Here is a 136,091-nt window from a genome sequence, read left to right as displayed (position 1 = left end):
CACACAGCCGCTGCAGCCCTGGGCACACACACCCTCTGCCAACCCTGTTGGCCTGGGGGCTCAACTCACTGGGGGTCCAGGGTCCCCTCGAGGTACTGCCCCATCTACGAATCCAGGGGGGCCCTGCAGAGAGAAGGGTCAGCTCCTGTGTGGTTGCCCTGAGGGCTCAGTCCCCAGTAGCACCCTGAGGGGTTGCAGTGCCCCAGGACACCCAAGGGACCCCCATGCAGTAGGGGAGAGGGGTCAGGGAACTGCACAGCCACTCACCCTTTCCCCTCGGTCACCCTTTTCTCCCTGCAAGGGCAAAAAACAACAAATAAGGGCAGTTCTGGGCTGTTCCCATGCCCTCCTTGAACAGAAGAGGAACGTGTGGGTAGAGCCCATCATCAGTGGCGTTAGGGTATGTGCATGCCAAGTGCCTCTCCCCACACTGCCCAGTGCCAGCCACACGAGCATCTGTGTGCAGGCACAGCTGGTGAGGGCACAGCCCACGAGCAGGGCCAGGAGGAGTCCAGGGGGGAGCAGCCCCAGGCAGCTGCCTGTTCCCCCATCCCTGTGCCCACACATCCCCCAGCCACCCCATGCAGCACCAGGGGGATGTACCTTCACAAACTCTCCTGGAGGTCCTGGTAGCCCCACGGGTCCGGGGGGGCCTGGATCACCGAGAGGCCCCCGTGGGCCAGGGATCCCAGGTGAGCCAGGGCTGCCCTGGAGGACAGAGGTGCTCCATCAGCTGAGGCTGGGGGTGCTGGCAGAGACCCCCTCACACCCATATTCCCACACCTACCGGCACGCCCGGCTCCCCTCTCGGGCCTGGCAGCCCCTGTTCTCCATCCGTGATCACCCGGGGCTCTCCCTGCATGAGGAGGGGAGGAAAAAGCAGTGACACATGTGCCCTGTTGTGGCCACAGTGTCACACAGCCAGGAGTCTGGCAGGGAGATGGGGAGACCCTGGGGCCAGGAGATGTGCCCAGCAGGGTCCCCAGTGCTCCCCAGGGACCCTGTGGGACAGCCCCTGTCCATCACCTACCGGTTCCCCTTTCTCCCCCTTTGGGCCAGTAAGTCCCACGGGCCCACGTGTTCCCTGGGAAGGAAAGATGAGAATGAGAGGAGGTGTTGGGTGTGAGAAGGGTTGGGGAGGGTTGGGGCCATACTCACAGGATCCCCTCGAGGACCAGGGATGCCCTGGATGCCCTGGAAAACAACAGCTCAGGAGGTGAACACAGCCCTGCCAGCCAGGGCAGTAAGGATGGGATGACATGGAATGGGGTGGGGTGGCATGGCATGGCATGGAATCTCCAGCCAAAGCAAGGCTAGACAGTACACTTTGCCTGGGATACACACACAGGAGACAGCAGTGACCCTGCCAGCTGCTGAGACTCCCCCAGCACAGGGAAGCAGGGCTGGCCCAGGGAGCAGGCAGGGCGCAGTTTGCCTGGGATACACACACAGGAGACAGCAGTGACCCTGCCAGCTGCTGAGACTCCCCCAAGCACAGGGAGCAGGGTAGCAGAGGCTGGAGCAGGGAAGTTGAGGCTCCCCCAGCTCAGGGAGCAGGCAGGGCTATGGGAAGAGCCCACTGTGCAGAAGCAAAGCCAAGGGACACTCTTACTCACTGGCTGCCCAGGTGATCCAGGATTCCCAGGGCGTCCAGGGCTTCCTGGTGCCCCATCAGCTCCAGGAAATCCCTGCAGGACAGAGGAGCATCATGCCAGCATCTGGTGTACCCCAGCACTGCCAGACCCCTTCAGTGTCCCAGGCAGTGCCACTCCCAGCCCTGGGAGCTCAGGGCAGCCCCAAGGCAGAGCTGGCTTCCAGGCAGCCTTTCCCCACGTGCTGAGCTGGGGTGTGAAGGTGCAGTGAGGGGCTGGACTGGGGTTCTTCAGTGGGATTTCCCCTCCAGTATAAATGTGCAGACCAAATGGACAAAGGGCAATGAGAGGTGCCATGGAGCCAGGTCACTGTGTCCGGGGATCCTGGGGTGCCTAGGTGAGGGGCCAGAGGTACTCACCCTGTCCCCCTTCTTGCCCGGACCCTCGGCACTCTCTCCTGGTGGACCCCGTGGCCCTGGTGGTCCTGGAGGGCCAGGAAGCCCATGGCGACCCTGGAGACACAGGGGAGAGGACAGGCTGGGTGCCACGTGGTGGTCAAGAGGTGTTGCTTATCTACCCCTGTAGCAAGGGCTGGGCATGTCTTTGTCCCACACCCACCCACTGGCAGGACAAAGGGAGCAGGGAACATGAGGACATGGGGACTGTGACACTGCCCTCCCCAGGGAGCTGCCCCTCTTATGCCCCCCTCCATCAGGCTATTACCGGCTGCCCAGGGAGACCTGGTGGTCCCATACGTCCTTGCAGTCCCTGCAGAGACAAAGCCAGTAGTCAGCATCCCCTGTAAGCTGATGTTAGCATGGCTTTTGGGAGATGTAAACCTCCCGAAGCCACCAGCTGGTGGCGGGGTGTCACCAAAGCACTCACTGCCTCACCGCGGTCTCCCTTCTCGCCCTGCAAGGGGACACAGGGAAGGGGTTAGGGGCTGGCACTCTTGTGCTCACCTCCCCACTGAGCTTCTGCTGTCAGCAGCTAGGGGTCCGTAAGCCATGCTGAGCACCTGTGGCAGGCACAGCATGGCACAGCCTTGAGAAGCTCACCTTGGGGCACTTCACAGTGCAGGGCTTTGGCTTCGGCTCCGGCTGGCAAGAAAAGACAAGCCTGTGTGAACCCAGGGATCAGAGACCCCCTGGCTTACATGGGCTGCTCCCCCTGCACACCCCTGAGGTGCTCTGGCCAGTACCCTGGTGGAGATGATGGTGCAGAGGTCGTCGGTGAGCTCTCCCTCCAGCTCTGCCAGGTCGCTGCCATGGTAGAGGTACCGCGGGTCCTCACTGGTGACCATGCGCCGGAGCTGCTCCCGGTCTGCCCCCTCCAAGCCAACTGCCAGCACCTGGACCCCTGAGCAGAGAGCACCCTCAGCACCCCACGGGACTCCCTGCACACCCCGATGAGACCCTGTTAATCCTCACCCCCAGCCTTGACATCCCTGGCCACGGTGACGGCATCATCCCCAGAGGGGCTGTCAGCCAGAACCACCAGCACTGCTGGCACCCCGGGACGGCGCCCTGCGCCAGGACTCAGCAGGTAGGTCCTGGCAAAGGAGATGGCTGCCCCTACAGAGGGACAAGGAAGAAGGGACAGTCAGCAGGATGTCAGAAACCGCTGGCCCAGCTCCTCGTGCCGGCCCTCACCGATGGCGTTGCCGCTGGGCTCCTCGTAGCGCATGGCACGGATCTGCTCCAGCACCGTGGGCAGGTCAGCGGAGCGGTTGAGCAGCAGCCAGGGCAGGCTGCGGTAGCTGTATGTGGCCAGGGCCACCTGCAGGGGTGCAGGGGAGCAGTGGGCACACGGCCCACCCACGGCCCCCCGTGCCCCCAGTGCAGTGGCAGCAGCCTACCTGTGTGCCCTCGGGGCCCAGGCGGCCCAGGGCGGACACGGTGTTGGAGAGCAGGGTGCGGACGGCGCTGGCACCAGAGGAGCTGTTGCGGGTGCCGTGTACTAGAAAGACCACGTCGCCGAGGGCATCCCTGCAGACTGCAGGACGGGAAGGGGTGAAGCCACCACCAGAGGGGAGACAGCCCAGCCCGCCCCTGCAGGGACCCCGCAGTACCTGTGCGCTCACTGACGGACGCCTCGGCTCCGGGAGTGCTCCCCAGGAGCGGCCGGAGGGTGAAGGTGTAGCGCTGGCCCAGGCGCAGCCCGGAGACCTGCTGGGAGCTGGCAGTGCTGGGCAGCGTCCGCCCCTTCTCCCCACCAGCTGCCACCCAGGGGACAGTCAGAGGGATCAGCAAGCCCCTGCGGGGATGCTGCCCACCGTCCTGGGGCCACCCACTCGTCTCACCTGCGGGAGGGCTCCAGGAGAGGACATAGCCAGAGGCACTGGGGACTGGGGTCCAGGTGAGAGTCACCGAATCCCTCTGCACCTCCGTCACCCGCAGGCTGGTGATGTGGCTTGAGGCAGCTACCAAGGGAGAGGAAAGGGTGTCCCAGCTTCATGGGGCAGCCCTCAACGTGCTCCCTCCCCAGCCCAGTGCTGGGACTGTCCAGTCCCTGGGTGTCCCTCTGGGCTCAAGCCATGTGTCAGGGGGCTGCCTCGGCCCCAGGCAGTCCCTTACTGGTGATGGCGGTGATGGTGGCTGGCTCGCTCTCCCGGCCCCCAGCCAGGCTGGTGATGCTGATATGGTAGTGCCGGCCCGGTTCCAGTCCCGACAGGACATAAGAGCTGGAGGTGGCTGGGAGCTGCTGGCTGTGCTGGGGCCCCCCTGGCAGGGACAGAGAGGGGTGAGGGGGCGCAGGTGGGGGCTCACACGGATGCAGGGGTTGCAGCCAGCTGTGTTTACCTTCAGCCAGGCGCCAGAACAGGCGGTACCCGGTGCTGCCAGCCACTGGCAGCCAGGCCAGGCGCAGGCGGTGCTCCGAGGCCTCGGTCACCTGGAGGCCACTGACGGGGCGTGGGGGGACTGCCTCCGCTGCGGGGCACAGGGGCAGGCGTCAGGGCCAGGAGTGCCCAGTGCCACCCGGGGAGGTGCCCCCTGCCCCAGCACTCACGGGTGGTGACCACAACGGAGACGGGGTTGCCTTCCCGGTTGCCAATGAGTGCCGTCACCTTCACAGTGTAGGAGACGCCTCCCTCCAGGTTGGGGATGTCAAAGGAGTTGGTGTGGCCAGGAACTCGCCGGCTATTCTCCGACCCCCCTGCCAAGGACTGTGGCATCAGGCCCCCCACCCTGCTGCCCCCACAGCCCAGCCCCATCCCCACCCCACAGTACCGTCCCTGCGGCTCCACACCACACGGTAGGCAGTGGCTCCCGGCACACCGACCCAAGTGACACGGGCAACATTGCTCCTGGATGCCTGCACCTCCAGCTGGGTCACCTTCCCCACCTGCTCCGGCACTGTGACACCAAGAGGGCCACTGTCACCCCGGGTCACAGCCAATGGCACCAGACAGCTCTGTCAGGCAGGAGTTACCTCACCTATCCGTCCCGTGGCAGTGACAGGGCGGCCCTCACGGCCATCCACAATGGCTGAGACACTGACGGTGTAGACGATGTTGGCGTGCAGCCCGTCGATGGTGAAGGTGGTGGGGTCAGCAGGGAGGAAGCGGGATTTCTTCACACCTAAGAGATGGCTGGGATAGGAAGGGCTCCAGCATTGCTGCCACAGCACCCCATGGTCCATACACTCACCGTCGCTGCCTTGCCACGTCAGCAGGTAGCCCCCGGCACCTGGGAGCCCTCGCCAGGTGACCCGCAGCTGGCTGGGACCGGCCTCCATCACCCGCAGATCCGAAATGCTGCCCACCTCCGGATACTCTGCATCACCCCACAGCACCACAGCATCACCTTGGGGAGTCCAAAGGGACCCCACGGCCAAGCTGCCATCCCAGGGGGTTGCAGGGGACAGACACAGCTGCATGCCAGAGTGGGAGCACCAAATACCAGACCTCCTGGCACCAAACCCTGGCGTGGACTTACTGAGGCGGACAGTAAGCGTGGCAGCACTGCCCTCCCGGCTGCCCGCCAGCGCCGAGACACGCACCAGGTAAGTGATGCCCTCCCGCAGGTCACCAAGCTCCAGCCCCGTCTGGCTGCCTGGGATGCGCCTCGTCCTCTCCGTGCCATCTGCCAGGAGCAGGGCAGTGCAGTGGCTCGGTGCCAGCTGCTCAGGACGCCCCAGGTGCCCCCCGTGGCCCTGCCCACAGACTCACCCTGGTTGTTGCGCACCACCACTTTGTACTCGGTGGCACCGGGGACCCCGGTCCAGCTCAGCCGCACCCACCTGCCCGATTCCTCAACGAGCCGCAGGTCTGACACTGCACCCACGGGTGCCTCCACGCCTGGGAGGGGACATGTGAGCACAGCTGGAGTGGCACAGCCTGGGCAGCACAACCCCCATACTCACCCTGGGCTGTGACCAGACACTTGGGGGGGTCTCATGGCCAAGGCAGTCCTCAGGCTGAGCAATACCCATTGGGACATCCCTCCGTGCCAAAGGCTTGGAATGCTGGGGGACAACTCAGGGGACCCACAGCAGCACTGACCTGTCTGAAAGGTGGTGACAGGGGTGGCCACCTCCCCGCCATCATAGAGCGTGTAGAGGGTGATGCGGTACTCAGTGCCCGGCTTCAGCCCCGTCAGCTGGTAAGTATTGGTGCTGCTGGGGAGAGACACTGTTCTGGGGGGCTCTGGTCCTGCAGGAAGGGAAGGATCACAGCCAGCTGCTGGCATGGAGGGCCCACAGGGGCAACAGGCACCCCGAGCTTACCTGTGGCTCTCTTCCATTCCAGACGGTAGCCACGAGCATCACGGGCACTGGTCCAGAGCACTTGGATGGATGTGGGGCCCAGGATGTTGGTCTGCAGCGTCTGGTCTGTGCCTGCCTCTGCAAGAGGGACCCCATGGGCCGGGGTACTTGTGCCACCCTGCTGCCAGCCACCCAGCCCACGCCTCTGGTCCCCACACGTGGCAAGGACAGGGGCTATGAGGGCTGGTCCCTGCCCCCTCCCATGCCCAGCAGCAGGTGGCATCACCTGTACCCAACCCCTACCTGTCCTCTGCCGCACAGTGGCTGCGGGCCCCTCCAGCTGCCCGAAGAGTGGGGCCACTGTCACCACGTAGTCGGTGTTGGGCTGCAGCCCCACCAATGCATGTGACACCTGCCCGGCATCCAGGTCCACCCTGCGCCTGTCCTGCCCTGTGGGAGCCAGTGCAGCAGTGCCTCGGGGAGGTCAGGCAGCAGGTGCCACCTGTCCTTCCCCACAGGGGCCACCAGCAGAAGGGGCACAAGCTGTGGGAGAGGCCCCTACCAGTGCGGGTTGCCCAGGAGAGCCGGTAGCCGGTGGCACCCCTGGCAGGCTGCCAGGCCAGCAGCATGCTCTGTGCCGACACGTTGTGGACAGCCAAGTGCTGCACGCCCACCAGGTGCCCTGTGGAAGTGAGGTGATGTCCGTCTCCCACCTGAGAATGGGGCAGGGGGCAGCGGGAAGCACCTTCACCTGCCAACTGCTGTCTCCGGGGAGCCCCCTCGCCCCTGCTCACGGATGCTAACCACACTGAGGCCACTGAGTGCAGCCTGCTCTCAGCGGCTCCTTCAAAGCAAACTGTGCAAAATGGAGCTCAAATGTCTTCCTCTTAATGCCTTAAATACCTTCTGTGGGTTAAGACTGCCTGGGGCGGCTGAAGGAATTGGTTTGCCAAAATCTGATGCTTGCAAAGGTGCTGCCCTGGGGCCTCACCCCCACTCCTACCCGGAGATGCTTTCCAACAGCCTCTGCCCTGGTGGAAACCACACTTTCCTCCCACAGGGCACTGTACTCAAACCCTGCATTTTTTCAGTTAACATTTTTTACATCATGGGAGGAAAGCTCTGATGGAAACACTCCCAGAAGGCTGCAAAGGAAATTGGGAGCACACAGTGCTGCATCCTGCCCTGGGAGCAACTTTTGGGGCCCGGAGCATTGCCTTGTAGCCATGCTCACCTGCATCCCCATCCCACCCCCACAGGCAGCACCAGGCCAGGCTGCCCCATCCCAGTGGGGCACAGTGACTGGAGCAGGGCATCCCTGTGCTAGGAACCCATTCCTAACCCTGGCTGGGCCCAGGGCTGGGCACAGCACTCACGTGTCCGGGCGGTGAGGGTGGCAGGGACAGCGGGCTGCTGTGCATAGTGGGGCTGGAGCACCACCAGGTACTCAGTGTTGGGCTGCAGGTTGCTGAGCGTGGCTGACTGTGCGCTGCCCGCCAGGCTCTTCTCCTCTCTTTGGGCTGCTCCTGGAGGGGTGTGGGGGACACAGGGACATAGCACACAGCAGGCCCAGCAGGGAAGGGGTGTCTGTGGGCCTGCACCCTGCCCTGAGGATGCCAGTCAGTGCCAGGGGTGGGGAGCACCGGGAAGAGACTGGGACGTGGGCCAGGGCAGGGGCACCCCCTGGAGCGCCCGAGGCCAGGGTGGGGCTGCCAGGTGTGTGGCTCCAGCCCCGTCCCTGGCTGGGATGGGGGTCTGGGGCCTGCCCCCCATGTGCAGCAGCCACGGGGGCACACGCCAGGCCCCAGCCATTGTGCACGCCCTAACACACACCCTGAACCTTGCGCATGAAGCCTCGGGGTGCAGGAATACACAGGCTGCCTGCACACCTCGGCACACACGCGCCCCACGCCCAGCGCACGCGTGCCGGCTGCCGTGGTGAGGGTGGGTGGATACACACCCACAGCACTCCGGGCATGCATCATGCATGTCATCCGTGCCCCCCTCTGCCCGGGGGGCTGCACAAAGGCAGGGTGCCCAGGCAGCACCGGCCCCCACCTTGTGCAGCATAGCTGAGGCTGTAGCCCTGGGGGGGCTCGGGGCCAGGCTGCCAGGCCAGCCGCAGAAAGGTTGGTCCAGTCTCCACCATGCGAAAATCCAGCATGGGGCCAGCACGGCTTTCTGGAGGCACACAGAAGCAGGGATGAGTGCCCAGCCCCAGTGCCTGCACTCACCCCTCCCTACGGACACGGGCACTCACGGGTTCGTGCTCGGGCAGACACCGACTCGCCGATGCTGTTGGCGTACTGGGCGGTGACAGTGACCAGGTACTCTGTCCCAACACGCAGTCCCCGCAGCACGGTGTTTGTCTCCCGTGGCCCCACGCTCACCTGGGCAGGAACAGTGTCACCCCCTCATCTTCCCCAGGTCACACGTGGAGCCACCAGGAACCCCCAGGAGCTCTGAGCACTCAGGTGGGGGCACTCACCTCCTGCCTCTCGGCCATGATGGGCTGCCCTAGCCCTGTCAGAGGCACGTACTGCACCCGGTAGCCAGTGATGGGGCCGCTGGCTGCTCTCCAGCGGACCTGCAGGCTGTCACGGCCCTGCTCCGGGACCTCCAGGTTGGAGGGGCCAGCATGGCTTGGCCCATCTGTAGGGTAGCACAGGGGCTGTTGGCTCCGCAGTGCACGGAGCAGAGAGGAGATCTCGCTGTGGCAGCACAGATGTGTGCCCAATGGGATGGGATGGCCAGGAGGTCGTTTTGGGGGTGGGATGGGTGCTAAGGGTGCACAGTCTGGCACCCAGCACTGTCAGCACCTGTGCCCCTCAGGGAGGAGGGTGGGGCCCATACCCAGCAGGCGCAGGGTGCCCCCAACAGTCGTGCACACCCTTCGTGTTATCAGTGGCACCAGCGTGTCCAGCAGCTTGAAATCGCCGACGTAGAAGAAGAAGGCCTCAGTAGGCATTGAGGCCACACGGATCAGCTCCTTGCGGTCAGCATTCTTAATTCCTGGGACAGAGGGAGATGGTGGGTGAGGGAGGAACCTGAACCAAGCAGAAGACTCTTCCACATGGTGCAGAAGCCTCACTCACCCACAGCGAAGACCTTGATACCCTGGCTCTTCAGCTTCGCTGCCGGTCCCTCAGCATCGTCCTGGGACTTGCCATCCGTGATGAGAATGCAGATCTGCAGGGCCAGGAAAGAACTGTGGGATGCAGCATGGGGTCCATGGGCCTGACACTCCTCCCCGTGCTGCCAGGAGCACTGCTCTGCACATACCTGGGGGACCCCAGGCCGGCGCTGCGCGGGGCCAAAGAAGTTGTCAGCAATGTAGCGGAGGCCAGCGCCTGTCCGTGTGTTGCCACCCTTGTAGCTCAGCTGCTGGATGGCCCTCCGGACACTTGTGCCATCAGGGTGCTGGGAGAATGAGAACTCCACCCTAGGGAGTGCAAGGGGGACACTGTCACTTCCCAGCCCTGGCACCCTGCACCCTGCGTGCCCCCTCCCTTGGGCTCACCGTGGGTCATCACTGTACTGTGCCATGGCAAAGCGCACTGCCTTCTCACCCACCACCTGCACAAAGGGCCCCACCAGCTCCTCCATGAAGGTGCGGACAGCACGGAAGTTGTTCCTCCCGATGCTGGATGAGCCATCCACCAGGAAGGCGATGTCAGCCTCCAGCACATCCTCACACACTGCTGCGGAACAGTGGCAGCACTCAGGGCACAGACTGGCACTGTGGCACATTGGTGCTGAAGCCCTCTTATTGTCCCACCCACCGTGTGGACCCAGGGCTCAGCACCTACCTTGGCTCCTCTTCTGTGCCATGGCAGCTGGAGGACGCAGGAGCGCCGGGAGCACAGCCAGGAGCAGGAGTTGGCCACTCATCGTGGGAGCCTGCAGGATAGGATGCTGCCACCACGGTGTCACACCAGCCCCAAGCCTTGGGGACAGCAGCTGGGGAGGTTCCCAGCCCCACCCGTGCCAGAACGCCTGGCAGCGCTGGAGGGCAGGGTGCCAGTGCCGCCCCAGGCACCCCACGGCGCAGGGAGCCCCGTTCGGGCCGGGCCGGGCGGGCGGGAGCTGGCCCGGGAGCAGCCGCTGGGGCTGTCCGCGGTGCGGGGACACCGAGAGCGCCCGGCCCGGCTGCAGCCCGGGCTCTGCCCCCGCCGCCCCTTCCCTGCCCCACGCCACGGCAGCGGCTGCACTTGGCCCCCGCCCGCAGGGGCTCCTCCGCCCCAGGAAGGTGCTGCAGGGCAGCGGGGAGCCAGCGTGGGCAGCCCTGCCTGCCAGCCTCCTGCCCCCTGCCCGCCAGCCCCTTGCACCCTGCCATCCCCTGCCTGGAGCCCCCTGCCCCCTGCCAGCCCCTGCCCCTCCGCCTCCACGCACCTGGCCCGGTACCCCCGCGGTGGCTCCGGCGGCTCCCGGCCCAGCCCGGCCCGGCCCGCGCAGGGTGCCCGAGTGCCCGCGGGTGCCCGCACGGAGGCTCGGTCCCGCGAGTGTCCCCCACCCCCGCCACAGCGCCACGCTCACCCACCGCCCCCGCGGGGCCGCTCCGTCGCGCAGCGCTCCGAGCCGCTCCGTGCCGAGCCGTGCCGGGCGCAGGCGGTGCCGGCGCGCACCGGCCCCCGGCGCTCCCGCCCCTTTATGGAGGGCGGCCCGGAGCTCGGTCCGGGGGGAGCGGAGCGGCGCGGCCCCCGCCCAGCCCGGCCTCCCAAAGGGCTTTTCCCACCCGCTGCCCTGAGAGGGAAGCACGGAAGGAAAGCGGCTCCTCGGGCTCTTCCCGCTGGAGCACCACCCGGGCTGCCCCGCGGCCGCACGGCGTGCAGCGGCTCCGGGATGGGCGTGAAGCCGGAGGGGGCTGGACACCCGGGAACGGCTGCTGCTGGATTTGCCACCGAGACCTCCGTGAGGGGCTGAGTGGGCTCCAGTAAGGCTCAAGGCAGTTTTCCCTCCAGCATCTTTCATGAAGGTGAGCAGCTCTGGCACCTGCCAGCCAGGAGCTGGCCACCCACTTCCACCCATTTCCTTCCTTCCATCCATCCATCCATCCATCCATCCATCCATCCATCCATCCATCCATCCATCCATCCATCCATCCATCCATCCAATGGGACTGTGTCCTGGAGACGTGGGGCCTGGATCCAGGCAGACATGGATGGAGCTGCCACAGGGACCTGAGCCCCTGGCACATCTGGGTCAAAGCCTGGCTCGGGGCACTGGCCCTGGGAGGGGCACTGGTGGTGAAGGGCTGCTCCCCATGCCAGCACAGCTCCCACGAGGCTGCAGGATCTCTTCAGGATCTCTCCTGCACACACAGTTGGGGTACCCAGCATATGGGGCCCTAGCACCCATGGCTCTAGTACAGGGACTGCGCTGGAGTCAGCTGGGGGGACATCATCCTGCCCTGCTCAGAACACCATCTCACAGCAGACTTGTGGCTGAGACCTACCCCAGAGCTGGAGAAAATTGCTGGAAAGCCACTGGTGATGTGGCTGCAGTTGCTGGGAGGAGGTGAAAGGGAGAAGATGCCCAGCAAGGCAGGCAGGGACCCCGTGTTGCCCTGGTGTCACTTCCTGCCCATCCTGTGGAACATTCCCTGAGGCTCCTCTTCAGCCCAGGGTGCACCCTTGGCCCTCAGGGTGCTCCTCACCCCCAGGGCACCTGTGGCACCACACTGCTCATTGGGGCACGTCACACAGCACCTCATCCTCCCCTCTGGTGCCTGTGCTCACCTGGGGTTGACCCTGGCTCACGGAACCTGCCATGCAGCCCATGCCACCTGTCCCCTGTCCCCAGCACCCCACGTACCTGTGCCCTCCTGGCCCCTGCCCCAGGGGCTCCCCTCCGGCTCCTGGCAGGGCAATGGACAGACAGGTCCAGGGGCATCTTCTTGTGGACAGCAAGAGGAGCAACAGTGGGGATCTCTGGGGCCCAGGGCCACCTCGCAGCTGGGGGCCGGGGGCAGGGCCACCGGCCACCGAGCAAAGATGCTCCAGGGTCGGCTGCAGGCAACTTTCCCAGGCACAAGCTGTTCCCAGGCAGGGGAGGAGCGGCGATGCCCTCGCTCTTCTTAAAGGTACAGCAAGCAGCGCATCCCCTCCTCTTCATTAGCCTTCCTCTCCTCAGACCTCAGCCCCGGCCCCAGGGCTGGCGGGCGGGTTCCGGAGCTCGCCGTGCCCGCAGGTTTGCCCCTGCCTGCCCCAGCCCCGCGGGTCCGGCCGCCAGTCCGGCATCCTCGGGGCAGGACCGTCCCTAAGCCCTCCTCCCGCCAGAGCCCGTTTAATGAAGACAGGGCGGCCTGTCCCAATTAGACAAGGGGCTTCGTTGAGCAGGGAGCGGAGGGGCCTGCCAAGGGCTCTGTGGCTGGCCCCGGGCCCGGAGCTGCGGAGCAGCCCCACGGCGCGGCGGGGCACGGGGCTGGGGGTCACCCACGGAACGGGGGCAGCGCCGGGGCGAGCATCGCCCGGCGGGCACGGCAGGCAGCGGGGCAGCGACATTTCACAGCCACGCCGGGGGCTCTGCCCGCCACCCGGACCCCAACACTGCGGCAGGCACTGGTCTGGGGTGGTCCCCAAGTCCCAGTCGCCCACGGAGAGCCCGGCAGCGTGTTGACCATCTTGCCTGACATGAGCACTGGAGTGGGGCACGCAGGGCTGCTGGGTCCCCAAAACCGGTGTCTCCGCCTCCGCGGTGTTTCCCAGCTTCCCTCCGCATACCAGGAGCGGGGAAGGAATCCGCGGCCCCCGGCGCTGCCTCTGCGGATGGAGAGCGCCAGGTGTGAGTGACTCACGGGCACCCCGCGCCAGTCCCTCCGGGGACATCCTGAAAGGCTGCAAACCCGTCTCAAAGCCTGGAAGGCTGGCAGCCCAGCCACCAGTCATTCCCACAGCCCAGACCTGGGGTTCCCCACCTCCCACCCGGCTCGGCCCCAGAACGTGCTGATCTCTACACTGACACTGAACAAAATTTGTAGGGCTGACCCTGAGCCCAGCTCCTCACCTGTGCATGCCAACCCGGTTCCCAAATGACACTCAACAGCTGGCCAGATCATGAGACCTTCCAGGACACCTCCAGGTGGTCTTTGCAGGGCACTGCCCAGGCTAGCATTCACCCTGAGCCCCACAGGGCTCATGCCACCCCCACGGAAGGGAACCCCTGCTTTGAGAGTGTGCACAAGGGAGGCACAGGAGCTGAGCTTCTCCCTGCCCCTGCTTGCCAGGCATGGGGCCTCGCTGCTGCCTTAGTGGAAAGAAGAAAATCTTCAGCCCCAGGTGAGGTTTCAGCTCTCTGGGACGGGATGAGTCACACACCACGGTGAGGTACAGACCTTGCTGCACTCGTGGTGCTGTGGGGATTGTTGCTCACCCTTTCCACCCTCTGCAGCCACTGCCTCTGGTGCTGATCTGACATGGGCTGGGATTCAGCACTACCCTTACAGGGCTTTAGTGTTCTGGCCCCACTGTGGTCCTGCAGTGCTCCTCACTCCAGCACATCAGCATTCCCAGCCAGTGGGGATGCACGGGACAGCTCTGGGGCTGCTGGGAGGGAGAGGCCACCTCTCCCAGCACCTTTACACTGGGGAGGGGAGCAGCAGGGGGCTAGTGCTGAGGCAGGGGAGGAGTGGAGGTTCTGGCCAAAGCCTGGAGGGGGAACCATGTCTGCCACAGAGGCCAGCTGAGACATGCTCCAGGAATGTCTTTCAGCACCAGCCACCACCAGCTCCATAATGTGGCACCCAGCCACCCAGCCCAGCATCCCAGGAAAGGGGCCCATAAGCCCTGGCTCTCACCAGTCAACCCGGGGAGAGCCCAGAGGGACAGGGTGACACTCACAGTGCAGCCTTGGGGAACACTTGTGACACCCCATGGGACAACCCAGCAGCCCAAGAGACCAGAAAACAGACCAGAGTGGGAAACGGTCAGCACTTACCACCTGCTGACCTCTCCCGGTGGGTCTGGGGTGGGAAAAAGCCATGCCAGCCCTCCAGGCTGCTCTTACTAGGGAAAAGACAGAAGCCTCCCAGCTCCTCCGTGCCAGAGGGGACAGCTTAGAGCACCCTCCACCCTGCTGCTGCCCAAGGCCACATCCCTGTGGCAAAAGGAATCAAAGTATGACACCAGAATGAAGTCATGACCAACGAGCTGCCCTCTCTGCCCAGCAGCTCTTGGGATGTCCAAAGTGAAGGGGTGCTCCCGGTTTTGGGGGACCTTATCTGCTGTGGGGGCAGCAGCAGTCTGGTGACAGAATGATGATGGGGGTAAATGGCCCCACTGTAGCCAAGCTTGGGGTCAGGCTGAGCCTGCTGAGCCCCCCATCAGGGCTCCCCAGGGGGTGGCTGCATGTCCCAGCTCTCCCACAACTGCTGTGGAGGGATGGAAAGCTTTTCCTCATGTAAACTGTTGTGTCTGGAGCTGCTGCCAGCACAGCTGCTCATCAGCATCGCACGAACCTGTGCTGGACTGTGGCCAGGTCCTGCTGGCCACGCCAAATGGGCTCAGGAGGGAAGGGTGACACCACGGGGATGTGACCCTCCCCTTGGCCAAGTAGCGCAGGAGAAGGCAGCCCTGGTCAGCGTGACCACAGAGGCCAGGCTGCTTCTCAGGGACAGCAAGTGAGGGGAGAGCCAGGCAGCACCAGGGCTCTGCCAAGGGCTGGCAGGGCTTTGCAATGGCATGGGGCCAGCATGGCAGAAAGGGAAGGTGACAATGGGGATGATGGAAGCAGGATAAGGAGCCAGCAGCAGTGAATGGGGCTCTGGAGTCCCTAGTTAAAAAGCTGCCCTCAGCTGCATCCTGTGCTGGGCTTTGGGTGATGCTGGGGATACCCAGAGGGGCTGGCCTGGGGGTCAGAGACCCAGGGGGAGGCAGGGGAAGGTGTAAGCAGAATGCAGGCAGGGGCTGAAGTGCCCCATGCTGCAGGTAGCCAGACACAGAGCCTGGCTCTCCTGCAGGAATCCAGCTCCTTGACTGACTGAGGCATGAGCTGCTCCCCTTCCCTTCTGGCCCTGCAGTCCCCACTTGCAGCTGGGTCCAGGCTCAGTAAAATCAACTCGCCTTGCCCTTGAGAATGGGCATGATTGCAGAAATGCAGGGACCAGGTGCAGCAAAGCTCCCCCAGCACCTCTGCATGGGGCCAGTGCTGCCTTTTCCTCAAGCTGACAGTCCCATGTGGTGCTTGTGCCCCAGAGATGCCCCAGCCAGCCCAGCACATGCAGCTGGGGAAAGGAAACTCCTGCTGCTTCTTTGTAGGGGTGGATAAAAATTCCCTGCCCTGGGGTAACGAGGATTTTGGTGCTCCCAGCCCAGTGCTGGCTGCAGGGTTTGCAGGCAGCAGCTGGCAGTGGCTGGCAGTGCCTGGGGCACAGCCAGGCTTGGGGTGCACGGAGAGAGACCCGGGGATCCATTGCAGTGCAAGAGCCGGGACTGGCAGAGCAGGGCGAGCGCTTTCCTCCGGGATGCCTGCAGGAAGGAGGAGATGAAGGGAAGCCGAGGGAGAGCTGCCAGCCCACGTCGCACACACTGGGGCATGTGCGGGCTGGGCCGGGGCGTGCAGAGCGTGGCTGGACACGCTGGGGCTGAGCCCGCCCGCGCCCGGCGGCGCTGCCCGGCCCTGCGGGCTCCCCGGGCAGCCCAGCGCCCCGGGCCGGCTGACAGAGGCAGGGGTGAAAGGTGGCATTCCTGCAGCCGGCCTGCGACAGCAGCTCGGGGCAAGGCCGGGGCGCTGGGGCTTCCCTGCAGTGCCGGGGAAAGGCAGGCAATCATCTTACCTGCAAACACCGAGGTGTCTCTCCAGCCCTCACCTGCATCACTCCAAGAGGGTCTGTGGCAGATGGGACAGCTCAGGCCCCGCTCCGAGCTGGGGGGCTGGCACAGCAGTGGCTGCTCCTGGCCTTGCAAAGTGCTCTGCCCCAAATTTGGCTCCCAGGGGCACCACGGCTTCAGAGCACTGGAGGGGCACAGAGGAGCAGCCAAGCAGGGGTGCTCTGGACAGAGCCCAGCCCTGCAGAGCCAGGGCACTTGCAGGAGGAGCACAGCAGCCCCTGTCACATGTGGGCACAAGCTGCCCATCGGATCCCAAACTCTGCACCATCCCCACTCCCCATAAGAGTGGGACAAGCACCATGAAGCCATGGCTGCCCATGCCTCCTTCCCAGCACAGGCTGGGAGCAGATGGTACAGGGGTAGATGGGCCAGGCAGCACCTCCTTCCCTGCACATGGAATCTGTTCTGCTGCCTAATGTTGAGCTTCTCTGGGAAATGGCAGCTGCCCAGCTCCCAGCACAGCACCCAAGGACACAAGGCCAGCTGCAGGCTAACCCAACCGTGGGAGCCCCCGTGGGCCCTGCAGAACCTGCAGGAGAAGGCAGCAGCATGGCATGGGGTGCTGGGGGGGAGTAGGGTGGTGACAGGGGCTCACAGCATCTGCCAAGCAGGGGGGAAGAAGGGCAGAGAGGCAGCATGTGGGCCTAGGGAGCTGGAGCTGTTCCAGGGATGCTGCCAGCTGTGCTGCAAGAAGCTGCTCCTTGCAGGGGCTTTGCACAGCTTGATGGGGCTGGGTATATTTGTTCTTCCTTTCAACAGCAAAAACAGATGCCTCCCTGTCTGCAGGGCTCAGCTGTATTCCCAGGGGAGGAATGTTGCCAAGAGGAATACCTTGGCTATTCCTTGTGAGTTCAAGGAGCCAGTCCTCATGGGTTTCTATCCCAACCCCAAGGATGGGCATGCTGGATGGCTGTCCTAGGACCCACAGCTCACAGTGGACTGACACTGCCTTCCCAAGATGTGGAAATAACAAGTCACTAATGCCTTGTGCTCAGTCCCTCCTGCTGCCAGCCCACATGCACTGGTTCCCCTGGCCCTGACAGAGCAGCACACCAGCTAGTGCTCACAAGTGACAGCAAGAGACTCACACTCTGGAGCTGCACAGGAAGAGTTTGCCCACCTCATGTCTCCAAATCCAGATTTCTCACGGCCCCTGGCCAGGGAAAGGCTGTCCCTCTCTCACTCCTCTTTACATGCTCCTGCTTCCACTTCCCCACTTCTGCATCTGGGATGCAGGCCTGATGGCTGGGAGGACAGGGTGATTGCTCAATGCTTCCTCTCTGCCTCTATTCAAGTGTTTCACAACCTGCATCAACCCCCGTAAACACTACCTGCAGCTCTATACATTTCTGGCAGGACTGATGAAAGAGCCCCTGTCCCGCTCTCCTGGGGCTTGGCTGCTCCTTGTTGTGCAAGGGGAGCCCGGCAGAGCCGTGGGGAGCATCACCCACAGCTGGAGGGGAGCTGGAGACGTGCAGGCCAGCCAGGAGCTGCAGGGAGGGGATGGCACAGCTCGCACCCGGGCGTGGCAGGGGCCTCACCTGGGACAGGCAGGGGCTCAGGAAGGGGGACTCACCCCTAGAGAGTTTGGGCCATGCTGCAGCCTCTGGGTAAGGGGTTTTTGCAGGCCTTGGGCACTGATAAGGGCATGTGGATAGCACAAAGCTCTTTTACCCACACTTGCCCACAGCAGGGTATGTTGGCTAACAGTGCTGGAACCCCAGCAGCTGCAGGATACTGCCCTGAATGTTTCACACATGACCGATGATCCATGGGAAGGAGGATTAAGGTCTGTTTATCAGTCTGTTTGGGTGGTGAGGAAACTGCAGGGAGCCAGCACCCAGGGAATCAGTGCTGCAGGAAGGGTCAGGCTCGCCCCTACGTGTGGGGCAGCAGCCAGGCTGCAGGGGAAGCTGCTCCAGAGGGATTAATGCAGTTCACGAGACCAGACTTGCCCTGTGTCTCTCCCCCGCGAGGCTGTGCCATTGCTCCTTCAGCTCTTTGGCTGGGTGCCCGACTCCAGAAGAAAGGAATAAAAAGGACGAAGTACCCGCCCTGCCCTGCCGGGTGAATCGCTGTCTGTCACCATGGGAACTCCTCCCTCCCAGACCTCCCCAGGATGATTTCACATCTCCTGGAGCAGGAGGGTTCGTCACAGGATGGCACAGGGCGGGGGGCACGTACATCCCACACAGGGACCACAGCTGAGGGGCAGGGTGCTGTGGAGCTCCAGGGGGAAAGCTGAGCAGCACAGGGAGGTACAATGGCCATGGGGGTATGATCTGCATCCACACAGTGCATCCCCAGAGCAGTGACAACTTCGGGGCTCTCAAGAGCTCCAGGTCCTTGCAGAAACCACATCAGCAGCACCCCTCTGTGTTGCCAGCAAGAAGGGAAGAGCACAGCATCCTGCCTCTGCCCCCTCACCACCCTCAGGACTCACCTTGAACCATGAACTTCATCCTCCATCCCCCTCAGCAGAGCTGGGGCAAGGTCACCTGTGAGTCACTGCTGCGCGTGCGAGGCAGGAACAGGAGATACTTGTGTTCCCGCGTCATAGGGGCTGCTGCCAAGTGCTGCACATCTGGAACAGCAGTAAACAAAGCAGGGGAAGCCGCAGAACCAGAGTGGACAGCAGCCAGGGGCAGCAGGGACCTCCAGCCTCGCAGCAGCCAGCGGGGGGAAGGGGTGCAAAAAGCAGAACTGCCACGTGGAGCTGGGATGCCCAGGACTCCAGCACACTCACCTGCCATCTCCTCCCCCTGACAGCCTCTTGGTGTGCCAGGGCATCCTTCATGCCAGGGGAGCAGAGGCAGGAACTTGCCACATGCTGCTGCAGTTTCTAGAGCCACTCTTCACCAAGCTTGCTGTGAGAGACCTGGGCAGTTATCCCTGCCTGGAAATCCCACCCTTGGTGTTCCATGGGTAACACCGAGCCTGTCTCTCCATCACTCCGAGCTTTGCTCAAGAGTGACATGACCTGAACTGGGGGCCATGGGTTTGGTACACAGGAATGTGTACAATGCTGAGCTCTACAGTGCACCCCAACAAACTCAGAGTGCACTTTCCTGAAGCTGAAATACATCCACTGCTAAATCTTGAAGCAACATTACCGTAGTTCCCTAGATTAAACATTCAAATGAGGAAGAAAAAAATCCCCTCCAGAAGAGCCAACTCATTCTTCCCTAAATATAACAAATCAAAGATAAGCAGCACGTTCCCTTTGGAGCATTATCCAAGTGCCTACTCGGAATAAAAGTCACATGCAAAGCAGAAAGCAGTGCACAGTAGTGGGGCTGCTTCACAAAATGCTTTGCACACCTGAGTCACAGTGTGCTGAGGGCACTGCATGGGGAGCAGCTTTATTTCTGTGCATTGCACCTGGTGTCAGCACCCACCTGAACACAGTGTCCCAAAAACCTGAATGCTCCATGTCACACTGCAGGCTCTTGGTGGAACCAGGAACAGCACTCAGATATTCAGGCTCCTGTTTCAGTACCTTAAACCTTGCTTCAGGCATTTAATCCAGCTTCCTTCGTTGTCCTCATGCTGTCTCTGCTGTGCAGCTCACACTACAGCAGGATGTGGAGCCTTAAATAACCCCAGATCGTGGCAGAGGCTCAGCAGTGGATGGTGGGACACTGAGCAGGAGCAGTGTCTCCAGGGCACCTGGCAGGTGATCCAGCACAGGTACTGCTGACACCTTTTTGCACAGAACAAAATCCCTCTTGCTCCCACAGAGCAGGGCTGGGATCTCCCCAGGCTGCCATCCCAGCAGCTCCATTTTCCATTCCTGGGCAGATCCTTCTCCACACCCCACACTTCAAATAGCTTTTCTGGGCATCCTCAGTGATGGTCTGAATGGGCAACAAAGCCAAACCTCAGCCTGGCAGCCCTACTAAAAACCTCACAGCCTCGAGGAAGGAAAATGTATAAGGGGAAAGCACAGGAAAGCAGAGACTTGCATGGAAAAGTGAGAACCATCCAACCTCTTTGGATGGCGTGTGGGGTAAAGCAGCTTTTAATGAGGGCGTTCAGGGCTCCAGCTCACCCCTTCCAGGCACACCAGTGCAGACAAAGGCAGCTCCTGCCACCATGCCTCGTGCCTCCCAGCAGCCCGGGATGGCTCTGCTGGCAGTCAGGCCTGGATGGGCCTTTTGTCCACAGCTTTTCCACGCAATGAATACACTAAAGCTTTACACGAGGCATTTCCTTTTCCAAATAGGAAACAGGATTGCTGGATATGTGTCCACATACCACTGATCACTGCTCCTCTCTCCTTTAGTACAAGGTCTCAGCAGTGAAGAGCAGGAGTCCTGGTGAGGACCCCTCAGCCTGGCAATCCTGCAGCCCCTCTGGTGACACTTCATCACAGGGAGAGCCCATCCCTTTCCTGAGCAAACCACACTGGATGGGGGAGAAAGTCCTGGCCACAGCCACACCAACACCTCAGACAATCCCTGCACCAGGGGCCTGAGCAGAGCAGAGCTCCAGCAACACAAGACACTACAGAGCTGCACTGCTGCCCTGTCTTCTAAGCCCCACTCACCTATGGCTCCCACTGCCATTTTTCACCAGCCTTGGCAGGACAGCAGGTAGAGAAGCAGGCCCAGAGGGCTGTGAGCTCTCCTCCCAAAAGCTCTCTGGCACCAAAGAGTGGCACAGCTCCAAGCCTCTCGTTTCTGTGAAAGCCTCCCTGCAGCTCCCTGCTTCCCCAGGACAGGCTTGGCTCAGCACCCATGATGAGTATCAACTGTACTTTCCAGGGTGGGTAATTAGCTCAGGTGAGGCAACTCTTGACAATTGGCTGCTGTGGCCCCTCTCTTGGCAAGCACCCGAATCACAAACAAGCATCTCACATATCAAAGGGGCTGCCTGCTCCACAGGCAGATCCACCCTGTACATCTGCTGGGCCCTGCAGCCCTGCACTGGGGGCACCAGCAGCTCTCCCTGCAGAGCCCAGGACAACATGGAGCACTCAGCACAGGGCTCTAGTGAGCACTCACCGTTTTCGCTGCTGGAGTTTACATTCCTGGAATAGCTCTGTGTAGTGGGGACAAGCCACTGAAATCCTGTGCAGGGAAGTTCAGAGCCTTGCACAGGGAGCACACAGTATCCTCCTTTCCAAATCATCTCCTTTAGCAGCCAACAGATAGAATGCCAAGGTGTCATGGAGTAAAAGCAATCACAATAGCTTGAAAGAGGGGACTTAATCTGGAGAGGGTAAGACCATGCAGAAGGGGAGGGAGCAAAGGCCAATCCATATACCAGGCTAAATTTATCAGCACAGACTAATGGGATCCCAAGTAACCTTCCAAGTAGCAAAATAAAACACTTAAGCCATTGAAAACTAAACTGGTCAAAGAGCCCCACTGAACAATACAGCATTGTCCATGGAGCCAGGAAACAGATTTATTAGGTCACCCAGGCCATCTCCAGTTACACTGAACTTGGGATGCTTCTAGGGATGGTTCCAACTCCATCCTCTGGCACTGTCCTTCACTGGGCAGCGGAAACTGCAGGAGGGAAGGGGAGGGGAGGGGGAGAGGTCCAGCAAAAGATCTCTTTTTCAAGGTTCAGGAAAAGCTGAGATAAGACACTTCTGTCATGCCAGACATTTCCCAGTTTGGACTCCCCTGGACTGAGGCTACTCTGGTGGAGGAACAGAAACACCCCCATACAGCACCAACAGCAAGAGACCTGCCAACGAGATTAGAGCTTCAGTTCCTCCAGCATCAAAGCATTCGGCTGCCAAATGCTTAATGACTCTGCACCAATTCCAGGTTACACTTCCCAAGCCCCTGATAAGGCTCAGAGCATGGTGTCTTTGCCAAGCAGGAACACTTGACTCCTGAATAGGCTTCCCTTCCCCACCTTTTACATCCCCAATTGTTGTTTACCAAGGAAAAAAATAATATGGCAAGGCTCTCAATCTTTGGAGCTGGTGAGACGTTCATGTTTCTGGAGGCATGGGCTGCCACAGCACACAAACACAACAGGCACTACAAGGCACAGTGCCACCACAACTGCAGCCTGAAAGTGCCAACATCCTGGGCACAGCTCAGCCTTAACTCTTAACAGGCACCCAACAGTCCTCTGCATCCAGTGCCACTCACCAGGGCATGGCTCCTTGTCCAATCAGCCCAGATACTCGCAGTTCTACATGGAAAAAGCATCTACAAAATCCAGTTAAGGCTGCATAAGCCAGGCAGCCTAGCAGAGCTGCAGCCTTTGGTCAGGACTTGGTCCTTGCTGAAGTGCTGGGACCAAGGCTCAGCACAGCTAGCTGCTTTTCCAGAAAAACAGAGCAACTTGGAAAGCATCTGTTGCTGAAGGGTTTGAATGTGTTCCTCGAATAAACTAGAAGAGAAGAGCCTGAGGAATTAATTACTCAAGGAAAACATACATTCCCAAAGACATACCTCCAAAGAAGAAAACTTGTAGGAAATGCTAAGCAAGGATCTCTTTCCTTGTATTTCTCACCAACTGCATAACACTTTGGGAAATTAACCAAGAGGGGAAAATATATAGCAAGGGAAGATAAAAGAGGATTACAGTCTGATTGCAGTCACAAAATCAAGACAGAACCATTTACTGATTCCACAAGGCTGAAGGCATAAGTGAGCTTGTTTAGTTGTTCAGCCCTCAGTGCATTTGTAACAAGCCAGAGCTTGTGACAATAGTTAAACCCAAATTGCATCAAGAGCATTTAACAGTTTCAAACTTGCCTTGTATATGCAATGGGCTCAGACACACTGACTCTCTGATCAAGAATCCAGATTCAGCACAAATGATTTAGTACACTGGATTAGTCTCAAGTGTAATGACTAACTCCGAGAAACTTTCACACTATTTTTAATCTCCCTTGTCAGGGCAGAACCTGGAAATTAAATGAGAACCTCAGAGACATGTATCCCAAAGAGAAAAATCAAACAGGAATACCTTGCAGCTTCCAAGGGTAGCTGTGACAGGCTAGTGCCACCTGGTGGGAAACTCTTCTCCATCCCCCTTGCTCAGCTTTCTGTTCCATGTTCCAACTTCCCAGAGGCAAGACAACGGAGCAACAACCAGTTTGACACCAAAAAGACACGGCTGGGTAGCTCTTCCAACTACTCAGACCTAGAGGTTATCTTATGGGTATAGGCCAGTAGGAAGCTTCTCAGTTATTGCCTAGCTGAGCCTGACTGCATGGAGAGTAAAAGAAGAATGTGTAGTCCAACACCACCACTAGACAACAATCTCTGCTCATTACTGAGCTGGTTTACAGATAACAAGAAAGCTTATGATGAGAGGTAACACATCTCCATCTAGAAACATATGGGTTGTTAAAACACAGCCCCTCTGGATAGATGTTTGCCTATCAACAGCTCCAGCTCCTCACATCCCATCTCCCCAGTCTGGCAATTTTAACAATGTCTACACACACCACCCAGGAAGAACAGTTGACCACCAGCAGAACCAACTCCACATGGGATGTATTTATTTTTATACATTTAACACAGAGAAGACAGCTGCTTTGAATGGCCTCAGCTTGCCCGTGGTGCCCAAGACAGTCAGTGCCAGAGGGAACCTGTCACAGTCCACAGCTCCATTATCTCCAATCTGCAGGCAACACATCCTAGAGCCGGACCCAGTACATGGCACTGCGGATGCGGTTGTAATCCAAGAGCTGCTCAATGGGACCTGAGTGAACAGGAGTCAAGTTACTTTGAGACATAGTTAAAAATCCCTGCACGGTTTCTTATGGTCTTTGAAGCAGATGGTGGCAGAGCAGCCTGTGCTTGCAATCCATGGCAGCTGTGCACAAAACCAGGCACACTACAGCTCAAAGCTGCATCAGGAAAACTTGCAGATACCAGCTCCTGACAGAATAAGGTGTTTTCTCACACTGCCCCACAATGCTCAGTACAGCTCCCACACAGGTATCAAATACAGGGAAGTCATTTCACCATTTCAACTTCCTGCTCAAAGACTGTCTCCCTTTTCCAACCTGCTCCACTTTGAAGGCCAGAGGAAACAGCTGCAAGGAGGAGGGGAATTCTCAACACACAGGAAGGAGGCAGCAGAGCTGAGCTGCTTAGGCAGGTTTTCCGAAAGGAATTTGTCCTTGGCCAGACAGACATGCCAGAGCAGCACAGGAGAATCAGGTCCCTTCACTTCCCTTACATAAACCACCCTGACCCCAGGGTAAGGACACCTGGCAGACGTGCTGGGCCCGCACCCAGCTACAGGACTCCCAGTCTTAGTCACAGCTCCCCAGCAGGCAGAGGTGGGAGGACAGCCAGCAGCTCGCTGCCACTGCAGCTCCATCACCTGCAAGTCTGATCTCGTGGCAAATGTGCCTTGGCACACCTCATGTGCAGAGGCAGGAGGGTATCAGTGGAGAACCAGAGGGGCTTAACGAGTCAGGACAGACACATGAGGACTGCCTGCAAATCACTTCCACTCAGCTCTCGGCCCTGCCTTGTCTTTTAAGTGTGTACTGATTGTCACCTACTACTCACCAACTGCTGCAATAGCCGGGCATTTGTCATAGATGTATTTACTGCACACATCTCTCACCATTCTTGCATCAACGGCCTAACAAAGATCAAACAAGCAATTAATGACTCTTCCAGCAGATCTACACTTCTCAAAGTTGCAACTAACTGTTGCCATTACATATCAAGATCATTAAAAGATACAATCAGACCCTTGGGGCCATCTGCACCGACTGCCCAGCTCTGCCTGCAAGGATGGCTAACATTCCTACACAGTGCATTCTCCTGTGGGTACAGAAGACAAGGCCAAAATCAGAAGTCTTCTAAGGAATAGAGTGGCTGCAGAAATTCCACAAATTAGGTGTGGGACACCACTATGAAAACTGTTACAGGAAGTTCAGGTTGTGCTGCTTAACACAATGATATGCCCTCTTTTTGGGACGGACTGACTCCAGTCACAGGGACACAGATACACTGTGTCTAAGCCAGAGATTCTGACAGTTACATCAGCGCCAGCAGGATAACCACTGGACTGACTCCAGCAGTCTGATTAATGGGTAACCAAGCCACATGTTACTGCAGCAGACTAAGCCCAGACAACGCTGACACCAAGCATGCTCAGGTATTATCCCAGCCAAAACAAATGGATACCTACAGAAATCCTGGCATCCCACTCCTCCAGAGGGATACGGCGTCCGTAGTGCAAGAGATGGCTTCCAATGTTCTCACACACTCGTGTGGTACCTGGATGTTGAAGATATTGCATGGTCAGTGCACCAAGCAGCCTTCCAGAATTGCACAGCCTGATCATCAGCCAAAGCACAGAGCAGAAACTCAAAGCATTAGACCCTCTGCTAACAAAGCACACTCTTAATTCCCACTCTATACAGCTCCAGCAGGAGCTACATGTTACACAGATTTCTTTACTTGTCTCCAAAATGTTAGAGCCAAGGCAGACCAGTTTGAGGGTCTCACTTCTTAGTCACCAGCACTAAGTTACTCCTGGGAGCACAGAAGGCTGGGGTCAGAGGCTTTGGCAACATGGAGGAGCGTGGAGCAGGAAAAGGAAGTTTTGCCCAGTGCCTGCCAGCAGACCTGCAATCTTTAGCACAGGTCCTGCTCTCCAGGAGAACCTCAAGCAGAAACCCTCTGAAAGCTGCACAGTGGTCAATCCATAAACCAGAACATACCATCCAGCTGAGCCACCATGGCTTTTCGGAGATAGTTCTTGGCTCTTGTCACTTCTGACTCTGTGGTACTAGTGCACAAACGCATCCTGGAGAAGACATGGAAGACAACAAAAGCTCTTAAAGATGTTTGTCTGCTCAGACAGAAAGTGAATTCCTCCCTTTCCCCAGCCTCCTCAAAAATAAGCTGTTATCAACACCGCTTGTCTTGCAGGCTGACATTCATCCTGGATCTCCACAGAGCAGCAAGAGGCAGGATCTCCAGCACACAGGCAGGTGATTCAGGCAGCAGGATACATGCTGAGTTACACTCCGAGGCTCAGCAGCCCTGGGGCTGGCTCTGGCTTGCCCAGCAGCACGTGCTGTGCACTGCCCTATCACAGGAGAGGGAAGGCGTGTCAGCCATTCCCATGCATGGCAAGCTGCTATGGAAACTGATGCTGGAAGAACAAGACAGCTCCACGGTGTGTCTGGACTCCAGCTGCTACATCCCTTCTTCTCCTGCCAATGGGCCACGTCTCTGGGGCAAGGGCTCACTCCACCTGCTCCACACAGAAGGGCTTGCAGCTCAGACGTAGCCTTGAAGTGGTTCATGGACACAATAAGATGGACAGCCAGAAGGCTCCCAAACATTGGCATGATTCCAGCAGCAGGTCATTCATCAGCCACAAGACAAGAGCCCGAGCAGCAGGAACTCTGCCCGCTTTGCTCAGGCTTAACAAGACAATGGAGATAAGTCTCTTGGGCACCTAGGAAAGCCTTGTCTAAGGAATGATCTCACTTGTATATAAAAAGCCCCAAAGCCTCAGTGCTAATACTTGAAAGCATGAACAAAAGACCAGAGGAGCCCTAAGGGACTGAAACAGCTCCTCAAAAGCCACATTCTTAGAGATTTACAGAAACCACTTACAGGATCACTTAACCAGAATGCAAGTTACCAAGAAGTTCATAAAGAGACACCGCTCTCTGTGAACTTAATACCCTCCCCCAGCAGCTCAGTCTCCTACAAGAGGCTCAGATCTTGAACAGCAACGTGTGCCAAAGTTGTACTTACCACTCTCCCTGAGCACAAAACATCATATCATCTACGGACAGAGGATCAGAAACAAAATGGAAACCGAAGAGGCCGGTGTCAGAGTAGGAGGTGTTGAATGGCTCAAAGCTGTGGCAGAGATTATGCTCCACAGCAAGCGCAGCCAGCTTGCTGGATTGATTCTGTAAATAAGGAGATGCTGTCAGCCATTTCATTTTCAGCTTCCTCACAGCTCAAATTCTTTCCCACTGAGCTGTTTTCACAAAGACCATAGACAAGACGGAGCGGAACACTTTACTGAAGGAGAGCTTAATTTAGAGCTTTCATGTGGTCAACAGATGAGAACCACTGCTGGAAAAGCCACAGACAATGGCCTAGGAGTCCATCCAGCAGAACCATTTCCTTTCCCAGCTGCAGATGAAAAGCTGGTATGCACACCACCACAGGAGTGGGAAAAAATGAGAAGGACAAGGTCTCCCAGCAGCAGGGGTTAGCACAGATATACAGACCAGACAGATTTCAGACAATAATGGATGCAATACTGAGGTTTTAAACAAGTTCCATTTGCTCTGCAGTGGGAAGACAAGCTTACATCATGAGACTGTAGAGTATTCTGTCCTGCTTCCACCACCACCCCCACCGAGTGGTTAGTTGTGAGGGTGGGAATAAGCTGCTGTGAATTCACCAGCTACACCTCTTCCACAAAAGGTTCAGTTCATTTGCCAGCATCACCTTTCAAGAACTGTCCTGGATTAGCCTCGATTACACTTTTATTCTACTTTCCAGGCTCCTAACCCCTTCACAGCTGGAAGCTAACCACAACAGCCTCTCCCAAAGCATATCCACCAAAATAAAAAAGCACATTCTCCATAACACTTCACATGAAAAGGCTCCAGGCTCTCCCTGTTGCTCTCCCAAGGCTCCTACCTTCCCACCTCCAAAGGTGCGGTCGTAGCGCCCTATGATAGCGTTAGCCACGTTGAGGACCACGTTGTCTGGATCAGCCCATCCTGGCCCCTCCACAGCAAGAGCAATATGGGCAAGGGGCAGAGCATCATCTCTGGCACGGATCTGGAAAATCAGAGTGGGGGAGAACTGCATCAACACTGTGATCTGTCTGCAGCCTGCTGCAATGCCAGGCAGACAAACTGGGGCACTTGATGTTATTCCAGTGAAATGAAAGAATCCCAGGCAGAACTGAACACAAACCAGCTGTTGTGATGTGACTTTTGCAGCAGATAATATGAGCACCAGCCTCACAATCATAATGGGTTTGGGTCCCATCTAAAACCCAACACGTGGCAATAATCCCCAAGAAGAGAACATGGGAGCACTACCAAGATGGTGCATCATCAGCTTCTCCAACACACATGAACAGACTTTTCCACTGAGAAGCAGCTGTAATTGGTTTCACATTCATTCCACAGTTTGGCAACAGCTGCTCGTTTTGATGTGGACCAAAACAAATTTACCTCACTCCCTGTGAAGCGACAGCGCTTGAGGACAGGCACAGTATCCCCCTTGGATGTAAAAGGTGCCCCAGTGAAGTGCTGCTTAGCTGCATCTACCAGTTCTCTGTGGGAAATACCTGGCAATAATAAAGAGAGAGATCTCCAGTCTTAAAACAGACTAATTTAACAAAATTATCTGATTTTACATTAGTGATGTGAGACTAGTCTGATCACATGCTTGAAAATACCAAGGCTCCCCAGGATTACAAGGATCTAGAATTTACCTCCAGCAGCTGCCAGGACCATACGGGGTGCCTTGAAGTGAGTATCAATATATGAAGTCAGATCTCCTCGAGTCAGCCTCCTAGAAAGAACACAGAGACCCAGAATGTCAGCATCTCCAACTCTAGAGGAAGCAAGAGAGGCTTAGAAGAAGCAAGTTCACAGTGCAGACAGCAGTGATTGTCTTTGCTGCAGGGTAACAGTGCTTTTTAGAAGCAACATTGCACTGTGTACTGTGTTTGTCCTGAGCTCTACTTCTAGAACATAAAGATCAGGAACCAGCAGCCAAGATGGAGAGTTAAAGACAGACTTCAATACAGACTGGAGAGTACTGAATCCAGTCACTGAGCTAACACAAGGTTACTGCTTCAGTCAGCACCCCTAGCTCTCTAATTTTTCTAACTGAGAAGTATGGGAGAAGGTTTGACCTGTCCCTTCCAGCCCCAGGAAGGGCTTGCATGGGGTGGTTCTAAGGAATGCATGCAGCATTACACTTTCACTAGTGCCAATGGGGAAAACAGTCAGGGCACAAGGAGAAGCCCATGGGCTCAGATCACCTCCATGTACACATTGCACTCATCACACCCAGGAAGCAGCAGTCATGCACCCCATGGACTGCACCCCTAGGCTGTGCACCACATCCAGCCTGCTGCTCACTTGATGTTCTCTGTGGTCCCTTCAACGGTGTGGGCCAGCGAAGTCCCCTGGTAAGCAGTGGCATGAAGGTAATCAAAGGTGACATGTGCCAGGTTGCTGTCCATCTCCTTCAACTCCTGAAGGATGACACCACGCTCCTTCTCCATCTGAGAATCCTCCAGTGCACAGTTCTGCACAAGGTCACTCAGAAGCTCTACAGCTGCAACACAATTCCTACGTTAGCACCCCACTGCCTGACTGCTACCCAGTGCTGCTGAAAGGAGACACACAGGAGTGAGCAAAAACCATGCTGGGGGAGGGCATGCAACATAACAGAGCTGAGTGCTACCCATTCCCAAAGCATCTGGGAGGAACAAACAACACTGGTTTAGCAAGAAGTCTCCAAATCAGTTTGCCAAGCACCCCCACCAGTAGAGTGCAGGCTTGTATCTGCAGAAGGTGAAGTATGTCAGAAGTAGGTTCTTTTCCAGATACATAATGAATCCTCACAGAGAGTTTGTGATGCCTACAGCACACCCCAGGTCTACAGTAAGGCCCCTACTCAAATCTCTGCCTCTGCCCAAAACTGACCCAGAGAAGGCAGCACATGGCAGCACAGAGCATGAGGAGCACCCCCAAGAGCTGCACCAAGGACTCCTCCCACACTGACCTCAGCTGCTCAGCTCCATAAAACAACCACAAACCAGTGAATCCCTCCCATCTTCCCTCCTGGCAATGCAGTGCAGCCTGACATAACTGGAACTCTTGGTTTAGGGACACATGCACACACAGCCTTGAAGCACCACATCACTGCACTGCTCTCTTCAACTACCAACCAGAACCTCCAATTTACTGCTCAGCTTCAACTTCAGTCCCTGGTCTGCTGATACAAAAGATGCTTGGGGGTGAGAAACAGAAGGCCATGCACTTGTTAACTTCCCAGCCAGACTCTGCCCCTGGCCATCCTACCTTTGGGCATGTCCTTGGACAAGGCTTTGATGTAGAAGGCGGTTTGCTCGCGGGAGGTGTACCCGCTCAGGTGAGCTCCCAGACTCTCCACCTCCTTCTCAAAGGCTGAGCCAGGACGCTTCTTTGTGCCCTAAAGGAAACCAGATATACTCAGTTATGGAATGAACAAACTTCCCTTTAGGTCAGAATTAAAACAATGAAAATAACAATAAAGACTGTCATGTGATCCATAAAAGCCAAGGGCAGCAGGTGCACAAGACATAGAAGATTTAATACTTGGCTCATTTCCTCTAGATAAAGGATGGCTGAGGTGTATTTTGAAAGACCAACACAAACTGTCAATAAAGCTTGTGTTTATTGAAACACGATAAAGGTGCCTGAAAAAATAAAGGCTGTCATCACCACTAACCAACACAAACTCAGCAGGGAAGGAGACAGCAGTGTTTGAACAGCACATCCATGTTAGTTTACATGTTAGTAAACTAACAACAAGCCCAAACCAAAAATAAGTATGTTTCTAGCTATCCAAGCAATGACATATAGAAGACAAATAGATGCAGAAGACTATTTCTAATACAGGGCCTATCTCTTAAAGAGCTAGCCAGATGCTGTAGTTGCCTATAAAGGCACAGGCTGAACTTGAGCCAGCAAGTCCCAGGCTTAGATGTCTTCTGCCCTGTTCAGCAGACACCTGCATAATTTAAAAAGCAAGAATTCTTTGCTGGACCAGTAAGAAAAGCAAAATAAAATAAATGGCAACAGGAAATGCTGCTTTGAACTGTCTGTGCTAACCTGAGGAAAGGTGTTTCATAACACAGTGCTCTATGTGTGCCACACTTTTTTCCTTTAAGAGGACAAATAGTAAATAAGAGTTATTTTTAATTCAAGCATGCTTTCAAGTTGCTGCACATTCAAGCAATAAGCACCACATAGGTCAGATGCCTTTTCAGACTCATTTTTATACTGTGTGCAAAGACTCTAGGCCTCAGATGACCCAATTTACACCCTCCTTCCACAGGCACAGCCTCCAAACGAGAGGCCAATGCATGGACAGAATATCAGGGCAGCTGTGTGCAGAGCCAGCACAGCCCTCACCTTCAAGGCCATGTGCTCCACAAAGAAGGCAGCCCCGTTGCTCTGCGGCTCCTCGTAGCGGCTCCCGGCCTCGATCCACAGACCCACCTGGCAGCAAAACCACGAGCACCACATCAGAGAAAACAGCCAGCAGCCTAACCACACAAACAACAGCAGGGACAAGAAGTCTGGTCCACAGACATTATGCTACAAGAACTAAAATAAGGACAAACTAGCAACTGTTCCCTGTACATATTTTGGCTTTCTCTGTCTCTCAGCTTCACCACATCTGGTTTTGCCAGAGAGATAACTTTTACTGCTCACTTATTGCACATACAAAAACTCTAAGGCTGAGCAAATTTGTAGAGCACGAAAACTTGTCTAAAGACAATACAACACCAGTCTGGCCCTCCCACTGCTATATTAATCCCACCTGTTCACAAAGAGAAGCAGTGGGGTCTCTGTCAAAAGCACTGGTTCCAACAGAGGTCTGTCCCTTTGGAAGACCAGCCTAGGCAAGACGGACTGTTTCCAATGAGCCCTGAGTTATGTTAAATTTACCGTGCAGGTTGGCTGACTGGACTCCTCTGAGGCTACACGGAGCCCGTTCTCCAGGGTGGTGACCTGGGTCTCAGGGATATTCTGGAGTGTCTGGGCATAGGTGGCAGCCCCTCGCTTCCTCGTCAAAGTCAGTAAAGCTGCCTGTAAAAATAAAGGCTGTCATCGCTGCTAACAGACTGTTCCCCTGGGCAGGGTTTGAACAGGGGGGAAACGCCACGGGAAAAGCCGCACGAACCGCTCGCACCCCAGCAGCGGGGCAGAGAGCGGGCAGCGGCTCGGTGGCAAGCCCCGCACTGGGTGACAGCGACAGCCGCCGCTGCTCCCCGCCTGTGCCCGGGCTCCCACAGCCGCCGCCGCCCGGCCCGCGCCGCCCGCCGCGTCCCGGCGCCCCCTGGCGGCGGGAGGGCGCGGCGTGGATGGGGATAGTGGGAATAGGATCACGGGAATTGGGATCACGGGGATGGGGTCACGGGAATGGGGTCACGGGGATGGGGTCACAAGGGATGGGGTCACGGGAATGGGGTCACAGGAATTGGGATCACGGGGATGGGATCACAGGAATTGGGGTCACAGGAATGGGGATCACGGGAATGGGGGTCATGGGGATGGGGGTCATGGGGATGGGGATCCTGGGGATGGAATCACGGGAATGGGGTAACGGGAATTGGGATCCTGGGAATGGGGGTCACAGGGGATGGGATCCCGGGAGTGGGGTCACAGGAATGGGGGTCACGGGGATGTGGGTCATGGGGAATGGGAGTCCTGGAAATGGGGATCCTGGGTCATGTGGGTCCCACGGTGTGGAAGAGGTTTTACAGCGATTTCTGTGAGCCACTGAGAAGTTTGATGAGAGGATCCGTGTTAACTCCTGAAAGAATTCTCTACCAAGGCCGTTGACATAGAAACCAAGAAAGCAGGATAAATGAGAGAAACATGCAACTGTCTATTCCAATAAGCACTTGGTTTGTCTTTCCTGACCAATAAGTGTAACTTAGGAGTTCTGTAAGAATGTATAAAAAGCATGCATGCCATAATAAAACCAGGTTGGAAGCCTTCTGAAAATGGAGTGTTGCTTTGTGTTGTGACCATCCCAGCTACGACACTGTGGAATGAGCATTCCAGGAATAGGGATCCAAGAGAATGGATGTCCCAAAATGGGCATCCTGGGCATTCTCACAGGGAGGAATGACAGCACTGGAGTGTACAATGTTTTTTTGGTTCTTATGCAGCAGTGAAAACAGCAACAGGGCTAACACCTTAAAAATCAAAATTAACACAAGTCCTCCAAGGAGTAAATCTTGCAAAAAACAAAGAGTTCCTTTTGTATTCAAAGGCTTGGAATATTTAGCTTTGGAAAAACAATTCATTTACAAATGTAACTGCAGGAGAGAGCCACCATTCTTATAATTACCAGTATAACCTTTAGTGGGGTTCCATACTTGTGATGCACATTTCAGTCTCATTTCGTAAGAAAACAGGCATTGTTGAGGGGCTTTGGTGAAAAACATCTTAAATGTGCTCAGAATAGAATTAGAATCCAAAGGAGCAAGTTTTTCAGGAAAATCTGAGATATTGCCTGTGATGAGATCCCTTCTAAAGGGTTCACTTGAGGGACTCAGCGCTCTATCCAAATACTGGCAGATGAGTCAGAGGAGAAAAACAATCTTTTTTAATGGTCCTTTGGGAAGACAGTGCTTGCAGAGAATTTGGTACTTTCTGGTCTATTGCTTACATTCCAAGAAAGACTATTAAACACTGAAACGACCTATGGAAGGTGAAGTGGTTGTAAATGGGAAAGTCCAGTGCATGGCAGTCTCAGAAAGGAGCCCATCAAAGCTCTCACACACAAGTTGTGAGCTGGCAGTGTATGCCAGCTTTTACCAGACCACAGCAAACTGCAGATCACAAAAAATGGCCATTAGGTCAGATACAGAATGAAGCAACATGCATCAGCATCAACACTGGTAAGTGGTATAACAAATGACAATATTCTTACTGATATTATCAGAAATTTTCAATGAGTCTATAAAAATTACAAACTAGGCAAAAAAAAAAAGGGGGGGGGAACTGATGACTACTGTGGCATAATGTTTCCTAATGGGGATTTTCAAAATGTAAAGATTGTATCATCCTTTAATCTGAAGGAAGGTATTAAAATGACAATACAGAAGTGGCATCAAATGCTAGAAAATTTAGGCAGGATTCTTAGAAATGCCACAGATACCCCGAGGAAATGGTTACACTGCAATGCAGCACTGTACTGCAGCAGGTGCTGGTGGCTCCCCAGTCAGGCAGGGAGGGTTCTGTGACCCTTCTGAGGATGGGGATCGCTGCCCATACTGCTACCCAGAGCAGGTCATGGCCAGAAGTGGCAGAGAAGAGCCAGAGGGAGGGTGCTGGGGAGCCCACCTGCAGGGAGACCATTCCCAGCAGCACCGGGGTGCAGTGGGCTGGTCTGGCCCAAAAGTACCATTATTGAGGAAAGGGCACTGAAACCAGCCCTGGGGAACACCATGGAGCTTTATTCATGATGCCAGCCCGCTGCTGGGAGCAGGAACCCTTTGGTCCTTCCAGCACCCCCAAGCCAGGCCTGGCCTGGTGGGGCAGGCCCGTGCCGGGGCAGCGTGGAGGCAGCAGGCAGCCCCTCGGTGTGACAGCCAGCAGCAGCTCCGTCCTCAGCAGCCCCACCACTGCAGGGCCCATGGCCAGGGCAGGCCCCAGCGCCCACAGTCCGGAGGGGATGGTGGGGTCAGGGCATCTGGGGCCCAGCGTGGGCGAGTTGGTGCCATCAGGGTGGCAAAGCCTTCCTTGTCCGCCCGTCTCCTGGGGGAGATGTCTTCCTCTTGAGGGGCTACATTCTGGTGCTGTGCTCCACCTGAGGGGGCAGATTGGGAGGGGTTGGTGTGGCTGCCCTCTCCATCACCATGCTGGGGACAGCAAGGCCGGGTGCTCAGCAAGAAGGGAGCTCAGAAAGGATGGGTGCTCAGCAAGGCCGGGTGCTCAGCAAGAAGGGGGCTCAGAAAGGATGGGTGCTCAGCCAGGCCAGGTGCTCAACAAGAAGACAGCTCAGGAAGGATGGGCGCTCAGCAAGGCTGGGTGCTCAGCAAGGCTGCGTGCTCAGCAAGAAGGGGACTCAGAAAAGATGGGTGCTCAGGAAGGATGGGCGCTCAGCAAGGCCGGGTGCTCAGCAAAAGTGGGCTCAGGAAGGATGGGTGCTCAGCAAGAAGGGGACTCAGAAAGGATGGGTGCTCAGGAAGGATGGGCGCTCAGCAAGGCCGCGTGCTCAGCAAGAAGGGTGCTCAGCAAGGCCGGGTGCTCAGCAAAAGGGGGCTCAGGAAGGATGGGCGCTCAGGAAGGATGGGCGCTCAGCAAGAAGGGGACTCAGAAATGAAGGGTGCTCAGGAAGGATGGGCGCTCAGCAAGGCCGGGTGCTCACCGGGGCCTGGTGCCGCTCCCTGCTGATGTGCAGCACGGCATCGTGCACCGAGGGGAAGAAGGAGTGCTTGGTGATGGTTGAACTGAAGAAGTTGCCTCGCTCCAGCTGGGCCAGGACAGATACTGTGTGGAGGGATAAGTATCTAAAGTGATGGCACCTAGCTGAGCCCCCGCCACCCGCCCGGAGCAGCCTCCTCCCGCCTCCTGTGTTGTGGGGGACACCAGGGTCACCACCAGGGACCCAGCTTCGAGGCTCAGACTGGATCCATGGGACAACCTGCAGCACCTGTCCCCTGGGGAAACCCTGGGGGTGGGAGCACATGGGGGGACCCCCAGGCTATCAGCTGGGTGCCAAAGGGTTGGCCATGCCTGGCCAGGGCTCATGACTCTGCAGATCCCCCTCACCCGGGCAGCAGGCAATGAAGACATCCACTTCTATCTCACGGAAATCCCTGAAGATCTGCAAATGGGAAATAACATTTTACCCAGGAAGAGGAATGGGCAGCAGCCATCAGGACACCCCAGAGGGCCCCAGAGACACCATCAGCGAGGCTGCTGTCCTGCCTGCTCCTCAGCCCCTTACATTCTTCAGGATCTTGATGGAGACGGTGTCCACGAAGCTGACGGGGCTGAAGTCCAAGATGACAGCGTAGAAGCTGGGCTGGGGCAGCCCCAGGCTGCGCAGGGTGGGCTCTGAGGGTTCACTGCTCTGTCCCGCGTTCAACTCAATCACTGCCAGGCCTGGACCGTCCTCTGCATTCTGGGGAAGGGAAGGAGACCCGGTGTCACTGCTCCAGGCATGGCAGCACCCTGGCCGTGGCAGTGCTCCCCAGGGCTCACCTTGAGGCTCTTTGGCTGTATGAGGGCACAGGCAGTGGGTGGCCTCAGGAGTGGGTGCCCCTCTCACATCTTCACCAACTTTTGGGCTCTTTTCAGATGTGTCTAAACCTACCCCTCTCCCCAGCACTGCTCTGCAGAGCCAGACTCATTAGCTGGCGCCATGCCAGACTTTGCCCTTGCTCTTAATTCTGATTAACTTGCAAAAGGTTAATGACTTGGCAGCTCCAACGCATAATCATTAACAGCCCAGCTTTCCTACCAGCCTTGGGTGGTGTGACCCAGCTCAGTCCCAGTGTCCTCCTCACCCATTCCCTAAACTGAACTGGGAACCGTGTGGGCCACCAAGCCCCACCAGTGCACTGACAGAAGCATCAGGGAGGGAAGAGGTGCAGGATGTCACTGGAGGGGTGGTCCCCAGAATCAAGGACACACACACCTTTTTCCTCTTTGCCTTTTCCTTCTCCAGTTTCTTCTGCTGTTTCTTCAGCTTCTTGAGGGCCTTCTTCTTCTTCTCAATCAGGCGGTCCACATCAATGCCGCTCTGCAAAGCAGCGTGGCCCTGTGTCCCCAGCTGCCCCAACACCACCCTGCTGCTGGCAGGCAGCAGACATGGGAAGCACCCTGAGGCTGGTGGCTCTCCTACCTTTTTCTTCAGGGCCTCGGCATACAGCTCCACGTTGGCAAAATAGATGGTGGAGGAAGAGCGGAATATCTTCACACCAGGGACCTCCTGTGCCTGGGGGCAGATGTGGAGGGTGCTACCCCAGGGGCCAGCTGTTCCCCTCCCCTTCCCCCCACCAAAAAGCCCCCAGCCCCTTTTCCCAGTGAGCACTGGAGATGCTTTGAACTGCCCCCCACTGCAGGCAGCTCTTCTCCCATCTCTGGTGCTGTTACCATCTCGTATTCCACCACATCCCTGTAGACGTCGGTGTCGGAGATGCGCCCCAGGATGGAGTAGTGGGGGCTGCAGGGAGCAGAGCAAGGGGCTGAGGTCACCACAGGCTCCTCCTGCCCTTGGGATGTGGCACCAAGGCAGCCCTGGGGTACTCACAGCTGGGTACGGAAGATGACCGTGAGCAGCCCAAATGCCACCGAGGCCGCCAGGCCGATGTCCAAGTTCAGCAGGAGGGTGGCTATGAATGTCACAACCCAGACCAGCTGGAGAGGGGACACATTCAGCTGCAGTACAGCCTCTCCACTGGCACCTACAAGCCTTGGGGAGGGTGGAGAAATCCTCCCCAGAAACAAGAGCACAGCCCCAGGGCTGGCCAGCACCTTACCAGGTCCACCTTGTTGGACTTCCAGAGAGTGCAGAGGTCCTTGAACTGCTTGAACATCCCCTTGAGGTTGGCAATGATGATGGCAGATAAGATGGCCTAGGAGAGAAATCTCTGCAGTTATGAGGAAGCTGAGGGCAAATCTCGTTGCTGTTCCCCTCCATATCACCATGCCATGGGACAGGCACAGGTGAGGGATGTGACACTGAGGCTGTGGGACTGGATGTACCTTGGGCAGGTCCCGGAAGAGCTCTCCAATCTTCAGGATGGTCACCAGGATGACCAGGGATGCAATGACACCAGCTACCTGTGCAGAGGGCGAGCAGGAGGTGAGGTGTGAGCCCCCACTGCTGGCTCTGCTTCCTGCCCCTGCTTCAGGCCCGAGAGGGAGGCAGCACTGCCCAGACCCACCTGGCTGTTGCCCCCTGTGCTCTCCTGTACCAGGCTCCTCGACATGGAGCAGCTGATGGCAAAACACTGGAAGAAGCCTCCTAGGAAGTTGCAGAGCCCCAGTGCAATCAGCTCCTGCAGGGACAGAGCAGTGGCAGGGGAGCACCATGCTTTCATCTGGCTGCAAGAAGGGCAAGATTATTTTTCACCCAGGGTGGGGGCCCTGTGCCTCAGAGCATCACCTGGTTGCTGTCCACTTTGTAGCCATGTTTCAGGGCAAAGATTTTGCCCAGGGAGATGCAGATGGCATAGCCTACCACAGCAATGGCAAAGGCATTGCCTGCCACCTGCCCAAAGTAGCTCATGTTAGGGGCCACAGGTGGCTTCAACCTACATTCAAGAGAGAGATGGGGCTCAAACAGGGGTGCTGTGGGCAGCAGGATGCCCTGGCACAGCCCCCTGCACCCTCAGGCCCTGCTCACCCGCTGGGGATGTTGCCCACCACAGAGATGCCAAACTTGTCTTTCAGGTTGACCCCATAGGAGATGCCAGTGGAAACGATGATCTGGGGGAGAATGACTGCAGTGAGGCAGGGTCCTCCTGCACAGGGACTGTGGTGGAGGAAGAGGAGGAGGGCACAACACATGCCCTGGAGCTGCACTTGGCAAGGAGCCCAATCCCACTGCTCCCCACCCTGAAGGGGACAGGGATACACCAGGGATTCCTGGCTGTATCCCCACAGGAGGCTGGGGCAGCTCTGGGTACCGTGATAAGCTCGATGGGGATGGGCATGGGCAATTTGGCAGCAAACTTGTGGTTGAGCTCCTTCACAATCAAGATGGCCACCATGGCAATGATGGCAGTCACCAGGGTGCCCACATTGGTGTCTGGCAGCTTCTTGCAGAGATCGATGATGGTCTAGAGAACACAGGAGGAGGGAATGTGCTCAGGAAAGCAGATGCCCCCCCAGCAGGTTTTTGGAGGCCTCTATGTGCCCCACAGGTGAGCACCAGGGCTCCTTGGGTGCCAGCAAGCCCCCACTCACCACAAACAGTGAGAGTGGCCCTGAGCTCTCGCCTTGGGAGACTCCAAAAACATTTTTAAGCTGGGAGACGAGGACATGCACAGAGGCAGCAGTGGTGTAGCCACGCACCAGCGGGTCTGAGAGGTAGGTGACCACAAATCCAAACTGCAGGAGGCCCAGGGCCACCTGGAAGAAGAGATGGCAGAAATTACCCCAGGTTACGGTCTCCTGTTCTCTGCTAGACCAGGCTGGGGCCACCTTACCTGGAAGATACCTGTCAGGACAGTGATGGTGGCCACCAGCTCCACCCTGGCAGCGTCGCGCCGCTCCTCGTTGACCGTTGCATTGCTGCCATTGACCGACTCCAGGAAGTGCTCGCTGGGCAGCAGGGACTCTGTCAAGCTCCCAATCATGACAGAGATGACAGCAAAAGGACCTGAGAACAGGTACAGTGTGGGCAGGGAGCCCAGTGCGGGCACCAGGACCTCTCTGAGAGGACCGCTTAAGGGGTCAGCTCCTCTCTCCTTAGGCCAGGCTCAAAGCACACACACTGTACTTTGGCTCTGGCTTGGCCAACCCCCTTCTTGGTGCAGCAAGGTAAAGGCAAGCAAGGTTCCCCCAGATGCTGATGTGGCAATGCAGTGCCATGGACATCCTTGCTCCCTCCCCACCATTGCTGTGCAAGCACATGGTCCCTCAGCTCACCCACGGAGTTGTGCCTTGATGTTCCAAAGAAGAAGTAGAGGAAGACGGGGTAAAAGGAGGAGTAGAGACCCGTGACTGGTGGCAGCCCAGCCAGCAGCGCGTAGGCAAGCCCTGGAAGGTGGAGAAGGGAGACATGTCACCAATGGCCAACCCATCACCACCCCACCTGTGGGGGGCCCCTGGCAGCCTGGGCATGGCATCACTCACCCTGGGGCAGGTGCATGATGCCCACACTGAAGCCCGAAACGATGTCCCCCACGAGCCAGTCCTTGACGGGGTAGCGGGGCAGCCAGCGCAGGAAGGGCAGGAAGCGGAACAGCAGGGCCTTGGCAGCAGAGCCCGAGCATCTGGCGGGGACAGAGCAGGAGCTGAACTTGAGCACAAGTGCAGGGGGCTTGGGGACATCAGTGAGGGTGGATGAGACCCCATGGGAAGCAATGGGATCTGTGGGACCATCAGCTCCATCCACTAGAGTCTGGTGTCCCTCCAGGCAGGAGGACAGATGGGGACATGGATGTCTGGGTGTAGGGAAATGAACCCCCAGGTCTGCAGGTCCCGGTGGTGGTGGGGCTGGGGTGCAGAATGCAGCAAGGTGGGGCCCACTTTGTGTGGGGCAAGGTGCAGGCACGTCCCACTGGCCACATGGTCTTACCTGGTCTTGCGGAGACAGCCGCGCAGAGAGGGCTTGGTGGGAGGTTTCCTCTGCGCCACCTCCTCCAGCTCAGCCTCACTCAGCACCTCGCGGGGCCCTCGGTGGCTCAGGGCCATCTCTGCTGCCATGCCCACCTGGCTCTCCGGAATGCCAGTCCACTGCAAGGACACAGGGACAGCTCAGCTGCATTCCCACGGCCAGGGGCAGCCAGCAGCCCACCTACCCTGCAGCCCCTCCTCCAGCTCCCCTTGCCCACGGAGCCATCCTGGCCAGGTGGGCAGGAATGGCCCTGAGGATAGGCACCAGCCGAGTTTTGGGAGTCCTGCAGCAGCAGCACTGTCTCAAAATGGAGAGCAGTAGGCAGTCAGGAGGCGGGCAGGAAGGCTTTGGCAGTCAGTGCTGGCCCTCCTGCCCCAGAGCAGCCCCATCCACCCCACTGAAGTGCACGGGTGGGGTCTGCCAGCAGAGCTGCCTCGGGGGCTCCCTCTCCACCTGCCCACGCAGGACCCACCTCGGTGCCAACCACCTTCCCCTCCGTGCACTGCAGCAAGGCAGGGCAGTGGGCCAGCACAGCTGCTGAGCAGAGCCCCATCCATCCCACAGCCCCATCTGCAGACTTTGTGCTTTACACATGAGGGAAGCAGGAATGTGAAACCCCGGCAATTGTCACGGCTCACCATCCCTCCAGCAGTGCCCTCCCTTGACCCCTGCAGCGCAGAGCGGGATGAGCCTGTGAGCAGAGGAGCCAGGCTGGGCTGAGGTCTCACCCTTCACAGGGCTGGCATGGTGGGTCTGAGGAATCCCTGCACAAATCTACAGCTTGTCCCTGCTCAGAGATCACTCTGAGAGCTGCACCATCAGGCCAGGCCCATCCAGCTGGTGCCCTGCTCAGTCTTAAGGTGCTCATCCACTTGCAGCTGGACCCACAATCCCGTCCCTGAGTGCCTGGGGCTGTGCCAGACTGAGTCCCTGTGTTACCCCCATCCTACCCTCCTACCTGCTGTGCTCAACTTGGTCAGGAGCCACCAGTCAGGTGCGTGCTCAGCTTCCTCCTATTTATTAAAACCAGCCAGTGATCTTTGAGACATTGTTCCCTGCCTCCTGCCCTTCCTCCTGCCCTGCCGAGAAGCTGCCCCTCTTCCCAGCCCCATGGATGCACAGCACCCACGGTGCCACCTTGGTGCCCTGGTGTGCTGGGTTCCCCAGCTGTGGCAGCGCTGTTACCACTGTCCCCAGAGCCATCCCATTCTGGGGACTGTCTACTTCAGTCCCAGCTCCTGGTCTCCAGCTACATCCAGGATGCTGCCATGCCTGACCACCCATGTCACGTGCAAGGCAGGGGGCTTCTTGCCACTGGGCTCAACCAGGTGCCAACCTCCTGCCAAGAGCTGCCTCCCCAGAGCACTGCTGTGCCCCATGACTCCCATGGATGTCCGCTCCCCAACCCATGTCCTGGAGCAGTTGTGACCAGGACAAGAAGGGTTACCCACAGCCTCTGGTCATGGCACCCCGGTATTTCCCCCAGACCCTTGCTTACCTGCTGGAAACAGGTGTGCTATGCTCTGTGGACTCCCCTGGTCTCACACAATTCGAACAGACCCAGCTGTTATCTTGTTCCAAAGGTCCCCCGCGGGCGCTATAGTCCCACTGAACCATCACACCTCCCTGGGCTCTATCACAACCCAGAGTTGGTTGCAGGGAATTTCTGAGTCACGTTTGGCCCAGGCCCCATGGGACACGGCAGCGGAAATCCAGGCTCAGATTTCTGCCTGGTAGCAAGGTGTGGTGCGAAGGCAGTGGGCAGGGTCAGGCATCAGAGAATCCTGGGTCCCCTGGATGGTGGGATGGGGCTGAGAGGCAGCAGGAGCAGTGACATCCAGGACCACAATCTCCAGAGTTGGAGCAACTTGTCTCCATCCCTGGTGTCTTGTGGGGCCAGCCTGTGCCACCTTAGTTCTCTCTGTGGTGAGCCATGTCCTACAGCTTTCAGTGAAACTGAGCCTCTTCCCTCAACCCATCCCTGGCCCTCCCTGTCCACCCTCATGCCCATCAGTTGTCAGGTAAAGGCATGGTCAACACAGGCACCCACACATGACTGCTGCCTCCTGTTTATCCACTCCCCATCATTTATTCACCCCCCCAGCACGGAATGAGAGGCCATCACAGGGCTCCTGCTCTGAAGCAGATAACACCCCATGTCATTTATTGCCTCTTTATCACTGCTCCCTGTCCCCGCCCATGCCATTCCTTCCCTCACTGCAGCCTCCAGTCCCCCACGTGCACCCCAGGCTGGTCACCCTGCCTGTGTCCCCTCCACTCCAGTCCCCCCAACAGCTCTCCCTGGCCCTCACCCCCCAGCCAGCCTCTGGAGGGGCTGCAGGACAGCAGCACAGCTCCTGGCACTGCCAGCACAACTCCTCAAGGCTGCCCTGAACTCACTCCCAGCAGCTCAGGTGACAGCCCGTAAGGGACAAAGGGATGACAATTGATGGTGACCCTTGCTCAGGGCGCTGTGGATCAATGCTGCCCTTTGCTCACCTGCTATTTCCTCTTCGACAAGGGGAGGACACAGGGCAGCAGGATCACGCTCAGCCTTCTCTCCCCACCCTTCCTTCTCCTTGCTGGCAGCCAGCTTGACCCTGCTGAGGTCACGCAGCCTTTGGAAAATGATCTTCTTCCCTTAGCCTGGTCAGGCTGGGGGTGCTGGCAGCTGCCAGGCACGAGCTGAGCCAGGCACAGCTCACCACAGCCACTGACTGTGGCATGGCAGCTCTGCCAGGCAGGCCTGGAGCCACTGCACAGCACCTCAGGCAATGCCACCTCTGGGGGACAGCCTGGACACAGCCCAGTTCAGTCACCTCACCTGAAGTGCCCATCCCCATGTCACCTTGCCTCAGGCCACAGTGACTCCCAGGAAGCCTGGAACTGGCTGTGAGTTCCTGCCCAAGCCCCTTCCCAACACCACCTTGAGCCCAGGTGCTGCATCCAGAGCCCCAGCCACGAATCCCCAGCAGAGGGAGAGACAGCACAGAGCCCAGCACCATTTTATAGACTTTTATTTCCAAATCTGGCGCTTCCATTGTACACTTTTACACAGCCAAAAGGGGAGTGTGGGCATCTCCCCACTCCCTGCCAACAGAGTCAGGAGACAGAGAGAGGAAAAAAAACCCAACCAAATCCCCCAAAGGAAAAAATCCAAACTCAAGGAGGATGCTCCCCAGAGCCCAGGTCACAGCACTACAATCAGGGACCAAGCTGCAGACTGGTCTGCAAGAAGCAGATTTCTGCTTCTTGACTGGCCCAGCTCCACAGGGATGGCCACCAGCTCTGTAGGAATGGCCACCATCTCTGCTGCTCTCTTCTTTTTGGCACTTGACACTTGCTCTCCATTTGGCAGCAGCATAAAGAGCCCTGTGCCCAACTTGGCAGGAACGTGGGCCCTACAGTGCAGCAGGGACAGGATCCCAGGACTCTGGTGCTGGCACTGCACAGCCGGAGAGAAACTTGTAAACGAGCTTGTTTCCAAAGGCAAAGATGGGCAGCATGGAGGAGCCTGGCTGTCCCAGCACGTGGGGCCAGCAGGCTTTCCCTCTTCACACTGGTCCCAAATGGCATGTAAACATGTCAGCAGGCCTCTCTCCCCTCATCCCTGGGAAAAGGATGACAGTGAGCCTGCCTCATCAGGGCTGTGCTGGGGACCCAGGGCACCCCCAGTCACCAGCCCTTCTGTTCCCTCCATACTCTCCCCACTGACTCGGGGAGGCAGCCAAGAGGCCCTGGCCTCCCTAGAGGCATGAGGACGGCAGCACGAGTCCTCTCCTGTAAACATGTCAGGCTGGGCTACAGTAAGATGCCATGGCAGTGTGGTAGTAAGGCAGTAAAGAGCACATGGCCATGCAGCCCCAAGAGCACCTGGGGGGTGATAAAGGGAATATGTTGGCCCTGCTGAGCCTAATGCCCTGGCCTGAGGCTGAGGTAGGCACAGAGGAGTGCCATCTCACAGCACAGCCAGGGGTCAGGCCCCAGGCTGAGCAGACACCATCTGGGTAGCCTGAATTTCCAGAGAGGGCAAAGTGCTGTTTATCTCCATCTCCCAAAATTCAGGCCACTGAGCTAGAGTCCTTTGCTACTCAGGGGAGAGCAGGTGTACACAGAGCCCCCGGGGAACCAGCTAGATACAACTTTTATGGGCAATGCTGGACCCTAAAACTGGAGCCACATCATGCTCCTGTGGATGTTAGTCCTCTGCAGAGTCAGGACTGGCTCTGGGAAAAGCCAAGCCTGCTGCTAAGCAGGGCAAGGGTCATCCAGCTCCTTTACCAGACCCACAAACCAACAGAAGTTTGTCCTCTAACATGCAGGTTAAAGAGCACAACACCCAGTGGGTAAAAACACAGTGCTCACTTGCTGAGCGGAGGAAAGCAGCATGATGAGAGTGGGACCATGCTGGTACAGGACAGGACTGCAGAGCAGGGCTTGTCTCCTTCCCAGCAGGTTCTAGTGCTGAGTTTGCTGCCCCATTCACAGGTGCTCTCGCTGGCACACAGCCCCAGCTCACACACAGCCCCAAGGAGTGGTCCCACGACAGGACAGAGGGAGGCCTGGCTGCAGGGGCTGAGGGACACCAGGCAGGAGGAGACAGAGTCTGGAGCTGCACAGTGGGAGGGCAGGGGGGGCAACAGGGCCAGCTGCCCTGCAGGGGGAATGGGACAAAGAAGTGCCAGCAAAGCCTTAAGGACTGCTTGGCACTGTTCCTCCAGTCCACTGGGATTGTGGTTCTAGTAGCCCCAGGGAAACTGGCAAGGGGCTGTTGGTGAAACAAATGCTCCAGGTCCTGGGAACAGACCATCCGTAAAAATAACCATAAAATTTCTCTTCTCTCTGATTACAAAGATACAAAAGGATAGAAAACCCTCCCTGCCCCCATGTCCTAGGCTCCATTTTTGTCCCCCTGCCACTGCCCACCCTTCACACACACACAGGCACACCCCACACACAAACAGCTCGCAGAGAAAGAGCCTGGGCCCAGGGCATTGGAGATGCCACCCTCGCCCAGTACTACCTGTCACACCGGGCAGGTGACAGAGAGCATGGTGGCAGCTGAGAGCCTGGAGGCTCCTGGCAGTGGGTGGTGTGGGCTGCTGGCCCCTGAGCCCACAGGGCAGTGGAAAGCAGGGTTGGTTTTGGGCCTCTGACAGCCATCAGTTCTGGCCCCTGCTCCATGGGGATACCAAACCTCAGCTGGCAGTGCCTGGTGAAGAGCTCTGCTTCTTCCATCTCTCTCGTGATCAGCTTCTGCTCCTCAGGAATGCCCATCATTTCTCATTATTCTTCTCAGAGGAAAGAAAAACAGTGTTAAGCCATGGCATCTCTCCTGGGCTGCAGCACTCTTTCCCCACTACACCAGATGGGGACGGGGCAGAAAACCTCTCCTGTGTGAGGGCAGGAACAACTGTCTCTGAGTCCCTGAGATAGGGAAGAGGGAAGGAGGGATGGGGTGGGAGCAGTACCAGCAGGGAGCAGAGCTAGAGGGGAAAAGTGACATACTGGAACAGCATGCCTGGGGAGAAATGGGTGGGGAAGGCAGGGCAGGGCTTCCCTAGGACTTGGGCTCCCTCCTCCAGCCAGCCTGGCCCTTGCATACAACTGTTGGGCCTTAGAGCCAGCAGTGACTAAGGGATCAGCCAGGCCAGCCTAGCTGCACAGAGCATCTTCCCTGAGTACCCACAGGCCATCATCTCTTGGGCAGGGAGGACAGACTCACATACACAGAGCCTTCTGCTTGAGCTGCACTACAAGCATCTGGAGCTGTCACACCTGAGGCTTCTCCCTGCCCAGGCACTATTCAGGAGCAGGAGACACCTGCCACTCATGCAGGGAGCTCACCCTTACACAGCCCTCTCCCTCTGAACTAAACACCTTTGGGAAGAAGCCAGGCAGGTGGACAATGCACAAGATCAGCTGAACAAGACCTGGCTGAGGAAGGAAGGAAGGAAACCACTTACTCTGAGTCTGGTGACAGCTCTGAAATGCTGTGGGAGGTGGCAGAATGAGGTGTTGAGGGACACACTGCAGAGGGCGTTGAGGTCTGCATGGCAGAGGGGGTGGCGGTGGTCTGGGGGCCTGAAGGGGTGCTGGAAGATTGCACCGAGGACAGGACGGAGGAGTTAAAAGAAGCGAGGATGGAAGAAAGGATGTCTAACTGTTCAGTGGAAGGATGTCGGCTGGGAATGGCCTCCAGGTTCTCCCTAGAATGCTGTCTCCTTGACAGCGGCTCCAGGCTCTCCCTGGACAGCTGCCTCCGAGAGAGACTCCCCAGGTTGTCCTGCGAGGGCTGCCTGCTAGGCACTGTGTCCAGAGGCTCTCTGGAATTAGATCTTCTGGACAAAAAGTCCAGCTGCTCCCTTGAAGCTTGTCTAGCTGATGCTAGCAGATCCCTTGAAGGCTGTTTTCTAGAAAGCAAATCCAATTGCTCTCGAGAAGTATCCCGACTTGGCAACATGTCTATGTGGTCTCTGGACACTTGCCTACTTGGCAATGTGTTTAGCCACTCTCTAGAGACTTCTCTTACTGGCCCACAGTCTAGCTGCTCTCTTGACCCAAATCTGCAGGGTAAAGTGTCAAGGCAGTCTCTGGAGCCCTGCCTCCGGGGCAGCGTGTTCCCATGATCTCTCTGACTGGGCCTAGCAGCGAGCAGATCCAAGCTCTCCCGAGATGCATGTCTGCTTGGGATACTTTCCAGGTGTTCAGTAGATCCATGCCTGCTGGGGATAGTGTCCAGCTCCGCTCTGGACCCATGCCGACTGGGCACAGCCTCCAAGCACTCTCCTGAGTTGTGCCTGCTCAGCTGCTCCCGGGACATCTGTCTCCTCATCAGCATGTCAAGCTGCTCCCGGGACGAGTATCGGCTGGCTGGCTGTGACAGACTGCCAGCCCCAGAGTAGATCCTGCCATAGGAGGCAGCGGGGACAGCCCTGTGACCCAGCGTGGATGTCTTGTACCACGTCAGCTCATTGGTCATCCTGCCAACGGACGGCAAGCCCTGGAGAGTTGGAGGGTACTGGAGGCGGTTCTTCAAAATCCCTGCACCAGACAGAAAGAGAAGTCAAATATTTGCACAACAGCAAGAAGAGCAGGAAAACCAGGGAGACGCCTCCCCAAGGGCATGGCCACACAGATCTGATGCTGAGCTTTCAGTGTCACGTCAACCTGAGACAGGCAAGGCCACCCTTGCCCGCTTGCTCCAGATTGTTACCTTTTCTCTGCCGTTGGGTCTGGGTGAGGGAGTTCTCATCCCCACTGGTCAAAGCCAGGTCTGGTTGATTATTGTTTGCTGCATCCTTATTGATGTCGAATCCCAGCTTGCGCTCAGAGCCCCACTTCTGCAGGGAGCAGGGGTGAACCTCGCACTCGCCCAGAGCTGGCCAATATGACATGAGGTCATTGCCATCCACATCTGACGAAGGACACAGCAAATCAGGCCCCAGAGAAGAGGGAGAGAACATTTCCAGGAGCAGCAATTGAGCCATCACAAGACATGCATGGCCTGACCCCCAGGGAGCTGAGCTCGCTCTTTTCCCTGCCAGGGCCTGGTACTTGCCTTTGGGAGCGTTGTTGGCAGGGTCAGTGAGGAGGCGCTCGCTGTGCGCCGCCCGCTTGAGCTGGCGCTGGAAGCGGCCCCGCAGGCGAACGTTCTCCTCGCTCTCTGAGGACGGGATGGAGAGGCTGCGCTCCTCATCCAGAGACAGGTCACTGTCCGAGTCCGAGTCCTGGTCTGTAGGAACATGGTGTGTTGGGGAGACATTTGGAATGAAGGTGGGAGGTTCCTGCTGACAGCATCAGGAAGGCAGAACCACCCCAGGCTCACCATGCTTGTGAGTTGCCCCTACTCTTTGTTGCCCCTCCCTCAGCAGCAGCCTGTGCCAGCTCCCTTGGCCCTATCACCAGGTACCTGTGAGAGGAGCCCAGCTCCATCTCATTGCACTTTCCTGTAAGGCAGCTGCAAACAGCACTAAGATCCACTCTGCCTCCTCTTCCAGAATGAGTAAACCCCCATCCTTTAGCCTTTGCTTGCCTGTCCCACACCCCAGCCCCGGCTGGTCTCGCTCCAGTGAGTCAAATGTCTGTGCTGTACTGGAGAGCCCAGTGTCCCCAGAGATGCCACAACAGCCCATGTCTGCTCTAATGCTCCCCCATTTCTACCCCCTTGGGGACTGGCTATGCCCTTTTCCATCTGTCCAGGAGGAGGCTGTGCTAAATGACACAATGGCTGCCTCTCCCTCCTATCTACCACGTGTTTGGAAGTCACAGCTAAACATGGGGTGCAAGATAACCACACATCCAGAGTGCAGAGCCTGGTGCAGAGCCTGCACCAGGAAGATTTCCTGCACCAGGAAGACTTCCCAAACTCAGGAACAGGGCTGAGCCCTACCTCCCCCAGCATCACGGTGGAACATTGCCATGTCGATGTCCGTGGGGCCGGCGTGAGCCAGCAGGCTGTGATCCAGGGCCGAGCCCTGACGTGCTGCCACGTTGTCTCTGAAAGACAGGAGGCTCAAACTGTCACAGTGGCAGGAGTCTGGCTCTGCCCAGGCACTGCTGGCCCCCGAACCCTGGCTGCTCCCTACCTGAGGTAAGCTCTCTGGCTGGAGTGGGTGCGGGCAGAGCGCACGCTGCTCACTGAGGACACGGTGGAGGCGCCCAGGGTGATGCGGATGAGCCCGCTCTCCTCAAACAGCGCCGTGTTGTTGTAGGCGTTGGGGCCCTGGGGAGGAGGGAGAAGGCACGTGCCCTGTTAAGGAGTTGCCACAGCAGCCCAGGGAAAGTGGGGATATCCCTGTCAGCTCCTGTCCCAGACATGCAGCCTGAGCCCAGCAGCCTGGGCTGCTCTGCTCTCGCCCACCTGTGTGCTCCTCGTGGCCTCCTCGCTCTGCCCCTTCTTGCTGAGGCAGGCCAGCTGCCATGCCTCCCGCACCTCCTCATTCAGCACACAGAACAGGACCAGCACTGCCAGGCCCTGTGGGGAGAGATGCCATGAGAGACAGCCCTTCACTGCCAGCTGATCTGCTTGCCCACAGTGCCAGCAGTGAGCTCCTCCCTGGCTCCTCCTGGGCCACTGGACTGGGATGCACCAAAAACCCCAAATACCAATGAGAGCTAACACCCACAGTGGCCATGGATGAGGGAGGAACAGGTGGGGTGTCCACCTGTCTGGCAGTGGCCAAGAAGCAAATGGCAGGGTCCCCTGCAGCAACATCAGCCCCGGTGGTGGGAGAAGGTTGGCAGGGTGCTGCCATGGATCATATTTTGAGTGTCCAACACCTCCATCACATTCTCTTACTCTGCCCTCTCAAGACACAGAGGTGCCTTCCCTCCAGTGGTACTTGCTATCCCTTGGATGTTGCCTCTGAACCAAATGCCTTGCAGCCACCTCCTGCTCCGTGTGACTGCTCACCACAGGCACAACAGCAAGGAGTGGCAGGAGTCACTCAATGCCACAAAGGTGACAGCAAAAGGGACAAGGAGCTCAGTGAGGTGTTGGGAGCTCAGCACAGGGCACCCATTCTCCACAGAGGGCTGTGGGGACCACAGGGATGCTCTCCTGGGCTGACCCTCGCCCTCCCCAGCAGAGGCTGGGCAGTTACCTGGAGGCTGCAGAGGACAGTGTAGAAGTAGTGGAAAGCCAGGACACTGTTGTTGACAGCCAAGAGGCCAAAGAGCCAGGTAGTGCTAATAACTAGAAGCAGAACAAAGGAGCTCCGTAACGTCATGCTGGAGAGAGAGAGACAGACAGGGACATAGACACACACCGAGAGGTTAGTGAGTACTGTTAACCTACAGTCTAGTGCTCACTGAGATCCAGAGGGGAAAGCTCCTGCAGACACCTCCCTGCTGTGCCCAGCACTGCAGGCACATCCCTGCACAGTGGCCCAGCTTCCCCTGACTCCCAGGCCTTCCCTTCTGGATCACACTTGGCAAACACAGGGGCCAAAATGACACAGGTCATTTCGAGCCACAGAGAGCTCAGCCATGCTCCAGGGCTGGCTCAGAGGGAGTGGGGAAAGGCCTCAGGAGCATGTAGCAGAGGAAGAAAAGGTGTTCATAGCTGACAGGGGCTGAGTGCTGAATCCAAGCAGACACAAGAGGTGGCTGTGAGGGCAGGTGGTGAAAAGGGACTAGTTGGGAGGTGAGTGTGAAGATGGGGACACAGGAACTAGAAAAGGATAAAGTTTAGGAAGGGTTAATGTGGCTGGCAGGTGTGGGAGAGGAGAGTGGCTGCAAGGCTGACACTGATGCACAGAAGGGCCCTCTGCAATGGTAGAAGGAGGAGAATGGTCACTGAAAATGCTAAAATCCACTAGCTGCCAGAGCTCTGCTGGGAGTTTGGCCACTAATACTCACAGAACCGATTTCTTCTTGGTCTCCTTTTGGCCTGGGGAACAGGACATCTTGGCCACAAGCAGGAACATGACCCCATTCATCTGAAAGTGTTGGCACTGATTAGAAGCTGTGCCAAGGGCTGGCTCTGACCTGACCTCCCCAGTGCAGACTCCAGGTTTGCCAGGCCCTGCAAACATCCCCTCCTTTCCCCTTCATGCCCAAGCTGTGGCCTCCCCCAGGTTTAGCTAGAGTGAGGAGGGACAAAAAGAGGGCCTGTAACTGAGGGAGAGGGACACAGAGAATGGGACAGGCAGTGGGCAGCCAAGGAGGGGTGAGTGCCCGTGGTGCAGAGAAGGGAGGCAGGAGAGGGTTGTGGGTGAAACAGGACAGGGTTTTACCACAATGACGACAGTAATGGGGCCTGCAAAGCTCCAGACCAGCTTATCATGAATGGAAATCCAGCAGAAGTCGGGGTTCCCGTAGCCCTCAGGATCCAGGCCAACGGCCAGCCCTGCAGGAGGAAGGGAGAGGTCAGGTCCAGACCCAGCAGCCTTAGACTTGTCCAAACCATGTCAATCCCATGCCAGCACTGTCAGCAGTGAAGGGGCTTTCTCCCTGCTCCTTGCCTTGTGCATAGGCTTCACCACCACAGGGAGAAGGAATCAGGACTGTGAAAATCAGCAACAGGGACTTTACTTCCTTTTCCTCAGATATCCCTGACACAGCCCAGTCTGGGAGGCATTTACTGCCAGCAACAGGTCACCCAAGCATGCAGGCTTGAGAAACCAAGAGACTTTAACCAGAAGACCTGAAGAGATGTGCTGATAAATTACTTCTCCTTAGGAGGCAAGATGACAGCCCTTGATACGTGATCCCCTGACCACCACAGCACTGCTTGCTGCCAGCACTGCTGACCATGGCAAGCCCACCCTCAGCTCTCCACCCCAGATGAGCTGGGCAATAGCAGGTGGTGAGGAGACTGCTGAGAAGCAGCACGGCTGTAGCACAAGCAGCTCTTACCAGTGATGATGGCAGGCACTCCCCAGCCGATGGCGTAGTAGAAGCGCATGGCCCCGAAGTTGACGTTGCGCGCTTCGGTCTGCATGCGGTAGATGTGCAGGCCCTGGACGAAGAGCCAGGCGAAGGTGGAGAGGAAGAAGCAGTGGAGGAGGATGGCAATCACAGTGCAGAGAAACTGGGGAGACAAAAGTGACTTCGAGATGGTCCCACTGTGCCAACGCCAATGGCATCATCCACACCTCACCCCGGGTTCAAGCCCACAGACCTGGTTCTCAGTGCGGTTGATACCCAGGAGAAAGAGCAGCTCAGAGAAGAAGAGGGTGATTGATATGTTGGAGTGGATGCCACGTGTGTTGGACTTGAGGCCTTTGAGGCAGGTCAGAAAGGAGAAGGTCAGCAGCAGAGACACCAAGGAGAGAGACACCAAGGAATAGGTGACAATTGCCAATGTCTCCAGATCACCTTCCAGTTGCTGCAGCAGCAGAGAACCAAAGGCAAATAGCAGTGTTAGAGGCAAACACAGGAAGCTTGCAGAACTCTCAAACTGTGTTTGTGTCCCACATGGAATTTTTTGCCTGTGCCCAGGACATTTTCTGCCTGTGCTGGGACCCAGCTGCTAACAGTCCCCACCATCACCCACAGTCCCACAGGCTGAGGTTACCTCTCGGTGTGAGCTGTCCATCAAAACCCCAAAGGTGCCAAACTGGGAGCACTGGCAGTGCACGTGGGTGGTGTTTCTGTACACGAGCTCGCAGTCCCTGGCTGTCCAGAAGCCAGAGGGGTTGGTCCTGCAGCCACCAAAACAGAGTGCACTTAGAAGAGAAGACACACAAATGTGTGTGGGGGCAGGAGCCAGAGAAGAGGGGTGACTGACAAGGCTCTTCTGCCAGCAGACACAACTGCTCTCCTAAAGTGGAAATATGGGAGCCAAAGCGTGGATGTGACACTGAGGGAAACGGGTTCGTGGTGGGCTTGGCAGTGCTGGGTTAATGGTTGGACTCTATGATCTTAAAGGTCTCTTCCAAATGAAATTATTTTGACCCTGCTGTGTCCTCCCAAAAGAAACAAATGCCATGGGAGAGGGCGAAAAGCCCCACATCCCAGTGCTGCTCAGAGAAACTTGGGGTACAAGGAGGTGTGTGGGGAAAGCAGCTCAAAGAGAGTGGCCCAGCCATGCTCAACTCACAGGTTGGAGTGGTTCCACTGGACGCAGAGAGGTTTGCTCCTGTTGGCTGTCTCTAGCAGGTAAAATTCCAGCACAAGAGGGGTGTCCAGGGGCCCTTGCAGGAAGGTGTGATTGCTGAACACAGACACACTCACAATGGGGGAATTCATCACAGGATTCTTGGGGAGCCTGCAAGGAGCAACAGAGCTCTACCATCACTATCACTGCGTGGCAGCCCCAGACCCCCAGGGACTTCTCAGGAGTCCTGCTCTGCCATCTCAGAAGGAAGAGCTCTGCTTAGAATACAACACGGGGCTGGGAAACATGGCACAGAGCAGCACCAAGGCTGGGAATTGCAGACAGACTTGGCAACTGCCAGAGGGAACAGAACAGTCCAGCCAGCTCCTCTCCCCCGGTGCTTGTGGGGACAAAGGGGAGGACATCAAAGGAGACGCTGCGGCGATCCACCTGGTAGCGGGCAGGCAGCAGCCCCCCGAGGGTGCGGTACATGATGAGGATGACCACAGTGAGAGCGGGCTCGGGCTCTGGCAGCGCCTGCCTCGGGGAGGAGTTCTCCACAGTGTAGTTCCCTTCACCCCCAGCCAGCGTGGGAACTGCTGTGGGGACAGCTGTGCACACAAGGGGGTGGTGAGAACACACACACAAAGAACCACACACACATGCCAGCATATGCTGCTCTGAAGACAATTTGCAAGGCCATCAGGAGCCTTTGGGATGTGGTGAAGTGTAAAGCTCAGGATCTCAGAGTTGGCCCTTAGACCTCTGACAGAGACACATTTCAGCAGGGTACATGCAAACGTACATTGGAGATCATTCCAATCCAAACCTTTTTATGGTTCTACATCTTTCCTGCCAGCTGTAGCCACCCCTGTTGTTTCTTGAGTGATGCTGTGGTGCTCACCTTCGGCTTTCGGAGGGCTCAGCACCGACAGTGGCAGCACCACGTGGGTGTGGGGGTCCCAGGCGGGCTGGCCCCGGAAGAGGCTGCTGTGGTAGCGAGGATAGCGCCGGCGGATGTGGGAGTGGTTCTCCATGCGATCGATGCTCAGCACTGTGGAGGAGCAAGGCAGCGAAAATCAGGTCTAGGATGGACACCTGGAGAGCAACTGTCCTGCAGAGCACCCCAGGACTGAAGTCCCTGGCAAAGGGACCGTACAAGGCGCAGGCTGAGGTGGGGCTGTGACCTCTATCTGGACATGACACTCAGTACCCACAGTGCTCCTTCCCAACCCAGCTCCTTGCTCTGGTGTAGGGCAGACTACTCCTGCCACCAAGGCCAGCTGCTTTTTCACTAGAGACTGGAAACTGTGAGCAGGAAGCACACTCCTGGCTCTGCTAGCTCTTGGAGGTCAGCTAGTCCAGGCAGGGATGGGACCAGGACATCTCTCACAAATGCCTCCCCATGTCAGAGAGAGAGCCATCAAGGACATTAGCAGCACACTCCCTGAGATGCAGGAGAAGGGAACAAGGTGTGTGGAGGAGTGTCCCTGCACCACTGCAGCCAGCTCCTACTCACTGATGTTGGGGGTGACGACACCGACGGGGTTGAGGTAGGTGAGTTTCATGTTGCTGGCCAGCGTGCCCGAGTAGTCCCGCAGCTGCTCCATGAGGCTGGCGCTGCCGTGCTCCCCGTGGGGCAGCATGGCCCAGTGCTCCCGGTTCTCAGGTGCCAGCACAGAGCTGCCTGCACGCAGCAGGTTCTGAATGGGAGACGTGAGGACAGAGGGTGAGCGTGGCCTTTGGGCCTCTCCTGACCACCCCCAGGCTGCAGCACTGTGCTCTCTGCACAAGGGCTCTGGGAAGAGAGGTACTTCCTACTATGATGGGCCCCCACCCTCAAGTCTCACCAACCAGTGCCCTACGGAGACACCTTTCCTGCAGCCTTGCCACGAGCATTGAGACCTCCCTTTGCCTTCCCAGGCTGAGCAAAGCCTGTTCTCTGCCTCTCCTCAGCCACTCATTGCTCCAGCCCTGACCGCACAGGTCTTGCTTCCCACACTGCTGGTGTGAACCGAAGAGCCCAGTGCTCCCGACAGGGTCCCACCACACCCTCAATCCCCTCAGAAACACAGGGTGGCTGCTAAGAGAAGCAGCAACAGAAGCCCCTGTGATGTGGGGCAGGACTCACCTCGTTGAAGTGCGCGTCCTGCGTGGCCGTGAGGCCGAAGCCGCGCTGCCGGCTCTCGAAGGCCATGAGGCGCGACAGCAGGCGGAAGGCAATGTGCACGTCGTTGCCAAAGTAGTGCTCCATGTGGTCTGTCACGGCCCGGAGACGGTGGGCCAGCTTCTTGGCTTCGATCGTGTTGAGCTCAGTCTTGTTCCTCTCCAAGCCCTCTAGCTGTCAGTGGGGAGAGAAGAGAGGGTTAAACAATTCAGCAGGTTCCTCACCAGGAAACTGGGATGCTGCAGGCCCTGCTGGACACAGAGATTATTTCTGAAGCCACGGCAGAAGCCAAGGACACTCACAGTGGTGGTCTCTAGAACAGGCAGAACATCTGGCAGAAAACCAGCCTCCAGCAACACACCAGGGTCTGCACTGGCCTGGCTAACCCAGTGCCACACACGACAGAGGCCAGGGAGGTGAAAGGACAGGGCAAGGCCTGGCAATACCTCCGTGAAAACTCTCCTGGCTTCAGTTTCAATTCAGCCTAGATGACATGTAAGTGTTAAATACATTTGCCTGGATATTTCAAAGGGATTTGTCCCTGACAAAACTGAGGGGCTACAGAGGTCTCATGAAGCAGACATCGCACCACCTTCAAACCATTCAGCCTTGCTCAGGGTTATTTATTTTCCCCTCAAATACTCTGGCAGGACACAATTATTTCTGAGGGAGACACAGATTAAATGAAGCCATGTGAACTTAAACTCAGACCACTGCTCCCACAAGAGGGATTTGGGGGAAGGAGGTGAGAAGAGAAAGGGACCGAGCACTGTGGCAAGGCCCTCTCATACCCCAGGCACCCCTGGAGAGCTGAGTGCTTTGAGTTCTGCTGTGAGCCCTTGTTCAGAGGGCCCCTGCTCTGTCAGGGCTGCAGAGCTGAGAGGATTACCAGCACGGACAGCTCCTTGAAGGCAGGTGAAGTACAGTTGAAGAGATCTGGCTCCACCCAGCCCTTCTCCTCATCACAGTGTCTGATGGCTGCACCTAAAACAAGGAGGAAGGGCTTGTTGGAAATTCAGCACAGGAGAAATGCCTGATCCTCTGCACCAGCTAATCCCAAAGAGTGGCACTGATAAGTGATGGGGAGGGCCTGTAACACCCCAGGGCCATCATCCTGCTTTGCACCAGTGCAAACCATTCTACTCTGGGTTTGTGAAAGCTCAGCAAGCTGCTGCCATCCCCTCCCTCCAGGAGCTGGGTGCCTATATGTGTTTTGGGGCTGCATCATGCCAGGTGCCATCAGACAGGACTGTAAAAAGGATTGACTTGGCAGGACCCAGGCTGGAAAAGCCCAAGGGGACATGACTGTGTCCTTAGGCAGCCCAAGCAGCTCTAGGCATCCCCAGCTGACAGTCTGCAATGCCTGCTGAGGTCCTGCTCTCTCTACAGGGCAAATCCACCTCAGGAGCACAACAGCCTTGCTGTTAGACTGGAAAACCAGCCCCTGAGATGAGCCCCTTCAGCCAAGGGGGATGGAGGAGTGGGATGGTGGACCCAGTGTGGAGGATCCAGCAGTGTGGGTTCAGTATCCAGTGTCAATCCCCAGTCCCTGGTTGGAGCCCAAGCATTTGTGTACAGCAAGGGAGTTTCCAAAACTCAGTGGGATCAGATGTTAACCACCACCAAAAACACTGCTAAAGCCAATACAGAGAAAACTGCTCTCAGCTGGGTGTGTCACCACAAACACTTTGAGCAACAGAAACCAGGCAACCCCAGTGCCCCCAGCAGGACTGTGGAGCAGGTCCTCCTGGGGACAGCATCAGGGCACAGGAGCCCACCCAGGGGCCCATGGCTGGGAGAGGCAGCTTAGAGCAGACTGCACTTGCTGCTCAGAAAAGGCCCAGGGACAAGCATACCCCCTTCCACCACCTCCAGCTCCTAGCAGTCCTCCCAGCCACCCTTCTCCCAGCTGCAGAAGCACAGGGACCAGTGCCATTGCAGGAGGGAGCAGGAAGAACAAGAAGTCTCCATACTGATGGCATTCCCCTTGCACAGAACAGAGACTGACTCAGATGCAGATCTGGGCAGAACCTGACCCCCAGGTCCCTGTGCCTTCCCTGCCAGCCAGGCAGAAGGAACAGGACCTTGTGCTGTGCCTGCCCATCAGTTCCTGCTCCCGTCCTACCACTCCCCACTCAAGTAGTTTTCCCTTCTTCCACCCCAGTGCCATTCCTCCCTGGCCTCCCCACCCACCGTTCACCACCAGCTCCTTCCCCTCCCAGCCTAAGCAAGCGAGTGCCATCCAGGAGAGCAGCATCCATCCAGCCAGGAGCAGAGCACAGACCTGCCCAGAGCCAACACTGCAGGCTAGGCACAGAGGGTGGCAAGGGCTGCATGCAGCTGCAGCTGGGCTTGTGCTGGTTAGTGAGCTGGGAGCAGGGAGCACTGTGTAGGAGTGGTGAGACCAGGCAAAGCATTGGGAAGACCCCAGCAGCTCCAGAAGCAATGGGGAAAGCGCAGGGGTGTGCAGGGTGTCAGGCAGGGAGCAGGGAGGGAAAGCCATGTGGTGCAGCCCTTAGAGCACAGGGGGAAGGAGATGGGAACAACCTTACCTGCACCCCTCAAGCCTGTGCACGGAGGGCGAGAGAACCGGGGAGAGAAGCGACAACAGTTAGGAGCCAAACCTGCCTCCTCCGGGGCCGAAGGGCTGGGGAAGGACAGGGCTTGTATTGTCCCCACGCACAGACACCCTGCTGACACCTTTTCTGTCACTGAGGACAGCTCTGCCTCCTCCAGCTCAGGATGCTGACTGCTACCCAGCATTCACCTGACAGCACACTGTGCCCCGCTTCCCCTGCAGGGCACACAGGGATGGGGCTGGTGGAGCCACAGCAAGGCACTGCGGGTGCTGCGCCAGGCCTGAGCTCAGCCTCGAGCCTGGTGAACCCAAAAAGCAGCAGGAAGGAAATGGACACCAAGACTGAGGCAACAGCACAGCCCCATGGCTGGGTGATGGGTCTTACACCCAACTTTTTACCCAGCCCCAGTCCTATGGCCAGCGCCCTCTGCTCTCTGCTCTTCCCCAGGCTGTGGCATGTTCTCTTCCAACTTCCTTCTCCCAAACTTCAAGCCCAGCTGAACGGGACTGGGGTAGTGTAAGAACAGAGTGATATTGCCAGGGCTGCTACAGGACAGCCAGGCTGCCCCCTCCCTTCTCCATCACATCCCCACTCACCCAAGGAGCCTTTGGGACACAGCACTGCAGCCGAGAAGCCAAACTTGGTCTGGGGCCACCACACACCTGCCTTCAGGCTTTTGGGGCAGCCGTCGTAGAGCACTGTGGAGACACACCGGTCACAGGGCCAGGCCACTGACACCACGCCCCGTGGCACCAGCTGCCACCCTGCCGTGCCCACACTCACCCTGGCAGCCACTGGGTGTCACCTCGGCAAAAGGGCTGTCACAGCTGTTGCACTGGCGGCCGATGACCCCGGGGCGGCAGTGGCAGCGGCCAGTCTCCCTGTCACAGGAGCGCGACGTGGAGCCCACGGGGTAGCAGTCGCAGGGCAGGCAGGTGTCACTGCCTCGGGGGCGGTAGTGGAAGTCCTGGGAGGAGATGGGGACAGTCATCAGAGTGCCCAATAGGACAGCAGCCAAGGCTGGAGACAAAGAAGGTCAAGGCACTTCTGATTTTCAAGCACCCCCCTGCCCCCATCATCACCATGCTGGTCCAGGAAGGCTGTACAGAGGAGCTGAGCAGGGATCCAGCCCAGATAGGGGCACACAAAGCAGGACCTGGGCAACTGCCAGGCCTTGGTGGGCGTACAAGGAACAGCATCAAGAACAAGCAGGGTTTCAGAGAAGCCATGGTCCATGTCCCCATTGGCACAGCTGCCCCTCACCTTGCAGTGGCACTGCCCGTTGGTTTTATTGCAGTCGGGGTCAAAGCCTTTGTTCACATCACAGTTACAGGGCCCACAGGTGGGGTTTCCCCACCAGCCCTTTGGACACTGCTGGTCTATCCTAGGGAGAGAAACATCTTTGATATTACAACAACCAAATTCCTCAGGCCTTGTTCTGCCACCAGTCAGCAGCTCCAAGGAGGAAGGTGGCACTGAGAAGTCCCTGGTTACATATCCAGGACGAGAGGCCAGCATGGAGCCAGGCCCAAAGGCCATGGTCCTGCCCTGTGTCTCACCTGTGCTCACAGTACTGCCCAAAGAAGTTGCCACTGCACTCGCACACGTAGCCCAGGCGTGAGCCTGGCTTGCGGCGACACACCGACTTGTTCTTGCAGGGGTTGAGGTGACACACATCCACACAGTCCCCTCCGTAGTACCCTGAGGGGTGGGCAGAGACCACCATGTAAGCAAATACCTCCTCCCTGAGAGGTGCTGGAGTAGCAAGGAGTGAATTCAGGGGGCTCAGGAAGGATTCTGCCCTCCAGAAAAACTGATGAGTGTCTGACAGGGATGTGACTTGCCCAAGGCAGGGACAGGAGAGCAGCCACAGGCCAGGAGGGAGTCACAGAAGGAGGGGAGAAGATAAGCAGGCAGGAAGAGCAGAGGAGTGGCAGGTCCTACCTGGCTGGCAGACACAGGAGTAGCTCTGCCACTCATCCTTGCAGACACTGTTGGCTGGGCAGGGGTTGGAGTCGCAGGGGCTTGGCACACTGCAGCCAGCCTCCACCCGCAGGGCATGGCTGGGCTTGGGCAGCACGATCCCAGTGACGCTGTCACCCAGCCGCACACCCTGCAGTGCAGGGGACAAACTCACAGTGAAGCCAGGACAGACACACGGGGCTCCAGCTCTCCTGCCTTCCAAACCCCCAGCAGCAGCCACTCACCATCCTCCCCATTTAATGCTACCCCATGGCACCTCAGAGCCTTGAAGGCCCAGAGGGAGAGTGACACCGGCAGGATGGATGCTGGCAGCAGTTGCCAGACCTGTGTTTCCAACTCTCCACATAACAAACCCGCTGAAAAGGGAAGGCTCAGAGCAGTGGACTCACCTGTATGCAGCCCCTCAGCCCATTCTGCACCTCGCCAGAGCCCAGGACTCCCCCCACATGCAGGTGTTTCACCTTCAGGCCATGCAGCTCATTTCCCACAACCACCGTGTCCTGCAGAAGGGAGTAACATCAGGCGATGGCCACCAGCCCTGCCCAGCCCTCTCAGGGGGTGCAGAGGCACAGCTCTGCCTGTGTTTGCCAGGCATCCCCCACAGCTCCTGCCCTGGTGCCAGGGTCTCAAGCAGCCCCTACCTGGTAGAGCCCGAAGTCCAGAGTGAGGGTGATGACGTAGCGCGAGTCTCGCCCGCTGTGGACGTCCCGCAGCTCCAGCTGGAGGTCGTGCCACTTCCCATCACTGAGCTGCAGCTGGTCCAGGAGGAGGCTGGTGCTGCGCCCTGACCCCCTGCTCACCATGAAGGAGAGCAGGCCCCCAGCCAGCTGCAGAAAGGGAGCAGCAATGCCAGCAGTAAGCAAAGACCTCATCAACCCTAGCTGCTTCCAGCCTTCCCTCCATCAAAGCATGGGGAGGGAAATCCATCCCTGCTAAATGCCTCTCCCCTCAACTACCCTCTGCTTGGGATGGGGCCAGCAGGGAGAACAAGGTTCCCATGCTCTCCTGGGGCAGAGAGCAGCAGAGGCTGGCCCATGGTGCTGTGGCTGAGGCTGTGGCCATACCTGGCAGAGCAGGGTGGTGTACTGGCCTGCGTGGGCCTGCAGAAGCACCCCATCCTGCTGGCGTGTCCGAAAGGCCAGCCCCAGGTACCACGGCACTGAGATCTTCACATCTGCCTTGAAGTCCCAGGTCAGGACACTGTTGCCCTGAAAATAGTGGGCATGGTGCATGGCTGGAAAGGAAAGTGGAGGTGAGGAGAAGGGAAGGGCACTTCACAGGGAGCACTAGATGCAGGGACAGCAGAGGTAGTTCATCTCACATGGATCCATTACTCTGCTTCCACAGCAACCCCAGCACAGCCTTGCAGCCCCCCCTGCCTGTGCCCAGCAGTGCCCACTCACTCACCATGGCGACAGTCTTTGCCCCCAAAGCCAACAGGACAGAGGCAGGAGTAGGTCCCCCAGCTGACAGAGCAGGTGCCACCATTCTTGCAGGGGTTGGAGTCACAGAAAGTGTGCTTGGCATGACAACCTGGAGGTATCAAAGCCACCTGTATCAGCCTCAGGCAGTTCACCACCTCCCCCCAGCCCACAGGGAAAGGCAGCACTGCCTGCTGGCCCTTCCCCAGGCTGTCAGAGGGGCAAGCCCTGCTGCTCAGTGTCTCCACACAGACCCTGCCTGCTCAGGGATAAGGGTTAAGACCAGAAGAAAGATACTCTAGAGCTGGACTGATGATCTGGCATCTCCCAGGTCAGCCAGCTCAACAGGCTCTGCACTTGGGATCAGGGGACATTCCCAGAATGTTAGCTGAGACGGGCATTGGGTCATTTGGGGGGACCTGAGGGCCTTGTTCTCCAGTGAGAATCTGCTCAACTCCAGCTGTGGTGCCTGTTACAGCCCAGCAGCACTGCTGTGTGAGGAGCAAATCCATGCCCTGGGCAGGCTGGCAGGAGCAGAGGCACTGGTACCTGCAGCAGTCCCGTTGTTGGCAATGTAGGAGGCCAGGTCGATGCGTTTGCTGTCGATGAAGAGGTCCCTCATGCATCCCACAAAGTCCCGGTGAGTGATGGGGAAGTTTTCTGGCAGGTTGGGGACCCCTCCAAGGAGCAAGGGACCTGTGAGGTCCAGGGACCTGCAGGATCAGAAGCCCAGGGCTTTAAGAGGTACAGTGACCTCACACTGGCCCAGCCAGCTCCCCAGTGCACAGGGCTGGGAAGCAGACCTCCTCAGGGACAGGCACACACAGACAAGGTTCTGGATGTGAAGGCCTGGCTCCACAGGGGACCACCTCTCCCCACCACAGCAGTTCCAAGGAACTCACTTTTTCGAGCTGGTCTGCACACCTTCTGCAGCACAGGAGTAGTTTCCAATCTCACTGCCAAACTGCAGGGCCACTGAAGCATCACATTCATCTATTGTCAGGATGGCCACCTTGTCCTTGGAGGGGCCCTGCACCACCCCCAGGGTGCTGACCTTGGGCTGAAAGCAAATGAAGGGTGTCAGCAGCACACATGCCTCAGACCCAAGCACCCAAGGGTTCACACAACAGCAAGGAAAGGCCTGAGCAGCCCAGGTTCAGCTGTGCTCCTGAGGCGGAAGCAATGCAGGATGGAAACCTCCAGCCAAGCCCAGCAAGCAGCACCAGAGGGACATGGGCAAGGACACTGCATGCAGCACATTGCTGCAGCCTCCAAGTGAGGTCCTGAGTGTCACTCTGTCCCTGCACCCAGCTGTCTGCTCCATTGCATCCATCCCTAAGGGCTGACAACCTCCTCTACCTTCTCTCCAGAGCCCCTGCCATGGGACAGAGGCAGAGAGCAGGAGAGCCAGAGCTGCTCACTTGTGGGGAGAGAGAGCCATGAGTGCTGGGGACAGCTGGGCACACGTACCTTGTTGTAGTAGCGGAGCTGCAGCGTGTGCCACTGGCCATCACTCACACCCCCGGGCAGGTAGGGGCTCACCACTGTGCTGGACTCTCCTGAGGAGACAGGGATGATGGCAGGCTGAGGGAAACCAGGCAGCCTTCAGATGTTCCCACCCTTCCTAAGGCACCCTGTGCTGCTGACGGACTTGTGAAGCTCACAGTGGCACAACAGCAAAGAACAGCAGCAGAGAGACAAACACTGAAAGGGTTTGTCCTGGTTTGTGCTCACAAACCGCAGTCCTGAGCCCAGGGAGAGTCCTGATACACACAACTCATCTCCCGTGCTATCCACTGATGCTCACTAACACCTCCTAACCCTGCTTCCCTTAGCACAGCTTCCATCCAGGGCAGCATTCTTCTCTTCCCACTCAGCATAGGCCTTCTCACAGCTCCCATGACACAAATCCCACAACAGGCAGGGCCAAGTGTACCTGTGGAGTATTTCAGCTGGACCTGCCCCTGGATGATCTCCACTGCCAGGAAGTCGTGCCGCTCGTTCAAACGCCCATTGTAGAGCAGGAGGCCGCCGGGCTCCACAGTGCTGAACCTGGGGCAGGGCAGGAAGAAGGAGGGCAGGGTGTGTGCAAGGAGCACGTGGAGACCCCCTCTCTCCCATGGCATGCACCAGCATCCCAGCACAGGGACACTAAAACCTGAGCATGGGGGCCTGCCATGGAGGCAGAGAGCTGGCAGCAGCAAAGGGCAGCAGCACTGCGGGAAGGCACGAGCTGATGCCAGTGCAGATTCAGAGCCCTTGGGCTAAAGGTGCCAGGGCAGCCCCATGGGGGAGCGAGGCAGTAACACAGGGGCATGGAGAGCATCACCCGGATCGGCCCGGCGCGCCGTGCACAAGAGCACCAGAGCAGGGCCAGGCGAGCCAAGGACACTGGGGTGCAGTGGAGGGGAGGGAGAACTCACGAGAGGGCAAGGGTGAGGTGGAAGCGCTGGCGCAGGCCTCGGAACATGATGAAGGATCGCGGCGGGAAGGAGCGCGTGGACACCTCGCAGAAGGGCGCCTCGAAGCCGCCCGCCGGGCACTGGCAGCGGAAGCCGCCGTCGGCGCCGTCGGTGCAGGTGCCGCCGTTGCGGCACACGCCGGGCACGCAGCGCCCCGCGCGGCTGTCCACTTCACAGTGCTCGCCTGCGGGGGCAAGCCAGGGATTGGGACGCGAACACGGCAGCCACACTCGTGCTCCTTGTCTTGGGAATGCAGAGCTCAGCCTGGATTCAGGACAGGGCAGCTGAGGGGAAGGAGTCTGTGGAGCAGCTGGGCCAGGAAAGGGTACAATAGGCCAAGTGAAACCCAGGTGTTCCCCAGAGCAGCCAGTGACCACTGCCAGCCCAGCACGAGCCACTGGGCTGGATGTGATGCCAGGTCTGGCTGAAGGGACAACTTTGGATCCAGTACAGCATGGAAATGCGACAGGAGGGCACTGGCTGCACAATCCTGAGAAAGGAGAAGCAAGCCATGGAAGTCCTGGTAATGCTGAGAGTGCCTCCTGGGGCCCTGCCACCACACAAACCTGGGACAGGCATCCCAGTCCTGTCTCTAGGGTGTGGGGATAGCCCAGTGCCACTGAGCTCCCATCAGTAGCTATAGAAGTATCCATGGCACTGGGAGCTTCCAAACACTGAACTCAAGTGGGAACCACATGGAGAACAACAAATACCCTGGCACCTTGCTGGCATGGGTAACAGGGATGCCCCACGCCAGCTCAACAGTGCAGTGCAGGGCATCTGTCAGCCCCTTTTCCTGTGCTATTCCCACAGAACCCAGGGAACCACTCCGCTGAAGTCCCACGCCCCAGGCCCTGCTCCCATTACTTGCTCCGTGATAGGCAAGGAGGATGAGGAGACAGCATGAAGTGACAGGCAAATGAGCTCATTAACCCTTCTGCTAATGGCTGTTCACGCTTCAAATGCCGGAGGTTAATTACCACTGACTCTGCTTATCTCACCAGGAGCCACCTACAGAAGAGCTCCAGGCAGCCATCTGCTGCCATGCTCCCTCCTGACAGTCAGAGCAAGGCAGGGGATCCCTCCTCAGTAGCCAGAGGCCACCTCCCCTCATCCCCACTTGCCAGTTCTCCACAGCCTGTTGGGAACTTGTGGCAACAAGACACCGGCTGGACTGGGAACTCCCCTGCCAGCCCTCCCAGCTCGGACCAGATCTGCCTGGCTCAGATCCTGCCTGGTGGGGCACCTAGGCCCAGCCTCCCCTTCTGCTCTGGCTGGGTTGCAGCTCAGCCACTGCACATGGGGCCAGTGTGGCTCCACACCTCTGCCAGACCAGCTGAAGACTGGCACAGGCTAAAACCACAGACTCCAATGCTCCCAGAGCCCATCACCCTCCTAGCATGGGGCACAGCCAAGAAACCTCCTGTGCCCCAGGCTCGCATAGTCTAGCTTAGTCCTCCCACTCTGAGAGAAGGGGTGGAAAGTGATGGCCAGGGTCCCCAAGAGTCCTCCATGCCAACTCCCTACAAAACAGATTTCTATGGCAACCTCAGCCCTGCACATGCAGCACCATGGAAACACAGGGCTGGAAGCAGAGCTGGACCTCTGCAGGCACAGAGAGGCTCTGACACCCACTGCCCTGCTGGGAAGAGCACCTGCCATGGTGACAGCAGTGCCAAGGGACGCTCCCTCCCTCCCGGGAGCCCCAGCCCAGCGCTCACCACTGAAGTGCTGGCGGCAGACGCAGGTGTATCCGCCCTCCTTGCGGGTGCAGATGCCCCCGTTCAGGCAGGGGTTGGAGTAGCACAGGTTGATCTCCGTTTCACAGTAGTCCCCGGTGAAGCCCTGGGGGCAGCGGCACCGCAGGCCCGCGATGGGGTGGATGGGCCGAAAGAGGGTGGAGTGCGAGGCGATGAAGGGGGCAGAGCTGTCGAACTTGAGGACGGAGATGCACTTCATGTAGTTCTGGCAGGGCTCCCGCAGGCACACGTTGTCGTCGAAGGGCAGCACCTCCAGCATGGAGGTGCCGGTCAGCACCATGCGCTTCATGTACAGCTGCTCCTGCAGCTCCTCCGAGCTGAAGTAGCGCCCGCCCCACGGCGCCAGGGCTGAGAAACTGACGTTGAGCACCGTGCCTCCCACGTCCGTGTCGTTCTGGATGTTGAAGATGAAGATGTCCTCCTTGGGCGTCGCGAGCACGGTGGCCACTCCTTCCAGGAAGGTGGACAGCAGCGGGGAGAGGAAGCGCTCCTGCCACATGTTCTCCAGGCGCACCGTGATGCTGTTGGCCAGCATGTCCTCCGTGATGATGATCACGCGCAGGACGCACTGAGCCGTCACGCTGTGGATCCCGTCTGTTGGAGGGAACAGGAACACGCTGCAGTCTCTGCCTGCTGCTTGGAGGGCCTTCCCCTCCCAGCCCAGGGCAGAGCCCTGCACCCCAGTGTGACCCCAACAGGTCCGAGTCCCTGGTAAGGCAGCCTGCAGCCACAGCCCCAGAGGCTCGTAGGGGACACTCGGGATGGAGGGGGAGTGGCCAGTGTGGCTGCACCTTCTCCTCCCCATCAGGCTCTCCACTGAAAGAACTCTCAGGTTTTCTCCTTGTCCTGGGTCTCGGCAGCAAACTGAGCTCTCAGGAACAAAGGTGCTCAGGAACAGAAGGAAGTCCCAGCAGGAGGTCTGGCAAACACAGGAGCTGATGCCAGGGCCTGGGGTGTTTTGCTTCCCTGCTGTGCCCTGTCTGCCTTCCCCATGCTGCCTTTTCCTGTGCTCTCCTCCTGCCATTTCCTTCCTCTCTCCTCCAGGCTCTCCCAAGCTTTTATGCTGGTATCTCTGCTTCCCCGCTTCTCACCATCTGCTCTGCATCTCTCCCTCTCTCAGCCCATCTCTGGTTTGTTTAATTCTCTTTAATCTTTGTTTTCCTTGGAAACAAACTATTTCCCTTTGGGATGGCGCACCACACGAGCAATCTCCCAAGCAGGAGCAGAGGAAGAGGAGCGTGCAGGGACACCCGAGCACGCCTGCCTGCTCCCTCTCAGGACCTTGGCCAGCAGCAGCAGCAGCAGCAGCAGCAGCAGCAGCAGCAGCTCACCCGCGCACATCGGGGGCACTCCCAGCCCGGCTGCTCAGGCTGCAGGGGCATCCAGCACAGCCCCAGCAGGTGATGGTGCAGCTTCCATCCTGTGATCTGTGATCATGGGCCCTTGCCCCACCCTACCACCCACTCCCAGAGACCCAGAGGATCCTGATAGCCCAGGACACCCCAGACACCTCTGACAGCAGCTTTGGCTGGGGTGACCAGCTGGGAGAAGCCTGTCTGCTGCCCCCCAGGAGAATGCCTCCTGTCACCTGAGCCCCTCCTTCTGGGAGGGGACCCTTCTTCAGCATGGCAAGGCAAGACTCTGCCAACCTTGGTGGCCCCAGAAATGTTTGATCAGGAACCTCACTGCTCTTGAAATGAAGCAATCCATCTTCCAGCCCATTGCCAGCACCCCAACACTGGTGCCCCGTGGGCATTACCAGCACACAGCTGCCATCCATTGTTCCCATCCCTATCTCCCATCCCACATTCACCTGAGATTCTCAAACAATCCATCTTCCAGCCCATTGCCAGCACCCCAACGCTGGTGCCCCATGGGCATTAGCTGCACACACCTGTTGTTCCCATCCCCATCTCCCATCCCACAGTCACCTGAGAGTCTCATACCCCACATTTCCCTGGAAAACTGGCTCTCCATCATCATCCCAGCACAACAGTTACCTCAGCACATCTCAACAGTGACTCCCATGACCAACCCTGGATCCCAAGCCTTGCTGTAGCCTCCCCTATGTGCTTCACCTCCTCCAACCCACTGCAAGGAGGCCCGAGGGGCAGCAGGATTCCTGGCACCCCAGTAAGCCCCATCCCTGATGAGGATCAGGTGTGCACATGCCAGCTGCTGGTCCCTCACCCATGGCCCAGCTCCAAGCCTCAGGTACAAAGCTGCCTTTACTGCTCTTCTCTTGCCATGGCTGCTGTGCTGCAAAGCCTTTTGATTTCCCTCAGCTCTGTTTGAAGTTTGCAGTGCAGGAGGATTTACAAATTGAAACATCTCTCTTTCTTTCACCTCTCTCTACTCTTCAGAAGGTGAAAGCTTTCTAGTGACCCTGCAAATTCCTGTGCAAGCAGCAGCCTGCACAGAGGGACTGGTGCTCTGGAGATAAGGCTGGCTCCAGGCTGGGGAGCAGCATGCCAGTGTAGTCACCCAGAAGCTAATCTCCTGGAGGAAAGGGAGGGGGTGCTTCTCTCTGAAGCCAAACTGCTCCCACCCCATATGGAAGCAAGGTGAGAAAGCACTCCTCTGTGTGACACCCTGCCTGCTCTGGCACAGAGGGCAGCATGAGCAGCAGCAACAAAATAGTTCCATTCAGCATCTGTTTGGACATGCCAGGGTATGTAGATCTGTCTGGATCAGGGCAAGGAGCTGGCACCATCACCTCCACTCCCCAAGGCACATTCTCTCTGCAAGAGGCTCATGGGGTACTGAGACCACCAGACCTGGGGGACAGGAGTGTGAGGAAAGCCACAAGTCACACTTGGGGTAAGATGCTCCCCAAGCCACCACCAGCCTGGCAGCTCCCCCTGAGGAACCACCTGGTGAGACACTACCCCAGGATCCATCACTTTGGCACCAGATCCCTTCTCCACACAGCTGGGTCGTGCCCAGCTCCCTCCCCTCTCCCTTTGTCCCTCTCGCTGTTGGCCTCTCTGGTCAAGGCAAGCATGAGCTCCCTGCCCTGTCCTCTCCAGCTCCCAGCTCACCCAGAAGCGGCCACAAGGCAGGGGACAGCTCCTGCTCTCCCCAGGGCTGCTCATGGCCAGCAGATATCTGCCTGATTTATGGCTGTTATTAAGCCTTGGCTCACACCATGCTGAGGGCATCCTGAGGCAGGCTGGAGGCCAGTAATGCCTCACAGCAGAAGGACTCTGTGCCTGGGGAAGAAAGGGAGTTGGAGGGTACCTGATGCCTTTGGCATCGCCCAGCCCACGGCAGGAAAGCCAAGCATCCTTTTCCAGCTCCAGTGTGGAGCCAGGCCTGGCCTACAGCCCTCCTCAGTAAGCCCCCTCTAACCCTGTCCCACTCAGCATCACACCCAAGGCTGCCTCCCCCCTCCAAGCAGAGGGAAGCAGATGGTTAAGAGAATGACCCACTGCAAATGGGGAAAGAAAAAAAAATAAAGCTACCAGAAGAAAGCCCAAAGCTGGCTGGAGGCACTGACCCCCCATGGGAGGCATTTTAATCACAAATGCTCAGCCTTTCTGATTAAATCCTGTGGCTGGAGAGCTGGTGCCTGGTGAATATTCATGCAGCAGAGTGAGGAGTCCTAGAAACACAGCTACAGGGAATGGAGCAAGGAAAAGGGACAAGGGGCTCTAACCCTTGTGCTGGACAGCACTGAGCCGTGTTTGCAATTCCAAGACTGACAATTACCAGCTTCCAAAGCAACAAAGCTAAATAGCTCCATGTCCTCTTCTGCTGATTGGCAGCAACAGTGTCCAAGAGAGCAAGAGCCACAATTCTGACTGCAATGGCCACCCCAGAGACAGCAAGGGTGCTCTGGGGACAGAAAGGGTGACTTTCGTGTTTGCAGGTGAGGAACAGTAAAACACTTCAGACAGAGAAGCCAGGAAAGGAGACAGGTATCAGTACAGTGAACATTCCTCACTGCTGCTGAAGAGCTTTGGCAGACCTCTCAACATTTTCATAATATTTTACCAGTTAAGAGATCTGGAAAGTAAATCAGGTTCCCATCACCCAGCACAGAAGATGAATGCCATTCTCCTGCACCTGAGCCTCCACACTTACCACCAAGCCCAGAGAAACCAGTCTGAAATGGTTTGAAGTCAAAATTATGTCAGTCTCTCACCCTGCCCTGATTTTAGAGTGCTGCTGGCTATGGACAGCTCCTCCAAGCCACTGTCCTGCATCCTCAGCAGCCAAGAGCAGATTTTAGCAGCCAGAAGTGTCCACACGCCTGAGAGAAGCTGAGGTCAGTTTTGAGGCTATCAGCCCTGCTGGAAAGGCACTGGTTTGTGGTGGCCCAAGTCTTCTGCCTCCTGCAAGGGGCTGAGCTAAGAACACACACAGCTCACAGGCAGGCAAAATGGCCCCTTGCCCTGTGTTTTAGGGGGATTCAGCCTCCCTCAAACACACCATAAAGGCAGGGAAGCCACTTCCTCCTAGGATGCTGGCCCCTGGGGCACCCACAAAGGTGCTACTGCTGTCTCCCAGAGCAGGAGGGTGCTGTGCCAGGCACAGTGCCTGGGGCAGACAATGCAGCCGGCTCTGAACGTCCTGGCTGCAGCTCTGCAAACCCACCCTCCCTGCTCACAGCGACAGCACGGGGCCGGCGGAGCTGCCAGCTGGGCGGGGGGCTCCCAACAACAAAGACTGAAAAACCAAACTAGGCTGCCACCTCACAGCCAGGGTAAAAGCCAACAAAAGGCCCATTTTCCAGCATCTCACTTCCCTCGCCAGAACAGCTCTTCCCCTTCCATCTTCTCCCCTCCCTGAGCACACCTCTCCCATTCTCCCTTCCCGCTGGAAGATGACGACATTCTAATTGCAAGGGCCCCTTGCCACGAGGCGGCTCGATACAGGACTCGGGATGTGATTGTCTCCTGCCTTTGTGCAGGGTTAAGTGTGTGAGGAGGCAGGGCTTGCACAAACTCACAGGGGCAGAAGCTGGAGAGGTCAAAGCCACCCCCTCCTCCAGCAATGGGCATGTGTGTGCCTGCAGCCCTGCGGCTACAATTAGCCCCACAGAGCCCCAGCCCACTGCCAGGCTGCTGCTGCTCATGCAGGATTGCCTTGAACAGGGCTCTTTTTAAAGCCTTTGCTCCATCTTTTGAAAGAGATCCTCCTCTCGCAGAATAAACCAGACTGAGAGAGCTAAAAGGGAAGGCAGCTGGTAGCTGATGGTCAGGGGACCATCACAATTTAGAGTACAGCTCCCCAGGCACTCCTGGCAATTCAGTGCTTGGCCCCTCCAGAGCCCTCTTGCCCTCCCTCCCGCAGCCACTGCATGGTTCAGCAATGGACAGATGCCTCCATTTCACATCATAATAAGAAGGGTTAGTGGTGAAGGCAAAGCTTAGGCTCTGGGAGCTCCAGGTCCCAGCCCTGCTTGCTCACAGGCAAGCCCCATGGTCCATCTTTGTCCTGTCCTCATGTGGGCTAGAGGGCACCCCAACACCCCACAAGGCCACCCCTAGCTACAGCTAGCATCTGTATTTGGATACTCCAACAGCAAACCATGCAAGAGTTCCAGGCACTGCACTCAGGCTTGTCACAGCTGTCCCCTGAACACTGAGCTGGCTGCAGAACGGTGGCACTAGGCTTTAGAAGCCACCGTGCAAAGCAAGTGTTGGCAGGTGCCACAGCCAGAATCCGGACTGAGGTGTTTGCTGCTGGCAGATGGGTGTTTTAGAGGGCTCCTTCTGCACTGAGCTCAATCCTCCGTCCTGTGCAGAGCCAGGGAAGCGCTCAGTCCCGGCAGACAGAAGAACCAGCTGGGCCTGGGAGCAAAGAAGTGCACCAGCCCCTCGGCCAGAGCCTGGCCATCCTGGGAACCGCCTCCTTCCTGGGCCAGCACCCCGGCACACAGCACAGTCTGACAGGCCACACCACCTCCAAAGGTGCCTCACTAGCAGCCAGAAATGATCTCATAGCTCAGTAACGATGCTTTGTTCTGGCAGACCATTTCCAGCCTTGGCCCTTTACAGAGCACTGCTCAACAGCCTGCTCCCGTGCCACCCTCACACCACTCCAGCGCTACTCTCTGACTGGAATGGACCCCTAGTCCAAACCTTGTTACCCATCCCCACCCCCAGTGCACAACGGGCTGCCCCGGAGGGACCTCACAGAGCCCCCCAAAGGTACTGTACTGAAGATTTAACGATTTTCACTCCCTACCTGTGACAGTCACCAGCATGGAGGCCACAAGCGGACGGTTGTTGTCCAGCTTACGGCTCAGCCTCAGCTCCCCGCTCGTTTGATTTACAATCAACAAGTGTAGTTCATTTCCCCGCTCAAAGGTGTAGAAGAGGTGGTCAGATGCATCTGGGTCATACGCTGGGACCTTCCCTATGACCCCCGAGGGGAAGGTGTTGGATTTATTTGACACGTAGTTATTGAACAGGATTTGGAAGTTCTTCAGAACAGGGCTGTTGTCATTCTGGTCAAGGAGTTTGATGTGGACTGTAGCTCTGCTGACCAGAGGGGCAGAGGTAGCCTGCACTACAATCACATACTCAGATTTTGTCTCATAATCCAAGTCTATCAAGGCTGTGAGCTCCCCAGAAAAGATGTCCATCTGGAATATCTCAGGGATGTTGCCTTCCACAATTTGGTACATGATCTGGGCATTGGGTCCCTCATCCGGGTCCACAGCTGTGATCTGGGCCACCACAGAGCCTACGATGCTGTTCTCCTTAACCAGGACCTCAAACTCTTCAGCAGGAAAGACAGGAGCATTGTCGTTCACATCCTGAATGGTGACCTGGATGTGGACAGGAGTTCTCTGAGGAGGGATGCCCCTGTCCACAGCGTAGGCAGTCAGCTCATAGACAGGAACGTTCTCGCGGTCCAGCCTGCGCACGGTGCGAATGATGCCCGAGGTGGGCTCTATGGTGAAGTCTCCATCCCCGTCCTCCCCGTTCTGGAAGGTGTACTGCACCCGCCCGTTGGTGTGGGCATCCCGGTCGGTGGCAGAGATCTGGAGCACGCTGGTGAAGGGAGGTGCATCCTCAGAGATCACGCCCTGGTAATGAGGGCTGACAAACTGGGGGGCATTGTCATTAACGTCATTCACCATGATTTCAACATATGTGGTGTCTGCCTTCTGGGGGATCCCATTGTCCTTGGCAGTGATAGCCAACGTATACGTGACCTGGTCCTCATAGTCCAGTTCTGCCTGGAGAGTGATGGCCCCAGAGTCTGGGTCAATACGAAACTGAGGGACATTGTCTTCCAGGTAGTAGGTGATGCGGGCGTTCTCCCCCACGTCATCGTCCGTGGCACTGATCACCACCACGGTGCTGCCCACAGGCCGGTCCTCATTGATACTCACGGAGTAGTGGGCACTCTGGAACACAGGCCGGTGTGTGTTGGCGTCGGTGATGTTGATGTGAACGTGGCAGTTGTCACGCAGGGTGCGATCAGAGGCTGTCACCGTGAGCACGTAGCGCCTCTCCTGCTTGTAGTCCAGCGGCAGAGACAGAGTGATGAGCCCCAGCCCACCCTGCGTGCTGATGGAGAAGCGGTTCCGTGTGTTGCCCCCTGTGATCTGGTAAGTGATGGCACTGTTCACGTCCCGGTCGACTGCCGTGACGCTGAGGACGCTGGTCCCCACAGCCGCGTCCTCGTTCAGGCGGATGAAGTATTCCTTCTGGGTGAACTCAGGCCGGTTGTCGTTGACATCCATGACAGTAATGGTGACACTGGCAGAGGCGGATAAAGACGGAGAGCCATGGTCGTGAGCCTCTACCCCAAAAAAGTAGTGCTCGACGGATTCCCGGTCCAAGGGCCCACTGACTGTGATCCACCCCGTGGCACTGTTCACCACAAAGGGTGTGTCAGCCGAGACCCCCGTCAGTTTGTACTCCAGGCGCGAGTTCTCGCCGTAGTCTGCATCCACGGCCTGGATGTGGATGACAGAGTGGCCGAGAGGAGCATTCTCCAGGACGGAGATTTGAAAAGGGGTGCTGACAAAAATGGGGGCATGGTCATTGATGTCCACCACCTGGATGCTGGCCATGCCAGTGTTGTTAGAAAGAGGAGGACGCCCCGCATCCTGAGCCCGGATCCTCAGGGCGTACTCCCGCTCTACCTCAAAATCCAGGGGGGCCACCACCTGTATTTCCCCAGTGACACTGTCAATGGAGAACTGGCCCCGACTGTTCCCACTGATGATGTTGTAGTGCACCAGCGCGTTGTTGTCCTTGTCCAGGTCCGTGGCGGTGACACGCAGGATCTCGGTGTGGGGCCGAATGTCCTCCCTCACTTGGACAATGTAGCGCTTCTCACTGAACTGAGGGATGTTGTCATTCTCATCAAGGACCGTGATGTAGACCTTGACAGTGGCGGAGCGGGGCCCCGGCTCGCCGCCCTGGTCGTTGGCTTCCACCACCAGGGAGTACTTCTCCATCTTCTCCCTGTCCACCGGCCCGCTGGTGGTGATGAGGCCGGAGCGGGGATCAATCTCAAAGACGTCGTAGGCGGCCCGTTCATTGACAAAGCGGTAACGGATGTTGGCGTTGGGCAGGGAGTCCACGTCGGTGGCCCGCAGCTGCAGAATGGGGTATCCCTCCTCGACGTTCTCGCGGATGGTCTCTCGGTACTCGCCCTGCTCGAAGACGGGGTCGTGGTCGTTGCGGTCGGCCACGGTGATGGCCACCATGGTGGTGGCGGAGAGCCGCGGCGCCCCGTGGTCAGTGGCCGTCACTCGGAAGTAGTGCAGGTCCATGCTCTCGCGGTCCAGGGCCTGGGTGGTGGAGATGAGCCCGGCGCGCGGGTCGATGCTGAACAGATCCCGCGAGCGGCTGTTCATCAGCGCGTCCATGGAGTACACCAGCCGCCCCGCCTCGCCCCCGTCGGGGTCCTGGGCCGTCACCGCCACCACCGCCGTCCCCGCCGGCTGGTTCTCCGCCACCTCCGCCTGGTAGTTGTACTGGGGGAACAGCGGGTGGCGGTTCGGTGCTGCGCGCCGGCCCCGCCGCCCCGGGGCCGGGACCAACCGGGCACCGCGGAGTGGCCGCTGCCGGCCCTGGAGCAGCGTGTGCCGCCCGCGAGCGAACCCCGGGCGCAGCGCTGCCGGCCCGGTCTCTGTGAGGGGCTGCCCCGGCCGGCCCCGGGTGAGGGGCTCCCGGAGCATCCCTGCCAAAGCTGCGGGGCCCGTGGACACCGGGACGCCGTGCACACAGCACGCACCTGCGAGCCCAGCGAGCCGCTGCTGCGGCACTGCCGGTGCCGAACGGTGCCAGAGCGGTGCCCGTGCCACCGGCAGCGCCCCCGGGGCCAGGCTGTGCCCCCAGCCCCAGCCGGGCACGGCTGCCGGGCCGCCGGCACAAAGGGCGGGCAGGACGGTGCCTTGGCAGCCCCGCGGGCCCCTGCCACTGCCCTGTCCCTCACACAGCACCACGCTGGGCAGCTGCGGGGATGGGTTTTACTGTGTCAATGGGACAGGCTGCCCCGTGCCCCGCTCCTCCGGGCGCTGCCACAGCCCAGCCCCTGCCGCCCAGCTCCCCACCATGGGCAGGCAAGTGCGTGGCACAAATTTAGCTATCCCACTCCTTCCCTGACACAGACCCCAGGTGCCAACACCCACAAGGTGTGGCATCACCGCCAGAGGGAAAGTTGCAGGTTTTGCTTCACGCATCCCCGATACAAAACCCAACAACCAACCTTATATTTTTCCGAGGAAAATTCAGTTTGAGGCCCTTGCATTACGGTGATTCATTAATGCATCAGCCTCGTAATTTAGCTGTTGGTTTGATTCAATCAACTAATATTGCATGCTAATCCGCTGGAGCTCATAACAGGGTTTAGGTCCTCATTAGTGTTTGGCGTGCCATGGTAGAGGACATCCTTGGCCATGTCCTGCTGAAGGGGAGGGCACACTGGGGCAAATGCTAGGGAAGAAAGAACCATGTCAGGGAGGAAAATAGAGAAAATCTGAGAGATGGAGGGAGTTTAGGATGGGGCAGGGAAGGGCAGGGCATACGTGGGGTACGTGGGGCACACTGTGCCTCCATGCACATCCTAGCTCCAAAGGGGCCCTGCAGACGCCAAGGCCTGGCCACCCCTGGGGAAGCCACAGGGTGGGCAGAGCAGGCAGGGCTTGTCCTTGCCCTCTGCTTGTGCTGACCCTGTGTTGTAGGACCGTGATGGGAAGGCCTAAAGTGGTGGCCAGTGCAGCTCAGCATGTGCCACAGAGAAGTTCCCCTGGTGCTTGTACAGTGCTCAGGGCTGACACCCAGTGAATGCGGATGTCTAACCCCTGGAGAAGCCACCATGTTAATTTATGAACTGCATAGGATGGGTAATCTGCTGTGATTAACTCCCCGGCCACCACATAACACAGGGCTGTGGCCATACCAGCCATGGGCATAGAGTGCTCTTGGAGGATAGATGTTGTCCCCTACAAACCCTTAAACATCCACTTGAGCCCTCTCAGTGCTGTTAGGATAATGCCAGAGCAGCCCTGGCCTGCACACAGCTCACCCAAGAAACCTCATTTAACAGAGAGCAGCTCATCACTCACATGCAACAGAACGTGCTGGCTGGATCATAGATCACACCTCCTCAAAGTGGGGATGTGCCGTCAGGAAACCAAATCAGGAGAGAGGCAATACTTTTTAAAAGTAATGAAGGCTTTCAAGTTTATTTGTTCTAATTACCCAGCTGACAGCTCAGGGGAGGAGGAGAAAATTATCAGGGTATTACTGCCACAAAATAGTTGTAATTGAATCATTCCAGACAATAAAGCAGAAGCGCAGGTCACAGGCAATGTGTCACTCCCCCCGCGCCAGCCCCCCAGCACCCCTCAGTGCTGCACCACAATGAAAACACCAATATGAGGAGACTCTGCTCTAACTGTGCGTTATTACAGCCAACAATCTTGAGTGTCTCACCTACACGGAGAGCAGGATCTGCTGAGCAGGCTGGGGACAGCGAGTCTACATGCTGCAGTTTGATTCCGTGATGAGTGGAGGCCTCTCCTGTGCAGCAGGGGCATCTCTGGGGCTGGACCCCACAGCCAGTTCCCCCCAGCTCTTCCAGCCCTTGGCTGCGGTGGCAGCAGGGTGGTGGGGCAGAGGGTGCAGTGCTGCTGTGCAGCTGGGACAGGGTGAGCAACCCCACGGACAGCAATGGCTCGGGGATGCCAGTGGGAGCCACCAGCTCTGCACGCGGGCTCCTGGCAAGCAGAGCCACAGGCCCTGCCACTGCTGGGCTTGCCTGGCACAGCACAGCCTGTGCTCTGTCACTGAGGGCAGGTGCCAGATGGACATCTCACCACAGCAGCAAGTCATGGGCCAACAAGAAGCCCCACTCTCGGAAGCAAGCCGAGGTTGGCTCAGGGGCACACGCAACCATGTGCTGCACAGAGCAATGGGGCACAGGAGAGCCACGTTGGGGGACACTCCAGTGAGCAGTGGCAGCCCTTGTGTGTCACAACTGACCCCAGGTGTGCAAATGGCACACTTCAAGGCCACATGCCTGGGGACTTCAGAGACAGAGGCCAAAGAGGCAGGAGCTGGGACAGGCCTGGCCCCGATTCTGCAGGTAGCTGAGTTTGATGCCATCCCTATGTTTGCAGTGGCACAGCTTGCACCTGGCATCTACACCCCTGCCCTGGCAGGGCTGTGCCCATGGCCTGGCTGGCTCCCTTGGCACAGAGCCAGGAGCAGAGCCCAGCTTCCTGCTGCCAACATAGTGCTCTGCCCAGTGCCTGCTGTGCTCGAAGCCCTGCCACCCCAGCAGCCCAGAGCTGCAGGCACGGGCTGAGGTTTGGGAGCACACAGCCAAAGCGCCATTCATTACACTCGATACAGACCATTAAACCCTTCCCTGCCCAGGCTCCTGCTGTGGCAGCTCTGCTGGAGCCAGCTGAGGTGCACGTACCTTGTGGGAAGTGAACTGTGAGTCCAGCTCTGCCAAACCCTTAATGTGGAGCAGCGATGCTGGGCAGGCCCCAGGAATGATGGCTGTGCCCCCAGCAAGGGCTGCTGCCCTCCACCCTTCCTTGTCAGCCAGCAACATGGTAGAAAAAGACAAGGCAAGAAGCTGAATGAGGGAAAACGACTGCATTGCTCCCATTTGGAGATCAGCAAGCACCCAACCACTCCTGATGCTTTGGTGCCCCCACGACAGGATTGGGCAGGCAGGGCTACACTCACAGAAGTCCAGTTTAAGACATTTTTATTCTTCTGCAGGTTACACTTAGTGTTTAAGAAAATACAGGATCCCTTTTGACATTCATACATTTTTACAGGGAAAAAATAGGTTTCTCTACTAGGGTGGTTATTAAGCTTGGGCATTCCCAGGCTGGCTTCCTTGGCTGCCAGGACAACACCCTCTGTTCTCCAAGCATCACTGCCCCAGTGGCCAGTCCAGGCCTGCACAGCTTGTGTCATCCCCTCAAGCTAACAAAACAAAACAAAAAACTAAAGTAAATACAGTGCCCAGTATTTCCAGTTTCACAGCTCCTACACTGGCTACTGCAAAAGAAGACCTGGAGACAGGGAGTGACCACACTGTGCACACAAATATCTAAGAGACCCATGTTAGTGTGTGTGACTATCAGGGAAGCAGGTTAATCCCGTTTGCTAGAAACCTAGAGGAAATAAAAATAAGGGTTCCCCACACTTAGCGTAGTCACAAACAGCTACTGGACACCAGGCTCACGCTGCCTCTGAGCTGCCACGGGCACGGGGGGCAGCGAGGCAGAGCTACGATGAAGCTCAAGGCAAGGAATGCACGCGCTTCAGGAGCAGGGAGCGCCTGCCCGAGGCAGCCCTCTGCCCCAGGCAATGCTGCAACACACGTGGCAAGGGCAGCTCCACTCGGCAGGACACGTCTTTGTGCTGTGTGCAGCCAAGGGCTTCCCAAGGGCAGTGTCATCCACGTGGCTCTTACTTCTAGGCTGCCACAGTGTGCAAGAAATTCAGATTCAAACATCACTATAGAAAGCAGATTGAAAAGCAGCTGCTGGGGTAAGACCTCCATGACCCAAGGTGGGCTGCTGCCCAGAGGCAAAGCTGAAGGCTAGGAGGGAGTGAAAGGCTCACTAGACGAGGCGTTAGACAGCGAGCAGCTACTTTCCCTTGGCAGGGCTGCAGCACATTGGCACTAGCAGCAGGAAACAAAACAGATGTTACAAAAGCTTCTTCCAAGCACCAGCGGACTCCACTTGGTCACTGCAGGGAGAGAGACGCACATGGAAAAGAAGTGATACTCTAAGGCAAAGGCCTTTCTCTTCAGGACCTCGGGACACCAGTGCAGCTGAACATCCCCCTGTGCTGGCTGCTAAGCCCCCACAAGCTCTCTGCCCTTCCCACTAACACCAGCTGCCCAAGTAGCTCCTGCTGGGTCTTGCAGGCAAACCACGTGCCAGTGCCCACCCTGCTCCGCCTGCCCCGGGCACCAGGCCCAGGGGCACCCCACACCCTCTCTGCCACTGGCGCTTCCACAGGGTGGTGAACGCTGTCCCAACCTTAGGCCTCACACAGAGGGATATAAGGTATGAGCTGTACTGGGAGGGAATGGGAGAAAGTGTCAACAAAAGACATAGTCGATCCAAGTGGTTCAAACTCCAGTCCAAGGTGAGGAGCATTAGCTGGTACCAGAAGAGATTTCTGGGAACTCCTTATAAATCTCCAAGATGATCAGTTTCTCCATCTGGCACTGCTGGTCCTCCTCCTCCTCGCCCAGGATGCGCTGCAGGATGCCCTGCAGGTCAGTGAGGCGGTGCTGGTGCTGCAGGTAGGGCGTGGAGCGGATGATGGCATGCATCAGGGACAGATACTCCATCCTCAGCTGCCAAGCGGGAGGGGAGACAAAACACAGCACAGGGAAAGATGTGAAGTGAGATAAACAAGCCTGCCAGCCTCCATTACAGCATGAGCACAGGAACAGCTGCTTGCTGCTGCACCATCAACCAGAGCACAACTCCAGAGGCACCTGCTTTTCCTTAAGTATCATTAGTAACTATGGAAAACTCTGCTTTTCCCACAGCAAGACAGCTGCTCCTCCCCTGCCCTTGAATACATCCACATCCCCAGCCTCTTGCAACAGCAAACAAGAGAGATTCCTCCTACTACTACTCACAGAGGGTCTCTCTTCCCAAAGGACCCTGGTCAGAAGTGTGCAGACCACCAGAAGCCTGGCAGATCTTTCTTCAAATGTGCTGGTGTGCTGGGCAGGATAAATCCTCCCTTCCTTCCCAGCTCCCAAGGTTGATTTAAGCACCCAGAAATGTTGTGCCCACCCCAGAACTCCACTCTTGCCTGCACCAGCAGGCCCCATGAGGGACCAGGAAAAACACCATTGTTTTGGGACTGTGCTCCTTTCCCCAGTGAGTTACTGTGAGCACCTTGTCTCCAGGGGAGAGATCCGCAATCTGCCGCACCAGGATGTCTATCAGGACCATCATGTCTGTGTGGTAGAAGATGCTGGCTGTGTCCTTGCTGGCAAAGATGTCCTGCAGAAACTTCAGCACTGAGTGTGGTGGCTGAGGCTGATGCTTGAAGATGCAGACTGGATCATCTGGGGGAGGCAGAGACTGTGCTGAGCCGCCCGCTCCCGCTGTCCCTGTGCTCCTTCAGAGCACTTCCCTTCCTTAGACCCTAACTTCAGCACTGAGTGTGGTGGCTGAGGCTGATGCTTGAAGATGCAGACTGGATCATCTGGGGGAGGCAGAGACTGTGCTGAGCCGCCCGCTCCCGCTGTCCCTGTGCTCCACCTTCAGAGCACTTCCCTTCCTTAGACCCCCTAGAGAGGAGGCTGCCCTGCCCTCGGCCAGCACTCCCTGCCCATGGATAGCCTTGGTGCTCAAAGATGTGTAAGCAGGATGGCAGCTCTGCAGGCTACCAAGATGAGAGCAAGCTCATTACGATGAGCATTAATCACTGTTTATGTTTCACTGACTATCCCAGGTGAGAGCAAATTAACACACTGCCTCTCAGTATCTCCTGTTTTTGCCCAACAGCCACCACTCATTTTCTCCCTGGTTTATTAAGAGGGGTCCAACAACCTCTCTGAAAAGCACATCAGAGCCTGTACCAAAAACAGGCTTTCACCAGAGACCAGGCTAGTACTGTCCCAGAAGCAAGAAAAGAAACACTTCCAAGTTGAAATGAGCCACCACATCCTGTTCTCTTGCAAAACACATCCCTGCAGACTCCAAAGGGGCTCTGGGCCATGGCAGCTCCTCCAGCAGTTGTCAGGAAGGCAGGCAAAACAGAAGCATCTTCATTAGGTTGTGGCCCCCCCCTCTTTCTTCTCCCAGCTCCACTGTAAGGTGATCTCTGCAGGGAATCTGGCAGGGAAAGGCCTAAACAAAGGCTTTGGGAGGAGGCCAGACAGAAGAGCACTGGGGTGCCTGCTGCCCTCAAGCTGATACAGTGTGGAGACAGTGATTTGCAGCCCCAAAGAGAACTAAAGCCAGATTCAGATGAGCTGCATGCATCACAGGATGGGTTCTTTCCAGCAGCTCAACAAAATGAGTTCTCTCAGGCAGCAAAGCTCCTGTGCTCCAGAAGGTATTAGCAAGCACAATAGTGGCCTGCAGCACAGGCTGAAAGACCTGGCAGCACTCTTCCTGCAGAGATCTCCAGCGTTCCAGCAATCTGCTCTGCAACAGCTCTACAAGTGCACTGGATTTCACTCCATGCCTGAAGCAGACACAAGGCTAACCCTCTGCTGGCAAGTCAGAAATGGAAAGTTCCACTCTAAGCAGTGTTTCTGAAGACAAAAGCTCCCTCTACATCTGTCCCCCAGGGCAGATGTTTGCCAGCACAGGCAGAGGTTTCTATGCCAGCACACACTGAGTCCTCTGCCTGTCCAAGGACAGAAGTGGCCCAGGACCAGCCTTCCTCCCAGACAAGAGCTTGCCCATGGCAGCTGGTCCATGCTCTGAGGTGGAGCTGATCTGACCCAGAAGGATGGAATGGCAGCCACTCCTCTGTCCCTAGATGCCATTAGCCATTACCTTATTCCTTGTGCAGCTCCATCCTCAGCAATGCAGGCTGTCACCCTCATGAACTCGCAGGAAGCAGCACAGCCCAGCCTGAGCTGGCAGCTCCTCAGCTACCTGCACCCCTAAAATCCTTCCCTGTAACAAGCATGGCTGTGTTTCCCCAAGCATCTGTGTGCACCCCCTGCCAGGCATGCAGCAGTGCCACACACACACACTCACCTCCTCTGTTCAGCAGCAGCAGCAGCTTCTCTGTGAAAGTCTTCACGTTGGAGTGCTTGCTTATTGTAGTCATGATCACACTGTGTTCTGGAACTAAAGAAGAAACCTGTTCAGCATCTCCCTTTGCCTCCTGAAGACCACGGTGATAAAAACACACAATGGGTGGTCCCTATTTAACATCAGTACTCTGGGGTGCTTGGGGGAACCACAGCCTATCAGGGCTACAAAAAGATTCAGGCCACAGAGTGGCCAAAGACCTGCAGAAGGCAGAGGATTTCTGTTCTGAGTTGGTATTACTCTGGGGTGCTTGGGGGAACCACAGCCTATCAGGGCTACAAAAAGATTAAGGCCACAGAGTGGCCAAGACCCGCAGAAGGCAGAGGACTTTTGTTCAGAGTTGGTATCAAGAAATGCCCACTGAAGCATCTTCTCTATAAATTAACCCCACTCATGCTCTGCAAGTACACCCCAACAACTCTTTTGGTTAGGCACCATGGAAGCCCAGTGACAAATCCACTGGGCTGCCCAGAGATGCTGGGCAGGGCTCTCAGACCATTTTTTCCTCTAGGGTTTTGCACTACATTTAAACACAGTGTAGTGCCAGAGACCAGGAGAGCTGGATGGTGGTTAAGCACCATCAAGACCCAGTAAGATTCTCCCTCCCCATTTTTCACACTCCAAACCACTGAAGTCCTGCCAAGGCGGAGTAGCACCAGTTCAACCTGGAATGTGGAGATTGAAGGCCAGGAGGACGTTGACAAATAAGTCAGGCAGCTGGTCAGTGGTGTCCGAGGGCAGCCCGTCCTCAATCACATCCAGCAGGAACTGCACAAACTGAGAGTTGAGATGTTCTGCACGAGGAGAAAGGGGCATTTACAGCACAGTGAAAATAAACCAAGCAACAAAGGACCATCCAAGCCACTTCTCTGTTCTTTTATGCTTAAAAACCATTAGTGTCAGCCTCCAGGAAATGAAGGGCTCTTCAAGTGGACTAGACAGACCACTGAAGCATCTTGGTGTGAGACACAGTGCAGGGGATTGCTGAAATTTGGTACCCCAACTGGTATTTGTTTTGAGTAAACAAAACACCAAATCCTGCTCTAGCTGTTGCAGAACCAATGCCACCTCCAGGAAATGAAGGGCTCTTCAAGTGGACTAGACAGACCACTGAAGCATCTTTGTGTGCAGGGGATTGCTGAAATTTGGTATCCCAACTGGCATTTGTTTTGAGTAAACAAAACAACAAATCCTGTTCTAGCTGTTGCAGAACCAATGCCACTAGTGAAGGCTTCAAGGTAGGAAGAGATTGGCATTCTTCTTGACCACTGGTTCAGTTAATCTCTTTTTAAAAACCCCTAATAACCTAGATCATTAGTAATAACCCAGTTTTCAATTCAGCTATTAGGAAAGCTCAGGAGCTCATGCAAATAAGTCCACCTGCAGGAAATAACTGCCAGGGTTACACAAGGAAAGAAAACAGGAGGTGTAGAGGCTCATTCCAGTCTTTATTGTGCCGCTTTAAATCTTGTACAGTTTTACCCAGTGTTAAGGTAAAGCTCCTGATGAGATATTTATAAAAATCTCTACTGGATTTCTAGGAAAATTAAGCCTAGAATTTCCCAAATACAAAATAGCTGCGGGAAGAAGTGGGCAGTGATTTCTGGCTGAAATGAAAGGACAGAGGATAAAACAGAATATTTGCACTTTGCACAATACCCTCAATCATCTCCACTTTCCCTAAGAGCCTGAACTACAGAGGGCTGCACTATCCTGCTGGAAGAGAGACCAGAAAGAGGCCACATTATGCAGCTGACAGCCTTAGTGGGTGTTTGTGTAGGGATCTGGGATCTCAGCCTCATCAGCAGACAGTCTCCAAAACAAGTAAGAGGTGTGTGCTTTCACACAGACCAGACGTAAAACAAAATGCCACTTAGTCACAGGGATGGGCAAATCCATGTTGCCTGCAGCATGGCATTCAGCCCTCCACTGCTCTAACCCAGATTTGTGCTGCTCTTTGGAAATCTGGCATCTCAGCCCAGTGCTTCAGCTGCCAGGCTCTATTGATAAAGAGCAGACCCTACTCTTGCTGGGCCTTCCACTGAGCTGCCCCTGGCCTTGACCATCAGGAGAAGTCCCTTCCCTGTGTCTGTCAGCAAGCCCCAGACATCCCACCACCAGCCCTGCTATGAGCACAACTCTCTTACCATAGTGGTGATATGGCAGGGGCTCCCCCATGGAGAACATCATGGCCAGCACCAGAGCAGAGTAACACATCTTTTGGTGATCTGCAGACAAAGGTGCAGTCATTAGTTCTTCCCAGGACGTGAAAGCTTTCCCCAGCTGCTGCTGGGAAGTCACACATTTCATACAGACATGTAACACTGATTAGCCCACTCCTCATTCCTGTACTGGCTGAGCAGTAAGGGTGTTTTTCTCCATTTTAACACAGCACACGCCTTCTGTGCCGTGTGTTTCCAAAGCAATTTAAAAATAATCATAACAAGAGTCCTCTGTTTTTTCCCCTCTACTTCAGAGGATCTGGGCAAACTTGATCTGAATAATTAAAAACCTCCCCTGCACAGTCCCAGGACACATCCCATAGTTATGTAATTATTGAACCCAGAAAAAGCATCCATCTGGCCAGCTCAAAATACTGCCTGTTCCAACCAACACCACCCCCAGACAGCCATGCTGCTTGTTACCATCTCTGCACTGCTCTACTTTTGCTACCTCAGCTCTGCCTGAAGGTATAAAAGGTCCCTGGGGAGACCAGATCATGCTCAGGCTGTGCATCTGCCCACCTCCCAGGCCACACATCTCCAGCACTGATACATCCCACAGCCTGCTAGTCTAACACAATTTTCGCTGGCAGCAGCTATATGTGAATGCTCCAAAGAGGCCCTGCCAGTGTCTTTCTTGAATTTTAATTAATGGATACCTCTCAATAAATATTTGCAGTATTAAAAAAAAAAGTTATCAAATAGGACCTGTGCCCTCATCAAATGTAGCCTCTGTCCAGTTCAGCAAGTCTGAAGGCAATAGGAAAATGAGTATTATTTAGGTTACCACACACACTGGCTAAATAAAGTTCAGCTACATCTGCTAGAAAGAGCCCTGGGGCACAAGGAAAATGAAGGTGTAATTATGAAAAATTGACCAAAACTACTTTTTATCAGAGGAGAAAAAGGCCCCTTCAATCTCTGATGCTTTTCCTGGCCATACTGCTGCCCTGCACAGTTCCAGTGCTCCCTCCAAACCCTTTAAGATATTTTACTTCTCCATGCACAAAGCAACTCATCTGTAAGCATCTGCACCCTGCAGTTTGGCTCTGACTGCACAGGCTGATGCCTTCAGTGTCACCACTTACTCCTGGACTTGGCCAAAGGACTTGCAACATTTGGCAGCTCTCAGGTTTACTGTCAGCATGGGGAAAAAAATACTATTGAGTTATTCCAGCCCCATGCCCCTGGAAAGTCAGCTCTGTCAGCAAAGCCTCTCCACTCACAGCACACTCACACTGTCACAGTTCCACACGATGCCTCAGTTTTCAATCAGCAAGTACTTGGAGTAAAAATAGATCATTTGCAGCTTAACCAGATACTACAGTATGAACAAGATTAAGAGCTTGTAGACCATGTGGCAGCAAAAGAAGGCTGAAAACTGCTGTTTACTCTCTGTAAACAGAGAGGGAGGATATTTAATGACTTAAATATAATTCATACTTCTTATATAAGAAGTTCTCAGCTATAAGGTGACAGTGATGCCAAAGCACACTGTAACAGAAAAGGGATCTGATAAACTGTTCACCCCATGATTTCTTCATTCTTTCCTCCATGGCTACAGGAGCTGGGTCTCAGAGGAAGGACACTGCAGTAGGTAGACACAGGGAGCTGCTGTTTTCGTGGTCCTAGAAAGGCTTTATTTTGTCAACAAAACATTTTCTTTCATCACATCAGGAGCAATGAAATAAAGTGAGAGAGAGAAGCCAGTGATAAACATGGCAGTAGCAAATATTGAGGAACAGACTAGAGATGGGAGGGAAGAGACTAGTTTTATACCTCCTTGGTCCATCTGCCATTAACTGATGTCCATTCATTTGGCTGACAGTAGTCTACATGAGCAGGAGGCAAATCTTGTTGTATTTACCTAAAGATGACAAATCAAAGAATGCTGAAACCAGCCAGAAACCTGAACTTGGGGCAAATCCAGATGAACCCAGGACATTCACACTGCACAGGCTCTACTCTGTAAGTTTTTGGGAGTGTCCCAGCTGCAGCAGGACAAGGCTCCAAGACTCACCATGCTGAAGAACAGAGTAACTGTCACTCAAAACACAGCTTTTGGTTTTTACCTTACAGAGCAGCGCCAGTGACTGTCAGAAATTAAATAGTATCAATGCAGCTCTCCTGAAGCAGAGGGACTGCTGACAACAGACTGAGAGGCAGCACTGAAGCAGCCATGACAGGTGGGAGAGATACAGCTGTTTGCTTACCAGCCTGCATTGCTGACAGCCACTGAGATAGTGGTGAGAAACTGCAATCATGTATGAAAAGCATTTCTCAGAGGCCTTTGAAAACCTTGCTTCCACCTTCTAAACACAGCAGTGTGAAATGTGGGCACTGGAAGCAGACACAATTGTCTGTGACTGAAAGGAGAAGAGCCTGACAGCTGACTTGCATGTAAAACTGTGCTGCAACAAGAAAGTCATGATCACAGACTGGATTATCCCTGCCTGTTTTCTTTGGAATTGTTCTGGCTAATTCTGTCTTACTGTGGCTTACTATAAGGTGTTTTAACATGGAGAGATGTGCAGGCCAGCTGCAGCAGAGGGAAGGAGCTGTCCAGAAGCAGTAAGACCCAAGCATCTGCAGAAGAACTGGCCAGCAGCCAACATGCCTGCATCAGTCCCAGCGTAAAGTCCTTCTCACCAAAGGCACCCAGCATCCACAGACACAGCTTCTGCCCCAGCTGCTCCTCAATAATAAGCCAGGAATAAGCCAGGAGGGATCCCACAGAGCTGCTGCAGCCAGTTCCAGCTCCCCAGCTGTGTAGTGTTGGCACTGAGTGCTCTGGCTGCAGTCACCCACAGAAGGGATTAGCTATTCCACAGCATGTCACGGATCAGCTGCTATTCCCCAGTTCTTAGTACCAAAATAAGCTCAAGTCATTCTAGGATTCAAGGTCATGTTTTCACACAAGCTTGCCATTTGCTGGCAGCACATGAAGCAGTAAAGCACCAGAATGGCAGGAGGGAACTACTGATGCCCAGAACCACCTCTGAAGGACAGACACATCTGGGCCAAGGATGGTTACCCCCCTGCAGCCCCACTGTGAAGGCTGAGAGGACTGCATGATGCACAGATGCCATTACACATACCATGAAGATTAGCACAAGAAAGCAGCACAGGATGAGGACACTGATTTGTGAGGCTCCTGGATCCACACAGTGGTCTGTCAGCAAAGGAGGAGCAGCTTTTCACCCTCCAACTGGACCACCTTACAGCAAGGAGGGAAAATCCCTCCCCTTGAGATGATACCAGGGAAAGGGAGATGCTGCAGAGCTGCAGGTTGGCAGCTCAGAGGACACAGAAGAGCCATTTCTCACCCACCTCCACTGCCCTACATTTAGGACCCCAAAGCAGAGCTAAGACTTGCTGAGAGACAGGCCTGCTCCTGTCTAAGCACTGCCTGGAGATCAGCAGAGGTGTGCAGAAGTCACAGAGGTCAGAGCTCAAAGCTCCATACCCACCAAGAGGCTGAATCAGCTGTGCTGTCTGGGGTGACACAGCCCTGGGCAAAACATAGCATCACTGCAACCAGGCAAGGAGTAAGAAGGGTGACCATCCCACTCTGCCTGACAAAGACAGCTCAGACACAGGGCAGGAGACAGATCCCTGTTTGGGAAGGTGCACAGGATGCTCACTTGGAGACAGTCTTTGTGAATGACAGTCTTTTTGGCAGCACAAAATCAGGAGAAATGCTGCTGCTGCAGGAGCACAGTCACAGTCCCATAACCAAGCAGCATTTGCTTCTTGGGCAGTAAAACCTCAGCCTAGAGAAGATGCTTCTCAGGCATAACCAGATTAAACACCAAGAGTGTGATATGTTCCGAGCACAGAATTTATAAGCAGCAGTAAGAAAAGAGGAAGCACAGCCAGCACTGGAGTAATCCTTGCAGTCCCACACCAGCAGCCCTTCCCTCTGCCCTGAAATGCCACCCTCCTCACCTCTGAAATGCCTGCACTTCAAAGCATCTAGGCAGAGACAAGTGCAAAGCCTTCTGCAACAGGCTTGATTTTCATCTTCTATAGTCCTTTCCAGAGATGAGCCCTGTTAATGCTGCCCAGCAGTCAGGTTGGCAGGGACTCATCTGTGGTGGGATGCTGGGGGCAGGAATGTCTATTATGCAGGTTCAGAGTGGTCATCTGGGACATTTACTCAGCTCACATAAAATGGATGGGACAGTCCCTGTTCTCTGCAGACCTGGCAACCCTTACACAGCCTCATCACCAAATTATACCCCTCCACATGACACCCACAACAAACAGACTGCAACCAGGGCAGCAAGGCTGCAAATACCAGGCTCTTCTGATGTCATCCATGTGGTCACTCAGCAGCTACTCTTAATTGTGGGTCACAATTAGCACAAGACAATGGATTTTCAATGTCCTTTTAAGAGAAATGTGCTACTGCCAGCACTGGTGGCCTACAGGTTGGCTTCAAAATGGGGAGCAAAGCTGTGACTGTCCAAGACCAGGCACATGTGGGGAGCTGGAAGGTAACTCCAGGGGAGTATTACTACATGTTCAGCTTGCTCTTAAGGCTTTTTCCAGCATTGCTTCTGGCTGCTTGGAAATAAAGGACACTGGGCTAAGCAGGAGCTCTGAGGGCACAAAGGACATTCCTGTTAGCAGCAGGGACAAGTCATCCTAACAAATGGAGGAGGGTGAAGTAGAAGGAACATGAGGGCAAAGCCTGAGTATGGAAAGCAAAGAGCTGGGAAAACCTGGGCCATGGCACTATCCTGCAGAGGACCAGGACTGCTAACAACAGCACTACCACCTCCCTTGGCACAGTGGTGCAGAGAAGGCCCTTTCCTTTAACCAGCACACATCTCATTCACCACAAGGAAACACCACAAAAACTGAGTATAGAACACTGGAAAAAAACTCTTTAAGAAACTGCAGAGATCTTCCTTGAGATCTGCAAGTGTCTCTTGTCAGCATTATGAAACAAAACTGGAACAACTCAAAACATGTTTTAAGACATCTACAAGAATGACACAGATCATTAATGGCATGCTCAAGAGCTGGAGGGCCTCACACCACTGGACTGAAACATCCCTTGCTGTGCATTGCCCAGTTACAGAGGTAATAACCTGAATAACTTCAAAACCAGACACCATTCCCCCCGAGCATGTGGAGCAACGGGGGGCCACTGCTGCTGCTGCAAATGATGCAATGGGAAGACACTCCCAGGGCTGTGGGAAGAGCAGCTCTGGCTCACCCTGTGTGTGAGTCTGCATGTCCCGGGCCAGCTCCATGGGCAGCACGGAATTCACAAGGGTTGAGATAACGGCAGCATCCAAGTTGCACATGGCTCCAAAGCACTTCAGCAGCAGCAGGCGCAAGGGCACCCTGTGTTCCTGCAAAAACAATTTGTCAGATCAAACCATGTCCTGGAGCAGGGCTCACTCTGAGGCACACACACAGCTTCTAGAAGTTGCTGTTGTTAGGAAGCCACAGACCTTCCCAGAGTGACATGAACCCAGAAGCTCTAGAAGCTTTTAGCAACAGTACAGGAATCACTTTACAATAATGTTCAGAAGTGGGCTGGCTACAGGTTGTTTGCACATGTGGCATGTGGCAGCCAGAGCTCAGATCTGAGATGTCCCACATCATCCACTAAATCTAACACATCAACAACCCATACCTGTCCCCAGCAAAGAGACTGAATGTGCTGGGTAGCCAGGATTCTCTGAGCATGCTAAGGGTTTGTGAACACTGCTCTGATGAAGGTTTCCTGACAAGGTAACATTTGCAAGCTCTCTTCAGAAAGCTTTGGGACATGCAAGGATTCCAGCAAAGATGATGCTCAGCCTGCACCTCACATGCAGGAGCTCTGATGCTGAGGTAACCTGCATATTCCACCCTCAGCCAAAAACTCCAGGGTTCAGAGAACACAAGTGAGCCAAGCCCTGGCACTGGGCATGACAGCAGCCAGGACAGGACACCCAACTGCTCCCTACCTGGTCAGGCTTCCTTGGAATTGTGGTCAGTCAGGAGCAGGCAGTGAAAGTCAGCAGGCCCTGACTGCCAGCCTGCCTTCCTGCTCTCAGCTATGCCACAGCCCCTGGTGCTGAGATCTGGGTTCAGACACACAAGTGCTAGATGAAAGCAAAATGCCACAAGACTTGAGGTGCTGTAGCTGGGGACTTAGGGACAAGATGGGGACAAGTTTTTTACTCCCACAGTCCTACAACAGAACATTCCAGGAAGGAGAGGGGCAAAGCAACACTACATAGGTGTTTAAGGCAAAACCTCCAATTGTTCCTCTAAGTGGATTTCCTTCCTCACTCCAAAGGCTTCTACTCATTACCTACTTTCCTAACCAAAGTTATTTACCCAATGCACAGGGGTGCATCAATTAAAAGAAGAGCAATCACAGCCTGTCAGATCTCCCAAGGCATCCTCTGAAATCCTTCCTCTAGATACCAGTGATGCCAAAGCTGTCCCTCAGTGGGCCAGTAAAAGCAGCAAGCTTTACCCTTGCCAAGTGCTAGCTACTGCTTCAAAGCCTACAGCATCCTCTGCTCCTTCACACAACTTTCATGCCTAGCATTGACATCAGCCAGCATTTGAAAGGGACATGCTGGAGTTTCAGTGAGACCACAGAACTGCCCTATCCAAGGGAAACATCTTAACCAATGCTCTTTTGCATCTTCAGGGAAATCTTAAAAAGACATTTGGTGCATTCTGCCACCTTACCATCTGATAATATGCCACAAGGGACAGGACAGATTCAAACTCATTCTTCTTGCACATCTTCTTGCAAACTTCTGGGTCTGCATCTGTCTGGAAGAAGGAATTGACAGGTAACCCAGTGACAACCAAAGCAGAAGGTGCCTGCTGCAGGGACCTCAAGGGAGTCCACTTGCTTTCAGATCTCAGTAGCCCCAACACCTCACAAAGCAACTGAAGGCAGAGCACAGAAACAGGTCAAGAACCATCACCCTTCATCATCACTCTTCACCATCAAAGTGGATTCTTGAGAGATGCCTCTGCCACAGAGCACATCTTGGGCTGAAAATATCTAAAACATGACCCAAAAAGCACCTGATTGAGAGCATCACAGAGTTACACAGGGCAGCTGCAGCACTGCTCCCATCCTGAGATGCACATCTTCTCCCACCCCTAAGTTAGGAGGAAATGGTTGCACAAAATCCCACTCAGCCTTGCCCTGCAGGCCCAGAGCAAGGCAGCACAGGCTGTATGCAGAGTGACAAAGACCCTGGCATTTGTTACAGAAAACAGACCTGTTTTCTCCAGAACTAGAGAGAACCAGAAAATAGTGCCAGAGAAAACCCCACACCAGTACCCTTAACACAGACCATGCCACTGCACTGAGGGCAGTTCCCAAATCATCCCTGGACACAGACTAGTGAGAGCACCGGGACAGTAATCCCACCATGGGCATGTTCCTCTCCTGTATGCAGAGATGTGTGAGATGATTTATACTTTCTCACAAAAACAGCTTTAAAGCTCACTTTCAAGGCAACCAAAGAATGTTCTTTGCATTTAATGAGCTTAACCCCACAGGTACCTCCCAGCAATGGAGGATATCTTAAGTAGAAGATGTTTAAATGGGCTTAGGAGTCTCACCAAAGACTTCCAGGTTTTCTGTTGCAGGTTGGGTTTTTTGGAGGTGAGGGTTTATACCCTCTTGTGATAGGTAAATACCGAAATTACCATGAACAGCTCAGTAATGCTTTTCAGAACAGCTCTGTAAGGTGGAATGCAGAGTAAAGGCAGCTCAAGAGCACTGCAGAGCCCACACAGAAGGGTAGGGCTTACTGACACTAAAGGATGGACAAGAAACCTGTGCCCCCAAAAGAGCAGATCCAGTGGCAACACAGGGCTGAAGGAGGTCAAAAGCAGGAACTTCACCAGCTCTGTCTGCTCTGGCCTGCCTGTAAAGAGAGGAATTCACTCACCAGGATGCGAAGCAGCTCCTCCAGGTAGCAGCAGATGACATTCTCATCCTCGTAGAGCGCCCAGCTGCGCTGCTGAGCATCGTCCTTGTGCCTGGCCAGATCTGCAAAGATCACCTCCAGCCGCTGCTCGTCGTGGCAGATCTGGCCCGAGGGCAGCCCCGCACTCAGGTTCTGCACGACAGCAAAACCACTGGTTAGTGGGGCCCTGACAGCTGGCTGTGGTTTGGGTGCCTGTTTCCTGCAATCTTGTCTCACAACTGGCAGCTGACCTCATTCAGTCAAGAGCTGGCAGTATAAAACCAGTACGTTTATGACACGTGTCATTTCAGATCTCATACTTTTGGAGTCTCTACCCTCTGCAGATTCTGGAAATCATCCTGAGCCAAACCAGCCTGGTATGGGCCAGGACTACTGCCAGGCAGCAGCTGAGCACCCCCAGTGAAGCAGACATGTCCTGGACAGCAGACCACCACACTGCACTGCTGCCTCGAGGCAGGAGAAGTTCCCTCTGCTGCCCACTCCCTCCAGCCTGAAAGGGACAGATCTGCCTTGAATTCTTGGCTCAAGAGCAGGGACTTGTATGGTGCTCTCCTTGCCAGATGCTCTAGGCCTGGATCCTCTGCAGCAAGAACAGGAACCAATTCATCATGGGCTGCTTTGGTTTTGCTTCATTCCAAAGAGCAGAGCTCCACTGTTCACCACAGCTCTGAGTGTGTGGCCACCCAGTAAACCTTACTGCACACATTCCATTCTCCAGCTGCTGTCAGCTGCATCCCCATCACTTCTGCCTCACACACAACCCTTGCCATGAAGGTCTCACTCTTCAGTTGCCTTTCCTTTGCTCTTCCTCTCCTTCAAGAAAGAGGGGAGTGGTGAGGGTGCATTTAACCCACCTGAACGGCCGCTGTGCTCTGGGATTTAGGATAAGCCTCTAGGACCTAAGTATATCACATGAATCACTTGGTTTCCTGAAAGCAAGGCAAGAAGGGGGTGTTCAGTACATGGAACTGAGCTGATCACAGGTGATGTGCCCAGGCACTAGTAAGAGAGGTAAGGAATAATTTGTGAAAAAGCTTTAATTATATACACAAGGGTTTGGCAGCAGTGACAACAAGCAGCAGGAGATCAGTGAGGTGGAAGAGAACCAAGCTGAGAAATTCAAACAACAGGGAAAACCCACTCACTGAGACCAAACTCCTGAAATTTTTGGATGAGGCTGTCTTACCACATACAGCAACAAGTCATGATCATTCAGTGAGAAAAGGCCTTCAAAACTTACCAGCCAGGAACCTGGAACCTCAGAGAAGACTTAGTCCTTCCAACAGGCTGGCTGTGCAGGGGCAGCAAGCCTTTAGGCAGACTTCACTTTGGGAGCAGAGCAGATAGATTTTGTAGAGAGAGGAGCCCATGTCTTGTGCCAGTTGTGACACCTGCACATGGATGGCCAAGTGCAGGAGCTGCACCCCTCCTGCCAATCCCCACCCTCCTGCCTCTCTGGGGAAACCACTCCATGTTTAACACTAATGTCTTGCCTGCTTTATTAGAGACAGATTTGTTAACTCATTTGCTTTGGGGTATGAACTAATTTAGGACTTCAAGTCCATGCTTCAATTATAAAATAAAGAAGCTTTATTGTTGCTGCTTCTTACATAATTTTTGTCAGGCAGGTAATGAAGGAAGAAGCACGCAGGTTTAACACAAACCACTGACCACACTTGAAATTTTGGGAAGCTGTGGGTGGCCTAGCAGAAAAGCAGCTGTAAGAAAGCATAACAGCTTTCAGGAGCTGAGTACAAGAATGAGAATTTCCCTCTGAATGGTGATTTATCAGAAGCAAATACATTAAGAGAATCACTTCACCTTGCCATCTCCCTGCCTCTCCTTAGGAGGACCAACAGCACTGCAGTGTCACCTGCCTGTCCTCAAGTGTCCCAGCTGCTTGGGAGAGGATTCTCCATTATGTGCCTTACATCCTCCTCACTGGAGCACTGCAGGGCCAGTCCTACCTCAGTCCACTGCTGGGCCCTTTTTGGATGACCATTTTAATGAGTATTCATTTTAATGATCCCTCTATTCAGCCTCTTACCACTAATCTACTTTCTCCAATCCTTCATCTGCAGCCCTTAATGACTCCACTGAGCATCAAGCTTGGATGGACTTGGATGAGATCAATCCATTAACAAGCTATTCCATCTGACCATGTAACTACACCTCACACTGTCTCAGTGCACTTTCAGCACCATTCTCAGCCCTCCCATCACCAGTCAGGTCTCTGCTTATTAAACATCTTGGCAGCTACTACAATCTACAGCATCATCATATGGCCATTTCCAGGAATCTGCTGGAGAGCCCATAAGCAGAAGGAGGCTTCAGTATTTCTAACAATGCCACTTTGCATTATCTTGCTGCTTCAAACAGTTCCCTGCCCCCAGCCCAGCAGAACAAGCTGCTACAGGGACTTCATTCTTCCTGAGCAGCCCAAAACCATTTTGGGAACTTTATCATACCCACACTGCTCAGAGGTGGCCACACCTGCCATGCAAACCCAGCTGCTGTCCTGGCCATTTCTTCTTTTCCCACTCCCCTGCCTCCCTCCCCCCCACCCCCCAGCCAGTGCAGTGGATCACCAGAACCATGGTACCCACACCTTCCCTCCAGATGAGCCCCAAAATCACATAGCAGGTTTTCAGACAACTTCATGGGGACTGCTCTGGGAATTCCTCCGTCCTCTGGGCAGCAAACCATTCCCACAACATTATCCAGAGAAACCAGACAGCTAACACTGGTCCCAACATGCAGACCTCCATGCTCCTCAGCAACTGCTAAATGAGATGAAATATGGAGCAAGAGATGCCTGACTTCAGCTGAGCCAAACGTCCCAGGGCAGGCCTTTCACACACACTTTTGAGCAGCAGCAGGTCTGCTCCCAGCTGACACAGCCCCACCCAGGGCAGGTGAGCTCTGCAGGGAGGCAATGTCAGCCATGCACAGACCTGTGGGTGTCACAGGGAGACAGCAGCCAGCCCCCACGTTAGCTGTGCCTCAGAAAGGACTCTGCAGCCTCCACTGTTCAGGGCTCCAGAGGTGTCCTCAGCAGCTCTCTGGAGGAGTGGAACCATCTACAGCTGAGCTGGGATAGCTGCATGCAAAGACTCTGCCACGGACCTTCATAAAGGCTCTACCAGAAGTTACAGAGGCAAAGGCCAGCCTAGGCACTAATGCATCCCTCCTGCCCTCCAGCCTCCCTCTTGTTACACCATTTCACTGAGGAGGAGTCCCCCTAGGAGCCTACTCAGCCTTGGAAGCACTCACCCTGCTGACCTTGCCTCGCCTCTGGCCAGTGTGGGGACAGACTGAGCCCCAGAGCAGCTTTTGTGCCTTTTCAAAAACAATTCTCTTTTAAGCAAAGCTGAATCAATGAATGATCAGGAAGGCAGCTTCAGGGAAGGAGAGGGTTTCAGCCACATGAGCCATGAGGTTTGTCAGAGCTTGCTGAGGACAACAGGTTCTGGTGATGGGCAGCTGGGAGCAGGTCACAGCCCAGCTGTGCTTCCCTACAAGGGAAACCCCTGCTAGAAACACACCTCCCACACCTACTTTATGACTTGTTCCTCCATCTCCAACACATCCAAGAATAGTCTGACCTCACTCAGCAGCCTGGGCTCAACTACAAGACCAATTTACATTACACATCTCTGTCAGCAGTTTTCAAACTTAAATTTAAGGCAACCAGAAGATGGGTCTGAGTCACAAGTACAATTCAGCAAGGCTATTTTAATAAAAAGCAGGTAAGTGGTTTCTGAGTTGTCCCTCTCAAGGTGCAATTAGCTTGAGCATTGGGCACTTCTGGTTGTCACACACCAAGTTTAATAAATCTGCAAAATTCCAACCTCCTTAAACATGACATCTACAGTACATGACATCACCTCCTCTCAGATGGGAGGTGATCCAACAGAGCTGAAGGCAATCACATATCACCAAAACCCACTAATCCAAGTGATTCTCTAGAAGACCAGGGGGCATCTTTACATATGTTCAAACTTCCAACGAGTTCCCATGGAAGCCAGCTCCAGTTTAGACAGTCACTGCAATGCTGCCTTTGAAAGGAGGTTTCAGTCCCTTTGTGCATCTTACCCAGCCACTGTGACACTTATCATGAGGTAGCTCATGGACAAGAGGAGGGACCATTTCCAAGGCCAGGCCAAATGCTGACACAGGGAAGCCAACCTGGCAGGTTTGCTCCTGCAGATCCCAAATAGCATGGTACCTCTGAAGTATCTTTCCTAAGGTGTGAGCTCCTCAGCATCCTCCTTGTCTCTGCTGTTTCCCCAACTTAGTCTTACATTACCTCTCAAAAAGCAGCAGCAGGATGCTGTCCCAGCATCTTTCATTCTCTAAAAAAACCATGTGCCTGTACAGACTCCACGCTGGAGGAGCAGCAAGGTAAATAAGAAGGAAGTACTATTTAACCTTCAGAAGGCACTGGGAATAGAAGAGAGGTAAGGGATTCTGGACTTGATTTAGTAAACCAGTGAGCTGACTTTAAATTAAGACTGGAAAAGGAATAGAAAGGATGTAACTAATTAAAGAACATGAAACAAAAGGTTGAAGCGGGTATGGTATCTACTACAAGCAAACCAAAGCTTTAAATCAAAGCTGATACTGCACTCTGTTTTAGGGAGTCAAAGAAAAACCTTGAAAAATATGCAAGAGATGAGTTGTCATGTATTTGCATGGACTGGGGAGTAGAGGGATTTCAGAAGCTACAAATTAAAGAAGAAAATTCCTTGACCTAGAACTGACAACTCAGCAACAATTCTACACAGAAGCCCCTGAGAGTGTGGAATGATTTGGTATAATGAACAACAAAAAGCCAACATAATAATTTGTACCACTAAAACACACTAGTGAAGCTACAGTAGTGCAGCCTCCCCACAAGTACACGTGAGCACCCTTCAGCTGTCAGAGGTGTCTTCTACACCAGGTGAACAACCTCACCTGGGACCAGGCCCCCACATATCAGCAGAGCTGTATCACCTGCCTGGGACACTGAGAAAAAATGCACACCACACCCACAACATTTACACCTGAGCACTGTGCAAGCCCATGCAGGCTGTCCTGAAAGCAGTACTGCTCAAGATAGGTAGGATGAGGTATTATGAGATGGGACAGAACCTTCTGCTGTGTCTCCATACATTGCTGGTCATTTTAAAATCCTTCAGATGTCCTAGATGACAGATCTCATATCAGTTACCAGAAGATCCATACTACTCCCTGCACCAGCATCACCTTCTTCCCATCCTTTTCAGGCTGGTCTGCAGCAATGGCCATGAAATTGAGGCTTTCCAATCCCCTCTGCAGAAACTTGGCACTAAATAACTTCTGTGGAATTAAGCTTATTGTATCCTGAGTACAGGTATGAATGATAAAAATAATATTCAAATCTTGGACAAGGTGCAAATATCAGAAAACTGAACTCAGTATGCAAGACAGAGCCAGAACATTTGCTTGAAACAGCTACATTTTTTTGCTGAATCCAGATCACACACTGACAGGGCATTGTTATTGGAGAAGGAAGCAATTAACCACTACGTTATGGCCACAGAGACTTAATGATTGCTTATAGGGCCCTCTATTCAGTACAAACAGGCACCCACATTATGATTTGATGTGAAATTTGAATGTCATTAGTCCTCCATATTCAAATGCCTCTCAACAGTTCATTATAGTCTTGCTATAAGCAATGGAATTCCAGTCTTAGAAGTTTTATATGACGTGCACTTCTCAGGGCTGCACTGAGCAAGTGGGAGCTGAAATTTATTATCCCTCCAGCTAAAGCAGAGGGCTGCCCAGGTGCACTTCATTTCAATGACTGATGCCAAAGGAGAAAGACAGAATTATTTTGACATAAAGCTCAAGATAATGCTCCAACTCAAGGCTATGTTGTACACCTGCAGCTCACCTGGGGAATAAACTCACCTGCTTTCCACTTCTCTGCTAACAGTACTAGGACCTGGCTTAAGCCCCTGGCTCCCCTGGCTGGATATTTACCCCCACGTAGCACCTTTCAATTTGGGATCTCACTGCATTTCTCATCCCAAGCACCAGGAGCTCCTATCCTTGGTGCTCAGCGGTGGCGTGCAGCAGCCTCACGCACATTACCTTACTCTCCACCACGGAGATGAGGATCTGCTCCATGATGCTGCTGGTTGCAGGGACAGAGGTCTGGATGTGGCCGATGACGATGCCGATGGCCACGCGGGACAGCTCGTAGCTGAGGTGGGTGTTCCTGCGCACCAGCTCGATCAGTTCGGCACCAATTGTCTTGGGCACGGAGGCCACCAGGCCACCGCCTTCTCCTGGCAGCAACTCCACCCCAGCCGCCTTCTTGTCCTCCAGGCAGAGGTTGCTGAAGGCATCCAGGCTCGCAGGGGGGCCCGGGGCAGTTTTCTTTACCTGAGAAGTCTTCTCCCCATCCACATTGTGGGACCTCTGTGTCCCCCCTTCAGCGGGCGGCGCTGGGGCAGCCCTCTTGGACTGGGGAGATTTGCTGGTATCCTTTGGGGAAGTGCCGTAGCGGGAATGGGTCACGGAGCCGCTGTCCAGGTTGCGGGTGATGGTGGTGTGCACGCTCCGGCTGGGCACGGGGGGCGGGGTGCTGGCAGGGCTGGAGGCGGCCGTGGGGAGAGCGGCCTCGGACACAGAAGAAGCAGTGTACAAGGTATCCAGGGATGTTGTGCTTATAGAGGAGGCACTAGAAGCTGACCCAGGAATAATTTCAACAGCATCTGAAAGGGAACAATTAAACATGCCTTAGCAACAGCATCAAAGGAAAAGAGAAAAAAAACCCCAAATTGCTACAGCACAGTCCATTAAAAGGCTCATTGTGCATTCGACCAGAGCAGTTTAACTCCTCTTCCTGCCTCACTTATCTCAAAGCAAAATTGTACCAGTTCTCTCTGGAGCATTCCCACACAATCACCTCTTTAGAAAAGGGAAAGCTACTCTGCTGAGATGAATACCCTTCAAAGGGCTCACTGTTTTACACAGGGGAAGGGAGGGAGAGATGGACAGAACTAAGGGACAGAAAAGTCTTTTCCCCTTGGGTTAGGCTTTTTCTGTGTTAAGGACGTAAGCCCTCAGTTTTGAAAGATGGTGCCTCAGAATTGCAAGACACAGAAGGCTTCACACACAAGCCTGCACCTCCCTCTTGCACAGACCTCACGATTTGCACTGACCGTGGAGGAAACACTTCACTGACAACCACTTTAGTCCCTTCTTTTCACCACTCTCACAACATTTGATCACGAGCCCTGCAGGCACACACTGATTTCACTAACCTCCACACTATCTGCTCTACTGTATTTCTCCCCCCCACCTCTAGTTTTGACTAGCTCTAGCAGTGGGAGTCCCACCTTCCAAGGGGAAAAAATCCACAACAAGCAAAGAGATATTAAGATTTTTCTTTCCTTTAACCTGGTCTCATATATAGTTTTGGTTAATGTTTTCCATTAGCTTCTAGAGGGCAGAAATGTATCTGAGCTCTTCCCTGACTACAAAAACAATTACTTGGACAAACAGTGGGGGCTGGCTGTTTGTGAGCTTCCCAAGAGCAGCTGTGTTAGTGCTGGAAGAGAAGGAGCTGTGCCCCATGGGGAGCTCAGCTCTCACAGAAGGCAGTTACACACACACATGCCCAAAGGAAGGAGCAGTGGGACTGATGTGAAATGCCTTTGCTGCCCTTCTGCAGGCAACTCCAACCCTTCCTACTCCATTGCTGCTAGGAGCCCTCCACTAGTCCATCCACCTCTCCTGCCAAAGTAAACACCACCTAGGCAGAAAAACTGGGCCTTTCACACCCACGCAGGTTCAGCATCCCCCTTTTTCCTCCTCCTCACAGAGGATCATTCATGACTCATAGCTCCCCCTGTGCTTCATTAAATAATGAGTTGAAGGGAATTGACCTTTGCAAACTCCCACTACTCCAGTGAAAAATGGCTCAATACCATTAAGTACCATTAAGGAAGCTGGTGCCAGCCCCAAGTCTCAATTACCTGCAAGTCAATAGCTCTGCCCTGCTCCACACAAGGGGACACGAGTGGGCTTGAAATGGGCTGGGTGTCACCAATGTCATCACTGTCACAGCACAGCAGAGCACTTGGGCAAGTTGGCAGCAAGTCAGAAGGATAAGCACTACTCTGCCAGCCCAACCATGCTGAAGATGAAGAAGCTCCAGCCCTGACCCCAGGGTCCTGCCCCCAAGTGTTTCTCACTGCCTGCTCCTCTGCCTGTGGGCAGCACATAGGCAGATGTTTCCATGGTATTATTACTGCTCCTTACAGGCACCAGACACTGAGTTCATGGAAACCACTGTACAAAGAAAGTGCTCAACAGACTGGGAGTTGAGACTGCATTAAAAGCCAGTGAGTTCCCCTGGTGAAGTTTCACACACTGCAAGGGAACGCTCCCTCTGCCTTGTTGGGAGACAGCCATGGTGTCTGTGGGAGAAAAAGGACCTTAAACCACTCACTTTGTGCACTAGCCAGATTAGCCACATGAGCAGGCAGAGAGTTGCTCCTCGGAGAGCCACAGGCACTGAAGGAGCAGGGGGATGCTGTACCTGGCACCCATCCACAAGCTGCTCAGACCCCCCAAAATCAGAACAGGCTTGAAGGAGCACTGGTCACCAGCTCAGGACCACTAGCATTAAAACCTATAGGAATCAGGCTGTATACATTTTATAGATATATTTGTAAGGATTTAAAATATAATCAGAATTCAGGGAATGGATAAGGATGCTCATCTAAGCACAAAGCAGAAGCATTCAGGCCTCATGGCTGTTACATGACCCAGTGTCTCCTTCATGCCCAAGACCTGGAGAGCAGCTTGTCCTTACTTTTAATGGGAGCACCAATCTGTGTGTTCTTGCGCTTCTCTGGAGGTGGGGGGGTGACAGGAGCAGCACGATGAGCCTGTGGTGAGATCTGTAAGGAAAGATTTCAGAGCAATCAAAGGAGGCTGACAATAAAGATATTCTCTTTATGAAGACTTCTTTTTCACGTGCATGTGTAGATTTGTCCTTACATCTCTCTTGTCATTTGGGGCAGTTTTCTCAGGAGGGCAGATGCTAATGGGCAGCCTCCTAGAAGAACAAAGCAGGACTCAAACTGACTTCATCCCCTCCCTTGACAGGCAAAGCAGCCCTTGTTTAATTACTGTGTTCAGAAGCACATGGCACATATGTCGTGTAGACCTGTCAAGCATTTACTCCTCCTTTATTCCAAATGCAATCCCACACACTTACCATGTCTCCACATTACTCTCAATAGCTCCACAGAGGCTGCAAACAGAGTGTGTATTTACACACTCTTCTGGAGAGATCCATTACATCAGCTACAAATACCCTTGCAGAAAGACAAAGCCAAGGACTGGAAACATGTAAATGCCTTTTCCACGCTTTCAAAGCTACTTCTGCTCATGCAGGGAGAAAATAGGGTTTGACCCTCTGTGCAATACCATGCTACACTGGGAAAAGCTTTGCCAGGGAGTTGCATTAACTCTCCATGTCTGGGGTTTCTCATGCAAGTCTCTTCTTCCAGGACTGCCAAGCCAGCAGTGTACAAGCCCCAGACCCAGACTCCTACACTCATCTTTTCCTGTCAGATGTAAACACCATGATCACCAGTATCACATGCACCCACAATTACTCCAGTGAGGTGCAGCCTCAGGGTCAACCTCTGATGAGCAGAGCATCCCTGAACACAGCAGGCAAGCTAGGTGGGAGCAATTGCATCAATACACCAGTCTCCACAGCACAGCAGCTCAGGGCCAGGAGACTGCCTGGGGGCTCTCAGGACTGCTGGGATTCAGAGCCTGCTGCCTCAAATGTGCCTCTGCTTTTATGGGATATTGCAATCACTGTCTGTGGCCAAACCTCCTAGGAGAGCACAGGAAGGTCTGAATGCCTTGGGTAACCTGGCTTTCAACCATTCACAGTCTCCAATGACATTCAGTCATGCAAGTGACAATTTTCCAGGTTTGTTTACCCTGGAAGAGAAGTTTTTCTGTGCCTTGACATTTCTGAATAGACCTATATAAACACCACACACACAGGGCACAGAGCTCTGCCACCCCAGAGTCAAAATCTGAGACAGGCCCCTGAAGGGTCTCTATCTTATGTTAGCTCAGTAGAAGGAGAATGAAAAATGTATTTTTTCCCCCCAGATCCAGGAAGGGCAAAAACTTCATCTGAAATGGGAGCAAAGATATTCCTATAAATAGAACATCTTCAAAAGCCCCTCAAATATTCACAACTCTATGCCAAAAGCTGACAATGTCTAGATCCACTAGACAAGTAAAGACAGCAGTTTGCACAAAGACTTAAAAAAGGGTCTCTTAGTCCCTTTCCCACCCAACACCAAATACATCCAACCTTATACCATGTCATATAAAAAGTCACTTTGAGTGCCTTCAGCCAGTGAATTAGCACGAGGCACTGCTGCAGACTCCCTGCCTGCACACTCGGCTCTTGTCAATCCACCCCACATTGTTCTCTGGGTGGAATGCTACCCAATACTTGCACACAGCTTCAAAAATTATCTATGTTGGTCCAAAAAGAGACTGCACAGCTGAGAGAGGTCAAGCAGATCAGGAGGGGTCTCTGCATTGCCATGGTTGGCAGGCTGGCCCCAAATCCAGAAAGTTCAGCTGTGCTAAAAGCAGAACCCTGTGTGCAGAGTGCTGGAGCTGACAGCACGAGTTGGAGCTGCTTGGCATGGCACAGCCACAATTACTGAGGCAGTGGGATTTAGCAGACAGGCAGGCTCAGAGCTTAGTGCAGATGCATGACATTGTTTGGAGATAGCGAGGGCTGGGTCGTTCTGGAGTATTTCCATGGCTCCCAAATTTACCACACAAGTTTAACAGTTATTACAGGCTAGTGCTTAAATTAATAGATGTACAGACAATGCTAGCTCAGCCCCTGCCAGTTTAGACAGCCACATACCACAGTACAAGCAGTTGTGAGAAGCACATGAAGCATCACAGGAATTTCCCTGTGCTTGCCCAAGCTGCATGATCAGGAGCTGTGAGGTGTAACAGTGACCATCCCCTCCCTCCACCCCACATCCTAGCCACTACCTGGGGCCAGGAGGATGTACAACACCAAAACCCCCAAAGGAAAACCCCCTCCTCTGTGCCATAAACAAGCTGACCATGCAGGAGTCCTTGAAGTTCAGATCCCACCTGTCCAGAGGGGAAAAGATGAGGGACCTTACCAAAGGTTTAAAGAGAAGCAACTGCACTTGTGTTGAAACTCTCCCTTTCCCCAGGCCTCTATTAGGGCACTGTGAAGTTCCTCAGATCCACAGATTTTACACATCTGCTGTCTGTCCTTTACCCTTTTGCAAGGACTGATAGCAGGCTGTGCTCCCTGTGCTGCTCAAAAACAAGAGCTGACTTTACCACAACACTCCCATTCCCTTTGCAGCCAAGCAGGCAGAGAACATCACCACTCTGACTCCTGGGAGCAATGTTATTATAGCAGTACCCTTTAAACAAAATAACAAAACAATAAACCAATTTAAACAATCTGCCACCCACCACCTCCTCCAGGCAAACTCTGCCAAGCCAGACACACTGGTCTGTAGCAAAGGTTTCTGGAGATGAGCATCACAAACTCACTGAGCATGCACAAATGCAGCAGACTGACTAAAATACTCCAAGAGCCCAACCTCCACCCTTGGCAGCTGGTGTGGCAGCAGCCCCAGCCTCCCACCTTATGCTGACTGTGGAGGAGCTGAAGAACAAATGCCCCCACCAACTACTGCAGCCAGTTCAGTCCTGGGAGCAAAACCACTGAGAGGAAACCTCAAATTTTGCTTAGGTTTTCAGATGCAAACAGCAAATGCACTTGAAAATCTCAAGCACTGAAAAGTACATGCCAAGACCTCTGCTCCCCTGGAACTAGTGAGAAAGTTTATATTTCAGTAGGTCTCCTCTTAGGCTACTGCATAAGCAGTGGAAGAAAGCAATGCTGCTTCCTCCACTTTGTATTTTCAAAGCACTCAGGAAATCCACCAAGCTGTTAAAATCTCAAGGAGCCCTTTCAGCACAGGGCTAAGCTGGAAGCTCTTCAACTGCATCCTCAGTGCCACCCAGACAGAAACAGTTCTTTGTCAGCCAAAGAAATTCGTCTTCCTCCTTTTTGGCAAGCAACCAAACCACAGACCAGATAAAGACAGGGAATCAGCATGGAGAATGGGCTGTAAGGTGCCCCACTTGCTCAGCCCATAATGTACAGGCTTGAGAATGGAGTTTGACTGCCAAAGAACAGAAATGAATGCTGAGGAGAAAAATGGGGTTTGTAGGAATTGCTGTGTTCAGCCAGACTGAGCCAGAGCTACCTTTCATCTCCCCAAACTCACAGTTCTTCAAGTGTAAAACAAGCCTCATCTGCTAGGGGTGACAGCAGATCAGTGCCTTATAAACACAATACCTCCAAACACTCAGTCCAGAGAGATGAAGAAAAATTACAGTGCATGTGTTCATCTGTAGGAGGAATAAAATGTTCATCCTTGCTTGGCACCTTTAGCCCTAACATCCAGCTACACCTACACAGGGAAATCTGGCACATCATTTATCCCCAACAGCCACAGCCTCATCCTGGGCTGCTACTTTGAAGCCTCACTGACGCCACACTGTAACCTTGGAACTGCGTGTGGCTGAGATAAAAAAAGATCTGCTTTAAATCTTATTTCCTGCAATTTGCCTTTAATTCATCGTGATAAGCAACTTTCAGACAAAGCAGGATCTTTAGGGTTTTTTTGGCTTTTTGTTTTGTTTTGAGGAGTATAAATAGGCAGCCACAGCAGATAAAATGCTTAAGGACCAATGATCTTGTGCAGACATAACAAGGGGAAAATGAAGCAGTGCTGAGTGCTTGGAGGGAGCTCTACTGCTCATGTCAAAACTGCTTTTCAAAGCATTCTCCAGGGAGCCAGCAACTCTTTTAGAAAGTTGCCAAGAGACAGTCACACAGTATGGAGTGGATTTCGCATGTTACCATGAAACCATGGACCCTCAAGGACTCCAAAAAGCATGACAAGTGTAAATGGCAGAGGGACTGTTCCAGATTTCTCAGGCACCAACACTTCACACTGCAGTAATCCCAGGTCAGCAGCACAAAAACCTGATTTGTAACTTCACCTGCAAAGGCATTTGATTCACCAGGACAAGAAACACCACGGCACCACAGGAGGAACCCAGCAAGTGTCCAGGCAGTGTTACCTGGTAGAGAGCCTCATCGTCCCCCTCGAACTCGGTGTTGGGCAGGCTGTGGTGCCGCTCGTAGCCCGTCCGGCACACCCCGTTGGGCTGCCGGGACACATCCAGGTGGTGATCACTGGAGGACTGGGTCATAACTGTCCCCTGGGGGGTGGGAGAGTGGCTTTTACGGGACACAGTCTCCTTCCGGTGATGGATCAGTTTTCTGGAACGGAATGATGACATCGGGAAGGGCAAAGCTCAAGGGAGTGACCGTGCAGCAACATTTAAATTATTTTTTAATGATTTATTGCATTTGGGCTATATATACCACAATGGGCTACATTACTCTGAACACCAGCTCCAGTTTCATTAACAACTAAGGAAGCACTTCTGGGGAAGGAAGGAAGAGGCTTTGCAAAAGCCCATAATTTATTCATCAGTTCACTGGAGAAAAATGCCTCTTCCTCGAGGGAGAGTCACATATTGGCTTGCAGGCTTCAGAAATTGCCTGCACTTTAGAATTGCTGTTCAACTGAGATTAAACCAGCATGCCTCAGCACAGAGGCTGAGGTGTCAGAGAACACAAAAATTCTCCTCACAAGCAATTATTTGAGAACGTATTAAAGACCTTGTGCCACATGCCAAAAACCTCTACAATTCCTGGCTGGTAAAGCAGACAGAATGCAGCCAGAAAGGTTTTGGGTTTCTCCTCCAAGCCTACAGTGTGGCTGAGAATCTCCTCTTCTTGGCATGCACATAGATAGAGGAGCAAGGCCAAAGCTCTACTCTGCTGGACACAGTTGTCAGGAGGAGCAGCAGCAGCTCAAACAAACATTGTGAAGTTCTCTGAGAGCAGCAGCACTTTGCAGCACAGGGCCTCAAACCAACAACATCCAACATCCCCCATGGATAGAATGCCACTGTGACCACCCTCCATCTGCCAGCTCTCCCAGATGCCCATCATACTTACTGGAGGACATCTCTCTGCTCCAGGTTGTATTTCCCCCCATTCTTCATGGCTGCATTGTGCACAGCCTCAATGGCACGGTCAATGGACTGGAGAACCACATCCTGCTCCAGCACCTGAAAAACAACATCCAACACGTTACTGTGCCCTTCAGCTGAGGTTCTTTTGCACCAGAGGTTATGGCAGGAGAGACCACAATACAGAAAACTGCCAGAGTTTATGTTTGGGGAAAAAAGTCACTGTTACAAGCACTGAAATCCAATAATCCCTGCAGGGAGACCACAGGCAAAACTTCAGAACTATGCAGCAGCCTTCAATATTTAGCCTGCTGCAGGCAGGTTTTGAGATCCCCCTGCAAAGCCAAGTTTAGTCCAAGCCAAATTATTCCTGCTCTTGCTGCCTTCCTGTGGAGCACATTCACAATTGTGAATGTGACAGTTGAAATCTGGTGGTCTCCAAAGTCTATTGGCTCTGAATGATTTTTTTTCTCACTTTTTTCTTGATGGTTTTTGTTCTTGTTTTGTAACTTGAAGCATCTTTTCCAAATCACAGAATCACTAGGTTGGAAGAGACCTTCAAGATCATAGAGTCCAACCCATGCATTAACACCTCAACTAAACCATGGCACTGAGTGCTACATCCAGTCTTTTTTTAAACATATCCAGGGATGGTGACTCCACCACCTCCCCAGGCAGACCATTCCAGTGCTTTATCACCCTTTCTATAAAAAAACTTCTTCCTAATAGCCAACCTATATTTCCCTTGGTGCAGCTTAAGACTGTGTCCTCTGGTTCTGTCAGTTGCTGCCTGGAGAAAGAGACCAACCCCAGCCTGACTCCAGCCACCTTTCAGGGACCTGTAGAAAGTGATAAGGTCACATCCTTTTCTCCAGGCTGAACAACCCCAGCTCCCTCAGTCATTCACCAGCCTTGTTGCCCTCCTCTGGACACGCTCAAGTGTCTCAATGTCCTTCCTAAACTGAGGGACCCAGAACATGGTGCAGCCTCACCAGTGCCAGGTACAGGGGGAGAATGACCTCCCTGCTCCTGCTGGCCACTCTATTCCTGATACAGGCCAGGATGGCCTTCTTGGCCACCAGGGCACACTGCTGGCTCATGTTCAGTCAGGTGTCACCAGCACCCCCAGGTCCCTTTCTGCCTGGGCACTGTCCAGCCATGCCACCCCCAGCCTATAACATTGCAGGGGGTTATTGTGGCCAAAATGCAGGACTCACCACTTGGACTTATTAAATCTCCACCCAAGCTGTCACAGGAACATTTACTCCTCCTGCCAGCTGGTTTAGCACTTGTTACTGCAGTTAAAGTAAACAGCAGCCTTGAAAGAAGAAACACCAAAGACACCACTCCCTGGGCTCCCAGAGGAGGCTGGAAGGGGAACAGGAAGATAAAGCAGGTTCCTCCTACACTTGTGACAGTCCAAAAGGCTTTGTTTATCAACAGTTGATATGCCTTCAGGAGAAAAGACCTTTAGAGGACTAAGGCAGAAGGCAAAGGACACGGAACTGAGTCTCTGACCCACAGGTCTCCCTTGAGCTGCCACTGGTGCCAGCACCATCCCCACGGTCCCGCTGCTCCAGCCTCAGCCCAGGCACGAGGGGAGGAGGGGAACGCTCAGACTCTGGGCTCACTGCAGCTGTTTGAACACTAAATCCCTCTTTCACTGGCTTTGGCCCTCCCCCTGTGCATCAGAGCACATATTTATCCAGCCAAGCAGCGGCTGGACTCTCATCAAGGATGCACCTTAATTGGCCTTCGGGGGCTGCAGAGCACAGAAGGGAAGCCCTCCCCACCAGGGCCAAAAGTGCCTGCCTCCATAACACTGGCATGCAGTTTCCTGATAACATCCTATGCATTATTTATATCCTGGTTAATTGCTTAAGCAAATGTGAATTAACAGCTACCACAGACCGTGGGGGAAAAAAAAACAAGGTGCAGATGAGAGACCTCTTCTGCAATACTCAGCTTTTAAAAATTTAGGAGGTTGTTTTTTTTTTGTTTGTTTGTTTTCCCAAGAAAGATAGGGAGGAAAGCAACTGGGTAAAACTTTAAAAATATAACCAAATTTGTTGAAGTATCGGGTCAAGAACAAAACCAACACTCAGAATTCAACTTTGAGATGAAGCCTCCAAGCAGCCCCATGAGGCCCAGGGACATGGCCCAGGGAGCATTTCCTCACCTCTAACCACAGAACTAAGGAAACGGAGTAAAGTGTATTTGAACACGTTCCAAGGAGGGCTGGAAGGAACAGCAAGTTATTTCAGCAAATTCACCTTGTTTCCTGAAATGATAAGAGAAAATTGCAGCGAGCTGTGTGCTCTCTCTGGGAAAGGGGAGCAGTGCAGAAGTCTCCAGCCCTGCTGTCTCCAGGGGAATGCCAGTGTTGCTCTGAGTGCCACAGACCCCTGCCCTCTGCACACCCCACCTGCCCTCCTGCACTCCCACACGAGCCCCCCTCCAGTCCCATCCTCCCCAGTCTTCCACGCTTTCACCCACATGGTTTAAACCCTTTCTCAGTCTGATCATCCCAGGGAAGACAGCAGTACAGAGCACTGAATCCTACTGAACAGCTCAGCATCTCTGCCCTCTTCCAGAGGGCACATCAGCACAGTCCACAGGCATCCATCCACAGGCTGGAATCATAGAATGGTTTGGGCTGGATCTTTTGAATCTTCTACCAAGAGGCAGGGGGGTGGTTCCAAACCCCTACCATGAGCAGGAATGTCACTCACTAGACCTGATTGCCCAGGGTCCCATCCAACCTGGCCTTGAGCACTTCCAGGGATGGGGCACCCACAGTTTCTCTGAGCAACCTCTTCCAGTGCCTCACCACTCTCCAGTTAAGGAATTTCCCCCTAACATCCAATGTAACCCTTGCAGTTTAAAACCATACCCCCTTGTCCTAGCACTACCTGCCAATGTAAAAAGTCATTGTCCATCTTTTTATAAGCTCCCTTTAAGTACTGGAGGCAATGAGGTTTTCCTAATGCCTTCTCCAGGCTGAGCAATACCACTCTCTCAGCCTGCCTCCACAGGAGGGGGGCTCCTATGGAGCTGCTCCTTGCTGTGCAATGCCATTTATTATGGAGAGGGTGCTTACTTTCTGATAAAACACAGCATTTTCACTCTAATGCAGCAGTGTTGTGACAACTGGCTTTTAGCTGCTGTGCCCTTTCCTTTTGTTTCTGTTCCCAACCTTCAATTAACAAGGCCCTGTCAAAGGGCTGGAATAAAAAACAGCATTAACTTGCTACTTGCACTGTATGACATTGTTGATGCTGCTCACAAACCATCTCCCTTGCTCAGCTGAGCTGGGAGGGTGCAGGTTGGGTGAGGGGGGAAACAGCAGGGTCTTCAGCACAGGGGCTGCCTCTCATTCTGGGTTTGTAGCACACCCACCATCAGGGATCCCCTGCACTGTAGTCAAAGTTAAAAAGTAAGTATCAGTATCTGGAGAGATCGTGTGAGTCAAAGGAATCCGCACACTCCTCAGGTTAACCAAAATGGCACTGCTTTGTTTAAAGGGGGATGGATGAAAAAGCACATTGCAGCTGAAATGAGTGCAGATTGCAAGGGGGCAAAAGTCTGGTTTGCCAAGGTCTCACCTATGATCTCCTCCTCCCTAGGACTCAAGGGATTACGTGCTCACAGCAGCCCTGGGCGGTGCCTCGCTGTTCTCCCCATGCAGTCTAGGGAGATCAGTCACTCTGCAGGACAGGGGAATCCTGCCTGCATCCAGCACCCATTCCTGAGGATGCTGGCAGCTGGGACACAGGCAGGCAGGGGTCCTCTACAGCCTGCAAAGGAGAGAGGCCACAAAGCAGCAGCAAGAGCAGAGCCCTGGAGTGCGGGCAGGGCTGCAGAGTCCTGTGCTGCAGTCCTGCCCCATCCTATGCTCCGGGCTACAGAGATGAACCCTGTTCATAAACTAAGGCTCACATGGAAGCAAGGGAATGCATGAAAAGGGCATTGCTGTGCACAGGGCTGTCAGAGGAGACAGACCAAGCAAAGCCCAGGAATTCAGCTGGATTTACTGATGCTGCACGGTGGGGGTTGGCAGAGCCTGAGCAACCACCTGCAGCACTTCAGCACAGGGGCTGCCTCTCATTCTGGGTTTGTAGCACACCCACCATCAGGGATCCCCTGCACTGTAGTCAAAGTTAAAAAGTAAGTATCAGTATCTGGAGAGATCGTGTGAGTCAAAGGAATCCGCACACTCCTCGGGTTAACCAAAATGGCACTGCTTTGTTTAAAGGGGGATGGATGAAAAAGCACATTGCAGCTGAAATGAGTGCAGATTGCAAGGGGGCAAAAGTCTGGTTTGCCAAGGTCTCACCTATGATCTCCTCCTCCCTAGGACTCAAGGGATTACGTGCTCACAGCAGCCCTGGGCAGTGCCTCGCTGTTCTCCCCATGCAGTCTAGGGAGATCAGTCACTCTGCAGGACAGGGGAATCCTGCCTGCATCCAGCACCCATTCCTGAGGATGCTGGCAGCTGGGACACAGGCAGGCAGGGGTCCTCTACAGCCTGCAAAGGAGAGAGGCCACAAAGCAGCAGCAAGAGCAGAGCCCTGGAGTGCGGGCAGGGCTGCAGAGTCCTGTGCTGCAGTCCTGCCCCATCCTATGCTCCGGGCTACAGAGATGAACCCTGTTCATAAACTAAGGCTCACATGGAAGCAAGGGAATGCATGAAAAGGGCATTGCTGTGCACAGGGCTGTCAGAGGAGACAGACCAAGCAAAGCCCAGGAATTCAGCTGGATTTACTGATGCTGCACGGTGGGGGTTGGCAGAGCCCTGAGCAACCACTGCAGCATGCAAGCTGTTAACTGTGTCCTCCACCAGTTTACTGGCTCACCAGGCACAGGCACAGCCATGCCAGCCACTCTGGGAAGGCAGAAAAGGTGGCAGGGACAGGGCACGGATGGCAGTGGAAGGCACTGGCCCTCACAGGGCGAGCACTCCTTGGTCAGCACAGAGTGATGGTGCCCAGGCTGTGGCCAAGAGGCACCAGCCTTCTGCCCAACATATCACAAAGATCAAGGGGTATTTGCTGAGGTATTGATAACACATTCCCACCGTGCTTCACCCCACAAGGAGTGGCTGCCACCCCCTTTATCAGATATTTCTGGTTTAATCAAACAACGCTGCAGCAGAGAAATGCAGGGCTCTATGCACAGCCTGTCTCCACCAGCCTGGCGATGGCCAGCAACAGGGGAAGAGCAGAGAAGTGACCCTTGGGGATCACAGGCCATTCTGGCTATGGGCACTGTAGCAGAGAACCAGGGCTACCACCAGCACCCCACAGGCCAGCTGCTCTGCAAGGAACAAGGTACTGCTCAATTACAGCCATGATTATCAGCCAGGAAACTGAATTCCTTCCTTCACAGCCTGGTGTAGGAGAATCACAGAAGCATTAATAAATCATTATTTCCTCGCTCCTTGCTAATAACAGAAGGAAACAAAGGGTATCCCCAGAGCCTGCTGCCAATTTCCTCCCCACCTGATGAGGACAGAGCCAGACCTCAGCACGGCCTTGGGGTGCTTTGAAGATGCCTTTCCCAGGCATGTCCAAAGACAAGCTTTTAAGAAGCACCCTTCCAGAATGCCTTGTGAGTACCTAAGCACAGCCAACACATGGCATTGGCCCTGCAGAGACAGGAATGCATCTATCCCCGTGCCTCACACTGCTCTCATCCTCACTGCCCCAAAAGGAGCAGTCTCCCCAAAAAGAGCTCACCTGCACAGGATGTGTCACAGGCTGGTGAGACACCTGAGCAATTCAGAAGACACCACAGGTGTCCTTGTCCTCCTCTCCTGCCCTCCCCAGCCTATCAAAAATGCTGCCCCCTCTCTCTCTTTGTTTGTAATCTTTCCACATATACACTGGTGTTGTTTAAATGCACTCACACAGAAGAACTTGCTCAACAGTCTAGAATAATCATACCTTTCAGAAAAGCATTTTCTAGACAAACAGGCTGACAGCTGCATCAGCTCAGACAGGCTGAGCCACTCTGCATGCACAAGGCTCCCACATTTATGAAAGTGGCCCATTAACTTATGGCAGGCTTTTCTTTGCCTCCACAGGGGGCTGATCCAAAAAACCATCGCTTTTTTCCTCCTCCTACCTCCCCATTCATTAGTGATCAAGGGCATTTACTCTTCTGCATGTGCAGGAATCAGTGCCCTCATGCCTGCAGCTGCCTCTGCAGCCAGAGGGGTGCCCAGGCAGGGCTGCTCATCTCCACCCTCATCTCACTGCCCCAGCTTTCACAACATGACAACAAAGGACAGACAAAGTTTTGTCTCCAGTGACAGCTCAGCTTTCATGCAGCTGCACTGACACGGACCACTGGTGAAATTAGTATATTTATCCTGCTGGCATACACAGGCACAGGCTGGTTCTTTGTTACACAGATCAGAGAGGAACGCCACCTCTTAGATCACATGCCCTTCACCCCCAGTCACCACCAGACTGTCTGCATGTTTATTCCTTCCAGATTGAAATGATCGAGGCACCAATTTACAAATATCAACTATCCTTTGTCCATGGCTGAGTGAGTGTCAGATCAGAGTTCCCGCTTTGGGACTACACAGCTCAAACAAATGGGCTGAATTTTGGTTTTTTTGCATTGCTGGGGAAAATTCAGCTCCTTTCCCTTCCCTTTTTGCAGCCCAAATCAGAAATTGTTAGTCCTCAGGCTGTTGGCTAAGAGAGATGCATTAACTTATTCTTGCTGGCATGAAGATATTGTGCCTCACGGCACATAAAAGCACACAACAACAACACAAGTGCAACAATGGGCAACTGCCCTGGTTACTGAGCAAACAAGATGAGTGGAGCTCCAAACAAACCTGCAGCATCTCTGACTCGCTAGCGAGAAAACAAAGCCATGGCTGAGCTCTGCTGACAAAGAGGCAGCCCAGAAGCAGCCCAGGAATTCCTGCTGATCTGCTGCAGCGCGTTTCTCACGGAGCGGTGTTTTTCCACTGGGCGCTGACAGCAGCCGCTTGAGCAGGCAGCCGGCACAAATGGGAAATGAAAGAAAGGATAGCCAGGGAAAGGGCTTAAGCTGTGCAAATCACGCTAAAACCAAAGCCAAAGCTCCTGGCAAAGAGATACACCAACTAGGGACAGTGCAGGCACAAGAGGCACTCGGAACAAACAGAGCCCCGAAGGCAGCAGAGGGATGCCCAGCAACCAAACCTCAACCAATTTCTCTCCCAAGAGCAGGAAGCCTCGGAGTCAGGGAGAAGGGGGAGAGACAGGCTGAGGGACAACAGAAGGCACGCAACCCAGCAGTGCATGCTTGTGCTTCCTGAGGTGGAAATGCTTCATCCTAAGTCTCTTCAGCCACGCTCAGACCGTTTACTGGCCAGGATGACCAGAATTGGCCACTGATTCCTTCCCCTCATAATTCTGCACTCTCCACTTACCAGAACACATGTCTCATGCCAAAAAAGTGTAAGAGGATAAAAGCAGAATCAGAAATTTTCATAATAAAACAATCAACACATACTTATGTATCCTGCTGTTCCTGCTGCCTTGTTACTGTTCTCAATGCTTCAGGGACCTCCCTGGCCCAGCCTGCCCCAGGTGAACAGCTGCCAGACAACAGAGCTGCACCTCTCTTTAGGATCACCTTTTCAGCATCATTTTGCACACAATCGTCAAGTCAAGTCAGTATCTGACATGATCAACATGGTATCTGTGCAGGAAAACTTCCATTTCTACTGACACATACATGAACATGAAATGTACATACATACACACACTTGAGTTATCATCTACACTGAAAAAGAAAACAGTACATAGCCTTTGCTTTGATGAAAACTCAGGATTGTGAATCAGGATGTATCAAGGAAACATACTGCAGGGCAGCACTAGAAGTATACCAAGGCTTTTGACATATCAGCCTTTGAAGTTGAAAAAAAGCCCAACAGAAGGGGTTTTGCCAGACTTTGTGTAGTCTTCAGTTTGGTAGCCCAAAAAACTGCTACAGATGTCATCTGCTCACTGAGATTCAGCACAGCTCCAAGATCACTTGCACACAATTAGCACAGGTCTATAAGAAAACCCCTATATTAATTATGATCAAAATGCAACTAATTTCTAAGTTCCCAGAGTGCTGGGAAGAGTGCAAGGTGCTAATCTCAGCCCATCTTTGTTTTGATTGAGTTGGCAAAAACATGGATTGGGATGAAGATCCAACCACAGAAACCCTCTTTGCAGTTAATCAGATTTGCCAAGAGCTGCCAGGACAAGGAGCAAGGTCAGAGCCCAGAGGAAAGAACAAGACTGGAAAACTCTGCAAGTCCTGGCTCTTCTTCTGGCATTCAAAGAGAAAGGCTCAGTTTCCCCCCATAATTTATTTCCATAGCAGAGATTGTAGCAAAATGCCAGAAAGGTGGCAGTTATATAAAATGTAGGATGAAAAAATTCAAATTTCTACCACCACCAAGAGAACACTTTCCCTTCCCTTGCCTTGGAGCACATTCCAGTGTATGAGGATCAAGTAAGTAAAGTCTCCAGGGGTAAGCAGGAAAAATATGCAATTACATTGTCAATTCAACTGATGCCCAAAGACAGATGCAGAAGAGCCCATATGTACATGTTAACCAAAAGGGACTTTCCTCCTGCATGCCACAGACTGGCACTGATGTAACAGCTTGCAGTTACATGTTTGAGAAAGAGGTAACAACTCGTGATTCATCTTGTGCAGGAATTTATGATTTATGAGTTTTTCTTCCCAAATCCTCCCTGTCCCATGACCAGCACTCTGGCAAGAGTCAGAAGGCAACAAACTGGAGTTATGATGTGCTTTGGGCACAATAACTGTGTTGGCCAAACCTAAAACCACGGGCAAATTCAAAAGTGTCTCTTATACAGACAGAAAATGGGGAAATGCAAAATTAATCGGACCTGCTGTCTCAGTCCCCGTGAACATGGGAGGACAGGCAGCAGACACAGGTCTACAACCCAGGAACATTGGCCAGGCAAGAAGAAGCAAGGAGGGTGCACAGGTCACCATCCAAGTGCAGAGCCTGTGGGCTGGGCATGAACGATTTGAGTCTGCCTCATGGAGAACAAGTGCTGCTTTCTGGTACCCACTGCATGAACAGCCATATGTACTTCATTAAAGCCATTAACGAGGGAAAAGAGATTCCATCCTTAAGAGGCAACCACAGAAAAGTCATCAGCTAGTTTTAGTCCTGGACAGTTGTAAATTGCACAAAATAGTAAGCCAGACATGAATCCCCAGGATCTTTTGAGCAGCACCAGGATCAGAGCTGGCAGACCTGGCACAGCCTAGGCTCTTTTCTGCTGTCACTGTGAGATGAAAACCTGTCTTGCAATACTGTGAGGAACCCTGAGAGAGGCCCTGGAAAGTTCTCCCCAAAGATCATTCTAGTCAGGAGGATCAAAGGCAGCTCGTTGCTGCAGGATCAGTTAACAGTTTGGATAGAAAATAATTTTTCTGCGCAGAATAAGCATTGCTTCCTCTGCCATGAAGGGACACAGCTCCCCTGCACACTGTGGCAGGACATCTACCCCTCCCCTCCTCTACCACAGGTAGTTGGTGCATAAAGAGATAACCTGGCTGAAAAGCCCAGCAAGGGGTCATCTCTGACACAAAAAAACCTCAGGCCTCAGCTAAGAACCAACATCTTAGTCTGGAGAGCAGATGTGGGAAGAGACAAAAGAAATATTCTTGATTGAGAGACACTGTTTTACAAACTATAAAAGACACATGAATTATCACAGAGGCAGAAGCCTCTTACACAAACCCTGACAAGCATTCAAGACTTCTCCCCGGAGTTTGGATGCAGATTCTGTGGTTACTTTCCTGGGAATTGAGAGCAAGGATCTCAACTTGTGTCCCACCAACAACTGGACAGCAAGATACACTGAATCTTAAGTTATATTATTTCTTTGCTAGCTGTAACATTAATGGGTAGCCTTAACCCCACGCTGTACGTATCTACTAATAGTCTCTTTTTGTCCTTATTCCTGTGTAGTATTAGTTTAAGTCTTATATCTGTTAGTTTTGTGTCTATTAAATAAATAATTCATTCTATAATAGACCGAATCACCCATTACTAAAGAACTTGTGAATGGGAGCGGGTTTTGGGGTGCTGGCCACCTCAATAAATCTACTGCCTGCTGCCAGAGGCCTGGGCAAAAGGCAAGGACTTATCTAAACCCCATCCATTCATAACACACACCCAAAATAAAGAGAAAGCCAGCAGGGCAGGAGCCAAACACACTAACTTACAGAGAAAACCCAGCCTTTTCCTCTGTAATGAGCATTTCCCTTCCTCAAATTCCTGGTGCATCCTACCTGAAACTCAGCTTACCATGTTGTGTGATCAGATCATGTGCAACCTCCTCTGAAATAAAATGACCCTCAGATCACCATATGGAAAACCCCGAGCATTTCTTACCAGGAGTAAAGCTGTTCCAAGCAAATACAGAATGGCTGGGTTTATGCTCTGTTCAAAGACAGCAGCTCCACATTCTCACGGAGCAAAACTCATTCAAAGGTGGAGGGATCACTTACCAACAGTACTTTTACTATCATCCCTTCACACAAGTCCTGAGCACAAAAGATAAACCAAAGTCCTTGAGGACTTCTCCTGCTAAGGGTGTTTCAGGCCAGGGACCCAAGACAGCAAACATATTTACAAGGTTTCTCCAAAGCAGGTGCCCATATAATGTTCCCACAATATGGATCTCACCAGCAACCTTGCTTCTCTCCACAGCCCCCTCTGGGTCACAGGAACAAAGATTTGAAACATCAGTATTGGGAAACCCCAGAATACCCAACCTGCTTCTCCCCAGCATTTTCAATCTGTACTGAACAGCTCCCACCAGCGTGGAATAAACACATCTCTCGTTGGTGGGGACATATTTCCCAACATGGGAATCCCAGAGGAGTCCCCCACCTATGCAGAACAGCATGTCCAGACCCAGCAGGCTTCTTCCAGCTGCTAGGATTGAGTAATTTCTACCAGTCTAAAGTCATGCACATTCTGGGATTTAAACCATGTAACAACCAGACTCACTGTAAAAGATAACGCTCACATGCTCATTTGCTTTCAGGTGGGCCACAGTAAAGCTATGGCAAGAAGGAATATCCTCCAAAAAGCAGATCCTGTGCCATGGGTTTTGGTAGCTATATATTTTAACATGTTCAGAGTAACACTATGGAACAGGGGATGTTATTCATGCTTTTGGCTTATCAGTGCTATACACAAGAATTCCATGAAGTAAGGTGTGCCAGCTAATTCTAGCAAAGCCATTTAAACACTGTTGAGGGTGCAGGTGCAGGGCAGCAATGGAGGAGGTATCAAAGGGGCTGAAATACTCCATACACACTGCACTGTCAAGAGGGAGATCATGGTAATTGGTCACAGACAAAATACCCAAGTGTGCACACATCCTCGTTAGCTGAGAGCTGCTTCTGCACGCACATTTATTCTTGGTAAAGTGGGTTTCTGCTGATGTTTCTTCTCCTGACTCTCACCAAATTCAGCAAGTCAATGCAATCATGCTTTATGGGGATGGTGATAAAACTAAAGTGAATTCATACCCCAAAAACAATGAAGATACCACTGAGATCTGCCACAGTGTCTCACATCATTACATGTGTGATCAAAAAGACAACAGCACAAGCCAAAATAAACCCCAGAAAACTTTGAACTAAAGATCCTGCAGTTGTTTTTGACTGGCAGACAACAGAACACTATTCTTCTGTGTTGCAAAACTTCAACAGACTGACAGTTTCCACTGACCTACAAAAGTAGCTTGAGAACTGCAAGTTTAGCTCTGTTTATCAAAGGAATGAGGCTAACTTGCTGTTATCTCCAGATTGAGTTCTAGAACCAATTCTGGGGTTTGTTCAGTGGGCTTTTTTACCTTAAAAAATTTTAAAGGGTTCAACTGGATTTGCTGACATTTCACCTATAAGGAAGTAAGAGGTGAGTCACAGAAGAAAATCAATTCATTAGTGTCCCACACTATCTTCAGGAGAAAACCAGCCTCTGCTTTAGCTGCAATTTATAATCCCATCTCTTTTTGCAGCTTAGAGTAGCACAGGCTCCCCAGAAAACACAAAGAAATGGGGACAGGAGGGGAATGTCCTCATAGGACAATGTGCTTCAGGCAGCAAAACAGCTATAATCCTGTCTTCCTCACTTCTGAGGCAGTGAACAAAAAAACCTGCCTTTGTTAGACTGTTCATTTCCCATGTGTAAAAGTTGCTCCCAGCTCCCATGGCTCATTATAGGATTGATTTCTTGCCTCTGCTTCTTCTTGTGCCACATTCACCTGTATCATCATCCATCTCACTCAGAGGCATCAGCGAGACCAAACCACCATATTTCAGGAAATCTTCCCAGCCCATATGGTGTGGAACAAGTCCTGCAGGAATGGAGATGGCCAGGACTCGGCTCACCTCCTCCATGCAGGTCTGGAGCTGCCTAACAGCAAGCAAAGGGTGACAGAAACTCTGAAGCTGTGTGGTTTGCACAATTTATGTGCACGTTTTCTCTCTCCCATCCCTCTAAATTCTTCCAGGTCAGGGCTGATCACCCATCACCACTCCTAACTCCCTTCAGCCCAGCTATGAGGTTTGTGTGGTCCTCCACATCCATCCACAGTCACATGGGACCAAACATTGCCAACGGGATTTTGTTGAGAGAATTTTCATGCTCAATCACTAACAGAATACTAATAGTATTTAAAAGGTTTTAAAGTGACGAGAGTTCAATATATTTTTGAGATCTCAAGCTCAAAAATACACCCAGTTCACGTGAGTTCACACATGTAGAACATACAAGGCTTAGATGCTGTCCCACACCGCTGGGCAATGCTTCTAAGGCAGTGCCCAAGACCACAGGCAAGATGGTGCTTCCCAAAATGCAACGTTGGAAGGGTTTCTTTCCATCCCTGATATAAAAAATTATACTGTGCAGGTGCCTTGATAACAACTGCACAATTATTTCAATGCTGCTGCTGCTATCTCTTGTCATCAAGCTAAAGGAAGACAGACACGTGAAATCACTTAAAAAAACAAATTAAAGGGGATCCACTTTACAGTTTAAGTCAGTAAAGGTGATTCTAGGGCTAAAACTTCATTACTGAGAACTCAGCACATCAAGGGACATTGCTTTTTTGATGTCAAATGGAAAAAGTCTTCATGTATAAACACTTTGATTTGGCCAAGCTCAGGGAAGTCCCTAAGCTTCTGCAGTAAGTAGGTAATGAATTTTTTATGATCGTCATTCTTACTTGAGGTGCTGGGATTTCATGCAATTATTATTTTGACATGCTAAAAAATGTGGATTTTCCTGATACTTGAGCTTCCCCCCAAATATTCCCCAGGGATAGCTAAGCCTGAACACAGAGGGAAAGGGCCCATGGACCTCCCTTCTGGCAGGTCACTTGGATGCAAATCGTTGTTCAATCCATGGTCTGTCCGAGCCACCACACAGGTCCCACAGCAGCTCCCTTGTTGCCTGCACAAAGCCCTATAAAAGGGGGCACCAACAATAAAATTTGTTCTGTCACGTGCCTGTCTCCACCATCAGTGACAATCTGGAAAGGCACAGAACTCACTGAGTTTATGCAAAAAGGAATTGTCACTGCATCAGATTCAGAGGCCATGGAGGTTTGCATTTGTCTGCTCAGTGGAGAGCTTTGACTTGATGTCTCTAGGCAGCCATCTGGCTTCCACAGGAGCTGCCCTGGTTCTTATTGCAGCACACAGACATCGACTGAACTTGCTAACAAAGAGCCCTCCATCCCAAAAACATGTCTAACCACTTCCATCCCCCCAGGTGGCAGTGGGTGAAAGGCACCTGTGAGGTCCATCAAGGCTTTCTTCCCACCTCCAGATGAAGAGGATGGAGCTCAGAGGCTGAGCTCAGCCTCCCAGCCAGTAAGCTCAAGGGCAGTGGAGGGGCAGCAGGCAGCAGGAACAGTGGGAGATGACATCCCAGCTACATCAGCAGCTGAGGATGTATGGCCCCCAGCACAAACCTCAGACAGGCATTCAAAGACCTTTTCATCAGGACATCATCCCAGCAATTCCTGCCTCTTTGGGGGTGAGTGTCTATCTCTGCAGCTCTTGCCTCATCTTCTTCCTCAACCCTTTAGTTTTTGTTCACCATAATAGAAGTTTTGGAGTTGAGACCTGCCCTGAGGTTTCCATACTACAAGGCACTGTCCCCTACTTATACTACCAAAAAAAAACCCCAAGAAATAATTAATAGTTATTACTTAGAAAATATCTAATCTGAACTTTAAACCTATGATTTAGCAAGAAATGACCCACAGCCTGGAATTATCTAGCATGCTAACAGCTTGATTTTCTGAAAAACAACTTTAATTATAACTCTTGAGCAGCTGAACAACCTAAAATACTAATCTATGGTGGCATTTCCAGATCACAAAAAAATCAACACCTTGCAGACCACTTTCACACACACCACCCCAGCCTGAGCAGCAAAGGGAGACAGCAGCACAGATGTTCCCCCACCCCCCAGTGGCATGACAGGAGATCCCTATTCAAAAGCACATCCCACTAGCATGAAAGGCAACCTGAGTCAGAGGAATGGGATCACTGCACTTGCAGCTGGGTGACACTGCCTTTTTAGCTGGTCCAGATGGACAGGAGGAAGGACATGAACTTCACAAGAAGCAAGCAGCTTCCAAGGAGGATAGGAGTGACAACTTCTTCTAAACAACCAAGCAAACAGCCAGGAAAAACAAGCCCATGGACTTCCCACCTCATTCTAAAAAGCTCACAAAATCTTACTTCCCCTTCCTGCCTAAGCCTCATGCTAAAACAGGACAAGTTTTACTTCCTTGCTCCCTTGAAAGGGAAGCAAACAGCTCTGCCACACAAGCTCTGCAGTGCAGGGCATGAACACAGATGATCTCACACGAAGCTGAGCCTGCCCTCCCAAGGTAATGGGTCTTTTGGACAACTCTATTGGTCTGTTAGCACTGACAGAGATTTCCACAGAATAGTGCTCAACATCCCTGTGGTGAGAATGCCATGAGGGCCGAAGGGGAGCAAAGACAAACAGCTGCAGTCATGAATTGCATCTTCTGTTCTGCTTCTCACATGACACGCTTCAAAACCCTGGTTTTAAAATCAAAGGTTTTGCCATGTGATAAAAAGACAAATTAGGTTTGACAAGACCCTCTTTTAAAGGTCAGAATTTGATTTGTGAGCCACTGGCTTGGGAAGCAAAGTGTTGCTCCTCTAGGAGCAGGACCAGGACCCACCATTCCTGTGCGACTCAGACCTGAGGCAATGAGGTCAGTCTGGGTCCACAGAAAGAATTTCCAGTGAACTGCCATTTCAAATGAGAATTTTTCCTCTATATACAACAAGGATTTTTCAGATCCAGGTGCCAACTCACAGAAGAAGCACAAACTGGGGTCCTCCAGGAGTGCCAGCACCCACTTCCCTCTGGAGAGTGTCAGCCCTGGAAACAAGACCTCCTTCCCACTAGAAGCTGCACCCATCACACAGCAACAGCAGCTCTGGCAGGCAGAGATCACCAGCCCTGCAGGACCAGCTGATTCCCCAGTCCAACACCAAACACTTCCAGTCCTCACAGCCCCTGCAAGCCTGCACAGAAATGCACTTCTTTAGTGAAATAAATCGAGTCAACTCTTACTGATATGGCCAAGGTGAAAGCCTCAATTTAATTTTGTCTCAGGAAGAAACACAATGCACGTGCATTTTAATTTAAAGATCTCTGAACACAGAGCTCTGTTAGAACCTGTGTCTTGAAAAATTTTGGTTATGGCAGTGGCCATGTAGAATGTTAGCATCTGTGAAGTCTCATTTTCTTGCAGACCATCCAATGCTATAATTGCATACTAAGGCTGCTTGTATTTCCCTCCTTGTAAAACCCTTCTGGAATCCGTACTTCTTCCAATGCCCAGGCTGACAGCTCACACACTGAATACATAATCCTGTCTAGGAATGACAAAGTTGAAACTGTTCATGAGGGAGTAAATCTGGGATGCTCTTATAAGCTCTGTTTGTTTTTATGTACATCTGAAATACAAAAGGAACAGAATAAAAAGGAGGCTGCTTCTGCCCCAGAACCAGAGGTCTCCTCAACAGACAGGTTCAGCTTTTTTTCATGTTTCAACCACTGACAGGTGTAAACATCCACTTTACACTGTGGGATTTGACCTCCCACATGGGCATTAATATGCCCAAGGCCTTGCAAGGGATCTTCTCAGGTCAGCCAGTGACCATGATATAGCCTGCTTTTGTCAAAGCCTTTCCTCGTTTAGAGGCTGCCCCAAGCATGGAGGTTACTCTTCTCTTGCAAGGAGGAGGAGTCTTCACATTGTTTTCCCATCATCACTAACAGATTTCATTTTTCTCCAAGGACAAGCAACATTAATTCCTCCCTGCTCTTCAGTGTCTTGCTCCCTCTGTACTTCACACAGAGCAACAATCACAAGAAAATCAATTTCCATGAACTTTCTGGTTTATTGGTTTCATATTTCTTTCAATACAAATCTCTCTTCCTTTGTTTTTTTTTTTGGTTTTTTTTCAGTTTGTGTTTGTTTTTCCCGACAAGCAACATTAATTCCTCCCTGCTCTTCAGTGTCTTGCTCCCTCTGTACTTCACACAGAGCAACAATCACAAGAAAATCAATTTCCATGAACTTTCTGGTTTATTGGTTTCATATTTCTTTCAATACAAATCTCTCTTCCTTTGTTTTTTTTTAGTTTTTTTCAGTTTGTGTTTGTTTTTCCTAATAAGAGTTCACCTGATGAGATGCTGGAAATCCTCAAAGGAAACACAAGAGTGGGATTGTGAAAAGTGATGCAGAAGCACAAACAGAGCAGAATGTTCCTAGTTCAAAGCTGACAGTTCTTCCCTTTGCAATAAAAAGCTCATCATCATCCAGATGTAAACAAGGAAAGAAAGCCTAGCCATCCTCTCCTGATGAAAAGCATTCAAAAACCATACAGTAGGCAAACAAAATAAAATCACAGCTTTGATCAGTAAAATTGCAAGGTAACAGCAGGTGATCACCTGTCCAACATTGTGAAATGCTCACAGCCCAGCACTAGGAAGCTGAGGTGCAAATGACCCCGCAGGGAAGCTGGGAACCAACCTGTGTCTGTCTGCTCTGGGCAAGTGCCTCTTCAAAGGCTGGGAAGAAAATGGCACATCTCCTCTTTCCAGTCTGCACCCTCACCTTGCCCCTTCCAAGGCAAAGAGAGCTGCAGCCACATTGCTCAAGAGTGGACATGGACTCTCAGACATGTTCCTACTGCTGATCATTCCTGACCAAAGCAGCCTTCATGTTGTTCAACCCTGAGACAGGCTTAATATTTCCAGCCCAGCAGAGCCATCCATGCATCCAGCAGTGTCACTCCACCCATGACACAGGAGTGGTAAGACCACATCACCAATGCTGCTCATACCTGGATGTCCAGACCACAAAGACAAATTTTATCTGGTATCAAAAAGCCTAACTATTTGTAATTGGAGTAAAAGTGAGAAGAACATGTCTGCACAGCCAAGACTAAAGATCATTACCATAGCTCTACTTTAATCATTCTGGACCGTGAAAGATTGTAGATCTGGCTAAAATTTCAAGTGTTTAGCTACAGTAATTAGAAATGGTTATAATTCCCTTGACTGTGTAATTTAGTCTCAAGAATAAAACTTCATCTCAAAGCATGAGCAGCTCTGACACAACAGCTTCTCTGCTATGGTGAGACCCCAGAGAAAAATGCTTCCTTCTTTCACTTTCTTGCATGTGTCAAGAAACGCAGCCTCAGCTACAAAGCACTACCAGCTGCTCATTCTCCAAAATAAAACTTTATTTTTAGCCTAAGCACTTACTCAGGATCTGTGTGAGTATTGCAATTAAGCTCTCACGCCCATTGAAAGCTCTGTCAAACCTGCAGATGACAAATAACGCTGCAGGCTCCAGCGCAGGGGACAGTCCGTACAATCACCACCTGTTCAGGAACAACAAAAGCAACTCTGCCAAGGGTCAGCAGCACCAAGTTTAAAGCTGGATTTTAACCAGATAGAGGGAGAAACTCAGGCAAACAACAACACCAAAAGTCAGTTTCCAGCAAGCCCAGGGAGGTTGTAGTATCTCCCTCTCTGGAGACATTCAAAACCCACCTGGGCATGTTTATGTGTGCTCCAGGTGGCCCTGCCTTTGCAGGGCATTGGACTGGACGATCTCCAGAGGTCCCTTCCAACCCAAACTATTTTGTGATGGGCAATGCAGAACCAACTGGGTAGCTGGAACTCGAGGATCTTTAAAATCCCTCCCAATTCAAGCTATTCTACGATTCTAACTGTGTTCCACAACCATCATTGTCTCCATGGCAGCGTGGAAGGTTTGACATTACCTGAGCTGCCACAGTGATCCTACACAGCACCAGCCTTGGCACATGCTGCTCCATCCCTGAACCAATGCACGTGAGATCCTGGCACAGAAGCAACACGATTACAAACAAGGAGTTTTCCAGCAAGCCAGTGAACTGAATTAGCTGAGAGTGGGGCTGACAACAGCAGAGGCAGCTTAGGGGAAGGCTGGACAGCAGGGCTGGGTGTAGAGTGTGGGATCAGGCTGCAGGAGTGGCCATGAGCTGTGAGACCCACACTCTGAGCCCTGGCATGCCCTGGTCTGCAAGAAAAGGCAGCTCCTACACTACCTGACTCTGCACCACACAATTCCAGTCCTAAACCCAGTCAATGCTACAACTAGAAATAGGGCAGAAGGGTTTGGGTAAACAGTGCTCAAATTTCACTCCCTCACAGAAACCTGTCTTCTTTGCAGCTGGGGAGGTGGCACACCACTTCTGTGCCTGCCTGGTCAGGACTACCTGTACTCTGCTGCTATGCACTCGCTCGTGCTGCAGGAGAATTTTAGTTGTTGCTAGGCTGCACAAAGCAGTCTCTTATTTTTATCACGTCTGTTTATTCTTGTAGAAAAAGATACTGCAAACAGCAATCCAAGGCATCCTCAAAATGCTTGTTACACTCCTTGCTTGGAGCGTAACTCCATTTTCTCACCAGACAGTCCAAAGCTTCTTGGCCATCAGCATCTACACCTTTGCACCCAACAGACCTTTCCTTGCTCCTCCAGAGGTACAATGTGAAAGCATGAACAGAGACTCAAAATCCACATTACAAACAATTTTTCAGTTATTCCAAATAAATTTAAGGTAATTTTGAATAGGCTATTATTATTAATTTCAAAGCTGTTTCCTAATGGCTTAATACAGCTGAACATCTAATTTGTAACAGCCAGCAGGCTAAATCATTCCCACTTCATCAGGAAACATCTCCTGCGACTTAGCACTTATTTTTGCACCCCTGACATTTACCAATAGAGCATTTTAAAGCTGCCATTCTCCTCCTCGGCATTTAATGTTAACACTTTCATTGACAGGCAATGCAGCCTGGGTGGGTGCAGACAGGAGACAAGACAAGATCAGCTGCGGTGCCAGGTGAAGCTGAGAGCTGAAGCAGCCCTGCTGCTCCTGGGTGTGGGTCCCAAGCAGGAGCAAACCACCACGGCCAGCCCCTGTCCTGCCAGGAGCAGAGCAGATCAGCTTTCCTGGCAGGCCAAGTGTCACCTGTACTCAGCATCCTGCAGGACAGCCACTCCCTCTGTGCTCCCGGTGCTGCTGTGCTACAGCCTGAAATCTTCATCCAGAGCTCAAATAAGTCCACATTCCTATTACAAAATTCCAGGTTCCATCAAAATAATAGCAACATAGAGCTATTTACCCCACAGAAAGGAACCTTATATTTGCTAGACTTGGCATTTGTCCCTTCCTGACACTGAGTGAACCTCCTATACCTAAGCAAGCTTTCCAAATTGAATCTTTTACACCTGCACATAAAGCTTTCAAAAGCCTATCTTCTGGAGTGGCTGACTCCAGAGGACACCCTGAGCTCCATTTTAATCTCCACATTTTTCTGCCACTCATACATCACTTAAGCATCAGCACACAGCTGGAGACAAAAGACCAACCTCATGCTGACGGGCACCTTGCTGTTCAATAGGAAGGCCTGGCACTCGAGCAGACAGTTTTGCTGCAGCAGTATTCACCTGGCATTAGATATTAGCACATTTCTTGCTCCACCAGCAGCTGGAGGCCACTACCCTTGTGCTGTCACCAGCACAGTGCTAGGTAGATGTTTTCACTTGTCTGGCAGCAGCCCCTGAGTACATGACCTTGCTGGGCACTATCATGCCTGCTGGTGTCAAGGCCTCCCAAGATCTCCACCAAGGGCGTGCAGAGCCAGGGCAAAGCCACATGTGAGGCCACTGTTTCCACAAGGAACTCTCTCTGTGTGCAGTCCACAAGCTGCCCCATCCAGCAGCACAGCCCAATCCTCCCCTCTTTACAGCCTCAGCATCTATCCCCAGAATGGCACTCGGCTGGAAATGACTCTGAATAACCCAAACAGGAGCTAAAAGGGAACTGCAGAAGAGTAAAATCAGCAGGAATATCAGCTGAAGCTGGGTGTTTCTAGTTGACTCAAATTAACTTCACATCATCTGGACCTTCTGGTGCTCTGGCTGGGCCCCAGCTTGTTTCTTAGGGGCATTCTAAGAAGGATTTGTTGGTGGAGCTTTTTCTCCCCTCCCCTACAACTAACTCTCCTTTAACAGCAATACTGAGCCACAAGGATTTCAATACAAAATCCTGTAAAAAGACATTAGACAAAAACAAGCATTAAAAATAACTGGGAATTATTTTTTTTATTTTAGAGAAGCCAAGGCATCTATATCCCATATCTATGAAAGCTGAGGGGAAAAAAAGAAAAAAGAAAAAAAAAACACATGAAATGCAAGAGGAGCTCAGAAGAAAGCTAATGCTCCTAACAGAGCACAGCAGCAAGAGCCTCCCTCGTGAGCATCCTTTCAGCAGGCTGCTGTGAGGGGCTGTGACTTCCCCAGCCTACAGCTCACCTGGAGCTAACTGCACTGCTGAGCAAGGCCAAGCTTACCTTTACAATGGTGACTCCTGTTGGCCACCCTCTCTCCCTGCTAACACCAGTCATTAGCGGTGCTTCTCCCTGCTGTGATTGGGGCAGCCTTAATTACCTCCCAAACCGCTGTCACTAATTGGTCTCTGTGCCCTTATTAAACCAAAACTGGGTGACAAAATGTTTGCACTCGTCCTGGACATTGAGCAAACAGTCTCAAGCACGCTCTTGGTGAGCAGATGCTTTCTGCCATGAATAAACACATGTTTTGACTTCACATCAGCTCTTCAGAGCTGGCAAGATGCAACAGCAGAAAGTCAGTCACAGACACGCAGGATGACTGCATCTGCAGAGCAGCAAATTAGATCCTGCTGCTTCACACACCATCAACAAATTCAGGTGCTGAAATTTAATGGCCAAAACACAGATGAGCAGGTGCAGGCAAGACTGTTTCCTGCAACAAGGTCCAAAGGCATTTGGGAAAGTTACAGCTGAACTAGAGGGAATGCCCACAAAGGCACCAGCAATGCTGCTTTAGTACCAGTGCACTACTAACATGTCAGGAGTAACCCTGGCAGGCTGCAACCTGTATTGAGGCTGTAGCAAAATATTCTGTTAGAAATGAATGTAAAGTCATAGAATAAATACTTTTCCTGTAAGATTTTGAGATGCATACTAGCAAGGTACCTGCAAGAAAAACTGGTATGAGTGAGCAGCCTAGGGAAGGCTCCTGCACCCACAGCAGGGAGAAGACGTCATGCCACACAAGCAAATGAAGCAAGAGACTGCAGAGAGGAAACTCATGAGCAGCAACCTGGAGCTATGCCACTGTGGGGTTTTAAAATCTAGCAGTTAATAAGGTCTTTGCTCTGTAACTAAATAGCTCCTGTAAAGAGCTTATTAAGGGCTTATTGATCTACAAGATGTCCCCTGCCATCAGGCCATCCTGCCAGGCTGCAGAAGAGCCCCAGCTTCACAGGATGGACGGACCAAGAAGCCATCAAAGAGACCTGGTGTTGCCCTGACACACATACACACTCTCCTGCTAATGCTTGTCTCACTGGAGTGTTCTGCAAAGCCCACACCCACACTTACTTACAGCCTGAGTTACTGCTAATCAGAAATTCAATGGCATCTGAAGGAGCAGCAGCAGCACACTAAAATAAAGAGGGCTGTCACCATTTTCAGAGAGACTCCAAAAGGCCCCTTTGTAACATTCACATGCATTTCTGTGCAGTTACCCATTCACTGATGCAGAGTCTTCACCATCCAGGTCCCACAGCTATCCTGTGGCCCAAAGGCACACAAGCCCTCATGAATTAACTCTCTATGAAATGCCTATTTTAAGTTTAGAAGCCATGTTTTCCTTCAGAAGGCTCCACTAAGCAGCCCCTGCACTGTACAAGCCACATGCAACCTCTTTCCCATGCCACCTGCACGGCACAGTGCTCACACCCCAGCAGCAAAAGGGGCACTCCATCCTCTGACCCCAGCTAGGGCCACAGCAGGCACTCGGACCTTGGGCAATTCCTGGTGTCACCAGCCTGGCTGTCAGTGCTGCCAGGGCTTCTCCTGGCCCCCAGGACAGCAGGAGTGTGCTGTGGGTGTCGTGGTGTGTCAGTGGAAGGAGGACAATCCCCCTCGCTATCCTCAGTGTGGGGGTTCCACACACACGGAGCCCCCAGGCTGAAGAGCCAGCACGGGGATGGCCACAGGAGTGCCACACTGACACCAACCACGGCTGCTGGCCGGGAGGCTCCACTTCACCTGTGATCATGTTTACTCCGGGGAGGAGAATCCCCTCAGCATCTCCCAGGGATTTTCCCACCTTCTCCCAGCTCTGCAGCAGTGAGCAGCCCGTCAGACTTCCAGGCCCTGCTGAGCTCCCACTGTGCCCCCGACCCGCGGGGCCGCGCTCCCCACACCTCACACCCCGGAGCTGTCTCCTGCCTCCCTGCCCCGCGGCATTCCCACCCCGCGGTGTCCCAGGCTGTCCCGCCTGCCGCAGACGCTGCAGGGCAGACACAGCCACAGAAACACCCGTTTGCAGCCGGGCCAGCGGCTCCCGGGGACGACACGACAAACCCAGCCTGGCACAGCCGGGAAAGCCCCGCGGCCTGCGAGGGGCCCGGCAGCGCCGCCCCCGCCCGGCCCGGCCCGGCCCACCTGCAGCCGCTGGAGGTAGGAGGCCGGCGCGTAGCCCGTCTCGCCAGAGCCGGCGCGGGTGACGAGCCACCAGTGCTGGTTGCTGCGCTCCAGCAGCAGGAAGGTCTCTCCGGCGGTGAAGGGCAGCGAGTTGGGCTCGGCCGAGCGGAAGCTGTACAGGGCCCGGTACATGGCGGCGGCACCGGCACCGGCAGCACCGGCACCTCCGCCCGCCCGCCCGGACCGGAGCGGAGCGNNCGGCTCGCGCAGCGTCCCTGAGGCGGCACCGACACCGACACCGACACCGACACCGACACCGACACCGACCCCCGGAACCCGGGCACTGCCCCCGGGACTGACCCCGGTACCGACCCCCGAGGGGCCGTTTTATGTCCTTCCCCAGTCACACAGCTGCGGGGGCCACTGCCGGCTCTGGGGTGGCCGCTCCCGCCCATCGCCCACCCTCCCTGGCCCCTCTGTCCCCACCATGGCCCGGCTGGCCGCTGGCACATCGCTTCCCCCCTGAATCCGCCCGTCCCGGCGGGTGTTCCCGAGCAGGCACTCCTCTCGGGATGCCCTGTTGGAGCACCCGGTACCACTGAGTCCCGAAGTCCTTGTGTGCCCGCCAGCCCCACCTGGGTGCCACGAGAGCTTCTCCCGGCGAGCTCCCCTGGGCCGGTCCCGCTCCCCAACACTCCCCAGCATGGGATCGGGGCACGACAAGGGCTGGCTCTGACCCGCAGCGGACACAATGACCTGGCAGGTGGCCATGGGACACAGCCCATCAGGCCTGGAGCTCTCCATGAAGACACAGCAGCCCCCAGCCCCATTCATCACCTTGCCCCATTCCAGAGAACAACCCTTTGGGACACTACCCCAAGTAGCCCAAGACCCCTGCAAGCTGCCCCACCTCCCCAGGGCATCAACAGCTTCCCTTGATCCCTGCTGCCCAGGGGTCTGAGCCCTTCTCGCTGTCCCGGGGGAGTGGGTGGCAGCCCTGCAGGGCATGGTGCCCCCTCCCTCTTCCCCAGACAGGGCTTTCTCCATGCTGCCCTAGGAACAAGAAACATTTTCCACCTGACAAAGCCAGCACAGACAGCCTAGGAGCAGGGTGGGCAGGGACCTGGTTACAGCATCCCAGTGGGACTAGTATACACCCCTGCAGCCAAGCCCACCACAAAGAGACCCCTCACCCACTCTGCCCACCCCTGCCATCCTGCCAGGATGCAAGAATGCAGAGATGGAACAGTCCACAGATCCCTGCTCACAGTTACAGGGGAATTTAACTCATCCAGAAACCATTCACAGCCCAATCCAACCAGTGGTAACACAATAGAAACCAGGCTTGCAGCGGCCACAACCCCCTGCCTGCTCCCAGCACAGCCCGCCCAGACCCTCACTTTTCCCAGCACTGGCAGTGAGATCATTAATTCAGATCCTGGTTACGCAGGGGTGGAGGATGGAGTGGGAGTCAGCGGTTGCCTAGACTCCCCCACTGCAGCGGGTACAGCGAATCACTGCGGTGAGCTGAAGTTGGGCACGCTCAGGATGAAAAAACAGCGGGGTGCTTTAACTGAGAACTGTGAGATGTAATCAGGGCTGAATCCTTCAGGAGCCCTTCAGGTCTGGACTTCCTGCCTGGTCACGGTCCCTTCCAGATGCCCAGCAGGGAACAGTGTGATGGTGGGCAAGAGGTGGGCAGCCAGGGATTGCCACTGCAGGAGAGAAAACATTCCTGCTTGCAGAGTCATCCGCATCCCATGGGAGCAGGATTCTCTGCTTGCCTGTCCCCTGCCCGGTTTGGCTGCGATGTTCACCCTGCCGCTGTGTCCCCACTCCAGGTGAGCCCGGGCCATTCCCTGGCACAAGCCCAGCTGTTTGTGCCGGAATAACGGCGCTTTGTTTCCACGAAGTCAGCAGCACAGGCTGTGCTGGCAGGCAGGGGCAGCTGAGGGGGATGCAGGCACCCACCAACCACCTCCCACGTGCACAGCAGCAGCAGCAGCAGCACCCCAGCCTCCTGTGCTCAGCACAGCATCCCAGCTCTCCCAGACAGCGGCTGGGAAGGATTTCCTCTGTAAAGGCCCCCTTCTTCTGCATCTGGGTAGAATGCAGAGGCCAGGACAAATTCCTACTGCTGAGAAATCAGCTCTGAATTGCAAGTGCCAGGTGATTTATATTGGACAGGGAGGGGCCATGAAAAAGGATCCTGCTGCGTCACTTGCAGGTGACTTTTAAAGCTGAACTTGAGACCTCGGGGAAATAATACTTGCATCCCTTGCCCTCAGAGCCTTGGGAGACTGGGATCACTGTAAGCCACGAAGGGCTCAGTACGTGCGTGGCAGCCCCCACACTCCTGTTTTCCTCCAGAGCTGTGGAGGGGAAGTGTTGCACAACAGCACTCATATGATTGGAACACAAACTTGCCAGCTCCACATACACTTATATAATTCTGCACCGTCTGCTCGTCAACACGTTGCAAAACAGCAGTGGGATCAATCGCTCTACTTTTAGGTATACAAATATTATTGCACTCCCACCAGCCCTCTCTGGGTGAAAAGTCACAGGGATGTGAGGTGTTGTGAGGACCCCAGGCCCACAGCTCTGGGGACAGTGTCTCCAGTGTGTCCTGCAGGGCCTGGGGGTGTCCAAGGCCAGGACCCACAGCTCTGGGGACAGTGTCTCCAGTGTGTCCTGCGGGGTGTCCAAGGCCAGGATGGCCGGGCATGTCCTTATTTCCCAGTGTCCTGATGGCACTACCTCCTGGAAAACCTCACTAAAAGGCTGTAGATAGGACCTTCCAATTGCATATGTCACTTCCAGACCTCACCTCTCCAACTGCACTGACTCCCTCACGGGAGAAGCCCCCAAACCTGTGCTGCCTGCCAGCAAGCTGGGAAGGGCGCTCCGCTGGGCAGGAGCAAGCCCTGCTCCCGGCTCTTGCGAGGAGCACAGTGCTCGGTGCTGAGCCGGAAACACCGCGAGGCGCTGCTCTTTTCACGGCCCCGTAGAGCCCGTGTGGAGAAGCCGAAGCTGCCGGGGCAGCGGGTGGGTGGCTCTGGGACCGCTCTGTGCCGCCCGCCTGCCGGGCCGAGGTGCCCGCAGGGCTCCTTGCGCAACGCGTCCTGCACAAAGCCGGGGCTGGCTGGGGCCCAGACCCCTCCTGTGGCCGGAGGAAGGAGCAGCCAGTGCCTGCCAACAGCTGCACTTCCTAGAAACGAAGAAGACAGAAGGTCGGGAGAGTTGAGGGATGGTGGAGGGGGGGCCGGGGGATGCTGCGGGAAGGAGTGAGGCGCTGCAGGTTCCAGGGGGAGCAGCACACAGCCTAGCCTGCCCTGGAGCTTCTCTTCAGGAAAACAAGCTCTTTGGCTTCACACAACATTCCCTGTTCTTTGTTAAACTCTGCTCGTGTCCAGACCTGATGAGCCCCTTGCCAGCCCACGCACTCTGTGGGCCGGCACTGCTCCTTCCCAGCTCTCCTTGCCGGATCTGCTCTGCAGGTTCCAATGCCATGCTGCAGAAAACTGAGCCTCAGGACAGTGCCACTTCCTCTGTCACCAACCCAACAGCCAGACAGAAGGCATTTGGAGGCTGAGGGAAGTGGGGCACAGGGGTAAGGTGCTTGGCAGTGAGAACACAACTCCCTGAGCTCTCCAGGCTGCCCTTGCAGCTGCAGGGCTGCTGGGAGAAGGACACTCCTGGCTTCACTTCTGTCCCCAAGCAGGCCAATGCTGCCTTCCCCAACACCACCCTGCTCATGTCCATTTCTTGTTGCATGGGGGAAAGCTGCAAAACATGATGTTGCCTGGGGTACAGCAGTGGATCCTGCCTCTGTGGGCTGCAGGAGCTCCTCTGCTTCTCTTTCAAAGAGAAATTGAAAAGACTCCACACCAGGCCAATGCAGCCTGTCACAACTGAGCTGGTGGGGACACTGCTATGGTGCAAATCCAAGAAGGAGAAGACAGAGCCCAGCATGGCAGGCAGCAGCCTCCACCATGTGAGGCTGTTTTCAAGAGTTACCTTTTGCTGACCATATGGTTTGTGGGGCAGGAGGGACAGGGACCATGGCCCTGTCTTTCCATGAGGTGAAGCCCTGGGCTGGTGCAGCAGGCCCTGGTGAGCAGGTGAGGGGTGCTGGGATGGGGATCCCCACTACTAGAACAGTGCTCAGCTGGTGAGGGCTGTCTCCAGGTCTTGCTCTGCTTTCATTCAGGTATCTGAGTTACAACCTTGAACAAAGGCTGGGGGAGAGAGGGCTGGGGGAGGCCCTTTAGCCAACCCTCATTTCCATACCATTGAAGGAAGGTGGCTTTGCTCCTAGACAGGGACACAAGCCATTCATTCCCTGTTCCCTCTGCCCTGCCCTACGTGACTCCAAGGCTTAGGCACCATTGGAGATGGCCACAGAGCCATGCAGGACCCTCACCCTGTGCCAAGGATGGATCCAGGCACAGGACAGAAGACAGTGGCCCCCAGCCCCACTACAGCATCGCCAGTTTTGTCAGCCTCCAGTTAAACAAAGCCCACCACCATTAGAAACAGGGAAGGCACAGCTGCTGGGCCACACACAGCACCCACTCTCTCCAGCAAGGGGGGCCCCAGAGCCATAAGGGCACAGGGTCCCTCTGCCCCTGTGTGCTGAGCACCACCGTGTCCCCAGTGGCTCGGGTTTGAGCCCTTTGCAGGCTCAGGGCCGCAGAGTGAACCATTCTTCCCTGGGCAGGGAGCTCAGCAACTTCGGGCGGCTGCCCTGTGAGATGTCACTGCCTGGCAACAAGGAAATACTTTGTTCTCGCTCCATAAAAGGCATTTGTGTGTCCCTCCCCACTGGCACAGGCCCAGCTCAGGGGAAGAAGTCCAGCAGCTACTCAAGAGGCAGCAGCAGCACAGGATGGGGAGAGTACAGGGACAAAGGTGCCCTCTCCTCCAGCAAGGCCAGAGCATGTCCCCTGCCTCTTCTTGCTCCTGCCCTGCCCAATCCCAGTGGCAGGGAGGCTACCTACCCAAAGATCCTGGAAGGTCAACAGAGCACCACTCACCCCCACCACAGTCCCCAGTGCCCTGCCAGCAAAGCAGAGCTCAATTCACTGGAGAAACCAGTGCCAGCTGCAGGAATGTGTTTCATCTCTAGCCAGCTGATGCACAGCAATTCCCATCAGCCACCCCAGTTTTGGGCTAGAAGTGACCTATTTATGTAAGGCAAGCTTTCCATCCTCCAGGGGCAGCCATAGGAAAGCAGGAGCAGGTACCTGGGGGCCTGGACCTAGCCAGGCTGGGCCACATGCTGTCTCTCACCCAGCCCCTACAAAGCCACCGGTGCAGGGTCAGACCCAGCACACTGCAGCCACCCTGGTCAATGGTCCTGCTAGGGCAGGGCTGGCAGGAAAAGGTGGGTCTTCTCCAAGCATCAGGAAGCAGACAGGGAGGAGACCAGACACAGGGGAGCCTTGAGGAACCGGGACGTGCACTCCGCATTGTCCTCCACAGAGCAGAGGCTGCAGAAATTACAGAATGGGGGCTCCCTGCCAGGGCACAGGCTGTTCCAGCTCCTGTCTCCCATCCCAGCAGCAGGGCTGCTCTGTGGAGGTGCCTCTCCCATGGTGCAGGGCTCCCCAGGACACATGGGGGAACCAGCCCAGCTGCCCCTTCCCAGTGCTCTTGCTGGCACAACCAGCACAGAGGGAAGCTCACAGTCCAGGGAGGACCAGAGCTGTGGGGAACCATGCTCAGAGCATGCACACAAACAAAAAAAGCCCTCGAGTCTACTCCCAAGCACAACTGCTGCTCTCCCATTATTCCACCACTCTGTCCATTGCCGTGGTCCAACAGGCAGGTGACCACAAACAGCCACCCCAACCCCTGCTCATCTCATTTCTGTCTTCCAAGAAGCCCAGCATAGGGCAGGTAGCCATTTACAGGGATTGTGGGAACCCCATTCCCATCCCAGCATGCTGGCAGTTACACAATTGCCTTTCTACAAATAAGGAATTGCTCGGAGAAATGTGTGCAGGGAAGGAAAAGAAACCTGCTCTTGAAGTTTACAAGATAGTATCCGATTCAGAGGTACTTGCACAGGGGTTGCCCCTTTTTTAACCTTCAAGGATGTGGTACAAGGAAGGGATTATTCCTCCTGATGTTTTGCTGTTGCATAACTCAAAGTACCTAATGAAAAAGGTCTTCTCTGTTCCTGCTCCCTCCCTCCCAACTGCTGCAGCCCAGGAAGCTCCCAACCACCTTGTTGCTGTGGAGCCCTGGCACAGCATCTCTTAATCCTCAGACAATATTGACAAAAGGATTTTAGCAGTGCTGGCCTGAGCCCACAGGTCTCTCCACCCTCCTGCAACAGCACCAATTGCCCCTGAGGGTTTGCTGTTATTCTGTATGGACCCCCCAGTGCTCCAGGTCTGGCTGCTGGCACCATGCTGCGGAAAGTGTGTCCAGCTGAGCTTACCCTGCTGGCAGTGCTTCTGCAGCTCCCTGCCTGGACCCAGGGCTGCGGCTGCAGCCTGTTCTGGAGGCAGCTTGCATCACAGCAAATGCGATTGTTCTCATCGGCTTTTATGAATTCCCTCCAGAGTTCCTACGTAACACAAGTACATTAGGGGACTTTATCCCTGCTAATTTCAGACGACAAAGTCAAACCATGTAGCAGATGACTCTGCACAGGGAGGCTTATTCATAAGTAGCAGCAATGATGGGGACTACAGTTCCTGCCAAGAGACTCGTCATTAGCTCATTAGCAGAGGACACCACATCCTAAACTGGAGAACTGAAAAGGAAACATCACCTTGCAGCCATTGCCCCTCTCCTTGTGCTGGGTGCATCTTGGGAACAACAGGCAGGAGTGCTGCTCACCAATGCCGAAGGCATTTTGCAGTTGAGATGCCAAGAAGCAGCAGCCCCATCCTCCCCTCTTGCCCAAGGGTTTTTGCAGCCAGTGTCAGGAGTGGCTCACAGGGCCCTGTCAGCTGCACTCACCACTGGAGTCTCACCCAGAAGCAACATGCTGTATGTTCATGCTGGACAAGCCCCTCTCCAGAGACAAGAGCCCACGTACTGGCATAAAATACTGAGGTGACTGTGAGATCTAAAAACACTGTTTAAAACCAACATCAGTTAGTGCCCGAACACTGCAGAACACAAACCCGAACAAAAACCAAACAATAAAAGCCCACAAACAAACTCATAC

General features: G+C 54.3%; 6 protein-coding genes across 10 annotated transcripts in view; 1 reads left to right on the top strand and 5 right to left on the bottom strand.

The window, feature by feature from the left end:
• Positions 1-10,894, bottom strand: part of COL7A1 (collagen type VII alpha 1 chain) — a 32,130-nt gene extending 21,236 nt beyond the window's left edge. For both annotated transcript variants that reach the window (XM_039733976.1, XM_039733975.1), the window contains exons 1-39: positions 10,840-10,894; positions 10,109-10,199; positions 9,820-10,000; positions 9,582-9,741; positions 9,395-9,488; positions 9,153-9,311; positions 8,788-8,951; positions 8,560-8,689; positions 8,358-8,480; positions 7,676-7,825; positions 6,862-6,981; positions 6,603-6,773; positions 6,321-6,437; positions 6,097-6,246; positions 5,764-5,892; positions 5,531-5,677; positions 5,243-5,368; positions 5,030-5,173; positions 4,823-4,948; positions 4,602-4,748; positions 4,394-4,522; positions 4,169-4,315; positions 3,895-4,014; positions 3,664-3,810; positions 3,451-3,587; positions 3,245-3,371; positions 3,023-3,166; positions 2,794-2,951; positions 2,651-2,692; positions 2,478-2,504; positions 2,316-2,360; positions 2,012-2,104; positions 1,617-1,688; positions 1,159-1,194; positions 1,031-1,084; positions 788-856; positions 604-708; positions 268-294; positions 70-123 (exon numbers count right to left, since the gene is read on the bottom strand). In XM_039733976.1, coding sequence (XP_039589910.1) covers positions 70-123; positions 268-294; positions 604-708; positions 788-856; positions 1,031-1,084; positions 1,159-1,194; positions 1,617-1,688; positions 2,012-2,104; positions 2,316-2,360; positions 2,478-2,504; positions 2,651-2,692; positions 2,794-2,951; positions 3,023-3,166; positions 3,245-3,371; positions 3,451-3,587; positions 3,664-3,810; positions 3,895-4,014; positions 4,169-4,315; positions 4,394-4,522; positions 4,602-4,748; positions 4,823-4,948; positions 5,030-5,173; positions 5,243-5,368; positions 5,531-5,677; positions 5,764-5,892; positions 6,097-6,246; positions 6,321-6,437; positions 6,603-6,773; positions 6,862-6,981; positions 7,676-7,825; positions 8,358-8,480; positions 8,560-8,689; positions 8,788-8,951; positions 9,153-9,311; positions 9,395-9,488; positions 9,582-9,741; positions 9,820-10,000; positions 10,109-10,190 — 4,353 coding nt within the window. In that variant the 5' untranslated portion in view covers positions 10,191-10,199; positions 10,840-10,894. The remainder of the gene's footprint in view (positions 1-69; positions 124-267; positions 295-603; positions 709-787; positions 857-1,030; positions 1,085-1,158; positions 1,195-1,616; positions 1,689-2,011; positions 2,105-2,315; positions 2,361-2,477; positions 2,505-2,650; positions 2,693-2,793; positions 2,952-3,022; positions 3,167-3,244; positions 3,372-3,450; positions 3,588-3,663; positions 3,811-3,894; positions 4,015-4,168; positions 4,316-4,393; positions 4,523-4,601; positions 4,749-4,822; positions 4,949-5,029; positions 5,174-5,242; positions 5,369-5,530; positions 5,678-5,763; positions 5,893-6,096; positions 6,247-6,320; positions 6,438-6,602; positions 6,774-6,861; positions 6,982-7,675; positions 7,826-8,357; positions 8,481-8,559; positions 8,690-8,787; positions 8,952-9,152; positions 9,312-9,394; positions 9,489-9,581; positions 9,742-9,819; positions 10,001-10,108; positions 10,200-10,839) is intronic.
• Positions 10,212-11,222, top strand: LOC120514086 (basic proline-rich protein-like). Its single transcript, XM_039734216.1, has 2 exons — positions 10,212-10,418; positions 10,545-11,222. Exons 1-2 carry the CDS (start codon positions 10,212-10,214, stop codon positions 11,220-11,222), a joined length of 885 nt encoding a protein of 294 aa, XP_039590150.1.
• Positions 11,223-23,582: 12,360 nt separating this feature from the next.
• On the bottom strand, positions 23,583-33,262 carry LOC120514085 (cytochrome b-c1 complex subunit 1, mitochondrial). The gene is made up of 13 exons (XM_039734215.1): positions 33,239-33,262; positions 31,800-31,955; positions 31,260-31,346; positions 30,165-30,294; positions 29,217-29,415; positions 28,562-28,641; positions 28,299-28,414; positions 27,754-27,897; positions 26,848-27,008; positions 25,797-25,882; positions 25,262-25,350; positions 24,631-24,706; positions 23,583-23,809 (listed from the first exon to the last, which is right to left on the bottom strand). The coding sequence occupies exons 1-13, from the start codon at positions 33,260-33,262 to the stop codon at positions 23,745-23,747; spliced, it is 1,413 nt and encodes a 470-aa protein (XP_039590149.1). The 3' UTR covers positions 23,583-23,744.
• Positions 33,263-33,988: 726 nt separating this feature from the next.
• SLC26A6 (solute carrier family 26 member 6) lies at positions 33,989-41,759 on the bottom strand. 3 transcript variants are annotated; one of them, XM_039734261.1, is made up of 20 exons: positions 41,660-41,759; positions 40,123-40,280; positions 39,678-39,817; positions 39,471-39,581; positions 39,029-39,201; positions 38,787-38,951; positions 38,507-38,659; positions 38,224-38,306; positions 37,984-38,131; positions 37,763-37,876; positions 37,581-37,658; positions 37,355-37,450; positions 37,126-37,232; positions 36,969-37,038; positions 36,718-36,810; positions 36,511-36,615; positions 35,818-35,994; positions 35,640-35,694; positions 35,236-35,357; positions 33,989-34,674 (listed from the first exon to the last, which is right to left on the bottom strand). In XM_039734261.1, the coding sequence occupies exons 2-20, from the start codon at positions 40,248-40,250 to the stop codon at positions 34,651-34,653; spliced, it is 2,142 nt and encodes a 713-aa protein (XP_039590195.1). In that variant the 5' UTR covers positions 40,251-40,280; positions 41,660-41,759; the 3' UTR covers positions 33,989-34,650. The 3 variants fall into 3 exon arrangements, with proteins under 3 accessions (XP_039590195.1, XP_039590193.1, XP_039590194.1); XM_039734259.1 differs by lacking the exon at positions 41,660-41,759 and adding an exon at positions 40,634-40,692; XM_039734260.1 differs by lacking the exon at positions 41,660-41,759 and adding an exon at positions 40,346-40,503.
• A 1,402-nt stretch (positions 41,760-43,161) lies between these two features.
• On the bottom strand, positions 43,162-74,076 carry CELSR3 (cadherin EGF LAG seven-pass G-type receptor 3). Its single transcript, XM_039734262.1, has 35 exons — positions 71,273-74,076; positions 65,039-65,671; positions 63,279-63,501; positions 62,792-62,907; positions 62,326-62,414; positions 61,758-61,915; positions 61,405-61,568; positions 60,842-60,967; positions 60,499-60,668; positions 60,076-60,261; positions 59,824-59,934; positions 59,396-59,564; positions 59,011-59,152; positions 58,715-58,835; positions 58,235-58,418; positions 58,048-58,149; positions 55,762-55,856; positions 54,837-55,046; positions 54,225-54,408; positions 53,610-53,759; positions 53,139-53,316; positions 52,709-52,879; positions 52,184-52,310; positions 51,788-51,994; positions 51,523-51,697; positions 50,901-51,013; positions 50,524-50,603; positions 49,767-49,893; positions 49,025-49,138; positions 48,750-48,886; positions 48,554-48,660; positions 47,723-47,896; positions 47,378-47,578; positions 46,128-47,205; positions 43,162-45,452 (listed from the first exon to the last, which is right to left on the bottom strand). Exons 1-35 carry the CDS (start codon positions 73,917-73,919, stop codon positions 45,425-45,427), a joined length of 8,997 nt encoding a protein of 2,998 aa, XP_039590196.1. The 5' UTR covers positions 73,920-74,076; the 3' UTR covers positions 43,162-45,424.
• Positions 74,077-77,261: 3,185 nt separating this feature from the next.
• Positions 77,262-129,702, bottom strand: NCKIPSD (NCK interacting protein with SH3 domain). 2 transcript variants are annotated; one of them, XM_039733934.1, is made up of 13 exons: positions 129,538-129,702; positions 105,725-105,837; positions 104,776-104,977; positions 100,385-100,472; positions 97,651-98,276; positions 91,489-91,659; positions 90,263-90,349; positions 88,782-88,920; positions 83,480-83,560; positions 81,998-82,126; positions 81,276-81,368; positions 79,452-79,624; positions 77,262-78,895 (listed from the first exon to the last, which is right to left on the bottom strand). In XM_039733934.1, exons 1-13 carry the CDS (start codon positions 129,685-129,687, stop codon positions 78,692-78,694), a joined length of 2,256 nt encoding a protein of 751 aa, XP_039589868.1. In that variant the 5' UTR covers positions 129,688-129,702; the 3' UTR covers positions 77,262-78,691. The 2 variants fall into 2 exon arrangements, with proteins under 2 accessions (XP_039589868.1, XP_039589869.1); XM_039733935.1 differs by lacking the exon at positions 129,538-129,702 and adding an exon at positions 128,924-129,161 and having other exon boundaries at positions 78,692-78,895.
• Positions 129,703-136,091: the final 6,389 nt, after the last annotated feature.

Source organism: Passer montanus, unplaced genomic scaffold (genome assembly GCF_014805655.1).
Source record: "Passer montanus isolate IOZ18808 unplaced genomic scaffold, ASM1480565v1 scaffold9, whole genome shotgun sequence".
Lineage (NCBI taxonomy): Eukaryota > Metazoa > Chordata > Aves > Passeriformes > Passeridae > Passer > Passer montanus.
Note: the sequence above shows the minus strand (reverse complement) of the source record. Positions and strands in the feature narration are given on the sequence as shown.

What these genes read in the sequence shown, in the direction of transcription:
- CELSR3 (XM_039734262.1), bottom strand. Translation starts at nt 73,919, where the DNA reads ATGGACGCGCTGATGAACAGCCGCTCGCGGGATCTGTTCAGCATCGAC. An exon ending in GACCCAACGGCAGAGAAAAG is followed by an intron (nt 47,206 to 47,377) that starts GTAACAATCTGG and finishes TGTCTGGTGCAG; the next exon opens with GGATTTTGAAGAACCGCCTC. An exon ending in GAGCTGTCACCAGACTCAGA is followed by an intron (nt 45,453 to 46,127) that starts GTAAGTGGTTTC and finishes TCCTCTGAGAAG; the next exon opens with AATAATGAGAAATGATGGGC.
- SLC26A6 (XM_039734261.1), bottom strand. Translation starts at nt 40,250, where the DNA reads ATGGCAGCAGAGATGGCCCTGAGCCACCGAGGGCCCCGCGAGGTGCTG. An exon ending in AGTCCAACAAGGTGGACCTG is followed by an intron (nt 37,233 to 37,354) that starts GTAAGGTGCTGG and finishes TCCCCTCTCCAG; the next exon opens with CTGGTCTGGGTTGTGACATT. An exon ending in ATGTGGTGGAATACGAGATG is followed by an intron (nt 36,811 to 36,968) that starts GTAACAGCACCA and finishes ATCTGCCCCCAG; the next exon opens with GCACAGGAGGTCCCTGGTGT.
- LOC120514085 (XM_039734215.1), bottom strand. Translation starts at nt 33,262, where the DNA reads ATGAGACTGAAATGTGCATCACAA. An exon ending in TGGAGCACATGGCCTTGAAG is followed by an intron (nt 30,295 to 31,259) that starts GTGAGGGCTGTG and finishes GGTTTCCTTTAG; the next exon opens with GGCACAAAGAAGCGTCCTGG. An exon ending in GTCGCTTCACAGGGAGTGAG is followed by an intron (nt 27,898 to 28,298) that starts GTAAATTTGTTT and finishes CTGATTTTCCAG; the next exon opens with ATCCGTGCCAGAGATGATGC.
- LOC120514086 (XM_039734216.1), top strand. Translation starts at nt 10,212, where the DNA reads ATGCTGCCACCACGGTGTCACACCAGCCCCAAGCCTTGGGGACAGCAG. An exon ending in AGCCGCTGGGGCTGTCCGCG is followed by an intron (nt 10,419 to 10,544) that starts GTGCGGGGACAC and finishes CCTCCGCCCCAG; the next exon opens with GAAGGTGCTGCAGGGCAGCG.
- NCKIPSD (XM_039733935.1), bottom strand. Translation starts at nt 129,094, where the DNA reads ATGTACCGGGCCCTGTACAGCTTCCGCTCGGCCGAGCCCAACTCGCTG. An exon ending in CTTCAATCTCCACATTCCAG is followed by an intron (nt 81,369 to 81,997) that starts GTTGAACTGGTG and finishes TTTCTTCTTTAG; the next exon opens with TTCCAGAACACAGTGTGATC. An exon ending in ATCTCTCCCCTGGAGACAAG is followed by an intron (nt 78,896 to 79,451) that starts GTGCTCACAGTA and finishes CCCGCTTGGCAG; the next exon opens with CTGAGGATGGAGTATCTGTC.